Genomic DNA, 144,179 nt, shown 5'->3' on the forward strand with positions numbered 1-144,179 from the left:
GGTCAGCCCTGCAGGGCAAGGGGTGCCCCATGCTGGCCCCACTCCTCCCAGCCCCAGGCTGGGCTGGCAGCTCCTTTCCCAAGTGAGGCCCCAGCTCTGTGTCACTGGTGTAGCAGAGTCTGGAAACCCTCCCAGCCCCCACCCCAGGGAGCTGCACAGCCTGATCTGACACAAAGGTCTCTGAGTTCCCAGAGCCATGACCTTTAGTGGAACTGCCCTCTAGGGGCACAGGATGGCCCCCACCTGACCGGGCCCTCTGCCTCCATTCCTGTCTATACAGGGGCCTTTGGACAATGCCCAGACCAGGGGCACAGGTGGGTGGGTTACTGCTGGGTCTCACCTCCCTTGGGGACCCAGGACTGACAGGTTTCCCCGGCAACCCACACTCCAGCCAGTCCTCAGGCTCGAAGGGGATGAAAGAACAGGCTGACACCATCAGCTGGAGATGGCTGGGTCCACCTCCTCCCCAACTCCAGTGCTGGCCAGGCCAGCCATTGCCCAGCTCCATAATAGCCCGGTTGTCATTGTCCAGGATTTGTTTCAGCCTTGGCCCTAGGAGGGCAAAGGACAGAGGCTGGGGGCAGAGCCAGGGAAAGGAGCATGCCTGTGTGCCCCAGAAATGATGTGGGCTGGCCCGGACCTCTTCTCAGACCAGCATCCTAGAAATCAGAGCAGGAAGTAGCCTGAGGAACCAGGAGACTTGCCTGGGACCACCTCCAAGGGGAACCCATAATGGACCCTCACAGGGACTCAGGATCACCTCCAAGTGAGAACCAGGACCACCCCCAAATGAAACCCAGGGCCACCTGGGGGACCCACTTAGAACACCCAGGGGGATGCATGGCTACCCTCCAAGGGGGACCCAGCAACTGAGCATCCTGGGGTCTGGTGGGAAGAGGGTAGTGGGGAGCCAAGCGCAGGACCCCGGGTCAGCTCTGCTCTGCCCAGCCACACCTGTGGTGGTGGGGTTTCTTGGTCCTGCCCTCACTGGCCAACCCTGTCCCACCTGGCCGCCTTCAGCATGGCTGGGTCTCCGTGGCATCTTTTAGTGGGAGTGGGGATCCCATGATAACCCAGCCCACCCAGGGTGGAGGGATGGGGTGGGGAAGGTGGTGCTGACAGCACGCACATGCTTCACCCCAGCAGGGGCTGTTCCCTGCCCGCTCCTCCCACCCCATGTCCCAGGCTCAGGGATCAGTGTGGACAGGATGCTGGCCAAGCCCCACTCAGGGAGGGAGGGTTTTACTCAGCAAAGGGGCCTCACTAGGAGCCAGATGGGGCCACCTGGTGGGAGCCCTGTGGCCTTTCCCATGGAGGGGCAACCCCCCAACCCACCAGGCCCAGGGCTGAAGGAGGAGGAAAGGCTCCCTCTGTGCCCTATACCCTGCATCTCTGGGTGGTTGCTGGTGCCATGAGAAGGGCCAGCTGGGTAGGGGTCTGGCCGGTGTGGGAGGATGGCTGGGGCTGTAGGAGGGAAAAGCCTGAGCAAGCCCCAGAGGCTGGAAGGAGGGGAGGGAGTGACCTCCAGCAGCTGGGGACTGGGGGCTGCTCTGAGCCTCCAGGCTTCTCCCCATCCTGAGCCAGCACCAGGGGGCTCCATGTCCTTGATGGCACCCCCACCTCTGGTGAGGGCCCTGTGTCCTCATGTGGTGGAAAGGGGGTGATGGAGCTCCTGAGGTCTCTTTTAGAAGAACACTGACCCCATCATGGGGGCTTATGGCATGACCTAATCACCTCCCAAAGACCCCACCTCTTAACACCATCACCTTGGGGGGTGGAGAGTGAGGATTTCAACCCATCAATTTGAGGGCACAGTAACATTCAGACCATAATGCTGGTGAGGAAGGAAAGGGCTGGAAGGAGAGCCCTTCCCCGGGAGTGGGGCCCTGGAGAGCCATAGGTGGTGCTGAAGCACATGCACCATGTGCGTTTGCATGTGTGCACATGCGTGTGTGTTCAGGTCTGTGCTGCAGCTCCTCCTCCTCCATGGCTCAGCCTCTGTGCTCGCTCCTCTGTGTTCTCCTGTGGCTGCAGCCCTCCCTGGAGGGACAGTCCAAGTGCCCAGCTAAAACAATGCTTCTGAAAACTCACCCACTCCCTTCACCCTGGTGGAAGTCCTGGTGGGCCTCACAGGGAGGAATTAGGACTCCAGTCACCTACCCTCAGGCCCAGGGTCATCTGTGGGTCTAGGGAGACCCCATGTTTCAGAGAGGCCTGGGTTCTGACTGTCTGGCCTTCCTCCATGGAGACCCTCACAGTAAATCTTCCCACCAGAAGAGCTGATGCAAAACCAAATCTGTCCTCTGTGACCAACATCTTCCTACCCCCAAGCCCCACCCCCACAAGCTCTGGTAACCACCATTCTACTCTCTGCTTCAATAAGTTTGACTTTTTTAGAGTCTACATATGAGTGAGGTCATGTGATACTTGTCTTTCTGTACCTGGCTTATTTCACTCAGCATAATGTCCTCTAGGTTCATCCATGTTGTCACAAGTGACAAGATTTCATTCTTTTTCATGGCTGAGTAATATTCGACTGTGTGTGTATATTGCATTTCTTCATCCATTCATCTGTGGATGGACACTTAGACTGTTTCCCTGTCTTGCCTGTTGTGAATAATGCTGCAAGAAACATTGGGTTCAAATATCTCTTCTTCTTATCGATTTCAGTTTCTTGGGATATATATGCCCCATAGTGGAATCACTGGATAATACGGTACTTCTATTTTTAATTGTTAGAGGAAATGGGAGATGTGGGTCAAAGAGTACAAACCTTCACTTATAAGATGAATAAATACTGGAGATCTGATGTACAGCATGGTGACTATACTTAATAGTACTGTATTGTATACTTGAAATTTGCTAAGAGAGTAGATCTTAATGTTTTTACCACGAAGAAAAGGTAACAATGTGAGGTGATGTTTGTGTTAGTCAGCTTGACTGTAATAATGATTTCACAATGTATATGTATATCAATCATCACATTATACACCTTAAATGTATACAAGTTTTGTTTATCAATTATAACTCAATAAAGCTAAGGAGGAGGAGAAAAAGAAAATGACTCTGAAAACAAACAAACAACAACAACAAAAATCAGTCCCTTCTATGGATCGAATTTTCCCTCTAAAGGTTCCTGTTTTAGAAACTTAATTCCCACTGTGACAGTGTTCAGAGGGTGGGAAATCCTATTATAGTAATTAAAAGGTGGGGCCTCTAAGAAGTAATTAGATTGTGAGGATTATGCCCTTATGAATGGATTGATCCATTTATGGAGTAATGAGCATGGTGGTTCTGATGGCTTTATAAGGAGAGCAAGTGTGGGCTGGCTGGTTAGCTTGATTGGTTACGGTGCCAACTTGTAACACCAAGGTCAAGGGTTCAAATCCAAGTACTGGCCAAACACCAAAAAATAAAAAAAAATAAAAAAAGACACAGGCCAATAAAAAAAAAGCAAGCAAACAGATTAGCTCTCTCTTGCTTAGCCATTTGGTCATGTGACACCCTGCATTTCTCACTTTAGAGAGTCACCACCATGAACAATAAGGACCTCATCAGATGTAGCACTTTCATGTATTCTATTGTCTGTTTCTTTGGGGAACCTTAACAATGTAGTGACAGGACATGGTACATTCTGATCTGCTGGGGGCCATCAAAAATTGAGACAGCATTTCAAACAAACACAAATTTCAGAGGCACCTTAGAATCTCTGGTGGTATGAACTGATAAAATTCTTCTTCTATATGAGGCCAGTCTGACAAGACTGGGAAAGGTAACTGTCTTAACAAATGTACAGAAAACAACACAGAAAGTAAAGAGAAATACAGAAAAAAAAGCCTACAAAAAACCATAGAAATATATTTCAAATAAAAGATCAAGATAAACCCTCAGAAATCAATCATAATGAAACGCAGATATGCAGAATACCCAAAAAGGAATTCAAAATAAAGATGGTGCCTGACCTATGATAGTTGGAGTTACAAATTTTCAACTTTAAGATGATGTGAAAGTGATAAACATTCAGTAGAAATTGTGCTTAGAGCCATAGAACCATTCTGTTTTTTACTTTCAGTACAGTATTCATATATTACATGAGATATGGAATACTTTATTATAAAATAAGCTTTGTGTTATATGATTTTGCTCAAATGTAGGCTAACGTAAGTACTCTGAGCATGTTTAATGTAGGCTAGGCTAACGTGATGTTCAATAGGTTCAGTGTATTAAATGCATTTTCATCTTATAATATTTTCAAATTATGATGGATTTATCAAGACGTAACACCATCATAATTTCAAAAGTATATGTATTGGTAATAAGGATGCTCACAGAAATCAGGAGAAAAAGGCATGAGCAAACTGAGTATTTCAGCAAAGAAAAAACAGAAAGTAGAGAGCCGAAGGAAATGATAAATGAACTGAAAATTTCAACAGAAGGGATCAACAGCACACTAGAAAAAAACAGAAGTGTGGATCAGTTAACTTGAAGACTAATTACTGAAAATCATTCAATTGAGGAGCATAAATAAATAGAGTAAACACAGCTTAAAAGACTCATGGCACACCATCAAGTGAAGCAATTTGCATATGATTGGTGTGCCAGAAGAAGAGCTAGAGAAACAAAAATATGTATATTTAAAATATTTTTCAAAAAATTTATTTTAAGAAAATGGCAGAAAACTTCTGAAGCCTTGGAAAGAAAATAGAAATCTGCATCCAGGAATCTCAAGGAATACTCAATAAGATAAATCCAAAGAGATCCACACACAGTGAGACACATCACAATCAAACTTTGAGAACTTACACACAAAAAGAAAATTTAGAATCAGCAATGGAAAAGTGCCTTTTACGTACAAAGGAACTTCTATAAAACTATCAGCAAATTTCTTTAGCAAGAACCTTGTGGACCAAATACAGATGAAACACTTCAGCAATCAGGTCTGGGTACAGGCTTTATGAACATGAGCCTGAAAGCACAAGCAGAAAAAAAAAAAAAAAAAAAAAAAAAAAAAAAAAAAAAAAAGGAATGATATCAAACTAAAAAGCTTCTGCACATATAAGGAAACAATCAACAGAGTGAAATGACAACCTACAGAGTGGGAGAAAATTTTTTCTAACAATGCATCTGACAAGGGATTAATATCCAAATATACATAGAACTCAAGCAATTATACAGTAAAATAACAAATAGCTCAATTAAAAAATGGGCAAAGGAGTTTAGACATTTTTCAAAGGAAGACATACAAATGGCCAACAGATACATGAAAAAATGCTCATCATTAGTCATCAGTAAAATGCAAAGTAAAACTACATTGAGGTACCACCTCACCCCAGTTAGACTGGCTATAAACAGACGGTGCATAACAAATGCTGGCGAGGATGTGGAGAGAAGGGAACACTCCTACACTGTTGGTGGGACTGTAAATTAGTACAACTATTATGAAAAACAGTATGGACGTTTCTCAAACAACTACAGGTAGATCTTCCATTTGATCCAGCAATCCCACTTCTGGGTATATACCCAGAGGAATGGAAATCATCACGTCAAAGGGATACCGGCACTCCCATGTTCATCACAGCTCTGTTCACAATAGCCAAGATATGGAACCAGCCTAAATATCCATCGATGGATGACTGGATAAGGAAACTGGTATATCTACACAAAGGAATACCACTCTGCCATAAAAAGAATGAAATACTCCCATTTGCAACAACATGGATGAACCTGGAGAAACTTATGTTGAGTGAAATAAGCAAAGCACAGAGGGATAAATACTTCATGTGCTCACTCATATGTGGGAGCTAAGAGAGAAAGAAGGAAGGAAAGAAAGACCACAGGAGTGTGTTGGTCTTACAGAGGGAGGGGACATTCCTAGGGCTGCAAAGTGGAGTGGGGGGAAAGGGGGAAGGGGAGGGAGGTTGGGGGATAATTTGGTGGGGAACATGAGGTACAAAAGTACTCTGGTAATGGGTATGCTTCCAGTCTGAATCTGGCCTCACATCATGGGCATGAGGGGTTGACAATTAGCTTTGTATCTCATGAATATTCATAAATAAATAAATAATAAAATAAGATCATGAAAGAAAAATATTGCCAGTCAAGAATACTATATTCAGCAATCCTGTTCATCAAAAATGAAGAGAAAGATTTTCTCAGACAACCAAAGCTGAAGGAATTTATCACCACTAGACTTTTCTTACAAAAGAGCTAAAGGGAATTCTTCAAGCTGATAAAAGAGGATGTTAATTAGTAACATGAAAACACATGAAGATATAAAGCTCACCAGCAAAAATAAATATCTAGTTTAATTCAAAACCATTGTAATGTAATGGCAATTGTTAAATAAATTGTATGTCTAGTATAAAAGTTAAAAGAAAAATATTAAGAACAACTATAGCTACAATATCTTATAAATGTATACAAACTATAGAAATATACAAATTTTGACAAAAAAAACCCCCACAAAATAGGGAGCGAGGGAGAGTAAAAGTGTAGTTTGCGTATGCTATCAAAACTAAATTGTTATCAACTTCAAGTAGCATGTTATACAATGCCTTATGTAAGCCTCAGGGCTACAAAGCCAAATTTTATAAAAGATACACAAAAAATAAAACTAAAATATTCAAAGCGTACCACTACAGAAAACCATCAAACCACAAAAGAAAAAAGCAAGAGTAACTAAAGAGGGGGTGTTCATTTCTGTTGCTTATAACAAAATATACAGAACTGAGTAATTTTTAAGAAAGTGAAATTTATTATTTACAGCTTCAGAGATTAGACAGTCCAAAGTCCAGGGAACACTTCTGGGGAGGGTCTTGGGGGTGATGACAATGAACCAGGGGTCTCACATGGCAGTAGATAGTGGGGCAGAGAGAGGGATAGTTTCTCATTCACTCTCCTTTTAAAGTCCTCAGAACAACACCCTGACCACCTTTTAAATCCATTCACTAGTTATGGTCCTAAAATCAAACTATCTCTTCAAGGCTCCACCTTGCAATTACCATAGTAGGATTTGCCACCCTCTTACACTGTCACAGTGGGGACAAAGTTTTGGAGGGACATTCAACCCAAGCAGGGTGCAAAGTGGCAAGAAACAAGGCAGGTAGAGTCACGATGATGCAGGGATGTGTGTGCCATGTTATGGAATTGCAACCTGGATCCATGAGCAATGCAGTGGCTTCATGATCAAGTGTGCATTTTGGAAGAATTTCTGTTGAAATGGAATTGAGAAAGCCAGACTAGAGGCGGGAGATTACAATACTATCACAGTAAAGCAGGAAATAATCACTAGAGGTTTTAACAAGGTAGTGTTACACAAGGGTCAAACTAAACAGCTGCAATCAAGAATTGCCAGGAGACACAATGGATAGGACTTTGGCATTGACAGCAAGTGGGCAGAGAAGTAGACAGAGTGCTCAAAGTTTTATTCTTGTTCTGGCTTGGCCATAGTGGAGGGTGATGCTATTAGAGGAGATGAATAATTTTAAAATGCAGCAGATTTAAGGAAGAGATAATTCTACCACCATTGGATCCTGACTGCTACTTACTGGATGGGTGACTTTATCCAAGTGGCTTAACTTCTTAGGGAACTGTGACTCATATCTTCAAAAAAAACGTTGAAGGAGGTGATTGGTATAATCTGTTCCATCTAAATTTGGGAGTTAAAGTACATTTCCAAGGATATATGTTTTTATTACTGGGCACTTGTATCACAGATAAGTTGTTTTTCAAAAAATATTTATCATTAAAAAAAATATTATGTGCCAAAAAGAAAAGAGGCAAAGAAAGAAAACTCACAAAAAACAAAGGATATACAAAATCCGAAAACAATTAACAAAATGGTACTAGTAACTCCTTACCTATCAGTACTTTCTCTGAATGTAAATGGATTAAGTTCTCCAATCAAAGCACATAAGTGGTTGAATGGATAAAAAACAAAACCCAATTATATGCTGCCTACAAGAGACTCACTTCAACATCAAGGACACTCAGATTGACAATGAAGAAATAGAGTAAAATATTCTACGCAAATAAAAAACAAAAGAGAACAGGGGTATCTATATCAGACAAAATACACTTTAGGTTAAAAAAAACTATAAAGAGACACAAGGAAGGTGTACTAGTCCATTTTGTGTTGCTATAAGAGAAATACCTGAGACTTGGTAATTTATAAAGAACAGAGGTTTATTTGGCTTATGATTCTGGGACAGCTGCATCTGGCATGGGTCTCAGGTCGCTTCTACTCAGAGTGGAAAGCAGCAGCAGCTGGAAGGTACAAGCAGATCACATGGCGAGAGGAAGCAAGAGAGAGAGAAGGTGCTAGGGTGTTTTTAAGCAATGAGCTCTTGCAGGAACTAATTGAGTGAGAACTCATTCATTAATCCCCCCACCTAGGGAGAGCATTAATCCATTCATGAGGGACCTGCCCCATGACCCAAACTGCCACATTGGAGATCAGATTTCCACGAGTTCTGGGAGGACAATGTATCCAAACTCCACCAGTAGTTCTCACTAATAACTAACTGCATCATCTACTGGAACAGCCTGACCCACGTACACTTTCAGGAACATTTCACTGTGAACACATCTGCTCTTTTCCTGCCATCACAGATGCCCTGTGCGGTGGCAGGTGTCATGTCAGAGCATTTTCTAAGAGTCAATGTAAGGGGTGTGATGGAAAGGAAAATACGCTACAATATTTTTTTTTAAATGTAGAGCTATTATGACTTTAGACAGTATCATATTTATGCCAACTATCTGCAAATAGTTCAGTGAAATTAAGAAGTCATACATAGGCCAGATAAATTCTGTCATTAGGACTTAACTACAAAAATGAGTAACCCACTGCAACAGAGTGTAAGCAAAACAAATAAAAAAAAGAAAATAAAATACACTGGTCCAATAACACTCACAGGAAGAGGCAAGTGGTGAGGGCCTCAGCTGTGTCTAGATTGCCTGGACATAGGACAGCAGGACACTCTGCCGACAGCTTCACTTCACCCCATAACCAAAGATGCCCATGCAGCTCCAGGCCCCAAAACAAACAGGTCTGTGATTACCACCATCACAGAGGGCATGGGGGACTCACTCCCCACCCTGGATGAAACACCATGCAGGGCTGGGCATGCAGCAATATGGCTGTCACATGTGGGTTATTGGCACCCCTGAGGTCACAAGGTTTATCTGTTACTAGGGGAATGTAGGGAAGGAATGCTGGGCAGACAAATGCAACAGCCACTCCAAATGATAACTCAGTCATCCATGAAGATCACATTTCAGTTAAGTGGGTGTTGTGGAGTGAATGTTTGTGTTTTCCAAAATGTGTAGTTGAAGCCTGTAGGATGCTGGTCAGAAACCACTCCATTCTCATGGCCTTCAGAGCTAGGGCTTCAATAGTTACAATTTTTTTCCTGCATAAGTCACTTAACAGTTGAGGAAGGGACAGGACCAGAAGGCTGTGTACATAGGATAAAGGGAGTGACACTGACAAGCCCAAAGATAAGCAACAGGAGGCTGCAGAGTGCCTGGAAATCTTTCAGTTCTGTGGCCTTTCTCTCTTTGGGCATAGCTCCGCATTTGTCCCTAAGTCCCTTATAAGCTTCACCTCCTCCCACCCCACCCCTGGGATTGTGGAGATAGTGGCTGCACAGCACTCAGATGGATCAATACTCCACCCAGTACCTGTCAGTAACCACCCACTGGTCGTCATCATCACCATCATCATCATCATCATCTCCTTGTGAACTGTATGGGGTTGGCTGCTTCATTCTTCAGTATTCGGGTATTTTCTCAGTTTGGTGGGCATTACACTATTAGCTCACACTCATACAGCCCCTACACTGGCTGTGGGTGATTCCTACACTAGCAATGGATGAAAGGAAATACAGCAGGGGTAGTAAGTAGGGAGATCTGGGATGTGTAGGGTTCTGACAGCCATTCCATTGGCTTCCAAAAATATCCATATGTTGCACCTGCTGAATTCCTAAAATGTCCAAAAGCCCTCACCCCTGGACGTTCAGCAGATCAATGGGAAAGCAGGAAGAAAACAAGTAAAATACATCAGCAGGCATGTTCTGGCTTGTGAGCAGTGCAGAAATGGAGATAAATTGGACATGGACAGTGTGGTAGGGAACAGACGAATGAGGGGTCAGCCGATACCAGCCGTACAATCATACTCATTGGTGAGCGTGGTACAAAGAAAAGACAGCACTCCCAGGCATGTTGCAGAGTCAGTCTTTAAATCCATGTCTCCTGTCCCTCCTCTGGGGCCTGCAAAGCTCACCACCATGTGCCCTAAAACAAGTGACAAAGGACACAGGGTCTTTCTTACATTGTGTCCTGCACATCTAACCCATCTGACAGCATTGATTTTAACAGCTACTCTATGACATTACACTCTGTTTTGCACCTGTGACCGCGAGTAGGGAAGGGCTCCATCACTTGCACACAGCTGGCATTTCTAAATCACATACAGAGATGTAATTTTCAAACCATCAACTTCACACATTTTAGACAGGCCATTTAAACTCAGTGATTTTCATTAACTTACCCCATTTAGCAAGGAGCACTGCGCACCCTGGTGACTCCTGTTCACTGGAGTTGCTCCTAGTCCCCACCACCAGAGTGTGGAAGGGACATCAAAGGAAGCCTGGTCAGCGACCCCGCAGGGGGATGCCACCCGTCTTCTGTTCTCACCGGGCTCACTTGCCGCACCCACCGGACCACACTGGTCCGCACCAGAGTGCCCCAAATATCCTGAAAGCTACACCCCAGGAGGCTTTCCTGGGGGTGCCACGCTAGGAGGGTGGTCACCTCAGGGATCCCATGGACTGTGTGCGGGGCACCTGGAGTCCCTCAGGTTCTTCAGGGAGAGTCGCCCAGCCCCAACTGCACTGCACCAGACCGTGCTCCAGGCGCCCCCAGAAGGGGTGACCCATCCCCTGCCCCCGAGTGTCCCTTGAACCTGGAGCCACCAAGACCCCCCCACCTCTACCTCTCATCTCAGGCACCCATCAAACCTTTCAGGTGACCCGGGTCGACCACGCCAGCACACTTGGCACACCAGGTGCCTGCCGTGCACTTTAGACCCTCTGAATTCTGCGCCCTCACGCTCCCGCCCTGGCACTACTCACCCTGGTGACCCCCACTGTACCCAATTTTTTCCAGCATACCTGGAACCCTTGCCCCATGTCCCCATATGGCTTGGACCTCCCTCCCTGGAGACCTGGGAACCCACTGAGCCCCTAGCATGTTCTTTGCCACCTCCGGTGTCTGGGGAACACTATGCAGAGCCACCTGCGAGCCCAAGGTGGACCTCTTCAGAACAGGCCTGGAGACTGTCCTCGCACTGCTGGGGACAACACTCTTTCTCTTGCTGGGCCCTGCTTTGTCCTTCCCAGCCTGGACTCGCCTCTCCCAACCGCTCATGTTTTTTGTTAACGTTGTTGCTGAATAATTTTTACACAACAAAAGTTCAGCTATTTCAAGTGAACAATGGGATGATTTTTACTAAACCTGCCATCACCACGATCTAAGTTTAGAACTTTTCTAACATCTCGAAAAGATCCCTCGTGCCTAATTCTATTCTACTAAGAAGATATATTACATTAACTGATTTTCTGATATTAAACCCATTTTACATTCCTGGGATACATCCCATTTGGCCCTTTTAATGTGGTTTGCTAATACTTTGATTGGGGAGGATTTTACATCCATACTCAAGATAGACGTTGGTCTGCAGTTTTCTTGTGGTGTCCCTGGCTTTGGTATTGGAGAAATGTGGGACTCAGTGATGAGACAGGAGTACTGCCTCCTCCACTATGTTCAGAAAGAATTCGTGAAGGACTGGTGTCATCTCTTTGTTCAACATTTCGTAGAATCTCCAGTATAGTTATCTGATCCTAGGCTTTCCTTGGTGGGAAGATTTTAAATTACTAATCCAATTTCTTTAGTTGTTATGAATCTGTTCAGATTTTCCATTTCTTAAATCAGTTTTGGTCATTTATCTCTTTCTAGGAGCTTGTTCATTGCATGTTCATTTCATCTAAGTTGTCTAAATTTTGGCATAAAAGTGTTCCAAGTATTCCCTTAAAATCCTTTTACTTTTTATTTATTTTCTTAAATTGAAACATAATTGATTATACATATTTATGGTGTAGAGTTGACCATTAGTATTTGTGTAAGGTATGTGATATTAAACCAATATCCTTAACATGTTCACCATTATAAATAGTAATTATTCTTTGTGTCCCTTACCCAATTATCCTCTAACCCCCTCCCTCTACCCCTTTCCCACCTCTCCTTTAATAGGTATCCCTTTCACATGATGATTTCCATTTCTTTGGGTATATACCCAGCAGTAGGATTGCTGGATCATATGGGAGTTCTATCTGTAGTTGTTTGAGAAACTTTTAAGAGATTGGTGTCTCCTTCATTTCTGATTTTCGTAATTTGGCCTTACTCCCCCACCCCCCTATCAGTAAAGCTAACATTTAGTCAAATCTTAAAAAACTCTTTAAAGAACTTTTGATTTCATTTGGCATTCTCTATTTTTTCTGTTTTCATTTCATTTCAGTGATTTCCACGCTTATCTTTATTATTTTCTTTCTTTTGCTTGGTTTGGGTTTAGTTTGCTGTTCTTTTTCTACTTTCTTAAAGTTGAAGCCTTGTTGATTGAGTTTAGCCCATCTATTCTAATATAGAAGGCATCAAGGGTATACATTTTCCTTTAAGCACTGTCTTAGCTGCATCCCATTCCTTTTGATATGCAGTTTTCATTTCATTCAGCTCAAAATACTTTCTGTCTTTGCGATTTCTTCTTCCACACATGGAATATTTAGAAGCGCATTGTTTAATTTCCAGGTAGTTGTGGATTTCCCAACTTTTCTTTTATTATCTTTTAATTAAACTCTGCTGTGGTCAGAAGACACACTTTCTATGATGATGCCAGTCCTCTTAAAGTTGAGATGTGGTTCATGGCCTGGCATATTGCTGATCCTGGAGAAATTCCATGTGCAATGAGAACTGTGTGCATTTTGCTGTGGTTTAGGAGAGAGTTCTATTATATCAATGATTGCACCATTAGAGTTTAATTTATGGAGGTGACTGAATGACAGCATAGAGAGCCTACTGCTATTAGATGAATGTATTACTTGCATTTCCCAAGAAAAGGGAGCATACAATGCCACACAAGACCACATGGGGAAGCACCAGGGTCAGTCAGAAGACAGAAAGGACAAGGGAAAGTGTAGCACAGAGCCTTTATTGGGGTTTCTCTGGGAAATACAAGGCAGGGCAGGGTAAACAGCCTAGGCCTGGCAACAGCCAATAATTCTGGTGGGCTTTGGGAAGAGAGGTAGTCCCCAGATGTCTGACAGCTGGCTGTGGGGTGATGCAGGGGGAATATTGGCCCAAGCTTTTCTGCATTTCAGTATTCAAAAATCAATTAATAACCTGACATAGCAACAGGCTAGAGAAGAATAATCAGATGATCATATAATCAATGCAGGAATAGCATTGACTAACCATTTATGATAAAAATTCTCTGAAAAACAGAAGTAGAGGGGGAACTTCTTCAACTTAATAAAGAACATCTGCCAAAAAAACCCCTACTGCTAACATTATGCTTAATGATGAAAGGCTGAATGCTTTTCCCTGAAGATCAGGAACAAAATAAGGTTCTCTCATCTCACCACTCTCATTCTGTATAATGCTGGAAGCTCTACCCCATAAATAAGTTGAGAAAAGTAAATAAAAGCCATAAGACCAGAAAGTAATTTGAGAAAGGGAAATAAAAGCCCTAAGATCAGATAATAAACTATCCCTATTTGCAGATGACTTAGTTTTCTATGTAGAAAACACTAAGCAATCTCTAAAGGAAAACAAACAAAAAACTTCCTGGAATAAGTAAATTCATTAAGGTCTAAGACCACAAGATAAATCAATTGTACTTTTATCCTAGCAATAAACAAAAGGGCACCAAAATTAAAAATAAAATATCATTTAAAACAACCCAAAAGCAGAGTATTTAGGTGTAAAGACTATAAAACAATCAAAATTTTTATGTTAAAAACTAGAACACTGATTAGATAAATTAAAGGCCTAAATATGCAGAAAACAACAAATGAAATAAATGAAACAAATTCCATGACAAATAGAGCCAGGGAAAGGCCATGAAGAGAGGGTATTCATGCACAAATGCCTGGTAACAAAAATTGTGAAAAAAGACCAGAAAACCACAACCTTGCACAGAGGCATCTGTAAACTTACAGTAAAATTACTTCTGTGAGAACATCTGCCCAGCAACTCTCTGTCCACTCTCACAAGGGCATCACTCTGGTTATTGATCCTTCTAGCCAAGAAAGATTATTCCAAAACAATTATGTAATCCTCCATCATTTTTTCTTTAAATATCTTTGTCATCCTTTACCTTCCTGAATATGCACATAGTTTATTATGGCACAAATATTTGCATTGCAATGCCCATTCCCAATAAAAAAACCAATGTTCTTTCAGAGACCCTCTCTGTTTGTTATTAGTTTAACACAGACATAGGCCCACACAAATATGACCAACTGATTTTTAACCAAGTTGCAAAAGCAATTTAATGCAGGAAAGACCTTTTTCAACCAATTCCTGATGCAATTGGTCATCCACAGTCAGAGAAAGTGAACTTTAAGGCTCACACTTTATACAAAAAGGATTCAAGAGGGATCAAACTAAAATTTTTGGAAAAAATACAATAAAATTGTTGGGACTTAGGGCTGGGCAAAGAGTTCTTAGATTTGATACCAAAACAAAAGGGGGTGGGGTGGTGAATTGAATGTCATCAAAATTAAAAACTTTTGCTCTGTGACTGACCCCATTAAGAGGATCACAGAAAAGCTATAGAATGGGAGAACATATTTGCAAACCACATGTCTTGTTGAGGACTTGTATTTACATGAATAGAGAACACTCAGATTCTGACACTAAAATGCATAAGCAACACAATTAGAAAATAGGCAAAATACATGTCCATCATTGCACTGAAGAAGATATATCAGTGGCAAATAAGCACATGAAAAACATTCAACATCATTAGCCATTATGAAAAGGCAAACTAAAACACCATGGGAGATCACTACATACCTACAAGAATATCTAAAATACAAAATAGTGCCAACACTAAATGTGGGTAAGGATGCAGAGAAACTGGTCATTCAGACATTGATGGTGGGAATGAAAAATGGCATGGCCACATTGGAAAACATTTGGGCAGTTTCCTATAAAACCAAACATGCAGTTACCATATGAACCAGCAATAGCACTCTCAGGCAGCTCAGGCTGCTATAACAAAATAGCAGAGGCTGGGTGGCTTAACCAACAGAAATGTATTTCTTACAGTTCTGGAGGTTGGAAGTCCAAGATTAAGGTGCTAGCTGGGTTCAGTTCCTGGTGTAATCCATCTTCCTGGTTGGCTGACAGTCCTCTTCTCGCTATGCCTTCACATCGTGGAGAGCAAGATAGATCTAATGTCTCTTACTCTTCTTATATGGGCACTAATCCCATTATAGGGGTCCCACCCTCATGAACTCACCTAAATCTAATTACTTCTGAATGATGCAATCTTCAAATACCTATAAGATTGGGGGTTAGGGCTACAACATATAAATTTTGGGAGGAAACAGAAACATTCAGTGTATAAAAAGCACACTCAATCATTGATCTCAGAGAATGAAAACTCATGTTCACACAAAAGTCCATACATGATTATTCACAGCAACTTTAACTGGAACCTGGAAACAACCCAGATGTCCTTCAATGTTTGCATGGTTAAACACACACTGGTACCTCCATTCGGTGGAATAACTATGCAGCCATAAAATGTGCAAACTATGGATACACTCACCCTCAATGAGTATCAATTATGCTGAGTGAGAAGGCTAATCTCAGAAGGTCATACGTGAGCACTGTTTGATCCCATTAATAGAACATTCTCAAACTAACAAAATTATATAGATGGAAAATAGTTTTGAGGTTGCTAGCAGGAATATTCACCCCCTTTGCCCTCAATCAGGTGTGCTTTGGGCACTTTTACAATCCTTCTGAGTAGCTCAAGGGCTGGCACAGTCTTTTTTTTTTTTTTTTCCTCTAAAGTCTACTTGATGAGGAGCTTCTGTGCCCTTGGTGGGGTGTCTGCCATTCCACACTGTCCATCCCATGTGTAACATCTGTCACATGTCTGCCTTATAACTTATCGGGTGTCTCTTCCCTTAGGAATTTGCCACTGTTCCCCACTTGTTAGACAAAATACTCTGAGTGATGCCACAGCAACCTGAGTAAAGTATCTCCTTGTGATATTGTGAAATGTGTTTGGAGTTCATTCCCATCTCCTGGCATACAACTCCTAAAATCCTTGGAATCTCCAAAGTGATGAGTGTCTTTTTGTGCACTAATGAGTTGACTGAAGGCTGAGAGCCCATAGCAAGTTTCAGGATGGGGGTTGTTACTTTCAGTCCCACCTTCCAACCTCCAGGGAGGAGAGAGGGGCTGAAGGGTAAGTTGATCACTGATGGCCAATGATTTAATCAATTATGCCTTCATAAAAACTCAAAAGGACTGGGTTGGAGAGCTTTCAGCTAGCTGAACATGTGAGGGTTCCCGGAGCTGTGCACTCATGGAGAGCAAGAAAGCTTGGTGCCTCTTCCCCCATATCTCACCCTATGGATCTCATTATCAGTATCCTTTGCGATGTCCTTTAAAATGAACTGGTAAATGTAAGTGTTTCCCTGAATTTTATGAGCCTCTTTAGTAAATTAACCAACCCTCCCAAGGGGGCTCTGTGAATCTTGATTTATAGCCAGTCAGTCCAAAGCACAGGCAAAACAAACTGGTGCTTGCAATTGACATTGGAAATGGGGCAGTTTTGAGGACTGAGCCCTCAACCTGTAGCCTCTGATGCTATCTGGAGGTAGATAGTGTCAGCATTGAGTTGAATTACAGGACACCAGCTGGTATCCTCTGCAGAATTAGTTGCCTACATGGTGTTTGGGGAGAAATCACCACACACCTGCTGTCACAGCCTGTTCTGAGAGTACACTGAGTGCAACTGAGTTTGTTTCTTTACACACCTGAATAAAGAACATCCCTCATTCTGATGTGCTAATGTGCCTTGAATTTTCCATTTTTGGAGAAAAGTCCTTTTTTACCCAATTCTCTTTGTTCACATTGAAAGAATGACTGTTAAGTCTGGAAGCCTGAGGATATTGCCAAGCTCTCTGCAACAGTGTCCATCACAGAACTGGACAAGCCAGCCAGGCCTATGAGGTAATCTTTCCTGCAAGGTGGTTATTCTACCTGTCCATACATGCTTCCTCCCTGCTCAGTGGTGACTTGGAATTGGGAACCTACTGTAGGTACTGAAACCAAGAAAAAATCATCCTGAACACCCCCACTAATCACTACTACATTTTGTCAAATCCACAGTATAGCAACAAGTGTGAACAGGTGAGTGCTGCCACCCCGCAGGAGGGAGATGACAACACAAGAAAAAAAAAGTGCTCTGTGTCCTGATGACCAGTGGCTGTGGTCAAACACACAGAGGCTGTTACAGAACAAGAGTAAGTCCACCTGCCCTGTGCACAGCTAAGGCAATCACTGAACACCAAGATTTGCAGGCAAGAAAGCATAGGTTTTTACTGTAGGGCCATAAAACCCTCACTCCAGGGGGGTCCTGCCCTGTATCCAGAGACTAAGAAGGATCTGAACAAACAGGCCTTGCTAAGTCCCCCCAGGTTATTACCATAGGTCAGACCCCTTGTCCAATCATACGTGTGCATGACTGTCTATGCTTCATCAAACCCAAGCATAAAAATAGATGTCCCCATTTCTTTTGGTCTTGATTTCTGAGGCCTCCATTGGCATGTGAAACTTGTAACAATTTATTATGCTTTTCTCTTGTCAATCTGTCTGTGCTATGGGGCATCAGCCATGAATCTTGCAATGGATGAAGAAAAGACACTCCTTCCCTCCCCTACATCAGCACTGTGGGGAAATGAGTAAATGGTGCTTTAGTGATTGTTGGGTGGCCACACATTGGCTCTCAACCAACTGCAATGCAAGAGAGAGGTAAAGGCAGTGTTTGGGAGACTTCAAGGGGGATGGTTATTTCAAGTTTGGAGATGTCCTGGTTCAGTAAGATCCAAGGGCACGTGTCCAGTATTTGGATACAGTGGTCTGCAGATGGGGAAACAGGCAAGCTGGATTTAGCATGTGGCACTCACTGAATCTCTGAGATTGGTTTGGAACCAAGAGGATAGAGTCTGCTATATACCCCCTCCAGCCCTCCAAGAATGCAGTTGTGGTCAAGCAAGTCAGGCTTGTTGCTGGTGACTCCCAAAGAGAATGCACCCTCCACACCAGGAAGCAGCTCAGTAAGAGGGTGTTCAGAAGAAAGGACTACACTGCTTCGGCTCTGGTTGGGCACTTTCAAAGAACACTTAAGCAGATTCCTTCTGGGTTTGATGCTCTCAGAAAATGGGACAATTCCGTGATTGGGTGTCTCAATAAATTTTACCCGCTGGTAGAGTGACTTAAACCTGGTGAAGTCAGTAGTGACGCACTTTAGGCAAGAGGGGGTTTGGCCTTATTTCCATCTGTGCTGAGACATAATATGAGGTGGCCTGGTTTTGTCTGAGAGGGACCTCATCTGAGGCTGATGTCCTGCAAGACAGTTTATGTCCAAGAGAAGGACATCCCTGCCAACTTCCAGATGTCCCAGGCTGTGCTCTGGTCTCAAATTTCCTTTCTCTTGTCCAAGGAAAAAAACATAAGGGCAAGATGACTGGGTGAGAAAGAACCTGAGGCAGCCTTTCTTAAGGTGACAGTGCACTTACCCCACAGCCCAGTAATTCCATATATGTGGGGAGGGCCCTCTTCTCCCCTGCTGCCTTCAAGCAACTTCATACAAAGGGCACAGCTGTGGTTTCTGCCAGCTCCTGCTCCATGTGCTCAGCAGCTCCAGCCTGGAAGCACCTGGGATTCAAAATGGTAAGAGCATTTTTTTTCTTTCTCTCATCATGGCTACTCCTGCCTTCATGCACTCCGTAGGTCCCTCCTCTTCTTTCCCTGAGCTCTAGTGGCTCCAGCTTGGCTGCTGTTGCTTTTTAACCATTGTAAATTGGTTGATTTTGTGGGGAGAGTGATGCTAGAGACTGTCTATTCTGCCATCGTGACCAGAAGCCCCAGCTACAAACTTTAGAAAAAATGAACTTCTCCACATGAGACAGTTTGGTAAAAATGGTAATAAAATTTACATTTACTGGTTGAGTAGAAAAAAGTATGTAGAGCAATATGTTACAATATACTTAACAAGATATAAAGAGGCTAGTTTGGCATTTAATCTAATAAATCCAGATGTAAGTCAAAATATTTATTACGCTAAGTGAACGTATTGACTAACATTAATGCCAGGTTACACTAAGTAAAATTTGTTAAGAATACTTATATGCATAAACCCTACATACTTGAGTGGGGTGTTCTGTGCACTGTAGTATGTATAGCAGCATCCCTGCCCTCTAGTCACTAGATAGAGTAGCACCTCTATTTATCACAACCAATAATGTCTCCAGACATAGCCAATTGTCTCCTGGCAGAGAATATCACCACTTATACTTAAACACTGATAGTCAAATATTTTTTAAAATTACTTTTGATAGTATTTTAACCTATTTGAAAATTTACACATGTATTATATAAGCTGATAGTTTTCCCTTCATTTCAAATTCTTGGATATATAAGGAACTTGGAAGATTTGTTGAAAATGTTGACATATTAAAGATATTTATAAACATTTACTTTATTCTCAGCATTCAGTAAGGTGCTTCCTAATAAGTTGTTCCCAATTTTTAGCACTGTAACTCCCCATGCTTTTTTTGATTTTTCCATCAACTGACTTCAGAATAAAAGGTGGCAAACACAGGTCACTCTCCCATGTGAATCTTCTCATCTGCAAGAACTGGTAACTTCTCTTGGGAAGTCCTTAGAGTCAATTAGCTACAGTTGGCTGGTTGTCTTCTAATGCAAACAGGTCACACATACAATGGCTCATCAGAGTAAATGTTTATTTCTCACTCATATGAAGTACAAATGGAAGGTTTGGGAATAAAGGTGGGAAGACTCCTGCCTTCTACAATCAATTCCTTCTGTCTTAAATCATAGTGGCATTCTCCCACCTGGGCCTCTCAAGACCACCGTGAGGGTCATGTGCACTTTGGTCCCAGAGGGCATAAGAAACCAGAAAGAACTGCATGGACCTTTTCCTGTTGCCAGCCCTGAAAGTAATGTTCATCACTTGTGTCCCTATTCCTCTGGATAGAGCTCAGTTACATAGTCATGCACACAATAAGAAGAGGCTGAATATGCATGCTAAGTGTGAAAAAGAAAGGAGAGTATTTGTGCATAATACATAGCTAGTCTCTGCCATACAGGATATCTCCAATGTGAGTTCTCAGATGTCTGCTGAGGTGTGACTTCTGACAGAAGAGGCTTCCACACTTGTTAGTCAGCCTTCCACATTCACAAAATTTACATCCAAGAATTCAACCAACTGCTGATTTAAAATGTGTGAAAACAGATAAAAAAATACTATAATAAAAATTATACAAATAACACACCCTAAGAACTACTCATACTTTTTGCATTTTATTCAGTATTATAAGTAAACTAGACATGTTAATTAAACAGCACAATGTTACAAAAATACTGTGCCACATTATATAAGACTTAAGCATTCACAGCCTTTGGCATGACGGAGAAGTCCTGGAACCCATCCCCTGTGGTAACCAAAAAGCAGCTGTACATTTATAGGCCATCACTTTTGTTTGTCTTCTCTGATGCTTACTCAGGTGTGATTTGTAGGGAAAAGTATTTTCACATACATTAAATCCATTGGTCTTTTCCTATGTGAATTTTCTCATGTCTACTGACATGTGACTTGCGGTATAAGATTTTCTACATGTGTTACATTCATATGACTTCTCACCTATGTGAATTCTCTGATGTGTACTGAGGTTTGACTTACAGTGAAAGGTATTTCCACACTCACATTCATTTCTTATCTGTGAATTTTCTTATGTCTATTGAGATGTGATTTATAGTAGAAAAATTTTCTACATTCCTTACATTCATATGGTTTCTCACCTGTGTGAGTTCTCTGATGTACACTGAGATTTGACTTACAGGGAAAGGTTTTTCCACACTCATTACATTCATAGCGACTTTCTTCAGCGTGAATTCTCTTATGTCTATTGAGATGTGATTTGTAGAAAAAAGATTTACTACATTCCTTACATTCATATGGTTTCTCACCTGTGTGGATTCTCCGATGTGTACTGAGGATTGACTTCCGGTGAAAGGCTTTTCCACACTCATTACATTCATAGGGCTTCTCCCCTGTATGGATTCTCTGATGTGTACTGAGGATTGACTTATGGTGAAAGGTTTTTCCGCATTCATTACATTCATAGGGCTTCTCCCCTGTATGGATTCTCTGATGTATACTAAGGACTGACTTCAGGGGAAAGGTTTTTCCACACTCATTACATTCATAAGGCTTCTCCTTTGTGTGAATTACCTGATGCATGCTAAGGTTTGACTTCTGGTAAAAGGTTTTTCCACACTCATTGCATTTATAGGGCCTTTCACCTGTGTGAATTCTTTGATGCCTGCTGAGGTGTGACTTATAGTAAAAGGTTTTTCCACACTCACTACATTTATAGGGCCTTTCCCCTGTGTGAATTCTCTGATGCTTGCTGAGGTCTGACTTCCGGTGAAAGGCTTTTCCACACTCATTACATTCATAGAGCTTCCCCCTTGTATGAATTCTCTGATGTATACTGAGGACTGACTTCAGGGGAAAGGTTTTTCCACACTCACTACATTCATAAGGCTTCTCATTTATGTGAATTACCTGATGCATACTGAGGATTGACTTCTGGTGAAAGGTTTTTCCGCACTCATTGCATTTATAGGGGCTTTCACCTGAGTGAATTCTCTTATGTCTATTGAGATGTGATTTATAGAAGTAAGATTTTCTACATTCCTTACATTCATACAGTTTCTCACCTGTGTGAGTTCTCTGATGTGCACAGAGGTTTGACTTACAGGGAAAGGTTTTTCCACACTCATTACATTCATAGCGACTTTCTTCAGTGTGAATTCTCTTATGTCTATTGAGGTGTGATTTGTAGAAGAAAGATTTACTACATACCTTACATTCATATGGTTTCTCACCTGTGTGGATTCTCCGATGTGTACTGAGGATTGACTTCCGGTGAAAGGCTTTTCCACACTCATTACATTCATAGGGCTTCTCCCCTGTATGGATTCTCTGATGCGTACTGAGGATTGACTTATGGTGAAAGGTTTTTCCGCATTCATTACATTCATAGGGCTTCTCCCCTGTATGAATTCTCTGATGTATACTAAGGATTGACTTCAGGGGAAAGGTTTTTCCACACTCATTACATTCATAAGGCTTCTCCTTTGTGTGAATTACCTGATGCATGCTAAGGTTTGACTTCTGGTAAAAGGTTTTTCCACACTCATTGCATTTATAGGGCCTTTCACCTGTGTGAATTCTCTGATGCCTGCTGAGGTGTGACTTATAGTAAAAGGTTTTTCCACACTCACTACATTTATAGGGCCTTTCCCCTGTGTGAATTCTCTGATGCTTGCTGAGGTCTGACTTCCGGTAAAAGGTTTTTCCACACTCATTACATTCATAGCGACTTTCTTCAGTGTGAATTCTCTTAGGTCTATTGAGGTGTGATTTGTAGAAAAAAGATTTACCACGTTCCTTACAGTCATATGGTTTCTCACCTGTGTGGATTCTCTGATGTGTACTGAGGACTGACTTCCGGTGAAAGGCTTTTCCACACTCATTACATTCATAGGGCTTCTCCCCTGTATGAATTCTCTGATGTATACTAAGGATTGACTTCAGGAGAAAGGTTTTTCCACACTCATTACATTCATAAGGCTTCTCCTTTGTGTGAATTACCTGATGCATGCTAAGGTTTGACTTCTGGTAAAAGGTTTTTCCACACTCATTGCATTTATAGGGCCTTTCACCTGTGTGAATTCTTTGATGCCTGCTGAGGTGTGACTTATAGTAAAAGGTTTTTCCACACTCACTACATTTATAGGGCCTTTCCCCTGTGTGAATTCTCTGATGCTTGCTGAGGTCTGACTTCCGGTGAAAGGCTTTTCCACACTCATTACATTCATAGAGCTTCCCCCTTGTATGAATTCTCTGATGTATACTAAGGACTGACTTCAGGGAAAAGGCTTTTCCGCACTGATTACACTCATAGGGCTTCTCATTTGTGTGAATTACCTGATGCATACTGAGGATTGACTTCTGGTGAAAGGTTTTTCCGCACTCATTGCATTTATAGGGGCTTTCACCTGAGTGAATTCTCTTATGTCTATTGAGATGTGATTTATAGAAGTAAGATTTTCTACATTCCTTACATTCATACAGTTTCTCACCTGTGTGAGTTCTCTGATGTGCACAGAGGTTTGACTTACAAGGAAAGGTTGTTCCACACTCATTACATTCATAGCGACTTTCTTCAGTGTGAATTCTCTTATGTCTATTGAGATGTGATTTGTAGAAGAAAGATTTACTACATACCTTACATTCATATGGTTTCTCACCTGTGTGGATTCTCCGATGTGTACTGAGGATTGACTTCCGGTGAAAGGCTTTTCCACACTCATTACATTCATAGGGCTTCTCCCCTGTATGGATTCTCTGATGTATACTAAGGACTGACTTCAGGGGAAAGGTTTTTCCACACTCATTACATTCATAAGGCTTCTCCTTTGTGTGAATTACCTGATGCATGCTAAGGTTTGACTTCTGGTAAAAGGTTTTTCCACACTCATTGCATTTATAGGGCCTTTCACCTGTGTGAATTCTCTGATGCCTGCTGAGGTGTGACTTATAGTAAAAGGTTTTTCCACACTCACTACATTTATAGGGCCTTTCCCCTGTGTGAATTCTCTGATGCTTGCTGAGGTCTGACTTCCGGTAAAAGGTTTTTCCACACTCATTACATTCATAGGACCTCTCCCCTGCATAAATTCTCTTATGTGTATGGTGGGCTGAGTTGTGGGAAAAAGATTTCCTACATTCATTACATTCATATGGTTTGGCACCTGTGTAAGTTCTCTGACGACTTCTGAAGAGTGAGTTCTGGTGAAAAGTTTTTCCACAGTCATTACATGTATAAAGCTTCTCCCCTGTATGTGTCCATTTGTGGACTGTAAGAGATAACTTCTTCATGAAGGATTTATCATATTCTTTACATTTGTAGGATTTTTCTGCTGTGTGTATTTGCTGATGTTTAGTGCGTTCAGACTTTTTATAGAATACTTTCCCACATACATCACATTGAAATGTTTTCCTCAATACCTGAGTTATCTCTTGGTCAAGGAGAGCTGAGTTATAAAAGGCTTTCCCACATTCATTGTATTTACAGGTAGTTTCTCCCAAATGAAGCTTCTTATGTGCCAATAATATTGGCTCTGTGTTGAAGGCTTTCCCTGGTTTACTATATTCAAAAGGGTACTGCCCAACTTGAATCTTGTTATTCTGACTAAGATGCTCACAGTGTGTGTGGGATTTCCCAGTTTTATTTTGGTCATCAGGTGTCTCTCCAGCATGCGTCTTATCAGGATTTCTAGGAGGAAGTGCATACTTACATACATTAAACTTCTCAATGTTAATTTCTGAAGAGTTTTCACTGTTTATAATCAGATTTGAAGTACAGTTTGAGCTCAAATTAAATGTTTTTTCCAACTTAACTCTCTCCTCAGTTGATGTTTTGCTGTCGGTGATTAAAACTTGCCACAAGTATTTACTGTGATTTTCTTGACTTTTCTCAATTTGATTATTGACTATATGGAGATCTAAAATGAGAAAAAAATCCATACCCATAAACCAACATAAGCATTGTCTATGAATGCACATGCAAAGATAAAAATGTTTCTTCCTATCCTAAAAATTTTTTAAATGAGTATTAGTTTTATAGGTTATATTAATATGTTTTCTAATGTTTAGTCATCTTTTCCTTTGCTTCTTTATCCATTTTTTATTCGCAAGAAAATATTTAGTAAAAATGTTCACCCACTGCTTAGTTGTAGTTTTCAAACAAGTGCTTATCATCAGCCAACTGTTTGCCCTGTTCTTTTTTATTTGCTTTATTCTTACAGCAACAGTGGGTGTCTTGTACTGCTTTTATTATTCCTATTGCACTCTGAAGGTGGCAAGGTTTTCTTGGATTATCTTCTTTAAGGTTCAGGAGCAAGCCAATTCTTTGTCCCTTAAATAAGGAATATGGTTTAGCTTCAGGATATTGCACCTACGTTTGTTTAGTGTTCACTCTTCTTTTGGAAAGAGCTATAAGCATATGGGGAGATTTCAAATTTTAAAAAATTCCCCACATTAGAAGAAGACAGCTTCATAAAAATTACTAATTTAAACTCACTTCCTATGCTCCTCAGAAATCTCCAGTCTTCCACCATCGGCAACCCCTTTTGGCTCGTCTAAAAGTTTTGGTTCTGCAACACAGGCTTTCTCTACCATTGCTGCAAAATGCTATTCTACCCCCCCTAAGATTAACTGGCACCCCCCTCCCCAATTTCTGTTGCACACACTTATCCTTTATAATTCACTGCTTCTGAAAGCATTTGTTCTATACATTGGAGTTTCATGTGTCTCCTAATTTCATAGAAAATAATGTCTTCGGCACATATTTTATTTCCTTTGTTGTTTTAAAATGATTTTAACAAGGAGAGAAAAATGCTAGTTTCAAACTACTCCCCAAAAGAAGTCTGAGCCCTCAACATAAAACTTTTGGTTCACTTGAACCTGGAACCCAGAATCTCCAGGTTCTCCTCCCAAGTCCATGACTAACACTTTCTATGCTCCTATGCTGGGTCTGCCTTAGCTTTATAATTTCTGATATGGCAGTACACAAGGCTCACCTCTAGAACTTTTTTCTTTTTCTTATCTACTCCCTAGGTGACTTCCTCTATAAGCATGACTTTTAAAATCAGCTTTAAGCCACTGATTTACAAGTGTGTACCTCCAAGAATGATGTCCACTCTCAAATTGACATTTTATATTCATCTATATATTATATGTCAAATTTTTGAAAACAGTTAAGTCAAACTGACAGTATGTAAAAGTTAAGCACTCAATAATCTTCCTTCTCCAAACATATTTTCTAAACCTCCCACTCTGGTTCAATATTCCTCATGATTCTAATATAACTACTTAACATACATACACACACACACATTTCTCTCTCATCAGAATGTAAACTGTATGAAAGAGGGATGTTATTTTGATAATTTTTGTTGTAAATACAACTATACAATAAAAAGTGCTTAAAATGTCCTCAAGATGTGGTTAAAAAATAAGTGTATGAATAAATGTCTGTGCTATAGTTCAAGTACCGCCCCTCGCCCCTGAAGTTCATATTGAAGCTTCTTCATCATTGTGACAGTGCTGAGTGTGAAAAATCCAACTGTGGTATTTGAAAGGTGAGGCCTTTGTGAGGTGATTAAATAGTAAGGGCTCTGCCCCCATAAGAGGATTAATATATGGACTAATAAAAGCCCATGGATTAATGGGCTTGTGGTTTAATGGGGATTATCGGGTATTAGACTGGTGGCTTTATAAGAAGAGAAAGAAAGCATGTGAACATGCTTTTGTCACTGTCACCTTGTGATATTCTGTACCAACCCTATAATCTACTGAGAGTCCCTACCCATTGGAAGGTCCTCAATAGATGCAAATCCTCTATTTTCGACTTCTGGGGCTACAGAATTGTAAGGAATATTTTTTCCCTTATAAATTACCTCATTTCAAGTATTCAGTTTTAAGTGAAAAAACATGAATACAGTCTGGATTTAAATACTCATGAGAATGGAGAAAAATAGAGCAAACAAAAATATTGAGAAAGTGATCAGCAAAGAGAAATGTCTAAGAGGAGAAATGTAGGGATTAAATTATGGAAAGTATAAAAAAAATCAGAAAAATAAAAGGTAGGGGTACAGATGTGAGAACCCTCTTAAGAGGTTATACAATTGATTTGTTTAAGCCACACAGATCAGATGTTTTCAGGTCTGAAAAATAGCAAAAATATGGGCAAAAACAGCAAAGGGCTTTGCTCTTCCCAGCCTGTGCCCCGTATGCACTGACCTTGTAGGCTCTGGTTTGGGGCATTTTCTACCATCCATGCCTCTGCTTCTTGCTCTGATTTGAAGATCACATTGGGTTTGGTAATGTAGCATCCTGTTAATAAGATATACCACAGGAGTTTGCAAAACTGCTAAGTCAGGTTTTTAGAAGAATGAGAAGAGCTCAACTTTCAAAACTGTGCAGTAAAGGAGCCAATTTTAAGCATTCATTAGGGAGGGATGACTCTCACCTTCTCAATTAAACAGAAACTTACATAGCACTGAACCTTATAAAGGGTATAAATACAGATATTTCTGTATTTACCAACAAAGAAGAAAGTGTTGCTCCTGGAACTTACTGTGGAGTTCCACTCACCCAACAATACCAGGTTGCTGTAGGTCTCTAGCATCACATCCCTGTACAAAGTTCTCTGAGCATCATCCAGTTCCTGCCACTCTTCCCAGGTGAAGTCCACAGCCACATCCTCAAATGACACCAACCCCTGGAATGGCACATTTTGCTCAACTCAAGTCATCAGCCATTGATCACAAAACAGAAATCTTGGAGTTCACAATTCTCTGTGTGTGTGTCATATGTATTTTACATTAGATGCAGCTTCTTTGTACTTCATATGGTGGAAGAAATAAAAAATAACAGCAGTAATATTCTGCCACTGTTACAATTTGTTAATTGCAAAAAGAAAAAAAAAACACTATTACAAAACTTACCACAATCCTTGTTGCTATGGATAAAAGTATGAACAAAATTCTGCTTCTCCAAAGAAGCTTAGCATAAGGTATTTTACATACCTGGAATAATGTGTCAGAAGAATTAATTTAGACCCAAGATCAATACAAACTAGGGTTAGAAAGAATGAGAAAAAACAGAACTATTTTGTTTTCAGTTTGCACTCCACTGAAATACCAAAGATGTTTACCTCTTCTATGCAAACCACGTGTTCTCATGAGTATGAGAAAAGAACAAAGGTTCAGTTGCAAGAGCACAAACAACACACACCACATGACTGGTACTACTGATGAGATAACCACAATTTGACCTTAATGAAATGGCAAAAAAAGTTATGCACTCATTGTTGATTTTTAATTACTTATAAATTAAAAGCATGTAATAAACATCTCCAAATTTTCTTCCTACATGCAAAAAGATTGCTTGTGTTTACCCAGGGAGCATACTGCCACTTCTCCAGCCACACAGTGTAAATAATGAGTTCCTGTAAGAACAGGTAAGTTACATGTACAGATTTACATTTTTATAGTCATCCTCTAGAAAGAGAGTGGAGAAGGTGCTGAAGGGAGAGTCAGAGATGAAGAAAACAGGGTAAAAGATGACCATCTATATCAGGACCCAGAGCAGTAAGCACACAAAATATGAAACTAACCCTTTAAAAGAGAAAAAGTAAAAGTAAAAGCAGAAACAGAATGTGGTCTTAATTTGCTGTATAGGGAATAAAAATAATTGTTTTACAACCAGTCTATCTAAAGGAGTGCAGCTTGTTAGGTACTGGCAACATACAGTAAAATTTGGAAAATGGAATAATATAATTGGAAAAAGTAACACACACTTGGACTCATTATATTTGAAATATCTATAGAAAGGCCCAAATGGCAATTGAATATATAATTCCAGAGAGATCTAAGCTGAAGATAAAAATTTGGGAAGTATCAGAATTTCAATTGTACCTTTGGTTATCAGAGTTAATAAACTTATCAGATTGAACAATACTACTACTAATAAAAAAAAAAGCAGAAGCACAGAACCTGTGAAAACACTAATATTTAAAGATAGTAAGAGAGAAATAGACTGTGAAGACCAGAAAAGAATTTTCTGAGTTTATTCTATGAAAACAGGAAAGCTCAGTATTAAGAAGACTACCAATATAATTCATAACTTTCATAGTTATATGAAGCAAAATTCTTTGATCATCTACATAGACATTAAGAAGATGATTTTAGAAATACATTTCAGGTTTCTATTTCTGCACATAAAAAGCCTGAAAATCATCACTTGATCAAAACAATTATAATGCTGAAGAGACTGAAAGATCAATATCTCTTCTTGGAACTGTAAGAGAGAAAAGGACACAGGTCAGACCACTGCCCACAAGATTAGAGACAGGTAAACATACAGTGTTGTAGCTTATAGGTGCAGAGACTTACTACTGGAAACAGTCATACGAGCCAGTGTCAGAGCAGGAAAATCTGAACTGTGATTGAAAAATTGCTCAGGACTCAGTGTAGACATCTCTGAGGGTTAAAAACTCCAGGAGGACCCAGTCATAGGCAGATGTATTAGTCCATTTGCATTGTTTATAACAAAATACTTGAAACTGTCTCTTTTATAAAGAAAAATGAAATTTATTGCTAAAGTTTCTGAGGCTGGGGAGTCCAAAGTCCTTCTGGTGGTGGTGACAGTGAAAATTGTCCCACACTGCAAGATGGTGGAAGCAGAGCAGGGAGAGTGAGTGAGTGATGGAGGGAGAGAGGGAGACTATAGAACATTTCTGCTACGGTCTGAACGTTGTACCTCCTCCCCTCAAATCAACATGTTGAAACCTAATTTCCAATGCACTAGATTTAAGAAGTGGGCCCTTGGGCAGGATGCTAAGATGATCAAAAAGGGAATTAAAAAAAAATCTAAATAATTAGCTTAGGGCTCAAATGTATGATGTAGGCAGCATTCAACAAAGAATGGACATTGTAAGCAGAGAGACAAAAATTATGTACAACAAACAATCAAACCAAAACCAAAATCACAGATCAAAAATACGGTAACAGAAAGGAAGAGTGTCTTTGATGGGATTATGAATAGACTGAACACAGCTTAGAAAAAAATCTCAGATTAAGGATACATCAATAGAAACTCCAAAAACTAATAACCAAAGGGAAAAAAGATGGAAAGGTAGAGAACATAATATCCAAGGACTGCGGCAAAACTTCAAAAGATGTACGAGTAATGAGAATACCAGAAAAGGTGGGGGGAGAGAAAGAGAGAGAGAGAAACCAGAAGAACGTTTGAAACAACAATGTCTGAGAACTTCCACAAATGACGGTCAGACACTAAACCAATGATTTAGGAAGCTCAGAGAACACCGAGCATGGTAAGTACCAATTTTCTACACCTAGGCATATCATTTTCAAGCTACACAAAATCAAAGATAAAAGTCTGAAAGAAGCCAGAGTCGGGTAAAACCATCTTACGTATAGAGAAACAAAGATAAGAATTACATCCAACATCTGCTCAGAAACAATGCAAGCAAGAAGAGTGGAGTAAAATATTCAAAGTGTTGAGAGAAACTCACCAACCTAGAGTTCTGTACCCTGTGACATCATCCTTCAAAAGTGAAGGAGAAATAAAGATTTTCTAATGCAAACAAATATTAAGGAAATTTGTTGCCAGTATAACTGTCTTGCAAAAAATGTTAAAAGAATTTCTTTCAGAGAAGAAAAAATATATAGGTTAGAAAACTGGATCTGCATAAAGAAAGGAGGAGCATAAAAGAACAAATAAGTAAGGCTAAGAAAAACTTGCTATTTTTCTTAATTGATCCAACTGATAACAGTTTGTATAACACAACTGTATGCAATTATGTATGCTTTAACACACACACACAAACACACATACATAGTTATGTAAGCTTGTACATAAGTAAAATGAAGTGATAATGATACACAGAAAACAGCAGGAAGGGAGAAAGAAATTAAGATTTTTTTATAAGCAAATCTCACTGCCCTGAACTGGTATAATGTCAATTGAAATAGAATTGGGTTAGTTATAAAAGTGTAGTTCAAAATATAGGGCAACTAGTAAAAAACTAACTAAATAAATAAGTATAAAAAGCACATTCTCAGAAATCAGAGAAAATGGAATCTCATAAAATGCTCAATTAACACCATAAAAGGCAGAAAAAGAGTGGATGATAAAATTAAGAGCATAGAAGAGGAGGAATAAATGCAAAATAGTAAAAAAAAAAAATGGTAGATATTAATCCAAATATATCAATGATCCCTTTGAATATTAAGAATCTGAATGAACTAATTAAAAGAGATTGCAAGAGAGGATCAAAATACAAGCACCAAGTATATGTTGTCTACAAGAAACACACAATAAATATAAAGGCAAACATGAATTCAAAGTAAATGGATAAAGAAAAATATACAACACTAACAACACTGACCAAAAGAAAGCAGAAGTAGCTATACTTACTTCAGATTCAGTAGACTTCAAAGCAAGAAGTTATCAGGGATAAAAAATGGCATTACATCAGGCTGTTGGAGTTAATTCTTCAAGAAGGCATCAGCTTTTAACATGTATGTGCCTAACAATAGACTGTCAAGCTATGTGAGACAAAAAAGAATAGAACTACAAAAAAAGAAAATAAAATCTGCCAACACATTTAAAAAAACTTCAACATCCTCTATCAAAAATAGATCAATCCAGAAGAAAATCAGTAAAGGCAGTTAAACTTAACAAGATCTCAATCTAATTGATATTTATTGACTACTTTATTGAAAAACAACAAATAGATATTATTCTCAAACTTACATATGACAATTACCAAGACAGAACACATTCTGGGCCATAAAACATACTTTAACAGATTTAAAATAATGGAAATTATACAATGTGTGCTCTGAGACTACAGTGAAATTAACCTGGAAATCAATAACAGAATGGTAACTGGAAGATCCCCAAATAGAGTGGCATTAAACAAAATGCTCTAAACAATACATAGGTCACTGAAAAAAGTTTAAAATAAATTTTGAAGTATGTAACTAAATGAAAATGAAAACAAGGATCATCAGAATTTATGAAATGCATGAAAAGCAGAGCTTTAAAGGAAATTTGTGGCATTGAATGCCTATATTAGTAGACAAGAAACATCTAAAATCAATCATCTTAGTTTATACCTTGGGAAACTAGAAATGGAACAGCAAACCAAACTCAAAGGAAGCAGAAGGAAAAAAAAAAGAATTGGAGCAGAAATCAATAAATTAAAATAGAAAATCAATAGAGAAAATTAAAAACAAAAAATGGCTGTTTTTGTGAGATCAATAAAATTGATAAGCCTATAGACAGACTAAGAAAAAGAAATGCAAGACAAAAATTACTAATGTCAGAAATGAAAGTGAGGACCTCACTACAGATTCTGTGGACATTTAAAAAGGTCATAAAGAAATACTATGAACAACTCTGTGTGCACACATTTGATAACCTAGATGAAATGGACCAAGTTCTGTAACAAAACAATTTGCCAAAACTCCCACAAGAAGAAATATACTGTCTGAATAGGCCTATATCTATTGTGAGAATTAAGAAAATAATAACATTCAACACAGAGAGCACACAGCCCGGAGGTGTTCGCTGGTGAATCCAACCAAATATTTAAGGAAGAAATCATATCAATTACTTATGATCTATTTCAGAGGATAAAATAGATGGAATACTACCAAATCATTCTATGAGAACAGCATTACCTCAATATCAAAACTTAAAAAGACATTACAAGAACAGAAAACTATAAACCATTCTCTGTCAGGAGCATACATGCAAAACACCTAAAAAATACATGAGCAAAACTAATTCAACAATATGTATAAAGAATTATGAAACATGACAAAGTGAGTCTGAGTTTTATTCCAGGCACAGAAAAGCTAGTTCAGCATTTAAATATCAACTAATGTAATCTATCACATTAACAGAGTAAAATAAAAATAACATGATTACAGCAATAAATGCAGAAAAAGCATTTGACAAAATAGTACACCCATTCATGATAAATACTCTCAGTAAACTAAAAATAGAGGGGGACTTCCTCAACTTGATAAAGACTATCTACAAAAAATTACAGCTAATGTCATAATTAATTGTGAAAAACTCAAAGCTTTCCTACAAAATCAGGAACAAGGCAAGAATGTACTCTTTCACCCCTCCTCTCAATATTGTACTGAAAATATTAGCTAATGCAATAACATAACATGAAATATAAGGCATATAGATGAGAAATAAATAAAATTGTCTTTGTTCACAGATGATATGATAGTCTATGTAGAAAATTCAATGACAGACAAAAAAACTAAAACTAATAAGTGATTATGTCAACATTGAAGGATACAAAGTTAATATGCAAAATTCAATCACCTTTCTATGTTCCAGCAACAGCCAAGTGGAATTTGAAATGAAAAACCTAACACTATTTACATGAGCACCCCCAAAATTATACACTTGAAGTCATATATCTCATAAGGAATTAACACTCAGAATGCATACATACACTCCTACAACTCAACAACCAAAAAACAAATAATCTGAAAAATGGGCAAACGACTTGAACAGAAATTGCTCCAAAGATGATATACAAATGACTAACAAGCATATGAAAAGATGCTTAACATCACTAATCATTAGAGAAATGCAAATCAAAACCATATGAGATATCACTTTGCACCCAATAGAAAATAACAAGTGTTGACAAAATTGGAACCCTTGTAAACTGTTGGTGGAAATGTAAAATGGTGAACTCACTATAAAATATAGTAGAGTGGCTTTTTAAAAAATTAAAAATAGTATTACCATGTAATCCAGCAATCTGACTATGTATATATCCAACATAATTGATGGCAGTATCTCAAAATATATTTGTACACCTGTATTCATAGCAACATTATTCACTTAGCCAGGAGGTGGAACCAACCCAAATGTCCATAGACAATGTAATGGATAAAAAAAATGTGGTGTTTACGTGCAAAGAAATAGTAGTGAGCCTTAAAAACAAAGGCAATCATGCAGAGTGAAAAAAGCCATTCAAAAATGACAAATATTGTATGTCCCCACTGAAAAGAAGTCAAATTTTTACAAACACAAAGTAGAATGGTGGTCGTCAGGGGTTGGAAGGAGGTAACTGAAAGTTGTCATTTAATGGGTATAGAGTTTCAGTTTTCCAAGATAAAAAAAGAGAGTTCTGCATATCTGCTGCACAACAGATCTAACACTAGGGTTAAGAAATGGTTGAGATGATAAATTTACATTACGTGTTTCTTACCAAAATTAAAAATAATTTAAATAATTATTTTATAGTCAATAGACGATCAAATTGAAACATTTAAAAAACCTTTGAGTAACCAAAAAGATGTTAGAAAAGCAAATGGACCAAAAGGCAATTGACACAAAGAGAAAATAAGTAGCAAAATGGCAGACTTAAATCCAACCTTATAAATAACGTATTAATGATTATATATTAATAATGATAAATAGAATTGGGGTGAATATTCTATTTTAGACAGAGTAAGAACCAACTGTATGTAATCCATAGAGACGTACTTTAAATACAAAGATGCAATCAGAATTAAAGTTAAAAAAGAGAAAAATGGAAAAAGATATACTACACACACAGTAAGTATAAAATCTTAAGTGGAGGTATTAATACTAGCAAAAAGAGACTTAGGGCAATATATACTACCAGAAATAAAGAGAGCACTTTCATAATAATAAAAGGATCATACGTGAAGATGATGTAACAATTATAAACAAGACTCAAAGTACAATCATGTGTTGCTGAATGACTGGGATGTATTTTGATAAATATGTCACTAGATGACTTCATTCTTGTATGAACATAACAGACTTACACAAACCCAGACAGTACAGCCTACTGTGCACCTAGGCTATATGCTATAGATTATTGGTCTGATCACCATAATATATGTGGTCCGTTGTTGACCAAAATGTGCTTACGAGGCACATGACTGTAACTGAAACAAAAAACAACAAAACTAATATGAGAAACTGAAAAATCCACAATCATACTGGAGAGTTAATAATCCCCTCTCAGTAACTGATGGAACAATCACATAAAAGTCAAAAAGAATACATATGACAAAATTTTACCTATGTGATAATGTGAAAATGTATATACATTTGATCTTTGTCCTCATCTCCTGGCATACAACTCATAAAATCATCAGAATCTCCAAACTGATAAGAATGTATTTTTCTATGCTAATGAGTTGCCTGATGGCTGGCTGCAACGACAGGATGAAGGATGGCTGTCAGAGAAACTTTGTAATTAGGGAGTTGGGATTTTCACCCCACCCCCAACCTCTGGGGAGGGTACAGGTCCTGAAGATCAAGTTGAGCACCATTGGCCAATGATTTAATCAACAATGCCTACATAGTGAGGCCTCCACAAAAACCAAAAGTCACAGGTTTAGGGGTGCTTCTGGACAGCTGAACTAATCCATATGCCCACGTTTTGTGCCAGGAAGATGGCATATGCCAACCCCAAGGGAATGAAAGCTCCTGCATCCCAGACCTTCCAGGCCTTGCCCTATGTGAGTGTATTCATTTGACTGTTTGTGTTTTTCAAACTTTCCTTCATAATAAACTGGCAAACAGAAGTACATTTCACTGAGTCTTTAAGCTGTTCTAGCAAGTTTATCTAGACTAAATAGAAAGAAGAATGTTGTGGGAATCCTGGTTGGTCAGAAGTCCTAGGGACCTGAACGTGTGACTGGCATCTGAAGTCTCCAGCAGCACCTACTGCCAGCCACCAGTGAGCCTTCTTAGACACCAGCCCAGTTGTGCTTTCACTGTTGGCATGAATCAAACCCAGTGTTTTGTAAGAAAATATATGTCTAAAGATATTTTCAGCACTCTAAGGACCTAGGATGTGACACAAACAGTGCCTGGTAAACAACAGAGCTTCTAAAGGCTTTGTTCCATAGCAGCCTTGGAGAAAGGGGAAGCCAGAACAAATGGCCTGTCTCAGAGAGTGTGTGGTTAGTTTGGTCTAATAAACTGGAGTACACAGGAAGTCCATGCTTTTTAAAGCAGTGATTACACTAAATCATTCCTCTGATCAAAAGACCAGAGTTACATTTTTAAAAAAAATGAGGCCATGGAATCCCCAACTTAACATAAGAACAAAATAGACAAATGAAATTGGTCAAGAGCAAAGGCAGACAATTAAGAAAAATGGATATTGACAGAACAGCAAGAGCCCAGATGGCAAAGTAAAAAGGCATGAAAGATCTATCCAAGGGATCAAGTCTGATCCCTAATGAAATAACTAGAGCAGGTGGCCAATGAGAATAACTGACTGCTTAGACAGGTGTCTGCAGGGTGCTTCCCCTTCCCACCAACCCCATCTGAAAGGATGTGCCCACATGTTCATGCCAATCTCCTCACTGTTAGCTGGGTGTATGTGGAGGGGCAGATGACAGTCACTAGGATCTCAATTAAGTTTTCAGGTAGTGGCATAATAAAAATATTTCTTGGCCTATTAAGAGGGACAAAGAATATTTTGCATGTAGTAGGAATTTATGGAAAACTACAGTTTATTGAAGATTGCTGAAAATTCTTACTTTTCCTCTTAATGATAGGTGAAATCTAATTGTCCTCCTTTGAATTTTGGCTGCTCTTGGTGACATGCTTGAGATGCTCTGCAGCTTCTAAGGGGAGATTTATAACTTTGAATAATGTGCTGCACATTTGCATGTACAGATGAACTGAGAGAAACATCCCTCTTAGAAGAAATCTAGAAATCTCCCCACTAGAAGGCACTGTCTCTGGAAGAGTTATTTAAGGACCTGTGGTTAACTCAAACCTATAGACAATCCAGGTTTTATGTATGAATAAAGTAATGCCTTCCACAAGCTGCCTGGAAGCACACTATATAAGAAACTCCAGAATGACCTCATTAAGAAGTTGTGCTTTAGCATTAGGTAACAGTTTTCACTGCAGAAAACTAAACGTGTTTACTTCCAGATCGGTAGTGAAAAACTTTACACTACATCACCTATGTGATCAATGAAGATGGTTTGTCGGACATTGGTGTCAGGATGTCTTTTTTTATTTTTTTTGACCGGTAAGGGGATTGCAACCCTTGGCATGATATGGTCTGCACCACGCTCAGACAGTGAGTGCACTGGCCCATCCCTATATAGGATCCAAACCTGTGGCCTCGGCGCTACAGTGCCGCACTCTCCCAAGTGAGCCATGGGGCTGGCCCAGGATGTCTTGATGTCCCATGAAAAACTAGCATACTCTCCTCTCAAATTCCATTCCAATCATGGAACAAATGAAGTTGCCGTTTTTATTTTTTCTTTTTGTGACCGGTAAGGGGATTGCAACCCTTGGCTTGATGTCATCCGCACTCCGCGTTCAGCCAGTGAGCGCACCGGCCACCCTATATAGGACCCGAACCCGCGGCGGGAGTGCTGCTGTGCTCCCAGCGCCGCACTCTCCCGAGTGAGCCAAGGGGTTGGCCCTGAAGTTACCTTTTTGCCATGACATCAGAAACACCAGGGATAAACTCACACTTAAATTAGAAGACTCTAAGTTCTTATAACCTGCTATGTCTACAGGCCAACTTTATCTTCTTTATGCACATTTCCTTTAAGCCGAGTTTTACTTATTTAAACTTTTTCATTTTAACTCATGGAGACCATAAAACTCATAAAATACAATATAAAACAGAATAAACAACTCACGTAAGATTTATTCATTTTTTGTTGCTCTTGGAAATGCACAGAGTACTCTGGCACACAGCTGAAAAAGAAAGAAAAATGGAATGAATTAATGAGAGAACTACCTGGTGCTGAGAGAAAACCCTCAATTGCACCCTTGTCCTGGGACTGTACCAGCGGTAGCTGTCACTCAAAGCAACAGAGAAAATAAATAAATAATAAAATAAATATCTCTAGTATATTTAAAAAAAAAAAAACATGGAAGATCAGTGTGGCTTAGTCCTAGATTCTTATAACCAAATCTCTGCACGTTAGCTAAAAAGGAAGGGAAAAAAAATAACCAGTCCACTTTTTCTTTCTTCTTTCTTCAGCCTTTTTCTTTCTATACAATCAACCTCCTTTGCTCAGCTCACTGTAAAACTTATCCTATTTTATGGAATGACATGTTGCATGATTGCAGAATCATAATGAAGTCAACTGAGATCTTTAAATTTGTTGTAATTTTGTTCTTTGAGAACCATTCTTTAATAAGTAACATTTCCTAGGCCCTTACCTATTCTTCTCAGTCAAACTCATCTCTTTTATGAAAGTTGGTCCAAAGCTCCCAATACTACCCAGTCTCAGACAGCTGTTGAATGAGAACATCTTAATCAGTCAATCAACTAGTGTGCACCCTAGGGACTAGGATGAATAATTGCATGTGCTGTGCAATGCTAGGACCGTGACCTTTCTGGAACTCTTCTGCCTCTGTTCTAAATTGCTACTGACAGGATTCAACCATAGGGGTTTTTTCAGGGTGGATTCCTATTCATAGGGCACCCTCCTTCAAACTTTGTAAGACCTGCTTTATTCAAAAAAAAAAAAAAAAAAACTACAGACCATCACTCAGTATCCCAATCTCCTCCCTAGAAGGCACTGTCTCTGGAAACTAGGTCATACAGAAACTTCTGTAAACTCAGAGCAGAAGTGCTAGGCAGGTTACACAGTGCAGGAGGGGAGCAGAAACTTCAGTAGCTGAAGAGACAGGAAGACAAACCACAAATACAACTGCCATATAGGAACACTCAGTGTGCACACACTTCACAATTATTTTTCTTGGAATTTGGGGACACTTCACTCATACTGTTAATCTGCTCAAATTATAGATGGGTAAACTAAATGTCAGATAGGCTAGTACCAAGCTCCGGTATGGAAGGGCTAGAATGTGGACTCACCGCACAACTCGCAGGCTCAGGCTGTCTGCACACACCTCCGCAACCCAGTCACAGAGCTTCTGGAAGTGCACACCCAGCCTTCTGGCAGTGGACCATCTTCTGACAAAGCAGTTACTGAAAGCACAGCCCAGGTTGCCGATTCCCTGGCTGGCCCATGTCTACACTCTTACTGAAGGTCAGGCTCACTTCAGACCCACCTGTGTTTTGGCAGCACCAAGTGCTGGGACACTCATCCTGCTCCCCAGGGTACCCTGAGGCCCATGGGGCTCCTCTTTCACCCTTGCCCCTCCCTTGAGGGTCACAGAACTTAATACCAGAATCTGAAAAGGAGCATGGGGACAGCCGCAGTGTCCAGAAATTCCAGGTGAAAGATGGCGGGACTGGGTGGGGACACGCATGCACGGAAGAAACCTGGAATAACGTTCCCGTAGTCCTGTGCTGATGACATCTTTGGAGGGTTAAACTACATTTCCCATAAGACTCTGTATTACTTCCATTAGATACCAATGGAGGAAATTCTTTTCCAGCAGGGAGTCCTGTTACCAGGAGACCATGGACCTGATGGATCAGGACTGGTCTCTATCCACGTGGCAGCGATGTGGGCTCCTGATTCTTTATTAAATTTTGGTTTGACAACCTAGGACATTGGGGGAATAATGGGGGAATTTAAATGTGGGCCAATTACATGATGATATTAATAATTATGTTTTGCTCTTATATTGCTGTAATAAAACCCACGTATAACTTTTTTCTTTTTACAGATGCATATTAAAGTTGAAAAAATATTTTATTTTACTTTAAATTTGTAAGCAAACAAGAAATGAATATGGTCGCTCTCTTCCAATCTATTAAAAGATGTTTGTTCTCATCCAATAAACTAATTTGTAAATCTTCAATTTTATTACAATTATATTACACAATTGGAAAAACTGCTGTTGTGTATATAGTGGAAGAAAATAGCAGGGTCACAGTGTAAATGGACTCCATAATCCTTGTGCCAATTTCCACTTGCAGTGTCTGATAACTATTTGCCCAGAAACTCCCAGATTATGTTAATCCATCCATCTATCTATAAATCAAATCTTTAGTTATCTGTTTATTAGGTTGGGGTGCATGTGTGTGTGTGTGTGACAGCCCAAAAGTCTGCCTTTTCCTCTCTGGTTTCTGCCACAAACTAGACAAGGAATTCTGTAAAAGGGTTTCTCAAAGTTTCTGCTAACACTGAAATTCCTCTTCAAAGAGGGAAATGCCTGATTCGAGTCATCTGGATTGAAGTGGGCTTGAGTGATAAAATGAAACCAAAATTACTCAGAGATTATTACCATGGGGATTATGACACTTGGTAAGAATGATGACAGTATCTAGTCTTTGGAATAATATAAGAATGGCATAATGAACATGTTATTATAAAGAGGAAAAAATAAAGTTACGTTTCAGAAATTATGGTGAAATACAGACATACGCAGGTTAACAAAACTGGCAGAATTTGTTGCTGACAGACCTCCCTTACAAGAAATGCATTTTTAAATATTTCTTTAGGCTGGAAGCAAGGGACCCTAGACAGTATTCAAATTCACACAAAAAAGCACAGGGCACTATTAAAGGTAAATATTAAACTATAAAAGACAGTATAAATGAACATTTTCCCATTTCTTCTAACGGATTTAGAAATCAATTGAATAAAATCATATATATATACAATGTAATGTTCTTCCTGTAATATATAAAAATACAATATAGTTGCCAATAAGAGTACAAAAAGGTAAATGGGAGCAAAGCAGTACTGGGTTGCCAAAATGACTCCAGATGATAATTCAAATCTGTAAGTCAAATAAAGATAATCATAAACTACAAATTGAAAAGTTAATAAAATTATTACATACTTATTACCCTTTCTTCTCCCAGTTTCTTCAATAGAAATAAAATTGTATAATATAATAATGTTACCAAACTAAACCTGGGTTTACTCACCCCAGTGCAACTAAACCAAGACATTAACACCAGGGTTTCAGAGAGGCAAATTTGGCTTTAATTACAAGGCCAAGTAATAAAAGTTGGATGGGTAATACTGAGAAAAATTCTGAACTCCCAAAAGTCTTGCAAGCAAAGAATCTTAAAGGAAAATGTTGGGGGTTAAGATAGGGGCTGTTCAGGTAGCCAGTGAACATTTCTGATTTGCTGAGTCTCTGAGGGCAAAGAAACAATATCCAGGAAAAAAAAAAAAAAGCAAATTTTGGTCTCTGCTTATCACTCACCTGGTTCCTACCAATCTGGGTTCCTGACATTCCACCGCCGACTAGCACATACCTAGGGCTGGGAAAATTCTGGGTTCTGTTCCCATAAAGACACTGTAAAGATATGTGTCAAGATAATGTCTTTTATCCCAGGAAATTTCTGACTCTGTTATATATGGGTAATGTTTCTATATATTACTGGAATTAAGGTAGTATAAATCTGTAGCTGATTCTAATAAGTTAAGATGTACATGGTAAGCTCAAACCAACTCATGGAGGCAATACGTTAAAAAAAATGGTGTAAAAATAATTAAAGAGATCTAAATCTTTCCACAGAGAAAAGATGAAACTAAATGTCTTAACTGGGAGGTTGCACCACATGTAATAAGGAATTAACGTTAATTCTAAACAAACAATTTTTTTTTCTTAGTTTTGGAACATTTTATTTACACTGACAGGAAACAAAAAAAAAAGGAAATAAATTTAATTTCACTCCTTTTCTCTCTCACTGTTTCATAGTGTATTCCCTGGAAGGTAAATTTAGACTTATTTTATTATGTTTTTAATTTTTATTGATTGTACATATTCATGGGGCACAGAGCTGACCATCAGTACCTATGCCCAAGATTTGGTGATCAGATCAATACTATCAGCATATCCACCACCTCAAATTGCAATTATTCCCTGCATCCCCAAAACTCTGATCAACCTCTTATCCCTCCCCCCACCCTTTAGCAATCTTAGACCTGTTCTCTCCCTCTACAAATCCAACACACCACTGTGGTATTTCTTTCCTTCCTTCTTTCTCTCTTAGTTCCCATCTATGAGTGATGACTTGTGGTATTTTTCTCTCTGTGCCTGGCTTATTTCTGTTAACATAATTTTCTCCAAGATCCTACATGTTACTGTGAATGGCAGAATTTCATTCTTTTTATGGCTGAGTAGTATTCCATTGTGTCTATGTGCCACATTTTCCTTACCCAGTCATCCACCACTGGACATTTAGGTTGGTTCCATATCTTGGCTAGTGTACATAGAGCTGTGATGAATATGTGAGTGCAGGTATCCCTTCAACATGGTGATTTCGATTACTTTGGGTATATATCCAGAAACGGCATTGCTGGAACCTATGGCAGATCTATCTCTAGTCGTTTGAAAAACCTCTGTACTGTTTTCCATAGTGGCTACACTAATATACAATCCCACCAACAGTGTAGAAGAGTTCCCCTTTATCTGCATCCTAGCCAGCATTTGTCACTCAGTCTTTTTTATTATAGCCCCTCCAACTGGCATGAGATGAAACATGAAAGTGGTTTTGACTTCCATTTCCCTGATGATTAATGATGTTGAGCATTTCTTCAAGTACCTGTTGACTACTTGTATGTCTTCCTCTGCAAAATGTCTATTCAGCTTTTTTGCCCATTTTTTAATTGGAACACGTGTGTGTGTATGTGTGTGTGTGTGTGTGTGTGTGTGTGTGTGTGTGTGTGTTTACTATGTCTGTAGCTGTCTGAGCTCCTTGTACATTCTGGATGTTAATCTCCTGTCAGACATACAGTTTGCAAATATTTTTTCCCATTCTGTAGGTTGCCTTTTCACTCTGTTGATTGTTTCCTTTCTTGTACAGAAGTTTTTAGTTTGATATAATACCACTTATTATATTCTTTTGTTGTTTGTGCTTTTGGCCTCTTATTCAGAAAATCTTTGCCCCCATCCTGCTTCCTGAAGTGTTTCTCCCATGCTTTATTCTAAGAAATTTATAGTTTCAGACCTTATACTTATGTCTTTAATCCATTTTGAGTTGATTTTGGTATATGGCAAGGGTGTAAGTCTAGTATCATTCTTCTGCATATGGATGCCCAATTTTCCCAGCACAATTTTTTGTAGATGCAGTTTTTTCCCCAACGTATATTCTTGTTACCTTTGTCAAAGATCACTTGGTTGTAAGTATGTGGTTTGATTACTGGGTTCTCTATTCTGTTCCATTGGTCTGAGTGTTTATTTTTGTGCAAGTACTATGCTGTTTTGGTTACTGTAGTTTCCTAGTATAATTTGAAGTCAAGTAATGTTATGCCTTCAGCGTTGTTTTTTTTTTTTTACTCAGGATTGCTTTGGCTATTCAGCATGTTCTGTTGCTCCATATAAGTGTTAGGATTGCTTTTTCTATTTCTGTGAAGAATGTCATTGGTATATTGACAGTGATTGTTTTGAATCTGTAAATTATTTGGGGGAATGTGGATATTTTCACAATGTTGATTCTTCCTGTTCAAGCGCATGGCATGTCTTTCCATATCTTTTTGTCTTCTTTAGCTTCATTCAGGAGTGATTTGTAGTTCTTGTTGTAGAGATCGTTCAGCTCCTTGGTTAAATTGACTCCTAGGTATTTTATTTTTCCGGTGATTATAAACGGGCTTACTTGCTTGAGATCTTTTTCTGCTAGTTCATTATTGGAGAATATAAATGATACTGATTTGGGAGCATAGATTTTTTATCCTGCAACATTACTGAAATTCTTTATCAACTCTAAGAGGTTTTGGATACAGTCTTTAGATTTTTCCATAAACAGGATCATGTCATCTATAAACATGAACAGTTTGACTTCATCCTTTCCAATCTGGATTCCCTTATATCTTTCTTTTGCCTGATTGTTCTGGCTAGTACTTCCAGTACTATCTTAAATAGGGGCGGTGATAGTGATAGTGGGCATTATTATCTTGTTCCCATTTCGAAAGAGCTGAAAGCTTTATCAGGATAGTGGTGGTGAGTTTGTCATATATGGCTTTTACGGTGTCAAGATACATTCCTTCTATGCCTGATTTGCTGAGAGCCTTTGTCATTAAGGGATGTTGAATATTGTTCAATGTTTTTTCTGCATCTATTGAGATAATCATATGTATTTTTGTCCTTGACTTAGTTGATGTGGTGTATCATATTTATTGACTTACATATACTTGACTCCCTGGGATGAATTCCACTTGATCATGGTGAATAAGTTTTTTGAGGTGTTGCTGTATGCTGATTGCTAGTAATTTATTTAGGATTTGTGCCTCTATGTTCATCAGAGATATTGACCTGCAGTTTTCTTTTTTTTCTTTTTGGTTTTGGTGTTAAGGTGATGCTGGCCTCATGGAATGTATTTGGGTGAGTGGCCTCTGATTCAATTTTTTGGAATAGTTTGAAGACAACTGGCATTAATTCATCCTTAAAGTTTGGTAGTATTCAGCAGTAAAGCCACCCAGACCTGGGCTTTTCTTTTTTGGGAAACTGATTACTGCTTCAATCTTGTGCTTGTCATTCATCTGTTCAGGTTTTCTATTTCTTCTTGGTTCAGTTTGGAAGTTTGTTTGTGTCCAGAAGTTTATCCATTTCTTCTAGGCTGTCAAATTTGCTGGTTTATAGTTGTTTGTAACAGTGTCTAACTATTCTTTGCATTTCTGTGATACGAGTTGTAATGTCTCCTTTTCATTTCTGACTTTTGTTATATGGGTCTTCTCTCTTCTTCTTTTTTTCTCTTTAGTTGACCTACTAATAGTTTTTCTATTTTGTTTCATTGATATTTTGTGTCAATTTGGGGTTCTCTATATCATTTACTTCTTTGATCTTAACTATTTCTTCCCATCTATTACTCTGGGATTGGATCATTCTTGTTTTTCTGGTTCTTCAAGGACTAGCATTATTTGAAATCTTTCTATTATTTTGATATGAACATTTATTGTGATAAACTTCTCTCTTAGTACTGTTCATGCAGTATCTAACAGATGTTGATATAATGTATCTATTTTCCTGTTTTCTAGAATTTTTTTGATTTCCTGTTTAATTTCTTCTTGGGATCATAGGTCATTTAGGAGCCTGTTGTTTAATTTCCATGTATTTGGACAGTGTTATGAGATTCTCGTTATTAATTTCTAGTTTTAATCCATTGTGATCTGAAAAAATAGTTGAGACAGTTTTGATTTTTTAAAAATTGTTGAGACTTGATTTGTGACCTAATATGTGGTGTATCCTGGAGAATGTTCCATGTACTGATAAGAATGTATGTTCTGTGGCTGTTGGATGAAATGGTCTCTAGATCTCGGCCAGGTCCAATTGGTCTAAAATGTAGTTAAAATCCTGTGCTTATTTGTTGATTTGTTGCCTGGACGGTCTGTCCAATGCTGAGCAAGGATTGTTCAGTTCCCCACTATTATCACGTTTGGGTCTATCTCTTTCTTTAGGTCTGATAGTGTTTGCTTTATATATCTAGGGGCTCCAGTGTTGGGTGCATATATATTTATGATTGTCATTTCTTCTTGCTAGATAGATCCCTTTATCATTATATAGTGGCCTTCTTTGTCTCTTATTATGGTTTTTAAAACCTATTTTATGCAATACAAGAATAGCTACTCCTGCTCTTTTTTTTTGTTTGTTTCCAGATACATGCTATATCTCCTTTCATCCACTCATTATTAGTCTGTGTGCATCGCTGTAGGTGAAGTGAGTCGCTTGAAGACAACATATAGTTGGGTCTAGTTTTTAATCTAACCCATCAGACTGGGGAGCTTAACTCATTTACACAGAGGGTTATTTATGAGAGGTATTGTCTTACTCCTGGCATTTTCTCTTTTCATTCAGATATTCTCTCTAAAACATCCCCTTTTATTATTTGTCATCAATGTTTGTTGGTTTTCTGAGCTGGTAAGATTTAGTTTCTTTTTTATTACTCATTTGCATTTGTGTTTTACCAGTGGGCTTTGTTCTTTCTTGTATATCATAGTAGTGGTCATTATTTTTCAGATTCCAGATGCAGGATTCCATTGAGAATTTCTTGCAGGGCTGGTCAGATGGTGATAAAATCCTGCAGATTTTGTTTGTCTGGGAAATCCACTATTTATCCATCATTTCTGAGGGATAGCCTTGCTGGTTATAGTATTCTTGGCTGGCAGTTTTTTTTCTGTTAGTATTTTGAATATGTCATCCCACTTCCCATTTTCTTCTCATCTGTACAGTTTCAGTTGTGAAGTCTGCTGTTAGTCTGATGGGGCTTCCCTTATAAGTGATTTGATATTTTCCTCTTGCTGCTTTTAGGATTCTCTCTGTCTTTGAGTTTTGCCAGTCTAACTATAATGTGTCTTGTAGAGGATATTTTTGGAATGAATCTGTTTGGGGACCTTTGAGCTTCCTGAACCTGAAGTCTGTGTCTCCTTCTATATTTGGAAAGCTTTCCCCTATTATTTCATTGAATAGAGTATCAATGTCTTTACCTTCCTCCTCCCCTTCTGGAACACCCATGATTCAGATGTTTGTGCACTTATTGTTGTCTGCTAGCTCTCTTAGACTTTCTTCATTTTTTAAAAATTCCTTTTCCTTCTTTTTCTCTTTTGTCTTCCTGGGTTATTTAATAAAGATCATCTTCAGGATCAAAAATTCTTTCTTCTGCTTGCTCTAATCTCCTGCTTGAGCTTTTGCTTGCTTTTTATTTTTTATATATTTTTTATTGAATGAACCCTTCAGTTCCAGGAGTTCTGCTGCATTGTTTTTAAAAGTATTAATCTATTTTTAAATTTCCTCCTTTATATTCTGGAGACTTTTTCTCATTTCATTGGGTTGACTGAGTATTCTCTTGTCTCTGTGAGTTTCTTTAAGATAGTTACTAGGGATTCCTTTTTAGTCATTTCAAGGGTTTCTTGTTCTGCATGGTCTAGTACTTGAGAATTACTTTATTTCTTTGGCAGTGTCGTATTTTCTTTTCTCTCATGTTATTAGTAAATCTATGTTGATATCTGGTACATCAGTTCCTTTTTCTATAACTCTGGAGTGGACTTTGAGGAGGAAGACTTCCTTCACCTTTTCCGGGCTCCTCTAGTGACTCTCCTTGTCTCAATGCAGCTGAATATTTTGCAAGTCACCTGCACAGTAGTAGCGGCTGTTACTGTGGTGGCAACCCATCCTTGCAGTGATAGAAATTGTGATGGTGGTTCTTGTTGATGACTAGCACAGAAGTGATGTGGGGCCTACTAGATCATGGTGGGGCTGGTTCCTGCCTTCTGTGTGGGTAGAGTGGAGGGATTCTCAGGGTTTTTGCCTGCCTGATGCACTATGGTCGTAACGGTGCTGGCTCCTGCTTTCTGTGCAGGCAGGCTGGAATGTTGCCTGGGGATTTTACCTGCCTTGGTATCCCTAAACACGGAGGCACTGGCTGTTGCCTTCTGTCCACAAACAATTTTTGTCACACACACAAAAAATGAGGTAACACTTCCTGATTCATCTTATGAGAATAGCATTACCTTGATATGAGAAGTAGACAAAAAATAACATGAAAAAATAATATAAATAAAAATTCCTGATAAGTGCAGATACAGAAATCCCCAATAAAACTAGCAAACTGAATTCATCACCATACAAAAATTATTACACATTACCAAATGGGATTATTTTACACATGCAATTTTGACTCAACATCCAAAATCAATTAGTTCAATACAGAATATTAACAGGTTAAACAAAAAATGCAATGATTCTTTCAACAAACACAGAAAAACATTTTACAAATCTGATAACTATTTATTATAAAACTCCTGGCAATCTAGGAATAGAAAGAAACTTTCTATACCTGCTAAAGTGTACCTAGGAAAAAAATCTACAGCTAATGTTATACTTAATGGTGAAACCCTGGTGCTTTAGCTCAAACTCTGAGAAAAAAAGAAGAATGCCTACTACTACCACTCCATTTAACATTGAATCAAAAATATTTGCCAGCAAAACCTACATAAGAATAACAAACAAAACTCTGAAAATTAAAAAAGTAGAACTGTCACTGATTACAAAGACATAAATTTGTTAATAAGAATATTTAAGAAATTTACTAAAACCCATTGAAACAAATGAATTTACCAAAGTCATAAGATACAAGATCAACATAAAAAAAAATCCAATTACTCATTATGTACTAGCAATGAGTAACCTTATAATGAAACAGACAAACAAACAAAAAACAATTTCAACCATAATAGCATAAAAAAGAAAGGAATATTCAGGGAAGATTTAACAAAAAAGTGCATGCCTTTTACACTAAATAAGTAAATAAATAAATAATAAATAATGCTAAAACGTATCAAAGAAAATTCAAGTAAATACAAACACATCCAATGTTCAATGTTATAATGCTAAGATGAAAACAGTCCTCAAATTCATCTAAAAATTTAATGCAATCCTTTCAAACTCCCAATTGTATGTCTACAGAAATTAACAAGCTTATTCTAGAATTTATATGAAAATGAAAGAGAAACTAAAATCCCCCATCTTGAAAAGAAAACTTAAATGACTCAAACTTCCTAATAACAAATTTCACTAGACAGTTACACAAACAAAGAGAGTGATACTAACATAATTATGGATTCTTGACAACCAAAAAAAAAAAAAAAAACAACAACAACAGAATGAAAAGTCCAATAAAAAACACTTTGATTTATGGTAAACTGATTTTGACAAAGTTTCCAAAGAATTTTAAAGAGAAAAGAACATTTTTTTTTTCCAACAATGGCGCTGGAAAAAATTACATATCCATCAGCAAATGTAGGAAGTAAAACCCCTAACTCAAATCATACAACAAAAAAATTCTGAAAATGGATCGTACATCTAAACATAACAGATAAAACTATAGGAGGCTTCCTGTCAAGATGGCAGATAGACAGTCCCCCAGCATCACTCTCTCCCACAAAGCAATATACAGCTATAAAAAAGCAACAACAGCCAAGCCAGAGCCACTAAAGCTCAGGGGAAGAGGAGAAACCTACAGAGTGCATGAACGCAGGAGAAGCCAACATGAGAGAAAGAAAAAACTGCTCCAGCTATTTAGTGCCACAGCCACTGTCAGAGACGACAATTGTGTTGTAAATATTAAAAGTCTGGTGGGCTCCTGGAGGAAGAAATAGCATATAATATGTATGAGCTGATAGACCCCCCCTCTTTCTTATACAGGGCCATATATAGAAGACAAATATTGGTATGGTAAGATTAAATATGAGTAAAAAATTTTTTTTGTTTATGGAAAAATCAGTTAGGTTTGGGCTTGTAAGTTGTTCAAAATTTTTTAAACAAAGAATCGTTTTACACAAATAGTTAAATCATGTTATAAAAGGATGTGCTTTTTAAAATATTTGTTGCCTTTAGTTGATTAAGATAAAAAATTAAAATCAAAATAGGTGATGGATATGTAAATCATATGTTGTAAGGGTTAAATGTTTTACTTAAGAACCGCATGTGCTGCCAACCGTGAGGTTTCTGGTCACTGGCCACAGACCTCAGTTTGTAACTCTTGCTTGCTGGTTTCACTTTGAAGAATGATATGGACTTTTCTGGGAGATTATGATCTGTGACTGACTGAAGACAACCGATTGAGGTAACTCACTACTTTTGTCACTTTTTAAAGAATGATATGTACTTTCCTAAAGATAATGATTTATAAATAATGACATGTAGTTCCTTAAAAAGTTATGATTCAGCATAATCAAAAAGGAGTGACTTAAATATTGTATTGATCTATTTTATGTTCATAGTTTAATATTAACTTGATGAAAAATGTTTGCTTTACGTAATCAGAGGATAGACATGGTATAAATAAAGGAGAATGGCTTTTGTTCACCGTCCACTGATGCACTAGACATCATTGGGCCATCTTTTTTTTTTTCTTTTCGCCAACTCCACACATCCTTCTCAGGCTCCAAGAACCAGCTGGAGCTGGACTCCGGCATACCCGTACCCCACCACCTTTGTGCTGCCCACCCAGTCCTCCCTGGCAAGCAGCAGTGTGGTCATCATGCAAGAGCTCACCCTCAAGAGCATATCATTTCCAAGAAGGGATACAAGAAGCCACCACCAAGAGTCAGAAGAAGAAAGGCAGGAGGCACAGGAATCCCCACTGAAAGAGCTGCTCCACCTAACTGTAGGAGGTGCTGAAGCAGATGCACCCCAAACCAGCATCTCCTACAAGGCCATGGGCATGATGATCTGTGTCAACAACATCTTGGGCACATTGCTTGGGTGACTCCCAACCTGGTACCCAACAACACGTGCTGGACCATCATGTCCAGTGTGCTGCAGATGGCTGTGCCCCTGGTGTTGCAGGAGAGATGGCCAAACACCTAAGCCTAAGGACATCAAGGCCATCACCACCAAGTGAGGCTCCCCTCCCCGCCTCAAATTAATTCAGAACAACATAGTTAATACATTTTAAATTTTAGGTTTGTAGTCACTTCATTATATTTACAATATTTTAGAACTGATTGGAATTATATCATAAAACATAGGATATTATCAGTATTTTATATTAATTAAGTGTAAGAAGATGACTGTGAAGACCTTTTTCTTCTTTTATGCCACAGTAGTGGCCATTAGAGAAATTTTTTTCTGGCTACTACATACGTATCTGAAAAGTCATTTCATGTCATTTCATCAAGTATTTGGAGAGTTAATAAGCACCATACTTAAATAGCTGCTTTTAAAATTCAGCATAATTTCATATACCTTCTTAAAATAAATTTAGGTCTATTTTATGTTTTCCAAATAAGCAAAAACTTAGGAAGTTTTCTATATATTAGTTTGGTCGAGATAGTTTAGTGATGAAAAATAATTCGCCAAATTTAAAAGAATGGCATTATCTTACAGTATTTAAAAAATCATTTAAATATTGTTTCTCTTCTGTTTATTCTGAAAGTTACAAATTGTTGCTTGCTAATTAAGACATATATTCACAAATATGACAAGCAAATTTAAATTTTATTTTTGAAATAAACAAGAACATTTTGAATTCAGTTTTTTTTAAATGTAAGACAGAATGGAATCAGAATAGTTTGAAAAGAGAACAAAAAATAGAGTTGTTTTCCATCTGTGAAGCAGGAGGACATCAAACTGAAATGAAATAACAGTAGAAAGCCATCTCTGAACATTAAAACATTTTATGTTTTCTAGAGAAATAATGATGTTAAAAGTTGAAAGTTTATGTACACGTTTAGAGAGGACTATATCAGAATGAAGGGAAATTGATTATTCCTAATCAGTGTTAAGTGGAAAACAGAATACATCCCTTCAAATTCTGATTTCCAAACTGGAGATATCTCTACATACCAACATTTCCAGATGTGATGTGACTCTCATCTTCTTATTACTACGATAAACAGTCATCATGGTGAAAAATAAAACATGCAAGGGCCGAGCCCGTGGCGCACTCGGTAGAGTGCTGTGCTGGGAGCGCGGCGACGCTCCCGCCGCGGGTTCGGATCCTATATAGGAATGACCGGTGCACTCACTGGCTGAGTGCCGGTCACGAAAAAACGACAAAAAAAAAATAATAATAAAAAAAAAATAAAATAAAATAAAACATGCAAGTCTTTAGGAAAAAAAAGTGCTACTTTTTTTTCTTGGTTGTGGTGGTTAGAAAAACACACAGGAAGCAGATTATTTAGTTGTTTTTAAATTTTGTAGCACAGAATTTTTGATCAAGCTCTTCCAGTGTTTCACTCTATGCTACTTTGGCAGTGACACTTTCTTTGCCTATGGCTTTCCCCAGGAGAGCTGAGAAGTAAATGCCTTGAAACTATCAATATCCTTGTCAGCAAGCACTGTGCATGTAGCTGCAGCATATGCTAAGTTCAAATGCTAAAGAATAGTATGCTACAAACAATTCAGTTATTCAGGGGTGCATGATGTTTATCGTATTTTTTTATTTGCCATTTTTATGATTTTTAAAGTTTTTTTCTTATGAAACAAATTTTGTTGGGAAAGGGGTATTCTTTTCCTGAAACTGCCACCCGTGTTTCTCAGGTTGCTGACTATTGCCACTAAATTACTCAACCCTCCCTCACCTTGTCATCTGCAATTCTCATAATCTTTTTATGCTGCTGATGTTCAGTTACAGGTTGTAAAAATGCTGCTCGTAGAATGTGGTATAATTCATGAGGAAAATTACACTTTGATTAATATAAAAATAAAATAAAACACAAATTACTCTATCATATAGGTTACATACTTAAATCTAAATCAAGAAGTGTGAAAAGATCACTGTACAAATGATAATATTAAATATAAAATAATGCAGACCTAAAATATATATTACTATAAAGATGTAGAAATAGATTTTACCAAATATCACTACTTCAAAAAACATCTGTCTTATGCAAAATAGCACTTGATTTCTTATAAACAGCTTCTTCTTTTCATTATAGTCTTGCTTTTTATTTTAGACATGTGATTTAAGCCCAAAAGCCTTAGAAATATTTTGTTCCTGGTCGATATAATGCTGTTATTTTCCTCATCATTATCGATGATTGTTCATACATGTAGGGATTTAAAATGTTGATAATTGCCTGAGGTAAAAACCAGTGTAATGAGGATGAACTTGTCCTGTATTATCTGTCTTCTGAGAGTGCTCAGGTCTTCATCCTCAGTTTTTAGTCCATAGTCATCACTTCTTAACAGTGAGAGCAAAGAAGTGCTTTTAAATTTTTAATATTTTAATGGATCAGAAAGGACCCAATTTTCCTTTGCACATTGACTAAACTTATAGATGACCTCAATGATTTTTTTTCCTATTTAATTTCTCCTCAGTTTTTAATATATTATTACAATTTCCAAGATTCTTCCTCGGTGGAGTTTTAAGATTCATCAAATAAAAATACAGGCCACACAGTTAAGTTTAAAATTTGGGTTAAAAAAAAATTCTTTTTGGCATATTAATGGCAACTATCAGTTTTTTGTTTTTTGCAGTACAGATAAATTTCCAAAAGTTATAATACAATAATAATATTTTATCTGTCAACCTTAATCCATGGGAACCGTAGTTGTTCCATATCTAGCCTCAGAACCCATGTCCTGAAGAGCCTTATTGGATGAAGACACCATTTGAAGATCAAGTAGACCAACTCTTTTTCAGTATGTGATAGCCATTTAAAGAACAAGGGGCATGAATTAGTCGGGAGTAGATGGTTATCTCTTGGGATTAGAAATGAAAATTTTTAAACTTTATTATTTAATTATTTTAAATGATTTTTAATTTTAATTTTAATTTATTTATTTATTTAAAGATGACCGGTAAGGTGATCTTAACCATTGGCTTGCTGTTGTCAGCACCACACTCAGACACTGAGCGAACCAGCCATCCCTATAGAGGATCCGAACCCATGGCCTTGGTGTTATCAGCACTGCACTCTCCTGAGCGAGCCACGGCCTGACCCAAATTATTTTTTATTTTAAATACAAAATTATTTTCTCAACATACAAACAAGAAACATCACAAATTGAATGTAAAGTCAATTGATAAGAAACAAATGTAACAAAGATTAACTTCCTTAATGTATAAACAACTGTTAAAAATGAATTATAAATGGCTAACAAATACATTCTAAGATGTTCACATAAATGGAAATTAAAACAGAAAAATGATATTTTTCATTTCTCAAACTGAATAAATGTGATATTGTATAATACTGGTGCTGTGAAAGAAACAATGTCAAAATCTCATATAACTATAAATTGGTAAAACTTTGAAGAACAGAGAACAGATTGGATTGATAAACAGAAGTTTATAAAATGTTCATATACTTTCAACCAGTTATCCTACTTCTTGAAACCATAAGCAAAAAGTCAAAGAATATATATATACATATATTTGTGTGTGTATATTTATGTGTGTAAATGTGAGAGCTATATAAAGGTAAAAAATTGGTAATAAACTGAATGTCCAACAATAAGAGAACTGCTAAATAAATTACGGACCTCCATTAAATGTAACATTATGCAGTTATTAAAATCTAATTTTGAAGAGTATTTATGACAAATTTTCATGATATAATATTAAGTGAAAAGGTAGGATAAAAAACCACTAAAATTAACTAGGTATTTTTAACTCCAAATATAACAAACAAACAAACAAACAAACAAAAAATATATATATGTAGTTTAAAGGGAAATCTATTTAATCTAAGTGCATACATTAATAAAAGAGAAAGATCTCAAACCAACAATCACCTCTGCGCCTTAGGACACTAGAAAATGAACAGCAAACTAAGCCCAGACCTAGCAGATGAAGTAAGTAATAAAAATTAGAGCACAGATAAAAGAAATAGAAAACAGAAAAAAAGGAAGAGAAAATCAGTAAAACCAAAAGTTGGAACTTTGATGAGATCCACAAAATTTACAAACCTTTACCCAGACGGACTAAGAAAAAAAAAGAGAAGACTCAAATAACTAAATCAGAAATGAAAGAGGGATCGTTACAACCAAATCTACAGAAATCAAAATGGTTATAAAAGAATACTATGAATAATTGTTGGTCAATACGTTAAATCATGTAGATGAAATGAATGAATTCCTAGAAACACAACACCTCCCAAGACTGAATTATTTAAAAAAACCCAGAAAATGTGAATAGATCTATAGCTGGTAAGATGAGTGATTATTGTTTTTGCTTTCCTGATGAAGGATTCCCCTGAAGATTCCTTGCAGGGATGGTCATGTGTGGTGAATTCCTGAAATTTTTGTTTGTCTGGAAAACACACTATTTCTCCCTAATTTCTGAAGGATAGCTTTGCTGGCTCTAGTGTTCTTGGCTCAGAGTTTTTTCTTTTAGTATTTTGAATATGTCATCCCATTTTTTTTCTGGCCCGTAGAATTTCTGTTGAGATGTATGCTGTTACCTGAAAGGAGCTCCCTTATAGGTGCCTTGATGCTTTTCTCTTGCTTCTTTTAAGATTCTTTTTGTCTTTTCTCTTTAAATGTATTTATTAATTTTTTTTTACATTCTAAGATGTTGTGGAGCAGTTGGGCGGGGAGAGGGAGAGGGGAAGAGCAAGGAAATAGGGTAGGAGGAATAAGAAGGAGGTGAGCCTTGGTTGAGGCCCATGGCACCGCCCTCATTCTGGCAGGGGAGCCCGGGGCACTTCCTGTCCTTCTAGGTTTTATAGATGTTTTTTGGTGGTGTTAGGCCTTTACTAGTTAATATCAGACTTTGTCTCTGACCTGTATTCCATTTTTCTTTCAGTTCTGTGTTGGATTATTCATTGTTCCCACCACTTAAACTCTGCACTGGAACTAATTTGTTGTCTTTTGCTTACTTCTAAAATGGGGGAACTTCCTGTGGGGACCAGCCCTTGAGCCCCGTAATTGAGGTAAATTGCTGCTTTGCTGCTGATTCCCTGGAGAAGGCTTTACGTGCAGATCAGGTTTTAATTGTTGACCTTGTATGTACTTCTGGGTCATGTGAGGTCTGGTACACCTGCATTGTGCTGAAACTCTGGTCTGAGCCTGAGTTTTTTCAGCAAACTTCACCCCCGCCCCCAGTTCTATATTCCTGACCAGTCTTCAATGAGTGCTTCTGTGCTGATTCAGGGGCAGATCAGCTGACCATGCTGTGCCCCAGTGTTCCCCCTGGTGGGCCCATCTCCCCTACTGCCCATACTCCAAAGACTTCCCATAGAGTGGGATGTTTGCCAGTCTCTTTTGATGACTCACTGGCCTCTGAATGGCTTTCTTCAGTTGTCTGTGGCCCCTCACTCCTGTGTGGGTCCACAGGAACCATTAGTGGTCTTGCTGGACTGTGGGCCACCAAGTCCCTCTTCTCCCCTGCAGCCTCCAAGCAACCTCATCCAAAGGGCACAGCTGTGGCTTTTGCAAGCTCTTACTCCATGTGCTCACCAGGGCAAGTCTTAAAATGTCTGGGGCTTGAAACATTCGGAGCAGTCCTTTCTCTCATCATGGCTTCTCCTGACTTCAGGAATTCTAAGTCTCTCTTCTTCCCCTGAGTTCTAGTGGCCCCAGCTTGGCTGTTGTTGCTTTTTAATAGTTATAAATTGGCTCATTTGTGGGAGAGAGTGACACTGGGGACTGTCTATTCTGCCATCTTGATCAGAAGTCCTAAACCAACACATCTTAATATTCCATGTAATAAAATTAATTCCTAAAATCTATGTAAATAACTTGCTTAGTTTTAGTAGATAATTATTCCAACTCACTTTATGCTGATGTCACCATATAACTGCTGAAATATTTTGATAAAAGATAATTTGAATAAATCTCTTTTGCTCTAACACTTGATGAATAATGGATAGAAGTATAGTACAAAAATATTGTGTTTATGCAATCCATTAATGAATTGATATTTGCAAATAAGATTAGTTCTTATTAAATGTGTTCAAGTTTTTTAAAATGTTAAAATCTATTTTATTTAGAAAACTGGTGGTATAAACTGGGGGGAAAACATTCCTGCTGTGATGTGTACTCAGTCCCCTTCCTCCCACTGTCATGTGATTAATGCTGGCATATGGACACTTTCAGTTTTTACATGCCTATGGGCACCTTACAGATCTCAGAGCAGTGACTTTTTCATTACCTCCTTTGAATGATAATATTCTAAATCTGATGTTAGCATCAAATATCCCTGCCATACAATAATGATGATTAATGTTTATTACAAAAGTCTAGTAAAAGACCAGCAGGATTCTGAACAAACTGTGCTTTACTAAGCATGGAGAGTTGAATTAGACTGACATGAGTTATATTTATAATAAAATTACAAGCAAAGTAGTAATAATACATATTTCAGGGTGTATATAAACTACTATTAATTTGAACTTTTAAAATCACAGTCCTTTAGTCTTTTAATTAGCCAATGGTATTATAGCTGCCTTTTGAAACAAAGTTCTGAAAATCAGAACTTTTTACATACGTTTCAAACCCTGTAAAATATTCATATGGGAAAATAGAAAACAGCTATTTTGGGTATGGGAGTGTTGTGAAACAATGAAAATCATAAAACATATATATGTCAGAATGTAAATACTAGTTAGATAACGTTTCTCTTCTAATAACGTCAAGTAATAAATGTTTTCATGGTATCATACTTTTCTATCCTTTTTAAAAATGTTATTTATTATAAGCATATTATTATTACAAATCATGATTTTTCTTTATGCCCTTTACCCAACATATCCCTCCCCAAACCCCCACCCCCACCACACCTCCTCTAGTATTCTGAAAGTTCAAGGAATTGTTTAGGTCTTTTTTCTTTTTCTTTCTTAGCACACAATTATAAGTGAAAACGAGGTATTTCTCTTTCCTTGTCTGGCTTATTTCACTTAACAGAATTTTCTCCAGATTCATCCATGTTTTGTTTTGTTTTGTTTTTGTTTTTGACTGGTAAGGGAATCACAACCCTCGACTTGGTGTCGTCTGCACCATGCTCAGACAGTGAGCGCACTCGGCCGGCCATCCCCATACAGGATCCGAACCTGCGGCCTCGGCGCTACCAGCACCACACTCACCGGAGTGAGCCACGGGGCCGGACCGTACAGTTAGCTTGTTCATCATTACAATATGTATATATATTCACATAAAAATTAAGCTATACTCTCAGCAGAGTCTCACACAAGGAAGTGCTTGTTAAAATGAAGAGTTTCTTAGATATAAAGTTATCTGCACCCAGTACAACATTAACACATAAAGATGAAATTAGAGTAGTATTCAAATTTGTAAATGTTTTACTTAATTTTAATTAAAAAAAAAATTGTGGTGTGGTAAAAAATATACGTGTAATAAGATTTTCCATTTTAACCATTTTCAAACATACAATTCTGTGGAGTAAATTACATTGACAATGCTGGGTAACCATCACTTCTATCCATTTCCAAAACTTTTGTAATCCAAAACATAAACTCTGCTCCCAGTAAGTATTAACTTCCCATTATTTTTCTTCCAAGTTACTGGTAGCTTATACTTCTGTCTTTAACTTGTTTAAATTTATTTTTTCTTAATTGACTGAGATAATTATGTAGATATGTGGAGTACAATGTGATATATGGGTACATTTGAACAGTGTGTAATGATCACATCTGGGTAATTAAGGTATCTATCACCTTAATCATATGTCATGTCTTTGTGTTGGGAACATTCAAAATCCTATTACTTAGTTGAAATTATATAATAAATTGTTAACTCTAGTGTCCCTACAGGACTATAGAATACTAAATATTACTCTCTTTCCTATCTAGCTATAATTTTGTATCCATTGACCATGCTGTCCTTATCTCCCATCCACTACATTTACCAGTCTCGACTAACCACCATTCTACTCTCTACTTGTATAAGAGCAACACTTAGTTTACACATGAGTGAGAATATGAGCTATTTCTTTTTCTGTGCCTGGCTTATTTCACTTAACATAAGTTTCTCCAAGATCATCCATGTTGCTGCAAATGGCTGAATTTCATTCTGTTTTATGGCTGAGTAGTACTGCATTGTGGTATAAACTATACAATTTTCTTTATCCAATTATCTGTTGATGGACACTTACAAGTTGTTTCTGAATCTTGGCTATTGTGGATATGGCCACAATAAATGTGGGAGTACAGATATCTCTTCAACATGTTTATTTCCTTTCTTTTGGATATATATCAAGTAGTGGGACTGCGGGATTATGAGGTAGTTCTACTTACAGTTTTTTTAATAAACCCCCATACTGTTTCCTATAATGACTGTACTAATTTACATTTCCTACAACAATGTATGAGTCCCTCTTTCTCTGCATCCTCACAAGCATTTGTTTTTTTTCTGTCTTTTTTATAATCACCATTCTAAGTGGGGTCAGATGATATGTCATTGTGGTTTTGTTTGCATTTCTCTGATGATTAGTGATATTTATTATTTTTAAATATACCTGCTGGCCATTTGTATTTCTTCTTTTGAGAAATGTATATAAAGCTCATTTGACCATTTTTAAATTGAATTATTATTATTATTATTATTTTACTATTGAGTTTTTTGTATATTCTGGATATTTATCCCATCAGATGACTAGTTTACAGATATTTTCTCCCTTTTTGCAGATTGTCTCTTCATGCTGTTGATTGTTTCCTTTGCTGAGCAGAAGCTTTTTAGTTGGATATAATCCCATTTATTTTTACTTTTGTTGTTTGCGCTTTTGAGATGTTATTCATAAAAATTTGCTCAGTCCTACATCCTGAACCATTTCCCCTGTGTTTAATAGTCTTATAGTTTCCAGTGTTAAGTCGAAGTCTTTAATCCATTTTGAGTTGTCTTTTGTATATGGTGAGAGATAGGATTCCAGATTTATTCTTCTGAGCATGACTCTCCAGTTTTCCAAGCACTTTTTTAAGACACTGTCTTTTCCCCAATATATGTTCTTGGTTCCTTTGTCCAAAAATAGTTGGTTTTAGGTACATGAATTTATTTCTGTATTCCATATTTTGTTCCATTGGTGTGTGTGTCTGTTTTTGTGCAAGTACCATGCTGTTTTGATTACTATAGTTTTGTTCTATATTTTGAAGTCAAGGTGACTGATTCCTCCCACTGTATTATCTTTTCTCAGAATTGTTTGGCCATGTGAGGTTTTTTGTGTTTCCAAATAAATTTTTGGATTGTTGTTTCTATTTCTCTGAAGTATTTCATTGGTTATTTGATGGGGAATGCATTGAATCTATTGGTCAATTTTGATAATACTGATTCCTCCATTCCATGTTCATAGGATGTCTTTCCATCTTTCTGGTCATCTTTAATTTCTTTATACTTTTCACTGTAGAGATCTTTCACCTCTTTGGTTAAATTCATTCCTAAGCATTTTTGTGTTTTTTGTAAATGGGGTTGCTTTCTTGATTTCTTTTTCTGCTAGTTTGCTGTTGGTGTATAGAAATGCTACTAATTTTTGTACGTTGATTTTGTATTTTGCAACTTTACTTAATTTGCTTATGTCTAGGATTTTTTTTAAAATAGAGTTTTTTTAAAGTTTCTCTCTATATAAAATTATGTCATCTGCAACCCAGGACAATTTGACTTCCTCCTTTCCAATTAAGATGACCTTCATTCCTTTCTCTTGCCTAAGTGCTCTGGCTAGAACTTCCACTACTGTGTTGAATAAAACTACTGAGAGTGGCATCCTTGCCTTGTTCTAGATTTTTCCCATTCAGTGTGATGTTAGCTGTGGGTATGTCATACATGACCTTTATAGTGTTGAGATAATTTCCTTCTATACCTAATCTGCTTTTTATCATGAGAAGATGTTGAATCCTACTGAATGTGCTTTCTGCATCTATTGAGATGGTCATTTTTTTTCCATTTATTCTATTGATGTGGCATATCATTTTTACTGACTTGCATATGTTGAGCCATTCTTACATCTCTGGGATAAATCCGCACGATTATGGTACATCTTTTTGATGCACTGTTGGATTTAGTTTGCTAGTATTTTATTAAGGATTTTTTGCAGCTATGTTCATCAGGGATATTGGCCTGAAGTTTTCTTATGTGTGTGTGTCATTGCCTGGCTTTTGTATGAGGGTAATTCTGGCCTCATAGTATGAGTTTGGAAAAATTCTGTCCATTTCAATTTTTTTTTTAAATGGTCTGAGAAACAGTAGTGCTAATGGTTCTTTAAATTTTGGTTGAGTTCAGCAGTGAAACCATCTGGTCCTGGGCTTTTCTTTGTTGACAGACTTTTAGTTACTGATTCAACCTCATTACTTGTTATTGGTCTGCTCATATTTTCTATTTCTTCTTGGTAGGCACTATGTGTCCAAGAATTTATCCATTTTCTCTAGGTTTTGGAATTTATTGGTATATAGTGGCTAACAACAGTCTACAATGATCCTTTGTATTTCTGCAGTATCAGGTTTAATGTCATCTTTTGTATCTATGATTTTATTTTTGGGGGTATTTTCTCCTTTTCTCCTGGTTAGTCTGGCCAATAGTTTGTTGATTTTGTTTTCTTTTCAAAACATCACCTTTTCATTTGATTGACCTTTTGTGTTGTATTTTTAGTCTCAATTTCATTTACTGCTGCTCCGATTTTTATTATTTCTTTTTTCTACTTGTTTGGGGTTGGTTGGTTCCTGCTTTTTCATTTTCTTGCAGTGAACCATCAGGTTGTCTTAAAATATTTTTTTTTTTTTGATATAGGTGTTTACTGCTATAAACTTTATTATTAACACTGCTTTTTCTGTATTCCGTAGATTTCAGTATGCTGTGTTTTTGTTCTTATTTGTTTCAAGACATTCTTTAATTTTCTTTTTAATTTCTTATTGGTTGTTCAGGAGCATGTTGTTTAATTTCTATGTATTTGTAGAGTTTTGACAGTTCCTCTTCTTATGATTTCTAGTTAAATTTCATTGTTGTCAGAAAAAATACTTGCTATGATTTTGATTTTTTTGAACTTGTTGAGACTTGTTTTGTGGCCTAACATATGGTCAATTCTGGAGAATGTTTCTTGTGCTGATAAAAAAATGTGTATTCTGTACCTGTTGGAGGAAAATTCTACAATGTCTGTTAGACCCATCTGGTCTATGGTATCATTTAAACCCGATGTTTCTTTGTTGAGTTTCTGTCCAGATGATTTGTGCAGTGCTGAGAGTGGTGTATTAAAGTCCCCATCTATTACTGTTTTGGTGCCCATCTCTCCCTTTAAATCTGATGATATTTTCTTTATACATCTGGTGCTCTGGTATTGTTGAATGCATATATATCTTTAACTGTTATATCCTCTTGTGTTTTTTATTCCTTTATTTTTATATAATGCCCTACTTTTTCTCTTTGTACAGATTTTGATATAAAGTCTGCTTTATCTGATATAAGTATACCTGCTTATTGGTATCTCCAAGATCTTGCAGGCTCTGTTTATTCCATTCTGTTTATTTATTCATTTATTTAGGTCTTTCCAGGTTATTTTAATGAGCTGTCTTCAAGATCAGAAATTATTTTTTTCTTCTTGATCTAGTCCGTTGTTGAGATTCTCTGATATATTTATTTTATTCAGTGAATTCTGCAGTCCCAAGTTTTCTTTTTGGTTTTTTAAAATGATATTTATCTTTGCTAAATTTATCATTCAGGTCATGGATTATTTTTCTGATTTTATTTGTCTGTACTCACTTGTATCTGAGTGAGTTTCATTAAAATCGTTAATTTTTTTTTTCCTGGCAAGTTGGCAATTACCTATTGACATGTCCTTTTGCATCAGTTACTGGGGCATTATTATGTTTCTTTGGTATATCATATTTCTTTTTTTTTTTTTAATGTTTCTAGTTGCCCTGAATTGATATCTGTGCATCTGGTGGAACAGTTGTCTCTTTGAGTTTTGTAGAGTAGGCAGTTTGGGAAAAGACTTTCACTTTCAAATGTGGCTTATGGTGTTGACTGTGAAGGGTACATTGACTTTGTTCTGTGTGGATGCAGTAGTGTAGGCTCTTCAGCTTCTTTAACTGTAAGCCACATTAGGTATGTCTTCAAGATCCTCATTGCTCTGGGATTGCACTGGGAATCACTGGATTGTTTCTCAGGTTGAAGGTGTGTGCAAGCACCCTTCTGGTCAGTTGTCACAGGGTGGCTCACTGGGAATGGGGTTGTTAGACTGATTCTCAGTCTGAGGGTTTGCATATGTGGTGTGTCAGGGGCTCTGACACTGGTACACCAGGGACAGGGTCACTGTACTGCTTCTGTGACAAAGGGTGGACCTGGCATGGGCACTTCAACTGGGCTGTTTCTCATTCAGAAGCATGGGCATGCAATGGCTCAAAGACTCAGGGATGGGTATGCCATGGGCATGACGGCTGGGCTGTGTCTCTTAGCCAGGGCATGGACACACTTCAGCTCAGCTGGGTATTGTTACCCTGGAAGCCAGTTTGCAGAACTTCTTCTCAGGGATGAGGGCAAGGTTGTGAGGTGGGCCTGATTCCACCCTCTCTATCTTTTGTTTCAAAGATGTGTAGGTATGAGAAAACTCTATCCCTACTGAATTCAGAAAACGTTAACAGAAAATTTGTGAAGACTCAGTAACTGAGTCAAAATGTAATTATCACTTATTTTAAAAATATATGCTTTAATAGACAAATAAAGCTCAAAACTTTTGAAGAAGACATCAGTGATTTTAACTTACAAAACTTTTTAGAAAATGTACATTATTTTTTCAAGTATTGCAAATTATTTTTAACTCACTGTTATAAAAATTTTACTCAACCTAATATTCTGATCAATTATACGTTTTAGTTTATTTAGAAAAATTAAAATACTAAATCTGGATTTAAGAAAATATTTGAACTCATATTAGTTCACATTCATCTAAGCTAGTCATTAGCTTACGAATATTTACAGATAATTTTATGGTAAACAGAAAAAAATTACTTTATTAGCAATTACTATAATGGAATAAACAAAACCATCTTTATAGCCACCTGTTAAAAATTCATTACTGCATAATGTTAGGAATATCTCATGTTTTATGATGTCATAAGTTTAAGTATTCCTAAAAGTTTTGAAATTTTTTCAAGTATTTTCAAACTGAAAAGAACAAAAACATAAGTATACTGAATTCGTTCAGATTTGTGTCTTACTAGGTGAAATTTAATGTGAATGAACACAGCAAATTAAATTTAAAAAATATTAAAATAAAAAAATACAATTCAAATTCAAATACATCAGAAAATTATAAATATCCTTTTACAAGCCTATCAAATTTTTAAAATTATCAAATATCCTTTTACAAGCCTTATAAGATTCATGCTATATTTTTATGTCTGGAAACAATTACTCTAGTTATGGCACAGTAAATATTGAACAGAGAATTCTCCTAACATTTCACTGAAAATCATCCTGCATCATCTCATCACCCACCTGCCTCTTGAGCTCTCAGTGTTAATGGAGCTGAGAAACAGACATTCACCCAGCTGGGTCTTTGATGTGAATCCATGTGTATGAGATGAGACCCCAAGATGTGGCTGTAAGAAATGTCATCAACTAATCTCTCTCCAGGCTCCCCAACTTACTGTAAGCAAGAAATAGACAAAAACAAGTTGGTCAACTGCAATCTCAGGCATTTAAGGAAAAAGAATACTGACAGAGAATGGAGAGAGCCCAGAGGGCAGAGTGAAGAGGCATGAGGCTGTCTCCCAGGTACCAGGACTGGGCCCTAATCAAAGAACGGGAGCAGATGCCCAACACAAATAACTAACTGCTGAGACCAGTGCCTGCAGGTGCCTCCCCTTCCCACCAGCCCTGTCTGCTGGAAATTGCCCATATGTTCATACCAGCATCCTCACTGTGTGCTGGTCATATGCGGAGGGGCAGGTGATAAGCCACTGGAACTGATTTAATTGAACTTTTGGCCAGTTCCATGTTAGCAAAATATTTCTGCAGCTCTTGAAAGGGGCAAAGTATATTTTGCACGTGGTCAAAAACTGAGGCAAACTGGTTTTGAATTTTAGGGCTTAATGTACATTTCTGACAGCTACAAATATGCATTCAACAGGGACTTCAACCCATAGTCAAAAGGCTGGAAAAAAGGTACAAACTAGAGAGAAATAGGAGTGCAGACTATGGAAGATCAAATCAGACAAGACAAATTGCAGAGCGAGAAGAACAGTGTCTAGGATGGAATGCTGGGATGAACTATGTTACAAAGAGAAAGCAGAAGAATTCAGAAGAAAAAAAGAAAGCATGATAGAAAGTAACAAATTCCAGGAGAAGATCATGTTCTGTGCTGCACACCTGCATGTATGAATCAACTGAGCGAAATGTATGAAGAGTTACTGAAGAGAATCAACTCAAGCCTCCACATGGTCCAGGTTTAATCCATGAATCAAGCTTCTAAAAGCTGTCTGGGACCACACTATTTTACACTGTTTTATAAATTCCAGAAAAACCTTATTAACGGAGTTGTGCTTTAGCCCTAGGTAACTGCACTGCATATAACTATTTGTTTACAAATTGGTGTTAAAAAACAAACAAACAAACAAAAGAAACCCTTTCTACTACATCATCTATGTGATCAATGAAGATGGACTTTGGTATCAGCAAGTCTTGATCTCCCATAAAAAATTTAGCATACTGTCCTCTCAGATTCCATTCCAATCACAAAACAAATCAAACTGCCATTTTGTCACAACATCAGAAAGACCAGAGACAAATTTGCATTCAACTTGGACAACTCAGTTCTTAAACTGCTGAAGCTACATGCCCACTTTATCTTACATACCTACATTTCCTTCAAAGTATAAGTTTTACTTATACTTTTCTATTTTAATTCATCGACCGCATGAAGCTCATAAGATACAATATAAAACAGAACAAAGAATCAATAAACAACTCACCCAAGATTTATTCGTATTTTGTTGCTGTTGAAATGCATATGAATCCGTAGCAGCAGAACTGAAAGAGAAGGAAAATGGAGTGAATTAAGGAGAGAACTAGTGTGAGTTGATCCTAGATTCTCCTCACCAGAACCCAATGCACATTAGCTGGAAAGGGGGGTGGGGGGAACCAAGGCTCTCTAAAGGAGAATAGTCCTTTATGCCTCAAAAAGAGGCAACAAACACCCCACTGAAGATGCATCTACAAATATATAAATTGGCAGAAATCAGACAATTTAATTTTGGATTAATGAATGATCACAGATCAGGACTGGCCCAGATGAGCTTTGGTTTATGTGGATGACATCTACCAATAAGTACTCCCCTCACAACTAAAACAGAGGCTTTGTAAAAAATATTTATTAACACATTTTGAAATATGAATAAATCCATTACTGTTGACATAAATAACATTTTTATTTAAAGTAACTGTTTTCTAAAAAACACAGCTCAGCGTGGACAGTGGCACTGCCTCACACTCATGTTGGTCTCCAGGCAGACTCTAGGGATGGCTGCTTCTCCTCCTGCTCTGGTGGGAGCTGCTGCAGCACACTGTTCTGGGCATATGAAGAAATCCGGCCCACACAGGCATGTAGTTGGCAGAAGGAAGACCTTGCGGACCCCTGAAAGGAACTCAGGGACCCCCCAGGGGTCCTCAGACCACATTTTCCATGGGTCCCTCAGACCTAACATCCTGGGCACCTGCCCAAAGTCACCACTGGGCCTCCCTCCAGTTTCCTGATGCTTTGGGGGTGGGAGGTTGTGGGGGAGGAAACTAGGTCTCAGTGGAAGAAAGAAGACCCAGGATGTCTGCTGGCTTGCAGGACAGTGGGCCCTGAAACATGGGTGGTGCTCAGGGAGCACAGTGGCCCCTACTGAGGGTCAGGGGACATATGAGAGGGAGGTCCAGGAATGTTGGCTCACCATACATGCCAGAACCTCATCAGGGAAATCTGACAGGAAAGAAGGCCCAAGACACATGAGGAAAACACAACTGGAGGAAACAGAAACCAGAGAAGAAAACTTTAGAAAGTAACAGGATAAGACCTGACACTTCCATAACACTTAGTGATTAGTAAGTGTTTTTACTTATCAGTAAATAAACTTAAGTTCTTTACTAATAAGCTCAAGGCTCATCCTCACAACTGCCCTGTAAGGTGGGGCCACTATTATCTTACTTTGCAGATGAGGAATCTGAGGCACAAGAGGTGACGTAACCTGCCCAAGATCACACAGCTGGTAACTGGTAAAGAAGGGTTTCCAACTCAGGCATACACACAGAAATTAATAGCCTTCGTATACACAAATAAACAGAAGATATAATGGAAGAGAAAACACCATTTACATTAGCAACAAGGAAGACAGTACACATAGGAATACATTTAACACGAAATGGGAAAATCTCTAAGTGGGAACTTTGAAACATTCCAGAAAGTGTTTTACAGTTAACAAAAGAAAAACTTTTCAAGTAGACATCTGCTGTTCTTGGATAGGACAACTCTATATTACAAAGATGTCAGTTCTCCCATCTCAATAAAATACCAACAAGTATTTTTATGGAGCTAGACAAGTTGATGGGGAAGTTCATATGGGAAAACAAACAGAAGAGTATATCTGGGAAAACACTCAACAAATAAACAAATAAAAAGCACTAGTACTAGTGGACTTTAAAAAATCCTGGTGAAGAAAGTACTGATACATGGGAAAATATGGGTGAATCCTGACATTGTTAGTTAAAGAAGCCAGACTTGAAAGACCACACACAATGTATGTGATTCCACTGATATGAATTGTCCAGAATATACAAAACCACAGAAACAGAAGGACAGGTGGTGGCCAGGGAGTCGGGGGAGGGGAATAGGAAGTGTCTGCTAATGCATATGGGGTTTCCTTTTAGGTTGATGAAAATGTTCTGGAATTTGCCAGTGGTGATGGATGTACAACTCTGAATAGACTGAAAACCACTGAATTGTATACTTCAAATAAGTGAACTTTAGGGTATGTGAATTATATCACAACAGAGCTATTATGAAAAATGCTAGAAAGTCTCTATAAGATACTTTGATTGAAAACATAAATAACCCAATGGAATAAGAAAGAAAGCCTAAAAATAAACCCATGTACATGCAGAAATTTAGCTTATGATGAATGCAGCATTATAAATCAAAGAAGTACATCTTACTAAATGGTGCTGGGACATCTGGTTAGCCATTTGGGGGAAAAAATGGTACATGCCCCACATAATAAAAGGAATATACTCCAAATGGATCATAGCTATTAATGTAAAAGATAAAATAATAAAGGTATGTGCAAAATAATTTTTTTAAGTGAATTCCTTTTTAACCTGTGTGTAGGGAAAAGGATCCTAGGTAGGGCTCAAAATCAAGATGCTATGAAAGGAAAGACAGACACATGTGAAGACACTTAAAAAACAAACCAAAATTTGCATGACCAAAAACACCACAAGCAAAGTAAAAGGACAACTGATCAGCTGAGAGAAAATATTTGCAACATGTGTCACAGATAAAAGGCTAATAAGATCCCTGTATTAGTCCTTTTTCTGTTGCTTAAAACAGAGTACCTGAGACTGGGTAGTCTGTGAAGGAACAAAATTTATTTTTCACAGTTTTGGGGGCTAGGTAGTCCATGGTCCAGGGGGCGCGGGTGGTGAGGGCCTTCTTCTGGGTGGGAAGTCTCTACAGGGTCCTGTGGCAAACGGTATCACACAGCAAGAAGGGCAAGATCAAGAGCTGTCCTATGTGTTCCCCTTATAAAGCCTCCAGTCCACACCAATGCTAACTCATTGCCATCAACCTGCCACACCACGAATGGGTTAATCCATTCCCAAGGGCCGCACAATTCAAACACTGGTCAATGGCCTCACCTTTCAAATACCATAATCAAATCTCCTACCTTCTTAGCACTGTCACAGCAGGGAACAAGTTTCCAATATCTGAAATTTGGGGAACACATTTGACTCATACCAATCCCTAATATACAGAGAGCTCAGTAAAACTGCAGGTAAAGAGAAAAAAAAAAAACCCAGAAAATTTGCTCTCACACACAATATAAAACTGGTGCTTAAACATATGAAAAGACGTTCGAGCTCACTCATAATTACAGAAATGCAATTTAAAGTGACACCAAGAGAGTCCTCTTCTGCCTACGATGTGGGAAGCTAGAAAGAGTGTGGTCCTAATGTACCTATAAGAAAAAGCTACAAGTACAGGCCAGCCACCAAAAAATAGGAAAAAAAAAAAAAACCCACAAAAGAAAAAAGCTACAAACTATAAAATCATCAATTTCTTGGACTTATCAGAGCACTGAGGTCTCAGGGAAACTGAGTGGCCTGAAACCTAAAGACAGACCATCCAAGGAGACACAAGATGGAACACTGGCTGCAGGCAGCAGAGAAGGCCACACAGGCAGAAAAGAAGAATTAAGCTTTGCCCGGGCGGACAGGGATGTGCACCCAGGGCTTGGCCTACTCTGGGGCCCATACAGCAGCTGAAAAGTGCCTGTGGAGCAGGGCAGGTGGCAGATGAGGACCCCCACAGCACATGGTGGTCAGGGAGACCACAGGCATGTCCCTAAGTCTCTCCAGGGAAGAGGAAGCAGGGCTGGCAGAGGGGAGGGTGTGCCCTGGCAGGATGGGCCCTGGGGCTGAAAGCCAGCTTCCTTGAGACTCAGCAAGGATCCACTGGGCAGGCTTGGCCCAAGTGCTCAGCCCACTAGGCAGCCTTTGGTGCAGCTTCTGGTGAAGTCCACAATCCAATTCAGCACTGCACATGTGGCACGGTCTCTCTCAGCTCTGACCCTTAAATCAGCAAATCAAGTTACTCAATTGTGCCCACGAATCCTGCCCAACCTCACTGCACAGAGACAGCCAGTCTGGCAGCTGAGGCCCAAGAGACACAGCGTCCTAGAAGCAGGAGGCTGCTTCCTCTCCTAGGTACCCCTCATTCCTACTCAGCCCCCAGCATACAGCCAGGCCCAGGCTTTAAATAATAAAGACCTGTGGATGCATGGAGGATAGGAGGAGAGCGGAAAGGAATGAACTGGGCCTGGAGAACACAAAACCAGGAGTGTGCAAGAATGGGGGAGGCCAGGCCTTCTGGCTCCAGGCTGCCCCACCAGGCCCATGAGTGCTACGGAGGCCCCTGGGCAGGAGGCTGCACGGGAGGCTGTTAGAAACATGTGGAGACACCATCCCAGAAGAGTCAGGGGAGACTGGGGACCACGGAGGGGATCCAGGTCTGAATCTCCATTCTGCCTTGATCAGTGTGTGACCTTCCTTGAGAAAGTCTCTCATCTCTTGTGTCCCCAAGTCTGTCCATACACTCAAAAGTGGGGGAGCAATGTATGCCTGGCAGGGCTATTGGAGGAGTAGGTGGGAAGGACCAGGAGGTGCCTCACACAGTGGGCACAGCATGTCTTGTTTTCCTGTTTCCTTCAAAGAGAACCCTGAGAACTGCAAGGGTGACACTGGCACCCAATGGGCTCTGCCATTCTCTGAATGTCTGCATCCTCCCAAAATTCACATGTTGAAACTCTAAGCCCCAAGGAGGGGGTGTTTGGGAAGTGACTGGGTCATGAGGGCAGAGCCCTCACAGTGGGATTAGTGCCCTTGTGAATGAGGCCCCACAGAGGGCCCTCACCAGAACCGACTCTGCTGGCGCCCTGATCTTGGACTGCCAGCCTCTTGGATCTGGCCAAGCAGTGAGAGCCAAACTAGGACCAGAGCTCCACGATGGAGAGAAGCAGGCCTGAGGTCACATGGGAAGCTGACAAGGCTGCCACCCAGACATGCCTGGCCCTGCCCCTTACCCTGTCCCTCTGCTATACAGGATGGAGTTTCCCCACACCCTCACTGCCCCTTGTCAACCACGGGAAGTGGCGGCATCCTCAGAGGTGCTGCTCCGAGAGCACCTTCACTCATCTCCTCAGCACACGTCCATCATCCAATGTGCCCAGAAACCAATGAATGATTTAGAAAACAATGTAAGACAGTACCTCAGCTCACAGTTTACACCAAAATAGATTCCAGATGGATTAAAGAGTTAAGTAGTTTAAAAATAAATTCAAAATAAAACATCAAAACAACCCAAAAGAAAACATCTACCAAACACAAAAGCAATGTTAAACACACAGAAAAACAGATTTGGCAGCATAATTTTTAAAAGCTTCTGTAAATCAAAATGCAACACAGGCAAAAAAGATAAACTGAAAATATATTTGGAACACATATGACAAAGGCTGCTATCCTTAGTATGTAAGGCACTCCTACAAGTTTATTTTTAAAAACATTCAAACATAATCTGAAGTAAAGTGTGGATGTGAGCAGGAAAGGCACGTGACCCGTCAGCAAGCGAGAAACAAACAGGAGAAACCACAGGCGCAGTTAGGAGCACATGACGCCAGGACCTGCCAGTCAGATTAGTGGAGCTGGACAACTGAGGACACAGGGTGGGGGCAGTGCAGTGGGACCCCAGCCTCAGATGCTGCTTGTGGGGGCACAAAGCAACACAAGCCACCTGCAAAATGATCAGGCAGAGAAACCCCCACCACTCCAAGAGTTCTGCTTCAATGAGTCCAAAGAGAAAGAAGCAGAAGCCAGAAGTGTTGTAAAATAAAGAACAAAATATTAGAAATGGCCTAGTCAATAAAAAGAAAAAAATAAATCATGTTACATATCTATATAGTACGTAGCAACTTTAAATAGTGTCCACAAGCACATATTTAGTTATGTGGTAAACTGCTCAGAAAAGAATCCTAAATTGAAACAAGGCTACCAGAAAGTGTGTCACACAGTCATCTCACAAGAAGCACCAGGAACTGTGTCCCCTGCCGGCGGAATGTACAACGAAGCCACTACTCCAGAGAACTGCTGGGCAGTTTTTGATAAAGATGCACTGACCTTGACCCTGACCCAGCCATCCCACCCCTAGGCACTTACCAAGAGAGCTGGAAACACATGTCTCCAAGAGCCCTAAACCCCATGGTCAGAGCAGCCTTGTCGTGATCAGCCAACCTGAGACAGCACAGATGCACATCAACAGGAGAAAGGACAACTGTGGTCCAAATGTCGACAACCACATAGAGTGGCTGTGGCCATGGTGGAGTGGCAGGTTAGTGGAAGTCTTTGCCCCTCCTTCACCCCAGGTAGGTGATGTGACCCAGAGTGCCTCACTCTTCTCTGCACAGTGGGCACAGTCACCCTTCCCCAGAGGGCCACTGCCAGTGAGGATGGAGCCTCGCACCTCCGAGTGAGTGTCACCATGGCAACTAAAGCCTCTCCTCTCAATCCGTTGGCCTAGCCCCCAGGCTCAAGTGCTCCCCAACCCCTCCTTCCCAGCCAAGCAGTGCATTACAGTGCATTACTGCAGTGCCACGTGGCACACTCACTCCTCAAGCCACATGGCAGGGAGGCAAGCAGCTCCGGGATTAATTAGCTAGTGTTCACACAGGGTTCAGAGAGGCATCAAGGAGCCTCTTGCAAGCTGGAACTGCCCCAGGAGCAGCAGAGGAAAGGACCCTGAGGCACATGTGAGCATACCTGAGGCACAGTATACCTCACACAAGACTGGGGCCTCTGCATGCTTCCACCACAGCCAATCCCCAGCTCACTCAACCCAGGCTAACCCCAGGTCTCAAGGAGGCCCCTCCCTGGAGCTCTTCAACCAGATCATGTGCTCCTGGCTCAGGCCAGTCCCACAGCCTCCTGCCAGCAGGTAGGCCCAGCCCCCTCAGGAGGAAACAGCAAACCTGTAAATGAGCTGCACAGGGAGGAGGCGACCAGAGGCACAGGACAGGCTGCAGGGATGAACGCACTGCCCCAGCCCCATTAGGTAGGAAGCTCCAGATCTTCAACAAGGGTCCCAAGACCATTCAATGGGGAAAAGATCACCTTTTCAACAAATGGTGCTAGTAAAACTGGACAGCCACAAGTGAAAGAATGAAGTTGGACCCTTACCCTAAACCATATACAAATATGAACACAAAATTTTTCAAAGACTTAAATGTAAGACCTAAAATTATAAAACTCTTAAAAGAAAACATAGGAAAGCTTTGTGACAATGAATTTAGCAATAACTTCTTATCTATGACACCAAAAATACAGACAACGAAAGAAAAAATAGAAAATGGGGTTTTATCAAAATTAAAAACTTTTGTGCACCAAAGCATATGTCGCAAGTTAACATGACAGACCCCATCTTTATCCCAGTTGTAAAAACAGCTAAATACATTCTACACTCTATAGTTCTGTGGTCACAAGCCTGTTCCTGTGTTAGCAAGAAAACCACAGACGGCCAGCTTTTTCCTATGTAGATGAGAAACAGAGTAGCTCTCTAAAACAGACCCCTCCTCAAGTAACCACATTTCCTGCCCTTACACCCAGGTGTGATAGACCCATACCCAAGAAACTTCTTTACCTAGGTTTAACTCACAACCACTGACCCATTTAAACTAAACATGCTTTTTTGTGCAAAACTGTATGCTCTGCTATAACTTGCATATTTTGGCTTCTTTAAACCAGTTTGCTTGCTCTTGCAGAACATCCTGTGTGCCCAACAGGATGCAGTTTATGCCATAAGTGCTAAAGCCATCAGATCCGGCTACTAAGCTGACAGTTCAAAGCTTGACATAAGTTACACCATTTTATGTAAAAAAATCCATTTTGTTTTGTTTAAGGAAATAAAGAGGGGGGAAGGGAAGGGTGGAAAACCCCTGCTGATTGCTAACCACAAAATTAGTTTATGTACTCGAGGCTTGCTTGCATTGGCTAAAAATACAACGGAAGATCTGCACCGAGGAGACCTTAAAAACTGAAAGTAACTTAGGCTCGGGGCCACAGTTCAGAAATTGGCTGCTGCCGTCCTGGCCGGAATAAACTCCCTTTGAATTCAATTTTCTGGGTGCAGTCTCTTTTTCAATCTACCCTCTGGTGGGTAGCCGGCTGGTGCTATAACACATACTACCAACAGAATGAAAATGCAACTCACAAATGGGAGAAAACATATCAGTTAAGGGATTAATACCCAGAATATATACATATATACGTCTGTGTGTATAAACTCCTACAACTAAACGAACAAAAAAAATCCTATTTAAAAAGTATCACAAATGATAGAGATAAGAAAAGTGAACAGAATGAGGTAAAAAGAGAGAAACTAAATCACTTATAAAGGGAAACCAGGCAGTCCTCAGATTTCTCCAAAGCAATATTCAAATCATTAGACAGTGAGTGACATCTACAAAATGGCCAGAGAATGACAGTCTCGACCAAGGATTCCATCAACATTCAAGCTGTCCTGTAAGCCCCAAAGCCACAGTTCTGAACATCCAGCACTCAGGGTCACCAACCCCATCAGCCATTCTGAGAAAACATCCCCAAGACAAGCCTCAGCTGATCAAGATTTGATGGAGGAAACACCATCAAAAGGGCTGTCAATGAGCACTGAATATATTTATCTGTAGATGTAAGACAGAAACCAATGTGGGCTGATGGTGACAGACAAGAATGCAGATAATACAGTCCCCAACTACGGAGTAATGACTCAAATGACACAAACTGGGGGCAGGGGGAGACATGAGAAAAGATGAGAAATAATTAGCTCATCGCCCCATCAGTAAGAAATGCAGCCAAAGGGTATCATTTAAAGCTGACGTTTCAATAACAGAAATACAAGTAAATGTCAGAGTATAAAAGCAAACACTGAGAAAGGTATTATTGTTAGCTAAAACTGGGTGATGGGAGAAAGATAACAAAACACATTAATTTTATAATGACTCAAAAAGATGTCTTAGTCGCCTATTGCTGCCATAACAAATTACCACAAATTCAGCAGCTCAAAGCACACAAATTTGCTCTCTCACAGTTTCCATAAGTCAGAAGTCCAGTTGGGCTGTGCTCCTTCCTGGAGATGCTGGAAAAACAACTTGGGTTGCAAGAAGAGTCCAGGTACTTGTGTCCTTGCTGCTTGTGGTGAGAGGTGGGGGTACCTTTAGCTCCTAGACCCCTCTGCTGCAGTCCTTGCACTGGGACTTCTCTGACATCCCTTCACCACACCTCTCTCACTTCTCGCTGGAGAAAGTTCTCTGCTTTTCAAGGCTCAGCTAACTACATTGAGCCCACCCAGGTAATCCAGGCTAGTCGGTCTACTTTACGGTCCATAACCTTAATCACATCTGCAATGTCCCTTTCTGCCATGTGCCATGACATGCTCATTGGTGCCAGGGTACAGTGTGGTTAACTGGGGGAAAGGCAGAGATGGGGGGAAATGACGTTCTGTCCATCACAGAAGGTACTTAATAAATGATCCCCATAGACATACAGTGCTACAGACAGTATATGACATTATATGAAATGTTATTACAATATCTCATAGAGACAAAGGTATAGACTCTCCCAAATATCAAAGTACCGAAACTAAAACAAAAGCAAAGAAAACAGATCACAGAACAAAAGACTAAAAAAATACAAACACACACACAACAAAACTAAGATGAAATGTATGTGACCTATCAATAAATGTAAATTAGTTGAACTTACCTAGAGAAAGTGGGGGGAAAAGATTCTCAGACTGAATCACAAAGGAAAACCCACCTTTATGTGACATACAAGAAACACATTTAAAGTAGTCTAGAAGGGTTAAACATAAAGAATGGGCAAAGATGTGGTAAGCAAATACAAACTCAGGAAAGCACGAGTCATCATCTTACGATCACAAAAAGTAAAAATGAGGAAAAGGGTACTTTGGTACTAATGGGTGCACTTCAGAAAAAAATATAATCATTACAAATAGCTATGCACCAGACAACATAGCTGCCAACATTCACTGGAGACACAAGGGGAAATGGGCAGAAATGTACCAATGGTAGAGACTAATTCACTTCTCTTGGTCCACAACACAGCAAGAGAACAAAAACTAAGTAAAGGTTATACACGACCTAAATAAAACAAATAAGGTGGTAAAATTCATTGTCATACACATCAAACCTCTGCCAACTTGAAATAGAAACTCAATCTTCTTTTTAAGCCCCAGTGGAACAGTGATGAAACCTGACTCCATGTTAGGGCCACAAGAAAACTTCCTGAAACCCAAAAGTTCAAAAGAGGAATCAGTATTCTCTCATCAAAATGCAACTCAAATTACTATAATAGTAAAACCAATAAATCAAAAGAACCTCTTCTTGGAAATTTTAAAACTTGCTCCTAAAAACTCCTGAGCCAAAAAGAAAATATATACCAAAACTGCAGAACTTTAGACAGCAATGATAAAGAAAATCTGCTCTATTGGAACTTAAGCATCACACCTTAAACATGAAGTACTTTTCTGAAAAGAATGTGAACAAGTGAATCAAGCACACACATCATTTCCAAAAACAGTGATAACATAAACAGGAAAAACAGAAGGAATTATTAACTGTTAGCAAAAAGCAATAAGTTAATAAGTAGAAAAACAGAACAATTAATTTAATAAAAATATCCAAAAGCTGAAACCTTGAAGAAAAACTAAAACAACAAAATGGAAACTATTAGCCACAGGCTGCTGAATGTGTGCAGAGCCAGGCCAGAGGAGCAGAAGAGGGATAGAGGTGACCCGGCTAAAACTCGATCTCCTCCAGGAAGCCTTCTCAGATTTGCTAGTCTCCCGCAGCCATCTGCAATCACAACTGTGTTCCTCACCCTGTGCTGCCCTGTTGTCCACACATTTGCTGCACCAGATTTCTACTGAGGACCTAGGATGACATGAGGTTCAACCACACGAAAGTACCATTTCTACCAGCCAAAGAACTCCAATTGTTAACAGATTTCATCTGTATCTTTCAATCTAATACTGTGTCCAGATTGGGCATAGAGTAAGCAATAATCCCAATCTCTGCCTCAGAGACTACAAATAAAACGGAAAACCAGCAGATAAGTAGCAATGACAAAACATGAAGTGCTGGGAAGGAAAAGAGAAGGAAACCGAGACAGGAGATACTGGGAAAGAGTGGTCAGGAAGGTGAGCGAGTGACAGTGAACTCAGATCTGCGGGAGGACGGCCAGCTACCCCCAAGGCCAGGAAGGAAGGGCAGGCCAGCCTGCAGGGGAGGGAGGAAGAGGCGCCAGGTGTGGCTAACATGGCGCCTGGCAGGAGGAGGGGGAGAAGCAGCAGGGGCCAGTCCCATCTTGTCCAGTACCCCAGATAACAGAACTTTCCGTGATGACCACAAGTTTCCCTGTCTGCACCGTCCAATACAGCAGCCACCAGCCACTCGTGGCTACTGAGAGCTTGCGATGTGGCTACTGGGGCTGAGGAAAGGAACCCTTCATTTTAAAGTTGACTGAAATAGCCACACCTGGCTAGTGGTCACCATAGTGGACATCCCAGACAGAGCTTCCAGGACGGGGAGGAGTGAGACAAGAGCCCAGGAGGCCCCCCGAAGGTTTCTGTGGGCCGACGCAGAAGCGGAAGCCCCTGAGGGAGCTGTCCCCTGTCCCCATACCCAGGAGGCACCTTTTCACAACTTGGACAACGGGCAGAAAGGGCGGAGGGGAAACACCCAGAGTCAGAGTCCCCAGCTCCAGAGTGCAGGGGGACCTTCTACGACACCCCATTAGTGGGTGCTGCGGCGGCGCTTTCCTCCACGCGCGGAAACCGGGGCGCACAGGCCAGCGCCCCCTGGATTCGGGACCTGGACAGCGCTCCGGGGACCCACTGTAGGGAAGAGGGGCGCAAGTGCCCAAGGGTCCGCCCGAAACGCCCCGTACTTGGGGGCTGTGGATCCAGGCCCAAGGCGCACTCGGCCCGGCCCGCCCAATCGCCCCGCCCCCACCCCCGCCGCCGTCCCCGTCCTGCCCCATTTCTCCGCCGCCGCCTCACCTGGTCCTGGGTGGTCGCTGTCGTGCTCTGGCGCCCTTGGCGGGAGGGCGGCGCACAGGGCAGCCACAGGCCCCACACAGCACCTCACGGCCCAACCTAAGCCCTGCTACCGGCCGCTGTGCCTCTCGTCTGGTAAGCGCCGGCGGCTTCCGACATCGCACGTCCCAGCGTGCACCGCGGCGCAAACGTTGGGGACGGTGGCCGGCTGGACCAAAAGACGCTGCGGGGGCGCGCACGGCAGACGTCCGGCCTCCTGGGCTGTGGCCTCAGTCTCCAGGCTGCCGAGAGCTGGCGGAGGACCGGCTGGGTGGCGCTTCAGGACTGGGCTCCGCCTCCGCCTCCCCCCAGGCCTCCCAGTGCTGGGGTCTCAGCAGCTGGGGCGTCAGCAGAGCCGGGCTGCTGAGGGGCGCCGAGGCCGTGGCCTGGCCCGTCAGGAATGGGAGTCGGGTTATCAGCTCGCGGGTCCGCGTGGGGACGTGAGCAGGCTGGAAGCTGACAGGTCCCTGGGGGCTCAACATCCCCATCTCACAGAAGAGAAAACCCAGGCTCAAGACAGTTGCAGAACCTTTGCCCGAGGCCGCGGCTCCTTCTCACAAACAGCCAGAGCGCAGCGCGAGGACCTCAGCTTTGGGAGACCCCCCGGGGCCCGGCCTCCTTCCGCAGGGGCCTGCGGGGCCTCCGTCCCCCTGAGCTGCCTGCGAGCACGAGCTTCCAGAAGGACCCTGGCCACTCACCCTCCAGTGACACGCTGGAGAAGGGGCCTGAGCCCTCCTTCCTCGGGGCACAGTAAATTATACACGTATTAGAAATGAACGTTCAGAATTTCCTTGATTCATAAAATTGTGGGTTTTTAAGTGGGTTAAAACATATGACACCCAAAAATTATAACTTCTAAAAAGATGGAATAAAGCATTAAATAAAGGATGTTTTAATTATTCCAACCTCAGTTTTGTGTCACATTAGGTGTGCTACTTTGGTCACATTATTTCAATTTTCTGAAATTTACTTTCATAGCCTCTTATGTAAGGTAGGAAGTCAGCGTGATTACCTAAAAGTCTTCTGTGCCCCTAAGTTTGTTATCATTCTGTCCCAAATGCACAGGGAGTCTCAGTTAGTCACCTCTGCATATATGCTTCATCCCACGTTGCTGGATCCCTAAATTGCCTCCCCTGTTTACCTCCCAAATACAAACGCATGGACAGCCTGTGTTCTTCCCCAGCCCTCGGCCTGAGATCTTGCAATGTGGCTACTGGGACTGTCCATGCACGGGTTAAAACCTGTGCTCGGGTGTACCCGCCTCCAGCATTTCGCACTCTTTGTTTCCATCCTCTTGTGATGGCCCCAAACCATCCCAAATCCTCCTCTCCTTTCTACCCTCCCACTTACTCCAAACTAAGCCATCCTGGTAATCAACTTAATTGCTTTATTTTCACTCACAATTCTCCTTTCTCTTTTTCTTTTTATCCCTTCTTCCATTGGCTCCATTCCTCCCCACTACACTGCAGCTCCATTTGCAGATAAGAAATTTCTCTCTCTCTCTCTCTCTCTCTGTATATATACATACGCCCAAATATATATACATATACCCCCTTTCTTTCACGTTCTCACTTTCTCTACCTATCTGTCCATCTAGCCATCCATCCATTCATCCAATCTTTCATCCTTCCATCATCTATGTTCATTTATTTACCTACCTATCTATCTATTGATAGATCTATCTATTTCTCCAAACACAATTTGGGTCATCATTCTCTTCTCACTTCTACACTTTACTTCTAACTTCTATGTTTTCTTGGAACACTGTACCGACCTCTCTTCTCTTGCCAGAAAAGGTCTCATTCATCTGCCACCTGCTCCACGGGCACACCTTCCTTTTCCTCCCAATGAGGGGAGAGGTATGAGTTCCTAAGATATATGTCATATGATTACAAATGACCTGGAAGGTCTGCTGTGCCAGGAAGCAGCCCACAGAACGTGACTCTCCCTGAACTTTCTGAGCAGACACGCCTGGGGAACAACATCCAGCCATGTGTCCTAGGCAGTATATAGCACAAAATTCCTCTCAGGCTATGTTCGCTCCTTCCAATTTGCATTCCCTGCATCTGTGTGACCACTCCAATGATTTCAGAAGTGGCTGATTCACCATTACATTGTTACTCAAGGTCCTTGTTCCAAGGATGTCCTAGAACCTGGCAGATGTGTTATTTCCTAGCCCCCACACCGAGCCTGTGGGGTCCCCTCCCTGACAGCTGCTCTGAGTGACCAGCTTCCACCTCAACAGCAGGGCCTTGGTGACAACGCTGATGGGAGAAAGCTGGGCAGAGCACTTGGCAGGACATCTAGGACTCTTAGTTGGCTACAGAAGCCCTTTTCCTCTGGGATCACCCCTGTGATTTTCAGTTCTTCCCTCAGAAAACCACATGTCCAAGCTGCACGGACTTATGAGGGTCATCAGAAAATTCAACTTCAGACAACATGTTTGTATTCAAGCTGATTTTTGGAAGCACCTTGCTGATATTTGGAAGAATTGTGTCCTAGCAGAGGAAACAACTGCAAATTTTCTGAGGCAGGATAAAGCTCCACGTGAGCAAGGAATTCAAGGAGGCTGTTGTGGCTGCAAACATCATCTGCATGCCTTTATTATTGTCAGGGATTGCAGTGGGTTTTCCTGGTAACAGTAGATGTGTTGCAAACCTTGTTTGCCAATTCTGACAGACTGTAAGTTACAAGTGGTAAGAGACAACGTCAAAGGTGGTGTTAAGGAAAAATGACAAAGGGCTTGAGGTACTTTCTCTGATTAACATCGGATGCCATTGACTGTTTCTAGCTGATGTGACATGATTAAACTCAATTTGTTTTTATAGAGTCACTCTCTGTGATGTGTTAAGAAAAGATAGTTGTGCACTAACAGTGGAAAAGAGGATGCTCGTTAAGAACCATTTACAATGATCTTGGTTAGAGTTGATGGTGGCTCAGACCAGGACAGGAGTGGTGAGAATAGACTTGTTCCAGATATTTCTGAAAGAAGAGTCAATAGCATCTGCTGATGGCTTTGATATAAGCCATGAAAAAAGGGAGGAATCACGAATTATGACAATGATTTGGCCTGATGTACCAGAATGATTGGGTGGTGATTCAGGGAAGGCTGCAGGTGGGTGGAGTTAGCTTGGCAAGGTTCGGAATCTGGTTTTGGATATTTGAAGTGACTATTAGACATCAAGTGGATATTCACATTAGGAAATTGGCTATCTATGTCTGGAGTTCAGAAACAATATCTGAATTATTTCTTAAAGGCAGATCTTGGCTGCTGTGTGGCAGATGGACTGTAGGTTAGAAATAAGACTCCCTGTTAGTAATCAGTACCTTAATCCAATTATAGTATTTATTGAATGGCAGGCAGGGTGTAGGGTGATTGTTGGGTTAATTTAAAATTTTCTCTTAGCAAGATAAGTATGAGATAGAGAGATAATTGAGTTTAGCGTCCTACAGTAAGAGCATAAAATGTTGGAGAAAATAAAAGAATATTTAGAAAATCAGTTATGACCTTCCCTTGGCTCTGTGTGGCTGTCTCTTTCTGTTTGTCTGTCTGTGCTAAAACATTTTTGTAACTTTTATCCAGATAATGAGAATAACACACATTTAAAAGAAATTCTTAGAAGATACATAGAAGTATAAGTTAAAAAAGTAAAATCTACCCATAATTCTGTTACTCAGCAATAAATGCATCTAATATTTTGGGTGTATGTTTTTTCTCATATATATGTGTACATGTTTTATTAATGAATATTCAAACATACAGAAAGCATTCTTTTAAAAAACAAACACCCATGATGGAGCTCTAAACTTAAAAAACATGATCAGAGACCCATGAGTAGCCCACTCCAGTCCACCCTGCAATCTTCCCCTGAAGGTTTCACTAATCTGAGTTTAGTCTTCATTGTTCCCATGTTCGCCTTTAGGCTTTACTTACTTAAGAAGATTAAAATTATATTAAGTACTTTTTTTGACCACAATGACAATCACATTCAATAATTAATAACAGAAATCAATAAAAATCATATCAATATTAACAATAATGTTAATATTTTATTATATTAATATATTTTATATAATTATAATATATTAACAAAAATAATAATAATAGGAATAAGTAAAAGGAGAAATATCAAAATATTTAGAAATACATGGAAATTAAGCAGCATGCTACAGAACAACCACTGGGTTAATAAAGAAATTAAAAATAAAATTTTGAAAATTTGGAGGCAAAAATAAAAACAGCATACAAAACCTATGGGATACAGCAAAAGAAGTTCTAAGAGAGATGTTTACAGCAATACACACCCACATCAGAAAAGAAAAGTCTCAAATAAGCTAAATGTAGCACCTCAAGAAACTAAGAAATCAAAACTAAACTAAGCCCATAATTAGTAGAGGGAAATAAATAATAAAGATTAAAGGATAAATAAATGAGCTGAAGACAGAAAAACAATTAAAAGATCAACTAAATAGAAAGTTGGTATTTTGAAAAGTTAAGTAAAATGAATGAAACTTTAGCTAAACTAAAAAAAGAAAGAATACTCAAATAAATATGATCAGAGATGAAAAAGGAAACATTGCAACAGATAGCATAGAAATACAAAGGGCCATAAAGGAATATTATGAACAATTATACACAAACAAATTGGATAAACTAGAGAAAATGAATAAATTCCTTGAAAAATAGAAAATCCTAAAAGATGAATAATAAGTAAGAATATTGAGACAATAATAAAATGTTTCCCAACAAAGCAAAGCTCAGTACCTGAGGGCTTTACTGCTGAATTCCACCAAACATTTATAAAGAAATAATATCAATTCTTCTCAAACTCAGGCCAACATGACCCTCAAAACAAAACCAGACAAAGAGACATAAAACAAACAGACAGACAAACAAAACACTACAGGCCAATATCCCTGCTGAACACCAATGTGAAAATCTTCAACTAAATAATAGCAAACCAAATTCAACAGCACGCTAAAAAATCACAATGTGATCAAATGGAATTTATGCCAGAGATGCAAGAATGGTCCAATATGTGCAAATCAATAAATGTGAAACATCATGTTAACAGAATAAAGGCCATATAATCATTTTAAGGGATGCAGAAATGCATGTAAAAATTCAAAATTCCTTCATGATAAAAACTTTCAACAAATTAGGTACACAGTGAACACACTTCAACACAATAAAGGCCATATATGACAAACCCATGTTTAACATCATACTGCACAGGAAAAATTGAAAGCATTTTTTTCTAAGGTCTAAAGAAAAGACAAGTATACCCACTCTTGTAACTTCTATGCAACATATTACTGGAAGTTCTAGCCAGAGCAATTAATAAAAAGAAAAAAATAAAGCCATCCGAACTGGAAAGAAAAAAGTTAAATGTCCCTGTTCACACGTGACGTTATCCTATATAGAGAGAATTGTAAAGATTCCACCATAAAACAACCAAACAAAACCAAAACACCTCTTAGAACTAATAAACAAGTTCAATAATTTTGCAAGATACAAAATCAACATGCAAATATAAGAAATACTTCTATAAACTAAAAGTGGGAACTATTTGAAAAACAAATCAAGAAAACAATCCCATATATAGTAGCTTCAAAAAATACTTAGAAATAAATTTAACTAAGAAGCTTAAAGATCTGAACACTGAAAACTATAAAATGCTGATGAAAGAAATTGAACAAGACACAAATAAATGAAAGATATCCTGGGCCCATGAATTAGAAGAATTAATAGTGTTAAAATGCCCATTTTACCCAAAGTGATCTACATGTTTAATACAATCCTGTTATAATACAAATAACATTCTTTGCAGAAATAGAGAAAACACTCCTAAAATTTGTATGGAACTACAAAAGACTCTGAATAGCCAAAGCAATCTTAAGGAAAAACAACAAAGCTGGAGACCCTATTCTACTTGACTTCAAAATATACTACAAAGCTATAGTAACAAAAACAGCTTGGTACTGGCATAAAAACAGAAACATAGAGCAATAGAACAGATTACAAAGGCCGGAAATAAACCAATGTATTTACAGCCAACTGATTTTTAACAAAGGTACAAAGAACACACAATGGAGGAAAAGTCAGTCTCTTTAATACATTATGTTGAAAAAACAAAATATCCAATGCAGAAGAATAAAGATCCTTATCTTTTCCTATCTACCAGCATCAACTCAAAATGGATTAAAGCCTTAAATGTTAGAATGCCTATTATCAAAAAGACAAAAGATAGCAAGTATTGGTAAGGATGTGGACAAAAGGAAATACTTGCTTACTTGGTGAAAATTTAAATTAGTAGAGTCATTATATAAAACATTATGGAGGGTCCTCTTAAAATTAAAAATAGAAGTACCATATGGTCTATCAATACTTCTGCTGGGTATATATATATAAAGGAAATAAAATCAGTATGTCAAAAAAATCTGCACTCCCATGTCACAATAGCCAAGATATGAGAACAAGTAAGTTTCTATCAATGGATAAATGGATAAAGAAATTGTGGTATATATATATATGCAATGGAATACCATTTAGTGATAAGATAGAAGGAAATTCTTTCATTTGCAACATCATGCATAAACCTGGAGGATATTATGTTAAGTAAAATAAGCCAGGTGTAGAAAGACAAATACCACATGATCTCACTCATATTTGTAATCTAAAAAGTTTGATCTTATCTAAGTAAAGAGTATAATGTTGGTTACCCTGGCTGGGGTGGTTAGGGGGAAGAAAAGGTTGAGGATATGTTGGTCAAAGGATACATAATTGCAGTTAGATAAAAGGTACAAATTCAAAAGATCTATTGTACAGCATAGTGACTATAATTAATGATATGTCATGCTCTTGAAAATCCCTAAAAGAGTGAATGTTGTATTCTTACCTCAAAAAATGATGACTGTGTGAGGAAAGGCATTTGTTAATTAGCTGGATTTAACCATTTCACTTACATATGCATATTCAAAACATTATGTTATACTCATAAACAATACATACAATTTTATGTCAATTTCAAAAATAAATAAATTTGAAAAAAAAATGTTGCATAGAAATACTTGTGAGATGATAGTAGGTGTAAAAGAATACTAACCATAATACACTCATTAGCTATACATTAAAAATAAGATTAAAAGACCAATAAAAATTGAGGGGAGTACAAAGAACTTTTGTTGTAGTTTTTATACTTTTCTACATTTTTCATATTTTTTAGCCCAATAAATGTTTTTATTTTAAATTGCCTCTGGAAAATAAAAAAAGAAAGAAATTAGAGGTAATTTTAATGTTGGAGTAAGGAAATTGCTTTGATGATATTCACATCTATATAGATTTTCTTCATTCCCATGGAGTCACTTATCAGCATATATGGTGCTAGAAACCACTGTGTGTTGGTCTTGGTAAAGAAGAGGACGAATTTCAGATTTCCCAGAGAGGCTGAAAAGTATGGTGAAGTCACAGAAATTAGGCAGGAAGTCACAGAAAGGGAAGCCACAAATCTGTATATAATCCTCCCTAAGTTCTTGGCTGCCCCTTTGCTATTCAAGTACATGGAAGACACCAAAGAGCCCAAAGACATAGAGCAACTGGAAAGGTAAAGGAACTGGCAAGATGCTGGAAGATATAGGAAAGACAGAGCTGCAGATAGAGTTCTGTAAACTTATAGCAGCTTGGTAAACACTTCTTTTCTTAAAACCCCCAAATTTGGAACTTTTGATACTGGACAGAATGAAATTAAAACATTCCATTCCATAATTTATGCTAATTACAACAAAACCTTCTACAAAATTCAAAAAGAAAATGACACAAGTCTCTGAATGATGGAGAAAATAAGTCAAATAGGCTAGGTAACTTAAAAGAAAAAACTTATAATTAGCTCTATATTGTTTGTTTGTTTGTTTGTTTTGGTTCCAATATATTTTGGCCTGGTCATGGGGCATAGCAATGGCAGTGAATACAAACATGAAAAACCCAAAAGCAAACTGTTCTTTCTTTAGCCAAAAATGAAGAAATGAGAGTGGCTCAGCAGGCCACAAAGAGTTTGACCATATAGACCTGTTGTAGGTAAACAAACAAAAAAGTTGAATCCCTTCCCACCATGCCCACCCTGCAACATTGAAACAGTGCCCTCCATCTGTGTCAGGACTGCAGCTGCAGAGACTGCAGGGACAGCCTGTCTTCTGTTTCTGCTCCACAATAATGAGTCATTGCCCCACCACATCCCCCCTAGATTAATGGAGAGGTTATGGGTAGAAGGAGACAGAGGAGGGGAATATATAAATCTGTATATGATGCTCTATGAAGACTTCTAAGCAGTCCACATGTGATAATTAGCATAACCCATATTCAATGATTTGAGAACTAAACTACCAGCATACTTCAAAAGGTTCATAGACAGATTTATATTCTCTTTTAACATCATTTTTCCACAAAGTTTTTGAACTACTGTCACTTGCTGATGAATACCACCCAATGTTCAGATTGGCTTTGGGTAGCACGCAAGTGGGGCAGACCAGAATAGCACTGTAAAAACTTATACATCTTAATTGATATTTGAACTTTAATGCACAAAAGTGGACTAAGATGTGTGCTATATACATAAACAGTGTGAATGCCTGGTGAAATAGAAGATATAAATAAGTGCCAGAGTTTCACAACATAATATTCAATAGCTGTATGATACAACTGAAAACTACTTGTTGCAAAAAAAAAAAAAAAAAAAGATAAATTTTGAAACAAATAAGATAAGACAATCAGAAGGAGTGAAAACTGACAAGATTCATTTTTGGAACTATCTGTCAGAGAAAGTATCTTACATAATTTTAATCTTTTTTACTTTATTGTGGTTTGTATTATATCATAATATATGGTCTCTCATAGAATGTTTCTTCTACATGATAAAAATTTGTATCATTCTGTTTGGGGGTGACGTGTGCTGTATATGTCATTTAGGTCTAATAAATGTATGGTGCTGCTCGATGCCTCCATTTTCTTATTAATCTATTGTCTAGTTATACTATCTATTACATGGAGTGAGAATTAAGGTCTTCAACTATTATTGCAGAAATGCCAATTTTTCTCTTCAACTCTGCCCATTTCTGTTTTATATATTTTGGTGTTTGGTTGTTAGGGTTCTTCATCTTTATAATTGTATCTTCTTGATAGATTGACCCTTTTGTCAATATGAAATACCCTTTTTTATCTCTCATAACAATTTTTGACATAAAATCTGTTTTGTCTGATAATTGTATAGCCACATCATCTCTGTTTTAATTACTGTTTTCATGGAAATTTGTTTTCTGCCATTTCAATTTTAACTTATTTGTTTCTTTGGGACTAAAATGACTATTCTACAAAGCATACAGATCAATCAGGTTTTTATTCATTCTGCCAGTCTCTACATATTGATTAAACAACTTAATACATTCATATTTATTGTAATTATTGGTTAAAAAGGCATTCAGATTTTTACTATTTGTTCTCTATACATGTTATGTATTATATATATATATTTTTTTAAATCTCAATTTCTACATTACTGCTTTCTTTTGTATTTTATTTTTTTCTTGTGTACCATTTTTATTCCTTTCTCATTTCTTTTATCTATATTTTTAGTTATCTCTTTTAGTTGTTAGCTGGGGATTACAATCAACATCTTCAATTTATAATAATCTAGCTTAAATTTATACCACCTTTACTTCAGCCACATATAAAATCTTTACTCCTATAAAATTGTTTGTCCCCTTCTAAAAAATAAAAATAAAAGTTTTTCATCATCACAAAATTTTATCAATTCTGTGTGATAAGAAAATTTATTTTTTTCTCTTCTAGCCTCTTGAAAACATACAATTAATTATGGTTCATTATAGATGCTGCTGTGGTTTGACTGTTCTGCCAAGCTCATGTCAAAACTTAACCCCCAGTATGGTGGTAGAAGGTGGGGTTTTTAAGAGGTGATTAATCTTGAGGACTGTGCCTCAAGACTATGGGTTGATGGTTTAATGATCTGTCATGGGTGTGCTTCTGTTGGCCTTATAAGAAAAGTGAGTGAGAAGGTTAGCTCCCTCACTCTTGCCATTCTCTTTCCATGGACACCCTGCATCACTGAAGAACCCCACAGAGAGTTCCCATCCAGAAGAAGACTCACCAGACTTTCCAGCAGGACCTTGGACTGTGGACTTTTCAGCCTCTGAAATTGTAAGCAATAAATTTCATTTTTTTATATTACCCAGTTTCAGGTATTCTGTTATAAGCAACAGAAAATGGACAACTATAAATGCCTATCCTTACTGCACACCACTAGAACTTATTTTTCTTGCCTAGTTGAAATTTGCTTTTACTCTTTCAAGTTATTAATGTGACAAATTACATCCTTACACTTTGTGTGCATACTAACACAGACTCATAATTATAATTTGCTGCACTTGTCATTCTAATCATAAAGGCAAAAAAGAGAAGCTATGATTCAAAAATACAGCAATACAAGTTTTAAATGTATCTCTATAGTTACATTTACAAGAGATTGTTACTTTTTAATATCACTTTTAATTATTTCTACTGTCATTTAATTCCACTGTATGTATACCAGCAAATAATTCCCTCAGCTTTGCTTATCTGTGAATACCTTAATTTCTTTATAATGCAAAGTTTCAGAAGATATACAATTCTTGTTTGATCTTTTCCAGTATTTTATAAATATTATAACAGTTCCTCAAAGCTTCCATATTTTCTAAAGCAAAATTAACAGTTAGTATTATTAAGCATCTCTTTTTAAAGACAAGTTGCTTGTTTCTTGCTGCTTTTAGGAATCTCAGAAAAGAGAGGTGACATCAGTAAGATAATAGAATAGGAATTTCCAGTGCTTGTCCGCTCACAGAAACATCATTGAAAAAAAATCAATGGATAAAAATACTTGACAGGACATAAGGAATCCCAGTGAAAGATGAAAGAATCTGACTGGAACACAGAAATAAGGAAAGACACATGAAGATGGTAGGAAGGACGGTTGCACACTACCTGCATCACCCCTCCTTAAGACAGATTCCCTCTACACTGGGGAATGAGAGTGAAGCGAGCAGCTGACTTTGCTGTGGGCTTCAGTACCAGACACACCCTGGTGAACCCAGTGCCAGACCAGCTCCTGCAGCCCCAGGATTTAGGCTGCCCTCAACTGTGCTCTGCTGCCCAAGGCTCCAGGCCTCACACAGCAGAATGTCAAATCCAGTGGCACCAGACCTGCCTCTGCTGATTCAGGATTTAGGCCAGTTCCCAATGCCAGTGTAGTCTTGTAGTTCCAGGTACAAGCCCGGTCCTCATGGATTAGGTTCTAGGCCAGCCCTCAAGGATGCAGGATCAGGACTTCTTTAGCACCAGGTAAGTCCCTGTAGCACCATGCTGGTCTCTGCAGACCAAGGTTTCAGGCCCACATCAGTGTACCCTGGTATCAAGCTGGGCTTCATGGACTCAGGAGAAGGACCATTCACAAGGACCAGTCTCGTCCTAGCACCAGGTCAGCCTCTGTGGATTCAGCCTCGATCGATATATGTATCTCTATGTTTTCTCCACATTTATCCATATTTTCTCCATATTATATATCCCCATATTATATACTTATATGATTACATCATATATATATGTTATTCAACTTTAAAGAAACCCTCTCATTTATGACAATATGGAAAAAACCTAGAAGATGTTAAGTTGAGTGTAATAAGCCAGAGGTAGGAAGAAAAATATTACATAATCTGACTTACATGTGTGCTTTGTAAATTCTTTCTGATTTGATTTTGAGGTGTCTATGGAGGGTGGCTATAAATTCTAGCTCTGCCCTGATGGGGCTCCAGGGGAGGTGGTCATTAATATCTAAGTGTGCCTCTCATAGGATACTTCTTTATCCTAATATCTAAGTGTGTGACCTGTGACCAGGTGCCTCTCTCATGGGAAATTAGTTCATACTGGCAGATGCCCTTGTAGCCCTTTTCCTGCCTCTATCCAGTTTATTCCTACCATGAGAGCTACTCTCCAGGAGAGCCCTGACCAGGAAACAAGTTAGGTTCAGGTATGTTGATCAGATTAGATACAGAGGAAGCAGCACAGCAGTGGGCTTATAGGAAGGGCCCAGGGAAATAAGGGAGCCAGCTGGGATACAGAGATTAACTGGCACATGGGGAGAGAAGGGCCTGTGGGACTAAAGCCTGCCTTGGGGCCCTGGCATTACCCAAGCAGTTTTCCCAGGGGGAATTCTGAGTGAATTTAAAGCAAGCAGGCACCAATTCCATGGGTCACACTGTGACTGACAGGTGGTCAGCAAAGCATATCTGTCCAGTCCATGCAGGGTGTGAGAGTGATTGGGTCAAGTAAGGTAGACATAGACACACTCTTTACTCAAAAATTTCCAAAGGTTTAGAGTCTTTATCTAAGAAATAAATTTTAAAAACTCAGCCAAATACTTTATTATATAAAAGCTAATTCAAAGAAACAAAAGAGGATGGTCAATGCACAGGAAATTGATAGAAACTGTTCTTGACCAAGTACAAATGTTGAGCTTATTAGACAAAGACAAAGTGAAATGAAGTAAAATATTCTTCCTGTCTTTGTCATTCAGCAGTTTGATTACGTGTCCTAGCTGCATACCTGTGATTTTTGTCCTGCATGGAGTTTATTGACCTACTTGTATGTGTGTGTTCATAAACTTTTGTTTTAAATTGGGGAAGTTTCCATCATTACTTCTGCAAATGTTTTTTCTGTCCCTTTCTCCATCTCCTCTACTTCTGAAACTCCCATTGTGCCTGCGTTATTATGCTTGATAGCCTCCCATAGGCCTTTTAGGGTTTCTCTATTTTTCCTCCTTTTTTCTCTTTGTGCTCCTGAGAATGAAAAACCTCAATGAATCTGTCTTCAAGTTAGCTGATTATTTATTTGCTCTGCTAAATATATGTTGTACTCCTATTTTTTAATTTTCTTTTCAATTATTGTACTTTTTAGGTCCTTAACTTCTATTTAGTTTCATTTTATAATTTCTGTTTGTAGATGTTCTCTATTTGGTGACATGTTGTTTTACTTGCTCACCTCAGTTCTTTTTCTATGGACTTATTTAGTATTAGAGAAGGGATGGTGTTGGGGGCTGCCTACTCCACCATTAAGTTGATACCACTGTGCTTTTTAATTATTACATTATGTTTGATAATTGAAATCAAAACTTATAGCACAGTTTGATGTGGTCCTTGATGTATATAAAGGTAATAATGAAGAAAATATATGACAAAATAAGGAACAAAAAAGTGTCTAAAGGATGATAAGGTTTGTTCTTTTCGTTTGAAGTAGTAAAATGTTGATAATGTAGACTGTGATAACTTACTTTTACATATTATAACCACTGGAATCTAGCATAGTGTTTATAAAGCAGAAATACCCAGAGCCAGCAGATCCTGCACAAATTTATAGTGAAGGTTTCTGTCCAGATTAGACAGAGGCAGTGGAGTGTCACATTTATGGGACAAAGAAATGAATTAAAGAAAGGAAAGAAAGTATACTTTGAAGAGCATTGCTTACTCCTGAGATGTCAGAAAAACTAAGACCAAGAAAAAATGCTGAGCTGACCCAACCTGCCCAAGTCAAATCCCCAACAAGCAGTTGCATGTTGAAGATGGGGGGAGAAAGGAACATTCCCCAAACCTAATCAAGGACTTCTGCAGCCAAAACAGGGTCGGATATAGACTACAGTGTGAGATTTATTCCCAATATGCTGGAAAGGATTGCCCAGTAAATAGAATTCTTGTAATACATTCCTCCCTGGAGTTTTGCAGACCTTATCAGGCATGGGAAACATATTTTGTCTTTTTTGTGACCGGCCGCACTGTGCTCAGCCAGTGAGCGCACTGGCCATCCGTTTATAGGATCCGAACCCGCGGCGGGAGCGCTGCTGCGCACCCAGCGCCGCACTCTTCCGAGTGCGCCGCGGGGTAAGTCCAACGTGGGAAACATTTTATATCAAAACAGAATGCTCCATATGTCACTGTTCACAAAATTCCACTCTTCGTTACACGTATTGACGTCATTATATGTTGGCTATTGCTTCAGCTACTTTAAAAAGCTCATGAACTAAGTGGATTCAACTGGCAATTTTATCAAGATATTGAATCTATCAGGTCACCAACTCAAGTCTTCTGTACAGTTTGTGCAAGAACAGGAATTAGCTTGAAATAAAGTATCACCAACAAACTATTAATTAAAGCAGCTATTGCAGCTTCTTCAGTTACCTTCACAAGCCTATCGCTATCCTTATTTTCTCTCATCGGATATGAGTAACACCAAATTGATTTCCTTGGTCTTTCTGTATCAACTGCATATGATCTTAATAACAAGATTAGGTCTCAGTGCTTCAGGTGTGGATTGAGTCCCAGGGCACAGTGTTAGGTGTGAATGTATGCTAACTGCATGGAGGATAAAGACTTGCTCTAAATTGGGCCACATCTATAAAAGATAGATGTGAATCTACCCAAAATTTAAAACACATGACAATATGTATATATTTTTGTAGTTTCCTATTTATTGGGATGCTCATTCTTATTTTAAGCCAAAATATGGGTTCTGACAAATATTCCCTATTGCTTCAACTCTTAAGTTACCCAGATAATGGGATCAAACTTATTTTTTACCTAACACCTTATAGCTATTTAGAATGTAGAGTATTTAAAGTGTTAAAATGTTTTAAATTTATTATTTTTAATTTTTCTAATGTTCCATAAGATACAATTTTAAAACTCCCATTTAGTTTTCAATTATCCGAGTATTTAGTTTGTCAGTAATTGATTTGACATATGTTCTCAATATGAAATACTATTTAGCAAAGGAACTTTTCATTGTGGAATAATATAGCATCATGATAAAATAAATACCTGAAACATTTTTTCCTCAGCCAACTTGCTATTTTCATTTTAAAGAAAAGTATTTTAAAATGAAAGTTTTAATTCAAACTTCCCTCTCATGTCCATAAGCAATAATCAAAATTATCAAAGTAGAGCTCATCAGGATTGAGTTAAAATTTTAGGGAATTTAATATTTAAGTTTTGTTAACTCAGACAATATGATTTTGATCTTTATAAGTTCACAAAAAGGTGACTTAGCCTGAGTAAAGTCTGCAGTTCTGAATGAAGTAGAGAGAGCACTCAGCTGTGAAAGGATTCATCCCACAGCATGGAATTAATGTCCTGGGTTTACTGAAGGTCAACACACTGCTTTACATCTTATTTGCATGCCATGTGCACAGCTCCTGGTGGTTTGTGGACAATAAGACCTTATCTATTAACTGTGTCATTCTTCTTTGATCAGGTTTATTCTAATTAGATATCTAAATAGGCAACAATCATTTTATTTCTCTTTGTATCCTCTACCCTGAGCAGTGTCTGGAAGTTGGAGTCCCGATATCCTCTGATAAATAATGAAAAGATAGTGTTATTAATAGGAGAATCACTTAAAGATCATTTTTTGTAGGCATCCCAGTCACCTAGGACCACAATACCTATTTAATAAAATCTGCATTACCTTAACATAGTGATGTCATTAGAGGGGTTAAAACACATTCACATGTACTGATTAGAAGGCACAGTCATTTAAATATTTCACACATTCTCAACAGGCAGTGATGACAATTCTTAAATGAAAGGGCAATAATATGGAGAATAAGCCAGAAGCAGAAAATGTCATGAGCTGCTGGAGAGGAGGGAGTTAATGCAGACAGTCTTGAGTCCACAGGGAGGAGTCCTGACCATGCATCAGGCCTGCAGCCCCAACTCATCCCAGGGTGACTTGGCAGGAGCAAGGCCACATGGTCCCACAGGCGTCATGGATTGTTAAAACTAGCTAATTAGGTTTCTGGGTCAGATCAGTAAAATTTTCTCTTAGCTTCACTCTCTTCTGTCCATAAAGATCATTGTTCTAACTGAGGAAAGCCACCTGACTCACACCTCTTGGGAGAGCAGGAAGAAGCAGATATGAGTAGACGAGATCCGGGGCACCCCTGGAGAGAGCCACACAGCACAGCCTGGCTGCTCTGGTTCTCGGAAGGCTTTTCTCTCTGATAAGGAAGTGCATCCTCCATGGATTCAGATATGGCTGAGGGAGGATGATCCTGACACAGACCAAAAGGAGGACTGTCTGCTGGGGGATAAACAAGGACATGTGAGAGGTCCTTGTTTATATCAGGCTGAGCTCAAACAATCTGAGAGATGGTGTCCTGGAGAAGATCTGTGTTTACAGAGAAGTCACCCATTTACAGTCAAATGCCATTCCTTTAAGAAAGAGTACCATGAATGTGGAAGTCATGATTGAGGTTAAGATTAAGGTTAATATTACTTACAAGAATATAACATATAAATACATGTGCCTTGCCAATACGGGGTTTAGGGGGCTAATTGCATTTCATGCTAGTGTTCTGTGTCAGGACTGTGTCCGTCGGAGGGAAGATCTGTTCATCTAAGTCAGTCTCCAAAGAGAAAAGTATTCCTTTCTTACAGAGGTTCTGTTTAGTCCCCTGAAACCACCAGAGACATGTGTGAAGGACACCAGGAATCTCTTGAGCCAGCAGGGATGCACTGGGAAATCTGACACGGCATTCTACTTGTCTGAAGGTGGAGCTATTAGGGACTTGTGTTTTGTTGACAAGAATTGTGACCATATAACAACCCAGACCAAGGTGCCTTGGGAACATATGCTCACTCATGAAAAAGTTTAGAACCCAGCTGGCCCTAGCCTGTGGTTTTCCAGGAATTAAATGAATTCAATCTTCCCAGTGTTTCCCCTTTCTCACAATCCCAAGGCTAAGGCTGTTGCGCATCTATATGTGACATTCCAATTGTGGGCCTGAAGGGAGATGAGCTGATGACATGCTTTATAATGATGACTGGAGGCCTCATCCCACACACACAGACTCACTCCACAGATGCCGCTGGGTGAGCGTCTGTGTCTCAGATTCATTAACTGTGAGCGCTCACGGCTCAGGTGGGTGGTGGGCTGAGAGTTTTCTCACTGAAGTGTTTCTTACTGAAATCTCTTCTGCTAACTTTAGTCTTATATCTTAGAGAATTATAAGTAAAATAGTTACAGGTTTTCAGATAAAAAGATCAATTTCATAAATTTTATGAGGCTATAAATTTGTGAATTTGTGAAAAGACATTTATAATTTGGTAACGTTGTATTTGAATTGAAACTGTATTTTATTTTTACCTAATTTTAATATAACATATAAAATACAACATTCATTATGGTTTATATGAAATTTTAACTGATAGAGCCATCAAATATGAACTAATTCAATATACTCTATATATACCTTTTTTTTTAATGGCATTTTTTAAGTTAGAATTTTAAAAATATTTTAGGACAGTTTCAATTTTTATCATAAAATATATGATGGATTTGACATTTTATAATAATGAAATTTTAATAAATGTAAAGATCACTGTCTTTAATGCCATATGGTAATTGTTAACAGTAGAATTTTTTCTTTCTGCCTAACAAAATAAAAATCTGAAAATACCAACTTCTGCTGTTTATTAAGACCTAAACTAAACTCAATTGACAAAGAAGAGTAATGCATTTCAGTTATTTGGTTGTGTTTTATACTTACTATATTTCATTCTGATGTTTGTAATATTCAGAAAAGTTTCTTTTATGGAACTGATCTTTGTGGACAAAAAGTTTTTCTTTCCTGAAATTGCCATCTGTGTTCTCGTACTGCAACTATTGCCACTCAACCACCTAACCTCTTGCCTGTCGCCTGCAGTTCTCGTGATGGCTTTAGGTTGTTGATGGCCAGTCACAGTATATTTTACAGTGCTGTTCAGAGAACATAATAAAATTGGTTGTAAAAATAAAACTGTTGATTCATGTGATAATAAAATAAAGTCCAGCATGTTATTTTATAAAGTGGATTATATAATGTTATCTGAACTAGCAGAGTGCAAATATTTATACAGAAATAATATTATTCTTAAAATAAAAAAACTCTAGTGATGTGCTATTTGAAATAGTCTATATTTTTAAAATGAGGAATTAAATTAATAAACTTCATTTTCTTCAAAATAACATATTTACCTTTTCCCAAAATAGTGTTTGGTTTCTCAAAATCATTTTATTTTTCACTATGTTTCTTCTATCATTGTTATACATCTGATCAAAGCCCACATACTTATATAAATATTTGCACATCCTGGAATGAATTAATTGGATAAAATAATGATGCCTGTATCCAGAGGACAGAACATAAGAACATAATTTAAAATTTTATCACTGCAAGTTTTACAATGGCTTCTGATGTTGGATATTACTCAATTAAATCTTAAAGGTAATAGACTTTACTAGAGAAGGTATGAGGTGTTGTTGTTTTTTTGTCATTGGAGGGTATGCCCATATTAAGTGAAGTTTCACTAAAAGGATCAACTTATTTTAATTCAATCATACAGATGTCATACAGTGGAGAAATGTGTGTTTATCCTCTTGAAAACTGAGAGGTAGACTTTAGCAATTGACTCCTGGAATGAATGAATTTACATTAGGGAAATTTGGGATGGAAACTAACTTGGAAGACATTCAAGACAATTTTAGGATGATAATGTTAAAGGATATTTAGTAAGCAGAATTATGGTCCCCCAAATGTATCCACATCTTAATGTTTAGTACCTGTAAATATACTAGATTAGATGACAAAAATAAATGCTTATCAATGTAATTAAGGTTGCTAATCAACTGACTCTAAGATAGGAAGATTATTTTGGATTATGTGGGCTCTTGGATTCTTGGGCCATATGTAATCAGAAGGATTCTTAAATGTAGAAAAATGGGGCAAAAGAAACAGTGGTAGAGTGATGTCATGTGAGAAAGGCTCAACTGGTCATTACTGGTTTTAAAGTTAAAAGGAGACCACAAGCCAAAAAATATGGGCATCATCTAGAGGATGAAAAGGCAAGAAAAAAGATTTTCCCTGAGCCTACAGAAAGGGATGCAGCCTTACACGCATGATGACTTGCAGCAAGTGAAAAAGTTTTAGGACTGACTTCTAAAAACTTAAATAAGGATTTGAATTAGTTAAACTGTTACATTTTTAAAAAATTTAACTTTAGCAAATTCTAAAACAGTAATAGAAAACTAATTCAGGGACTGCATATAGTCATGCCATGTTAAAATATTTTTTAAAACAACTTAACATTAATATACTCATTTCTCTTTTCAGTTGGAATCAAAAGCATTAAAAATAAAAAGCCAGTTAGCTCAGTTGGTTAGAGCAGAGCCTTGTAACACCAAGGTTAACATTCAGATCCCTGCACCAGCCAGCTGCCAAAAAATAAAAATAAAAAATAAAAAAAGGATGCAATGACCCCAGTATCTCTCTCAAGCACTGGTTATAAAGAAACAGAATAACACCTGAGAAAAGATGTAACAAACATAATATTGTTTTACTTTCAGGGTTTGCTTTATTTAGGGATTTTTTCTGTTAGCATATCATTGACTTCAGCTCAGCAACACATACACAAAAAGATTACAAAAAGAGTTAGAAAAATTACAAAAAGAGTAATTTTTATATGTTCATCACATTTCTTGGTTCTAAACTTTATACAAAGAAGGTTATAATAGCATTAAGTCTTGAAAAATAGTGTGGCCTGAGTACTACAGGAATATAGATAACAGGAACTTTAGGCATTGTTATTGGTGTAAACGTATTATATAAATATTACCTAAATATAAATATATTATAAATGTATTAAATTTGTTATGTGCATATGAAAATATTGTCATATACGGAAAATATTGCTGAGGCTGAATTTTGAATAAATTATGAGTTTTTCAGGATTTATCAAGAAAAATAAAGTACTCTTCTCTTTTGATTCAGAGGCCTCCAGCTGGAAGGGAGAGGCCCCTGTCATCTACTCCCTGGAGCCCACTCACCTTCTTCTGCTGCCACTGCCTCATCTGGGCTCTCTGGTGGTTCAATTCCAGGGTGGCCAACTTGACTGTCTCCACCTGACAAGGTCAAGGTCAAGGATACTGCTATGGTTTGAATGTCCCCTCCAAGCCTTATGTTGAAACATAATACCTACTGTAACTGTAATAAGAGGGGATGATATTTGACTATATTATTTGAAATATGGGGCCCTGTATGAGGCAACTGGACTATGAGAACTCTGCTCTCATGAATGAATTAATTCATTCATAAGTTAATGGTTGATGAATTAGTGGGTTATCGTGAAAGTGCATCAGTGGCCTTAGAAAAAGAGCATATAAACACGCTGTGCCCTCTTGCCATGTGATGCTCGGTGCCCCCTCAGGACTCTACACAGAGTTCCCACCAGAAAGAAGAGCCTCACCAGATGCACTCTCTCCGTCCTGGACTTCCCAGCCGTCTAGACTGTAAGAATAAATTCTGTGTTTTTTTTAAATAAATTACCCAGTTTCAGGTATTCTGCTGTAAGTGACAAAAAACCAGACCAAGACAGTGAGAATATGGTCTCCTCACACATTTAAACCCCTATCCCCAACCTTGAACTCTGGATATGTGACCCCAGCCAGCTCGTGTAGTGCCACTACTACCTCTAGTGGACTGGCCTCTAGATCTATTCCCAGGTCCACCAACACACCCCAGGTGTGTGAGCCCGGGTGTGCAGCCTGGCCTCCCTTTCCGGTTTCCTCATCTGGAAAGTGTGATGGGAACTGCCCCTGCCTCCCAGGGTCTCCTGAGGACTCAGTGTCATATTACTATCCTCATCCTTGTCACCAGCACCATGGAGGAAGAAGCAGACACAAACACCCTCGAATTCCTTTCCTCCCCTTCACCTCATCGCCACCCTGTGAGGCCTGCAAGCAGGCTCATCACCCTTCCAGTGTCCAGATCAGAAAACAGAAGCCCCAGGAGGGACAGTGACTTACACAGGGCTTCACAGGGGAGGCTGACTCCTCTCCATCATCTGGAGGCCCTGACCCAGCTGCTTTCACCCCACCCACCAGCACCAGCACTGACCAGGGACTCATCCTCTGGGCTCTCTGTAAGTGTGCAGGCCTGCAGCCAGGCCCAGCCTTGGTGAGAGAGGGACAGGATGTTCTGAGAGGCCTGGTTAAGAAGCTCCTGCCTGCCCCAGCACCACTGATATCTCTACCCAACAGGCTGGGTTTGAGGTCATGTCAAAGGCTTCACCTCCCCAGTGAGAGTTGCCTGCACAGAACTCTCTCTTCCTCCACTCAGGACTTGGTATTCTGAGATGCCATCTCTGAGCAACAGGGCAGAGGATCCCCAGACTACTGGCCAACAACACTTTCCTCCTCCTTTATGTGAAGGGCCTGTGATCTGGTCAGGAAGGATCTTCTAGGAACGTATGAGTCCCTTAGATACTTCTCATGACTCATCTGGAGCCCATGTCATTGCTAACTGGGCACAGGGCTGAGAGTCCTAGGGCTGTGATTGATTAGCACTGTCTGCAGAGTGGCAGAGTGGGGAGTAGCAGCAACCACATATATTGGGCTCAAGTATATCTATTAGGACCCGAAGCTGTGCAGCCCATTCGATGACCCAGCCCATTGGATTTCTCTGTCATAAACATCCCTGGTACCACCCCATGGAGGTGCAGTGCAGACAGCAGCAGCAGCAGGGGCCTGGCTTCCTCAAAAAGACTGGAAGAGTTTGCAGAGGGAAGAAAGTCCTGCCTACCACATCCACCCAACAGCCTGGAGAAAGTGACATGCCGACAGGATGGAGCAGTGTGGGAGCCAGAGACCTGCTGCTTCTGCAGCTCCTCCATGCTCCTGTACAGCCTGGCTGCCACCACTGCATCCCAGCACCACGGCTCCTGCCCCACTGTCTCCACCTGCCCATGGACAGACACATCCTTCCTCCTGTTAGTCCAGACAACACAGGACTGAAATTTTTTCTGTTAAATTTTAGTGAGAAAGTAAAACAAAATTAAAAACAGAAACAAAAACTCACCCCTTCTTTTGCCACTTGGGATTAAGTCACAGCAAGGCTTAGAGACCCCACCCATGAGCCCATTCTTGTCATCAGTGTAGCCTCGCCTCCCAGCCCCTGCCAGGTTCATGCAGGAGGCAATGCCCAGACCTAGAGGAGGTCCCTGGTCCACCCTGTGCTCCTACAGACAGTGGCCTGCCCACCTGGAATCTTCAGTCGATGGATCAGGGTGCTCTGCAGAGCAGAGAGGATGGCATGGACTGAGGAGAAATTCCTGAGGATCAAGCATTGCTGGGGAGGAAAAAGAATGAACCATGAGTGGGGAATTGGAGTCCCACCTGCTCCAGCTTCAGCCTCCCGAGCTGACATCTCCCCTCCTGGATGAGACAGATGCCCAGGGAGCCACAGGAGGGCACAAATGTAACCCAATGAGCAGCTCTCACAGAGGGAGGGTTTTAGCTCAACCTAAGAAGGAGTCCAGGTAGGAGGTGAGCCTCTGTCACTGGGACATGGGAGTCAAGGCCAGTGCACCTGACAGGAAAGGCCTAGGGAACATGCTGAGGCTTAGGCCACAGATTACTATTCCGAGGGCAATTTTTAAAAAGGCAGTTCCAAAGCCTCCAGAGAGGGAATCCCCTGGGTCATCCCACAGCTCACCCTGGCCACCTTGATCCAGGGCTCCACCACCCTGGCTCTGCCCTGGACCTTTAGGCTGTGGCCCCTGAGGCATGTGGAGATAACACAGTTGGCCACACCATTAAATTGGGTGGCACTGATGGAAGGTGCCAGGTGCTCCTTGCCCTTTTGTTGTGCTGGGACCATATGGAGCCCAGGCAGTCATAGGGCACTGCCTTCTTAAGTAGCTCCTGAAGAGGAAAAGTGCGTCACACAGGCATGACCCTCCCCAGCTCTTACTCCACAGTTGCCCACAGTCTCAGGAAGATGACAGTGGACAAGCTGGAGAACAAGAAGATTAAGACTTGTGACAAACACTGAATTTGGTTCTCTGCCTACCAAGGACACCCAACACATGATGATCCAAGAGCCAATACTGGCAAGGAAGGGAGAGTGGCATTATCACCCAGGCCATTCTCACTAATTCCAAGTGACAGTGGCTCGGGTGTGCTCATCTTGAGGCTGCATCCTGTGTCTCTCCTGATCAGCCCTCTGTTCTACTTCCTCATTCATATGCACACTTCCTGTGGCAGCTACAACTATGGGCTCTCTTTGGGTGTCTGCTAGAGATTCTAGTGCACATGAGGTCCTAATAAGTGCAGTGGTCAGTGAGATCTCATGGGTAGATGACTGGATAACTCCCGGACCTTCCTGCCCCTCAGTGAGCACCTCCATCACCTGGTAAGCCAGGACCCCACCCTGCTTTCTCTCTGTCCCATCTCATTTTAGCTTCAGTCACTCTGTGCAACTGGTACTGTTAATGTCCCAACTCTACTGTCCCCACGTGGACAGTGAATGCTTGAGAATTAAGAAACTCATCCAAGTCACATCATTGGTAACATGTGGAGCTGGTATTGTACCCAGTTCATTGGACTCTGGTCAGGGAATGGCTTGTCTGTGAAATCTGATGCAAGAAGGACAGCCTGTCTAGACCCCATTCTGCAGAGCCAAGCTCTTTGCCACATCCATCAGAGTCAACTGCTCTTCCAGCAGTGGGAAGGGAATGTCATGGTCACACATGTCGACACTGGGCCAGTTCATGGTAGTCACAGGACAGGGGCAGGAGGGCAAGACTGCTCAAGTTTCAGTCTCATCATTGCAAGTGGCCCTTTCCCTGGCACTGGAGCTGGCTGTAAAGATGGTGGTGGACCCAGTTCTACAGGTGACTCTGAGTGCAGAGCAGTCCCAACTTTACTGGTGGTGCTGGTGCTGGCTCTAGAGCCTGCCTGGGAAGTGCCTGTGGCTCTGGACATGAAGCAGGTGTAGGGAAAAAACATACAACAAGATCAGTCACTTTCCTCTGGCCTTTCCAAACACAGAAGAAATCTGCCCATATTAAAGGGAATTCTACCCCCAAAACACCAGCCCTGGTCAGTCTTCCAGTCTGCAGTCCCCTCACCATCTGTTTCTGCCTCAAAGAGCTTTGGATGCTTCAGGTTGGCAAGAAGAATGTGCACATGGGAAGCCATGTCCGATCCAGGCAGTTGGCCTGAATGGGAGTGATCTTAACATTTTTAACATTTTAAACAGCTTATTCATCAATTTACAAATTTTGAATCAGCAAACCAAAGTTGGTTTAGGGATCTTTTGTTTGTTTGTTTGTTAATCGAAACATGATTACATTTATTTGTAAGTTACAGATTTAAATACATGTGTACAAAGCATGGTGATCAAATCAGGATAATTAGTATACTCATGTTTACAAAGTATCATCAATTTTTGTAACCATTAACTAATTTCTCACTAACACCCCTCCTCCTCCCCCTTTCCTACCTCTAATAAACACAGTTATGTTCTCTTTTTTTTGAAAGTTCAGTGTATTATTGTAATTGTTTCTTTTTTTCTTTCTCTTTCCTCCCTCCCTCTCTCCCTCCCTCTCTCCTTCTCTTCCCTTCCTTCCTTCCTTCCTTCCTTCCTTCCTTCCTTCCTTCCTTCCTTCCTTCCTTCCTTCCTTCCTTCCTTCCTTCCTTCCTTCCTTCTTTCAATTCCCACTTATGAATAAGGACATGCAGTATTTCTCTTTCTGCTCTTGGCTCATTTCACTTAATCTAATTTTCTCTATGTCCACCCATGTTGCTGCAAATGGAAGAATTTCATTCTTTTTATGGCAGAATAGTATTTCATTGAGTATTTATACCATATTTTCCTTATCCAGTCATTTGTTGATATATCTAGGTTGGTTCCAACTCTTGGCCACTGTAGATATAGCTGCAATAAACACAGGAGTGTAGGTATCCCTTCAACATGATGATTTCCGTTCCTTTGGGTATATACCTTGCAGTGGGATTGCTGGATTTTATGGCAGTTCTATGTGTAGTTGTCTGAGGAACCTCCAAATTGTTTTCCATAGTGGCCACACTAGTTTACAGTCCCACCAACAGTGTAGGTGGGTTCTCCTTTCTCTGCGTCCTCACCATCATTTGTTATTCTGTCTTTTTGATAATATCCAGTATAACTGAGGTGAGATGATATCTCAGTGTGGTTATGATTTACATTTCCATGATGCTAAGTGATGTTGAGCATTTTTTTCATGTGTCTGTTGACCATTTGTATATCTTCCTTTGAGAAATGTCTATTCAGCTTCATTGCCCATTTTTTACCTGGGTTACTTGTTTTCTTGTTGATAAATTATTTGACTTCCTTAAATATTCTGGATATAAATTCCTTGTCAGATGAATAGTTTGCAAATAATTTCTCCCATTCTGTAGATTGTCATTTTGCTCTATTTTGTTCATTTTGCTGTGCAGAAGCATATTAGTTTGATGTAATCTTGTTTATTTTTTCTTTTATTGCCTGCATGGGGGTCTTATTCATAAATTCTTTGCCCAGTCCTACATACTGAAGTGTCTTCCCTATGTTTTATTTTAGGAGTTTTATAGTTTTAGGTCTTACGTTTAAATCTTTAATCCATTCTAAGTTGGTTTTTGTATATGATGAGAAAAACTGATTTAGTTTCATTCTTCATATGTGCTGTACAGTTTTCCCAGCACCATTTATTAAAGAAGCAGTCTTTTCCACAATGTATGTTCTTGTTGCTTTTTTCAAAGATTAGTTGGCTGTAAGTATGTGGGTTGATTTCTTGGTTCTCTATGCTGGTCCCTTGGTCTGAGTGTCTGTTTTCATGCCAGTACCATGCCATTTTATTGACTATAGCTTTGTAGTATAGTTTGAAGTCAGGGAGTGTTATGCCTCCAGCTTTATTTATTTATTTGTTTTTGCCCAAAATTGCTTTGGCCATTTGGGGTCTTTGTTGTTTCATATGAATGTTACAATTCGGTTTCTTTTCATTCTATTTCTGTGAAGAATGTGATTGGTATTTTGATGGTTATTGCATTGAATCTGTGGAACACTTTGGGTAGTGTGAACATTTTCACAATGTTATCTCTTTCAATCCAACAACATAGAGTGTCTTTCCATCTTTTTGTTTCCTCTTTAATTTCCTTCAGCAGTGATTTGTAGTTCTTGTTGCAGAGATCTTTCACCTCTTTGGTTAAAATGACTCCTAGGTGTTTCATTTTTTTGGTGACTACTGTAAATGGGCTTGCTTTTAAATTGTTTTCTGCTAGTTTTTTATTGGAGTATAAAAACACTACTAATTTTTGCGTGTTGATTTTGTATCCTGCAACTTTACTGAAATCATTTCTCAGCTCTAAGAGTCTTTTGGTAGAGTCTTCAGGTTTTCCTATGTAGATCAAGTCATCTGAAAACAGGGACAGTTTGACTTTGTCTTTCCCAATCCAGATACACTTTATTTATTTCTCTTGCCTAATTGCTCTGGCTAGTTCTTCCAATGTTATGTTAAATAGGAATGGTAAGAGTGGGCATCCTTGTCTTGGTCCTCTTCTTAAGGGAGAAGCTTTCTGATTTTCCCTATTCAGGATGATATTGGTGGTGGGTTTGTTTGTCATATGTGGCTTTTATTGTGTTGAGATATTTTCCTTCTATAACTAATTTGCTAAGAGTCTTTATCATGAAGTGATGTTGAATTTTGTCAAATGCTTTTTCACTATTTTCTGAGGTAAACTGTGCCTGTGTATGGACAGAATTGCTCTTTTTCTAAAACACTGAAGCACTAAGCTAATAGGATAGAATTATTTACCTGAACTAAGGTCTCCTTGTTTAAATCACCATGCTTTATTTTGAGCATTTTTACTTGAATCTCTAAAAATAATCTCAGTTTGGATTTTCTATTTAATTCAGATGTTAATTAAAAGGTTCTTACAGAAAATATTTATGTTATGAGATATCTCTGGTTGTTTACACATTAGTTCATAGATTCTACAGTCATTTCAAGTTTACTTCAGAGTGGTGCACCTACAATTAAGGACTGAAAGTAAATTTCTTGTTTTTCTTACCTCTCTAATTGGCTGCAAACAAGAGGAGACATAAGAGAGATGCAAGACAACCTTGCTGGCTGTAAACTCCCCCTCTTACTTAAAGGAAAATTGCATCCACATTAATTCAAAATCCAAGTCAAGTACTTTTATGACATTTGCCTGAGGTTATTATCCTTGAGCTCTCCCTAGGAGATAAGAACACCAAACTCAAGGTAACATCAAGGTAAGGACACCAAACTCAAGGTAACATTGAAGCTGACCACAGACTCTGTGACACTGAAGTATGCGATCCATCATGGGACCCTGACATTTGACTCAGACCACCTGCTGCTCTCAGATTCTCCCCCTCTCTTTTTTCTTTAGAACAAAAACCTTTCTCATCTTCCTGCCTCTTCTACTTTATAATCCCCAGAACAGGCATCAGAAGTTGGGATGATTTTAGCCTGGTCATCCCACAGATGCCAGCTATCTCCATAAACCTTCTAATCCTTGTACCAACTTCTGGACTTCTGAGTCATTTGTTTAATGCAAGAGGGCAAGCTCAACCTGATCTGGTGGTAACAAGTTTGGTGAGCCAAGCCAGGACTACCATCTTAGTTGCCTGGACATTCCCCTGAATCCCAATGGCTGGAGCAATTGGCTCTACAGAAGCACACTGGGTTAACCCAGTCACGTTTTTGGAGGTTATCCTGGGCTGTTAAGCAAGCCCTATGATGGAGAATTTCGGACTTTCCTAAGTGTCCACCAGGGTCCTTTTAACCCTGTGGATTCTCCTGTTCTCCCCACCATGCTGCTGGCTGCCAGTTTTCTCCTGGTTGGTGAGGAAAGAAGAGTTTGTAGCTGGATTGATGAATCCTTGGATCGGTGAGTTATTGTTGGTGTGCACACTACGGACAACCTCTATTCCATGCTGTTTGTTAGGATTAATGTTGGGATTGGTACCATAGGTGTGGAATATGGCAAGTTAGAATTTTGACTGACGAATTTGTTTGTTAGTTGAGACATATGTGTGCACATGCTTGAGTGTTTTCATCTACATGTGGCAACTGTTTCTGCCTGTTCTTTGTGCTACTACTCTGAAGTCACAAGATCTAATTTCATGTCTTTTGTCCTTAGGGTCACTGAGAAAAGATAATGCCAAACCACAACTGTTTTTAACTCACTAGGAAACTGAAGGAAGGACCAGCACTCTGAGAAAGACACTTTTGGTACTGAAACCAAGTTATAGTCAGTTGCCCATTTCTTACCTTCTGTTACCCCTCTTTCCTCCACTAGTGTTTAGTGTTAGGCTCAGGCCTTTCATGTGAAATATTTCAATATGGAAAATCCAGTGGTGTTTGTGTCCCAGCTAATAATAAGAATCTTCCAGTTGAAGGTTGGCACCAGACTTGAATTAAAAGATCAAGGGTGTGGGGTAATATGGGAAGTACGTGTCAGTCCCCACTCAGAGTCCCCTCGGGTGCATAATCACAAAATGGGGTGAATACAGCTGCAACCCCATGACTAAGAAAATGATGAAATATTATTGTAATACCGTGGGGCCAGTGTATGTGTTAGATTCAGAAGAATGTTGGCCCTTGAATGGATCTCTGAACTACTATACCTAAAATGGTATAGTATTAGAATTATTTTGTCAGAGATCTGGAAAATGGGATCAGATCCCATATATCTAAGCCTTTATGCTTCTCCACAATCAGGATGCTAAGAAAGAAGGAAATAATCTCATGGTCCAAAGAGAGGATAAGAAATCTCAGAAAATTGTTTTAGAGCTAGAAAACTCAGAGGAAAAAGAAATTGAAGACCAGGATTTAATAGAAACCTTAAATGCCCCTCCTGCCCCAATTGATTCTGCACCTCTGGGGCCAGGGCACTTCAATGCTCCTCCAGGTCCACCACTGTCAGGAGATGAGGACACAGAGATACCTGGCCCCAGTGCTCTCCCAAGGTATAGTCAAAAAGCTGTAATGGTCTCTCCTTCCATGACCCCCAGGGCACCCTATTTTGTCCAGGTGCAAGCTCATATGCAGCACGGCAATTCCCTTTCAAGCAATTCCCCACAGGGGGACTAAATGCTCAGCGACAACATGCTGGTAATTTTTGGATTTATACACCGTTCTCAATGTCAGATCTGATGAATTGGAAAAACTCAAATCCTCCATATCGGGAGGATCCACAGAAAATGACAGAACTGTTCACTAGTGTGTTCAATACTCACTGTCCCACTTGGGGTGAGAGCCAGTCCCTAATGTAAAAATTGTTAACAGCCGATGAAAGGAGACTAGTTATTGACAAGGCTACTGCAGAGGCTTGACAAATACATCAGGAAGATCCTAATAGGACCTCCGACCCAACAACTGCTGTGCCTTTGGTAGACCCTAATTGGGATCCCAGTAATGGGGGAATGCCGAGACTGGCACATTATCATCAATACATTTTGGCTGGCTTAAAGACAGGGGGAACAAAGTTAATAAGCTTAAACAAAATCCAGGAGTTATGACAGGAGACTAATGAAAGACCTGCACAGTTTTTAGAACAGTGTTTCAAGCCTATAGAAAGTATAGTGATTTGGACCCAGAGGCCCCAGAAAATTTGAGGAGAGTCGATTAAACATTTATTGGACAGAGTGCCCGTGACATTAGAAAAACCTGCAGAAGCTAGATGGCACTTTTTGTATGAGTCCCTCATCACTGGTGGATATTGCTTTCAAAGTTTACAATTCCAGAGAGGCTAAAAAACCCAGACAGTCTACGATCTTTTTGGAGACTGCAGGTTATAAGAAGAGAGAGGGGAAAAGGGACCCTAGAAGAAGTTTGGGGGCTAATCAATGGGCATACTGTAAACATAACATTGGAGAATCACATGTCCAAAGTTAGAGAAGGGAAAAGAAAAGAAACAGAAGGAAAGAGTACAAAAACAGCTGGTGGAAAAAGGAGACTCAGATGAGGAATAAAGAGGCCCAGGGGCTCCTCTCAATCTAAACAAACCAATCACTGTTTCCCCACAGAAGCTCTGGGTATGACTGACAGTGAGGAATCAATTAGTCAATTCTCCAATCAACACGGGGGCAATGTTCTCTGTGTTAAACAGTACATTGGCAAAGGACTTTAACCTATCTGTGCCTATAATAGCAGTAACTGGCCAATCCCAACAGAAGACCTTCTTGCAACATCTTCAGTGCCATCCAGGGGACAAAACCTTAAGACACAGCTTCTTGTACCTGCCTGAATGTCCAATTCCTTTGCTAGGTTGTGATTTATTTTGCAAATTAAATGCTAAAATAACCTTTTTCTCTGAAGATAAACAGCTAACTACAGGTGTCTCCTGAACAAGCTCTGCGACTTCACATGCTACTTGCTCAAACTGAAGATCCACTCATGGACTCATTTCTACCTGCAATCCATAAGAGACTGAGTACTGGGCAGATGGGGTCCTAGGCTATGCAATCAATGTCCCACCCCTATCCATTGAATTAAAGCCTAAGGAACCCATACCAAGAAAAAAACAGTATACATTTAGGAAAGAAACTTTAGAGGAGATTCAAACAGTCTTACAGAAATTTTTAAAATATGGACTAATTAGACCTTGCCAATCTCCTTACAACTCTCCAATATTACCAGTAAAGAAATCACATATGGGAGAATGTCAGTTTGTACAAGATCTCCGGGACATTAGGGAAACAGTACAAGATGTTCACTGCACTGTTCTTAATGCATATACCTTATTGACCACAATTCCTGGAGATTATGTTTGGTTCTCTATGTTAGACTTGAAGAATACTTTTTTCTGTATCCCTATAGAAGAGAAGGCGCAACAGCTATTTGCCTTTAAATGGCAGGATCCGAAGACAAAAATGATTTTTCAATATTGTTGGACTGTGTTACCACAAAGGTTCAAAAATCCTCCTACCTGGTTTGGTGAGGCTTTAGCTCGTGACTTAAAGCCTTTACAACTCGATGAACGGATTTTACTACAATTTATGGATGATATACTGCTACACATCCCCACTTATGAAAAATGTTTTAAAAAATACTATAGACGTGCTAAAGCACCTTGCCAAGTGTGGATATAAGGTATCTTCTCAGAAGGCCCAAACTTGCAAGGAAAAGGTTACCTATTTGGGGTTCCAACTACAAAAAAGAAAAAGAAGACTGTTAAATGAGATAAAACAGGGCATAGTGGCCATCAGAACTCCTATTACCCAACACCAATTGTGAGGATTGTGGGGCATGGTGGGATTTTGCCATATTTGGATCCCCAACTATGGATCTATATTAAGGCCCCTATATGAAGCCTTAAAATGTGTGGACTCTGAACGCCTAGTTAGGACTACAGAATGTCAACAAGCCTTTGAAACACAAAGACAATCTGCAGTTGGCTCCAGCTCTAGGCCTTCCTAACCCCAGAAAGACTTTCAAGTTATATGTGCATGAGAGACTGGGGCTGGGGTTAGGAGTTCTTATTCAAACAAAGGACAAAATCCACGACCTATCACTTACTTCACCAAACAATTAGATCAGACTATAAAAGGATGGCACCCATGTTTATGAGCAGTGGCCACAACATGTGACATTCTCCAGGAAGCAAAGAAATTTACTTTGGGACAGCCAATTACTGTTTATGTGTCTCATCAAGTGCTCACCCTCCTGGAACAGGAGGGAGGATATTGGCCAACAGTGGAAAGGATGGGAAAATATCAAGCAATCTTGCTTGATAATCCTAAAATTAGCCTACAAGTTACTACCTCTTTGAATCCAGGAACCTTACTGCCTTCTTCTGATGAGCTCCCTTTACAGCACCAGTGTGCTGAAGTGTTAGATTTGATTTACTCTAGTAGATGAGACCTGCTGATCAGCCATTGATGGATCCTGATTGGGAGCTATACACGGATGGCAGCAGCTTTATGGGAGAAGGTAAACACTGCACAGGCTATGCTGTTGTCACTGCTAATCAGGTGATAGAAGCCTTTCCCCTTCCCACTGGGACTTCAGCCCCCAAAGCCAAACTGATTGCACTCACCTGGGCTTTGGAATTATCTCAAGGTCAAAGAGTTAACATTTACACCAATTCCAGGTATGCCTTTAGATTTTGCATGCACATGGGGCCATTTGGAAGGAAAGGAGACTGCTAACTTCTGGAAATAAAGATGGGAAATACCCTAACAAAATACTAACACTTCCACAGGCAGTTATGTTCCCTGCAGAAGTCGCTGTCATGAACTGTCCTGGGCATCAAAAGAACAATTCTATGATAACCCAACAGAGCTGGGCCACTGATGAAGCAGGCAAAGAGGCAGCTAAACAAGTGCCCTTAGTAGGTGATTTAATCCTACACATAGACCTCACCAGATTTACCCCTCAATACACCATTGAGGATCAGGAAAAAAGCTGAAGAATGGGGTTTCACATGTGAGGATCCTTCCAAGAAATGGAAAGTAAATAAGACAGGTATGACTTTGCTTCCTAAGGCACTTGTGTATTTAATTATTAAACATTTACACAAGGGGACTCATTATGGTCATGATGCCCTGAGAGAATGGCTGCAGCCCCAACTTAAGTGTCCTCAGAGGAGGAAAATTATTCAGCAAGTAACCAGAGGATGCCAAATATGTGCCAAAAATAATCCTAAAACAGAAGTATACCCAATACAACAGGGTGTACAATATAAAGGCATTTGTCCTTTTGAAGACTGGCAAATAGACCTCACTCAGATGCCCAGAGCTGCTGGGGATTTCAGGTATTTGTTGGTAATGGTAGGCATCTTCTTAGGGTGGGTAGAAGGCTTTCCCATCTGATGTGAAAAGGTGACTGAAGAAATAAAAACACTATTAAAAAAAATTTCAAGATTTGGGTTACCTGCCTCAATACAGAGTGATATTGGACCTGCTTTTGTGGCTGAAGTGCTGCAAGCAGTGGGTAAAAATTTAAAGATCATCTGGAGGCTCCACACCTCCTGGAGGCCACAGTCCACTGGGAAAACTGAAAAGATGAATCAGACCTTTAGAAAGACTTTAGCAAACTCTGCCAAGAAACCCACCTTACCTGGGACAAGGCATTGCCCCTTGCCGTGATCCTTATTTGAGTAGCATCTAGAAGTGGACTCAAATTGAGTCCTTTTGAAATTGTATCTGGGAGACCTCTCCAAGCTAGGTTCAACCTAAGTAATCCGGAATTAGGAAATGAGATCCAAGTGAAACGGAATGTAAAACAACTACATGAAACTTGCTATTAATTCATCAGTTTGCTCTTTCTAGGTGCACTTATCCCACTGTTGATCCTTTGCACCTTTTTTTTTCTTACCAGGAGATAAGGTGTTATTGAAGTCTTGGAGAGAACAGGGTCCTGAGCAACAGCTAAAAGAAAAGTGGGGAGGGCCCTATGACGTTTTATTAACCACTCATTCTGCCGTAAAGCTTTCAGGTATAAAGCCCTGGGTTCATCACACATGAGTCAAAAAGGCACCTGCTGAAGAAAACTCAGGAACAGAGAGCTCCAAACCTCAGTGGAATTATAATCCAGTGGAAGACCTAAAATACCTGTTCAGGAAAGTTAAATAAATGGTTTTATGATTATATTTTTTATGTAATTAATAGAAGATGCTTTTACATTGTACCTTGTTTCCCATGGTCCTTTCTATCTGAATGACACCCCCTCCACCACTTTGTAAGCCTGAAGAATATTTCTGGGAAATTACCAATCTTACAGATCTCCCTGTGGGACAAGCATATGTCATATGGCATGATTTTGACAATGATGTAATGAATGGTACCAGGTGAAACAGCTTAATTTTGAATTTACTAAAGGAAATCCTTTCCTGGGATACCTTTACTTCAAAAGCCATAGAAAATATCTCTTGTTACAAGCGTCTTTGCCCAACAACAACACTGATAAACTATTAGAGAATTCTGATCAGAAAGAGCATTGTGTTACTATAGAAACTAATGATCAGAGGCTTAGAACTTTGCTTGGTATAATGGGAAAAGGACAGCAGCTTCATGTGTATTCTGCCACAGTATGATGTGCTCAAAATCTCCTCAGTCTTGTACTTGTGGATGGATGCCCATGATCCCAGATAACAATACTTTTAAAAATAAATTTATGGGAATAACATGGTGGGCAGAGATACCTGACAGTACAAACTTGACCATTAGATCAGGTCAACTATGGGAAGCTTTATGGAATACCCAGACCAAAGCCAACTTGGGAGTAACATCCACCCACCTAACAGTGGTTTGGGACACCCAGAGATTCTGGATCAATTCTATATATCCTAATTCCACTGAGGCTACTAATATAATTTGGCAGCAACATTCGTGGTGGATACACTAGAACTGGCCCCCACAGAGACTGAAAAGAGATCTCACAGGGGGAATAGGAACAGGATTAGGCATTATGAGACAAGCAGAATTTGCAGCCACCGAAGAAAGGCACTCTCTAGGAAAACCCTCTTTATCCAAGATAGGACATATAGAAGGGATATTATACCAAGAAGAAGAGAAAAGCTGGAAAGCAGCAAAAAAGGATAATGAGGTCCTTATCAAATGGATAGAAAAAACCAACAAATCATACAATCTTATTCTGAAACGCAGAGATCGGAATATGCATGCACCCTAACCCAATGGGCACTAATGACCATACTGATACAAATGGAATCTGAAATAGGTATGAGACAATGGACCACTATACTCAGAGCCGACATCCAATCTCAACCTTTGGGAGGCTTATGGCCCCCATGCCTTATAGAAATTCCTGGATGGTAAATGTGAACTTAGGTACTGTGTTCTTAAAGCCCAGGTGCCTAAACTAAATAGAACCCAGAGTTAGTAATTCAACTAGCAGGCATTGGGGTGATTGTCGATCACACCAGAATCCTACCTATGGGAAGTCATTGGGCTATTCTAACTGGTTCAATCACATGGAATCCTATTTCTCTTTCTGACTGTTAGAATAAGAGGGGACAATGGCTTTGCCTTCAATTTACTTGGAACTCTGATACCTCCCAAGTATGGCCTTTAATATCAACTCCTATGAGCCACAACATCTGGTATATGGGAAAGGGTCACTTTTGTTGTGAGGGTCAATATAACACCACAGTGAAGCTGTTTGATTACTCCTGTAAAGAATCTTCCTTCCCCATCTCTAAAACTGGCATCTGGTGTAATACAACAGTCATGGGAAAAATAAATTTGCCTGCTGTAAAGAAATCCTATGATAACTTAGATATTGAAGACAAATTGTTCCTTAAGACCAATTTATATCCCTCTCAGGATGTTATTTCCATGGAAACTAAATGGCCACAAGAGGAATTATGACTTTTAGATGCTGACTTAGAATGAGTTTTACAAACCTCCAATGAGGTCTACCATAAAGTTCAAATGACAGTAGATGATGAATGGAAACATATCCTGAACCTAATAAAGGAATACAGCAATGCCAGCAGAGGGGTTTGGGGATGGTGAGAATGTTTATTACCCACTCACTCTCTATATATATCTCTTGGGTGAATTGTTTTTACAATAATCATGTTATTCCTTATTATTTTGTTAATATACATTTTATAAAAATGTTGCAAAGGAAAACAACTATGCAAAAGAAGATCAAAAACTCAGAACAGAAAACTACGTCTTATTACTCCAAAGATGAAGAAAGGAACTAAAGAATATTTCTCCCACTGTGTCAAGAAATTCCATTGTAAGATAAATTGTATGATGCCCTCCCTCTGCAGGAGGTACCTAGGCAACATCTATGGCCCATATCCAAAGAAATGGATAGAATGATTGACAGTGGGGCATTGAAAGGGAACTTAGCCAGAAAAACAACCATCTTTGGGGTAACTAAGACCAAGCAGAATGTTACAGTCAGCCCTTAACTTGGAAACTGATAATTATCATTTCCTTGAAGTTAGCAGAAGAATCGAGAGACTGCCAAGAGATGAAATCAACAGCTCTTAGGTCAATTTACTTCAGAGGGGTGCACCTACGATTAAGGACTGAAAGTAACTTTCTTGTTTTTTTAACCTCTCTAATTGGCTGCAAGCAAGAGGAGACAGAAGAGAGAGGCAAGACAACCTTGCTGGCTGTAAATTCCCCCTCTTACTTAAAGGAAAACTGCATCCACATTAATTCAAAATCCAAATCAAGTATTTTTATGATATTTGACTGAGGTTATTTTCCTTGAGCTCTCCGTAAGAGGTAAGGACAAGGACACCAACCTCAAGGTAATGTCAAGGACTTGAAGCTGAGCACAGACTGCGTGACGCTGAAGTTTCCAATCCATCATGGAACCTTGACATTTGACTTAGACCATCTGCTGCTCCCAAACACTCCCCCACTTTTTTCTTTAGCACAAAACCCCTTCTCAACTTCCTGCCTCTTCTCCTTAATAAACCCCAGAATAAGCATCATAAATTGGGGTGATTTTAGCTTGGTAATTCCCTAGATGCTGGTTATCTGAATACGACTTCCAATCCTTGCACCAACTTCTGGACATTTGAGTCATTTGTTTAATGCAAGAGGGCAAGCTGAGCCTGGTCTGGCAGTAACAGCATCTCATGTGCAAGGTTTAGAAGACTTAGTATTCAGATGTCAGTATTATCCCAAAGGATGTACAAATGTGGTAGGAATTGCAATTCCTACCACAAACCCCATGACATTTTTCAAAGAGAAATAGAAAGCAACATCCTTAAATTAACAGAATCTCACCGAATGGCAAATAGCCAAAACAAAAGAAAAAGAACAACAAAGTTGGAAGTGTCGCCCTTCTTGATTTCAAAACTTACTCAGAAGTACAGTAATCGAAACATTGAGGTACTGGCATAAAGACAGTCATGTGCACCAATGGAAAAGATAGGGAGCCCAGAAAGATACCCTCATATATAAAATAAAATGATTTTCAACATCCAAGATCATTCAGTGGGAAAGGAAGTCCATGGAAAAAATGGTGCTGGTAGGGCTGACCCCGTGGGTCACTCGGGAGAGCTTGACGCTGGGAGCGCAGTGGCGCTAGGAGCACCGAGGCCATGGGTTCGGATCCTATATAGGGATGACCGGTGTGCTCACTGGCTGAGCGCGGTGCGGGCAACACCAAGCCAAGGGTTGCTATCCCCTTTCTGGTCACTAAAAAAAAAGAAAAAAAATGGTGCTGGTAAAACTGAATATTCACATGCAGAAGTATAAAGCTGGCCCCTTGAGTCAAAGACCTAAAAGATAGAGCTAAAACTAAACAACTCTTAGAAGTAATATAGGACAAAAGTTTCACCACATTGGACATGGTAATTATTTCTTGGATATGACTCTGTTAGTGACAACAAAAAATATAAAAATTTGATTTCATCTCAATTAAAAACATTTATCTCTCAGAGGACACTATCAACAGAGTGAAAAGGTAACACGTAGAATGGTAGAAAAATTTTCAAAACATTTATTTGGCAAGGTGTTACTATCTAGAATGGATAAAGAAAAAAGCATTTGACAAAGTTCAACACCCCTTCACAATGAAAACAATAAACTAGAAGCAGAAGGGCAACTACTCAAGATACTACATGACATCTATGAAAACCCCCACAAGCCACATCATAGTTGATGCTGAGAGACTGAATGCTGTCTCCCTAATATCAGAAACAAGACAACAATGTCTGCTCTTGTGGAGGGTTAGAAATCTAGATTGTCATTTGATTTTAGAAGAGGGTTTTTAGGTAAATGATGTATTAGTCAAAAGCCCTTGGGTCAGAAACCACAGTTTAGAGATAGAGGATAAAAGCCCATCTAATCAACTCTTAGGTATGGGATTGTATACTTTAATGATTTTAGAGTTAACAGGTGGTTGTCATACCAATCCTATTAAGAGTTTTTAAGAATTGTTGAAGGGAAAGATGTAAAAAAAGTGTTTGCTAGGGACACGATGTCTGTTAGGGGAAATTTCAGAAATAATTATACTTAGATTTTATCATAAGAATGTAACTCTCACTTAAGGAGAGGTTATACTTTAGATAATGAGCCAGTTTGACCTACTTAGCTTTTAACTAATTGTAATTTGGAATGTCACATTATTAATTTTACTGATGTTACTAATTTCCATTGTTTAAGTATAGTTAGCCATACATAACTTTTGTAATGCTGCCCATGTCCTTGTGTCCCTTTGTAATGATTGAATCAACTGAATTTTCTCATGAAACTTCTTTGGCTTTACAATAAAAAACAAAACAAAGGAGTTGCTGGGGCACAGAAACTTTGGGTTTCTCATCGAATTCATGGTGCTTTGAGTAATCCTTCTTATGTCCCCATTACACAGTGGCAAGTGTAACATGCTCTCACCACTTCTGTTTAACATGGAAACAAAGGTGCTACCAGGGAAAATAGGCACAAAGGTAAGTAATCCAGATTTTAAAGAGCATACACTCACAACTCTTCTAAAAGACATACAAAATAACATAGACTGTGTCATCACACATACAGGTGGGTGTGCCCACACAGACACAAAACTCACTAACCCTTAGAGATAACAGACAAAGGATGCCAAGAAATACTCGGAGAGACACACACACAGCCCAGGCCTCTGCACTGTTCACCACATTTGTCTCCCTCTTCAGCAATACCCACCATCTGACACACTGGGTATTTTACTTCCACCCCTCATCTCTTATTTCCTAGAATGCCAGCTTCAAGTGAACAGGGATATTTGTTCAGTTTTATTCACATTGGCACCTATTGGAAGAGCTGTTACACAGAAGAGTAGCACTTGGTAAATCCCTGGGCTCCAACTCACACACAGATTTTACACAAACCTCATCATAGACCCATATCCACTCAATTTGCACAGAGCAAACTGTTCTCATTCCCATCCCATGGGGCAGAGAGGTATGTCTTGGACCCTAAACCAATTCCCAAGGGTGGGTTTGCCTAAATGAGTTGAAAATGTAGGGCCACACAAAACCATGCACAGGGATGGTGACAGCAGCATTGCTCATTATTTTCATAACTTGGAAGCAACCAACATGAAGATGTGTTCACCAAAGTTGGAGGTACAAAATTAACACACAAAAACAACTGTACTTCTATACACTTGCAATAAAATATCTGAAAATACAATTAAGAAAATAAATCTATTTCTAATAGCACCCAAAGAATAAATACATCGGAAGAAATTTTTTAAAAGTACAAAATTTATACTCTGAAAACTACAAACCTGTTGAAAAATGCTAAAGATCTAAATAAATGGAAAACCATTCCATGTTCATGGATCAGAAGGTTTAATATTATTAAGGTGGCAATACTCCCCCAAACAATGTATGATTCAATGCATTCTTTATCAGAATGCCAATGACTATAGAAACTAAATACTGATGCTGAAATCCATATGAAATTACAAGGGCCTCAGAATACAGCAGGATAAAGGGCAAAGTAGGAGAACTCACACTTCACAATTTTAAAACCTGCTACAAAGCAATGGTAATCAAGATACCATAGTAATGACACAGGAAAAGTCATTAAGATAATAGAATACAACAAAGAGTCCAGGGATAGAGAGGTCAGCAGAATGATGAAGTTAGCTGCCCCAAACACCTGTTCATTAACAGAAATATGGAAAAAAAAACTATCTGAAACAAATTTTCCTAAACTCTTAAAAACCATCAAGGATTTACAGCAACCATGTGGATGCAACAACAACAACAACAACAACAACAACAACAACAAAAGGAGAAATGGTGAGAAAGCTTTGTGGAGTTTTCACGTGTCCTTGTCCCAATCTCTCCCTGATTTGGTGCCAGTCCTTAAGACAACAGCCCTAGCTCCTACTGTGGAGCCCTTGTCACTGGTTCCAGATACAGCAGAGTGGATCTTACTTGCAAATTATTGTGTTTATATGCTATAATCTGTCTGGGAATAACAAAGGATCTGAAACAGGCTTGATTTTCTGTTTTGTCAAAGTTAGAAGCCAATCTGTGGAAAACTGGGAGATCTAGACAATCTTCTTCATCTTCTTCTCCTTTCCTTTTTCTTTCTTTTCCTTCTTTCATTTTCTTTTTCTTTCCTTTACTTTCCTTTTTCTTTCATTCTCTTTCTTTCACCCTTTCATTCTTTCTCTTTTTTAGCACCTGACATTCAAGAAAATCTCTGTGAAAACATTGGCTGCACACACCTAAAAAAATCAAGACTTACAGTGACTACACACAACATGTAATACAGTCTCTGCAGAAATACTTTTGAAAAGTCACTAAACAAATGGACAACTACACCTTTCAATAAACAACAGTAGCAAACACAAGTGTCAAGTTAGGCCATCCTATCACTTGGGACATCCTCTCACCCCATCTGGCTCACTGAAGCAGTCAATGACCACCCTCCCTGGAGACCCTGCACTCTGTACCCACCCCACCTTGTGTCCAAAGTGAACTTTGCTTTGCAGGTTTTTGCACCACCTTGCTGGTGTGGGTTTCCCTTGTTTTTTGGGATAGCTTTTCTTTCTTCACAAATCTGAGAGACTCCAGAGGACAGAAATAATTTCTGTCATTTCGTCTCAATACCAGCATCTGATTGGCTGACCACCAGTTTGTCTACAAGGACTAAAAATGGGGTTAGGGAAATAAAAGGTTAATGTCCAAGGGGTTAGGGCAGGCCAGGAGATTCCCTCCAGTGCCAAGACAACCAGTTGCTCCCCTGAGAAGCTCCATCCACCCACACACATCAGGCTGTCTTCTGAGAGGAGATGACCGAGGGGCTGATGTCCACTACACAATCCAAGGGATACAGCTGCCGTGCGTGCATTGTGTCAGCCCCAGAAAGCTTCGATACCCAGGACAAGAAGATAGGAGGGTGGCTGAGAACACACCACCCTCCTATCTTCCTGTCCTGGGTATCGAAGCTGTCTGTCAATTTTCCAAAGAGGAAACTCTATACAAAAGATATTCTTGGACTGGCCAGTTAGCTCAGTGGGTAAGAGCACAGCCTTATAGCACAAAGGTCATGGGTTCAGATCCCCATACCAGCCAGCCATCAAAAGAGAAAAGACAAAATTGTTGATAAGGTGTCTGTGCCTAGGGACAATACTAGGAGGTGAGGCACAAAGATTTTTTATAGCAGAGTGAGAGGTAATTATTCTCTGCTTTTCTCTCATATGAAATGTTCAAAAACAAAAAACCAAATATTTTTAAAAGAGCCATCAATTGCTCTGTGAAAGTATGATGAACAATTAAAATACTGTTTCTCTGTGAAATGTACAATAATAAACAAACAGTTGACAACGTTGTGAATTGGAGACAAGAAGTTGGCTTTGGGAATGTGGAGAAGGAACTGGAAATTTAGGGTTTTACTGCAAGCCCTAGAAGAGGGTAGGCTGAGGGGACAGGGGACTGGATTTGAGACTCTGCTTTCCATACGTTTGAAAAAGGCAGGGGGAGGCCAGCCCCACTTTGGAGTGTTAATTAAAACTAGGCAATAAGAGTGAAGGGGCTGTAGGTCCCTAAGGAAACTGAAATCTAACTCACACGCATTTCTCGTAAATTACTAACTTAGAGAAAAACAAAATTTAGGCTTAAGCAACCAGGAACCACAAATTAACATCTAATTACACAAACAGGAAATTTCCACCCAAATGGTGCAAATAAGGAGACTACACCACTGCACCCAATCAATTATCTGCTGTTTTGTTTCCACCTACACCTTACAAACGCTTTTCCTTAAGACCCTCCCATGGACCCCAAACCATATACCACGGCTGGTGCTTCCTAATCATAAATCACTGTTTGCTTAAATAAACTCTCCAACATTTTAACAAAGCCTCAGTTTAATTTTTAACAGTAGAAATGAGGGACTGGAGACCCCAGGGACTGCATCTCCTGTCCCGGACTGCACACCACATGGGGATTCTCTCAATGACCCTCCCGTGGTCACTGTAATCTGAGGAGATGCAGGGCGCTGGCACGGAGCTGCCCACAGAGGGCTCTGGGCTCTCAAAGTCGCCAAGAAGGGACAAGACAGAACACCCTGGGGATCTTGGCTGCCACCCAGTGCCCACCCTGTGGCCGTAGGGGACCGGTTCCAACCAGCCCCCTTCCATGACAGAGGACCCTCCCCATACACCCATCATTTCCCAACTTCCAGACTGTGCCTGCTTCCTCCCCGAGGGTCTCCCAGTACCTGCAGGTCACAGGGTGACAGAGGCCACGTTGTAGTCACCTGGGCCTCCTGGAGCAGAGGACAGGGAGCTGTGGAGACACGCAGAGCTCCACCAGCGCCAGAGACAGAAATCCCACCAGACTGTAGAAGGCTGCTCCCTCCTCACTGGCTGTTACCTGATTGGACAAAGCTTCAGGCCTCGCCTCTCTCAGGCCCTGAGTGGCAGGAGGTAAGCACAGACACGTTTCTGAATGAGGCCAGAGTGACAGGTTTTGGGCTGCAGCCCTTTTCAGGCAGGGCTTCCTCTCTGCTGTGTGATCTGACCCTGCCAGAGGAGTCATTGGCATGTGACCTTGTATATAAGGTTATATTCATTTATGACATGTATATAAATGAGCATATCTATGTGTACATGCACACAAACATGTTATTCACAAGTGGAAACAATATGATGACAATTATTTTACCATTTAAGATTTTATAAACTTCCTGGCCTCTGGTGCTTTGAGGAGGCAGCCTGAGCTTTGAAAAGGGAGGCAGCCATCTGAGGCAGCAATGTCCACTAGAAATAAAACGTGATCCAAGTGTGTAATTTTCCATTTTCTAGTAGCTGCATAAAAGAAAATCAAAAGAGACAGATAAAATTGATTGTAATAATTTAACTCAAAATATTATCATCTTAATATGTGAGCAATATGAAAATATTAATGAAGTATTTCCTTTTTCTGGTACTAAATCTTCAAAACTCGCTCAGTATGTTATGCTTCCAGCACTTCTCAGTTCAGACCATCCACATGCCAGGTGCTCAGTAGCCACACGTGGCCAGCAGTTGCCACATTGCAAGTGCAGCTCTGAGAGCTCTGATGTTCCTGATATCAGGGGGGTGAAGGAACTGAAACGCTCTTCTAGGTAAGAAGTGTGGGAACACCTGCTTCCCACCAACATCTCTCCTCAGGCCCAAGGGTGGGAGAGGAGGTGGTGCCCAGACAGACAGCAGAGGGCTGCAAGCAGGAAGTGTCAAAATAGAAACCACTGCTTGCCATCTGCTGCTTGGTGTGGGCCCATTTACCTTCCTAATGCAGCAATGCAATAAAAATGGGTCCCAGAACGAAGAAACACCGTGTTCTAAGATCTATCCATGCCCTTGTCCCTCTGAGTTTGGATTTGGAGGGGAAAGATTAAAGGCAAACTTCTTAATTTACTATTTGTTCTTGGCCCTAGGGGATTACCCAAGGGTCAGGACATAAACATCTTAGAATGTTAAAACCTATCTGATGATGCCAAGAATGAACTTGTTGTACCTTAAAACAAAACAAAACACTGCTGTTATTTTGAGATATTGAGTTAGAAGATTTGTGCATGTATGTAATATTTAGAAATTTTAACAATGTATAACATTCATATCAAAATATATGCACAAAGCATTCACGTAAAGCTCTATGCATGACTACAAAGGGAACCCACTTGTGTAACCACCAAATAGAACCTGCCTGACTCATGCATCTCAACAATCACTTTCTCCCACCCTCCTCCCCAAAGTAACCAAGATCTTAACAGCTAACAGTATGGATCAACTCTGTCTTTTATACAAGTGTTTTGTTAATGAGCATGTTAAACTTACAAAATAAACAAAATAGTATAATAACCTGTCACCCAGCCTCAACAACTAATCATGTGGCACTTTGCTTTCATCAATACTTCAACCCAATCTCCACTACTACATTTTTACATACATTTTTAAAAATTGAAACATGATTGTACATATTTGTGAGTTACAGAGTTGAATATCAATACCTTTGTTTAATATGTGATTACAAAATCAACGTAATTAACACATTTATATTATAAAACATTATTCTTTGCCTATTAACCAGGTTCATGCTAACTCTCCTCCCCTCCTCCCCCTTTCAATCCTCTAGTAACCACAATCCTGTTCTCCTGAAAGATGAGCACATTATTGTAATTGTTTTCTTCTTTTTCTTTTTGTTTTGTATTTATTTTTTTATTAGCTCCCACTTATATGTGAGCATATGCATTATTTCTTTTTCTGTGCCTGGCTTATTTCATTGAACAAAATTTTCTCCAGGCTCATCCAGGTTGCAGCGAATGACAGAAGTTCATTCTTTTCTGTGGCTGAGTAGTATTCCATTGAGCATATATGCCATATTTTCATTATCCAGTTGTCCGTTGATGGAAATTTAAGTTGTTTCCAACTCTTGGCTATTGTAAATAGAGCTGTGATAAACATGGGAGTGCAGGTATCTTTTCAACATGATGATTTCCATTTTGGGGGGTATATACCCTGCTAGATCATCAGGCAGTTCTATCTGTAGTTGTTTCAAGAACGTCCATACTATTTTCCATAGTGGCTGCACCAATTTATAGTCCCACCAACAGTGTAGAAGGGTTACTCTTTCTCTCCTTCCTTGCCAACATTTCTTATTCTCTGTCTTTTTGATGATAGTCAGACTAACTGGGAAGAGATGATATCTCAGTGTGGTTTTGATTTGCCTTTCAATGATGATTTGTGCTGTTGTGCATTTTTTCACGTACCTGTTGGTTATCTGTATGTCTTCCTTTGAGACATGTCTATTCAGCTCCTTTGCCCATTTTTTAAAAGATGGTTTGCTTGTTATTTTACTGTTATTTCAGTTCATTTTATATTCTGGATATTAATACCTTGTTAGATGTATAATTTTTGTTGATTTTGGTATATGGCAGGAGGTACAGGTCTAGTTTTATTCTTCTAAAATGGATATCCAGTTATACCAGCATCAATTATTGAAGAGGCAGTCCTTTCCTTAATGTGTATACTTGGTGCCTTCCTCAAAGATCAGTTGCCTATAAACATGAGTTGATTTCTCAGTTCTCTATTCTGTTTCATTGGTCCCTCTGTCCATTTTTATACCAGTGGCACGGTGTTTTAGTAGTTATAGTTTTGTAGTATAATTTGAAGTCAGGTGGTGCAATACCTCTGACTTTATTTATTTATTTATTTATTTAAGTTCTCAGGATTGCTTTGAGTATTCGGGATCTATTCTTGTTCCATGTAACTCTCAATTCTATCACCTTTTCTCCACCTCAACACACACACAGGCTAACTACATGAGGAGATGGATACATTACATAGCTTGATCATGGTGATCATTGCAAAATGTATACATACATCAAAACAACATATTGGGCTCCTTGAATGTATATAATTTGTATTTGTCAATAATACCACACTAAACCTGAAAAAATTAAAATAAGCAAAAACAACCCAACAAGTTTTTATGTTAAAATATATGTATTACAAATATATGTTGGCAACTAGACTTGTATCTTGGGGACTGGGAAGGATTCATTCAAAAAACATAATTTTTAAAATATTCATAAATTTTAGTAGCTTAGATTTTTAAAATGTCTAGTATTATTAAAAGTGAAAAGATAGATGGAAGCTTGGCAGGAGAATGGAGAAGAACTAAGAAGATAATATCCAAAAAGCAAATTACAATCCCCTGCAAAAAATTAAATCTAGAAAAGAGAAAAGAGAAAATATCCTATGAAATTATAAAATGATGTGCATTTGACAAGGACAAAGAAAATAACAACTTAAATTGAAAAGAGAGGCCATTTCTCCCATCAGGAAGTTAAACTACATTCTATCAAATATACAATATGTTCACATGTGGAGCCTCACATATTGTGGATGGGTTGTAAATAAGCCCGGACCATTCTATTGAAATGGAGATGTATGGCCAGCTCCATGGTTGTGTGATGAGTTCAGTTGCTCTGCTGCTCACAAAATGGTCCCACATATGGAGTTTAATGATCTATGATTGCTTTCTTTAAATATTTAATAAATTTAACTTGGATTTGTGTTTTGAAAGTTGTCTGATGAGAAAATGTGGCATATGCCAGGGGGCTTAGACCCTGGGTTCATGCACAGTTTGATCTCCCACTGCCTCACTGGCATGGGTCTTGGCCCCCTGCTTTTCTGTAACCTGGTGCTAATAAACCTTTTCTATTCCCCCTTTGTTCATGACTGATGCTGCCCTCAGCTCCAGGCAATGTCTGGGTGTGGGCACACTGACTGTTGGGGTCATTTGTGCACATCTTCCATGGCATCATGGGGTGGGCCATGATGGCTTCTCACCTAAGTCAGAATCTACATTTTTCTGTTCCCATTATTAAATGCTTAATAATTCATGAGCAAGTTGTTCTACCTGGGGCCTCCACCTTGTTCTTACTTTTTTAGCTTCTTAAGGTGTAATGTTGGGCTGTTTATTTTGAGTTTTTCTTCTTTCCTGATGTAGGTGTTACAACTTCCCTCTTAGAACTGCTTTCAGTGTATCCTATAGGGACAGGGATGTTGTTTTCATTTTCTATTGTCTCCAGGAATTTTCTTATTTCCTTTTTATTTTCTTTCTTGATCCATTCATTGTTTTGGAGCATATTGTTTAATTTCCATATATTTCTTATGGTTTCTAGTAACCCTTTTGTTATTGATTTCTAGCTTTATTCTAATATGGTTAGACAAGATAGTTGGTATAATTTAAATTTTACAAAAATTTGTTAGTACTTGTTTTATGTCCTATCATATGGTCCGTTCTAGAGATTGTTTCATGTGCCACTGAGAATATGTCCTCTGCACCTGTTGGATGATATATTTTGTAAATGTCTATTAAAGTCAGTCAGACTTTACTACATATTAATTCTAAGGTTTCCTGGTTAAGTTTCTGTCTGGATGATCTGTCTTTAACTAAAAGTGGGGTATTAAAGTCTCCAAATATTATTGAGTTTAAGTCTATGTCACCTGTTAGGTCTAATATTAATTTGTCACATAACACCAGAGTTAGGTGTTGATGGAGTTTGGATGTGTTGATAATTTCGGATCCCCTCCAAACCACATGTGGAAATTTGATCCCCAATGTGGCAGTGTTGGAAACTGATTGAGTCATGGGACCGGATTCTTCATGAATGGATTAATGCTCTCCCTGGGGGTGGGGGGATTGAGTGAGTGGTCGCTCTATTAGTTCCCATGACAGCTCATTGCTTAAAAAGACCTTGGCACCTTATCTGTCTCTCTTGCTTCCTGTCGCCATGTGATCTGCTGTACCCGCTGGCTGCCTGCCACTTTCCACCATGAGTAGAAGCAGCGTGAGGCCCATTCCAGATGCAGCTGTCCCAGAATCATAAGCCAAATAAACCTCTTTCCTTTATAAATTACCCAGCCTCAGATATTCGTTATAGCAACAGAAAACAGTAAAACGGGTTGGTATATACTTTCTTGTTGAATTGACCTTTTTAGCATTATATAATAACCTTCCTGATCTTTTCTATTTTTAAGTTTCCTAGGCTTGAAGTATATATTATCTGAGATAAGTATAGCTGCTCTTGCTCTTTTTTAGTTTACATTTCCATAAAATATCTGTTTCCGTCCCTCCACGTTAAGACAGTGTGTGTCTTTATAAGTGAGGTAAGTTTTTGTGCACACCATATTGTGGATTCTTGTTTTATAATCCATTCAGCCACTTTGTGTATTTTATTTTATTATTTTAATTTATCGATATACAATGTAGTGATTTTTGTGTTCCTTTACCAATTCCTCTCTTTTCCCTCTCTCCCCTCCCCCATCAACATTTTCTGTTCACCTGTCTTAACAAGTTCAAGGAATTGTGATTGCTGTGTCTTCTTCCCTGCCAACACCTGCCCACTGTTTGTTTGTATATTGATTGATTGATTTTTAGCTCCCACAAATAAGAGAGAACATGTGGTATTTCTCTTTCTGTGCCTAATTTATTTCACTTAATATAATTTTTTCTAAGTCCATCCATGTTGCTGCGAATGGTAGCATTTCATTCTTTTTATAGTACAGTAGCATTTCATTGTGTAGACATACCACATTTTCCTTATCCACTCATCTGATGATGGACATTTGGGCTGGTGCAACTCTTATCTATTGTAAGTAATGCTGGAATAAACATTGGAGCACAGGTATCCCTTTGACATAATGATTTCCATTCCTCTGAGTATATTTTAATTAAGGCATTCAATCCATTTATATTTAGGGTTATTATTGATATACACGGAGTTGTTACTGCCATTTTATTACTTTTTTCTGGTGATTTTTTAGGTTATTTTGTCCTTTTCCCCATACTTACTGTCTTCCTTTGCGGTAAAGTGGTTTTCTCTAGCATTATATTTTGATTTCTCACTATTTTTAGAATGTCTCATAAGCTTTTGTGTTGTGGTTACCATGAGGCTTACAAAAATCATGTTACAGTTGTAAGAATTTTATTAGAGTAGTAACAACAAAAACAGCAACAAAAACATAGCAAACTCTATGCTTTGTTGGATTCCTTTGCTGGAGACATATTTACCTGTTCTTCAATCTTTTACTTGTACAGCTTGTAATAAATACAGGAGGCTTTTTCTAAAGAAATCATGCAATAAAAATGAGAAAAAAGGATTTTGAATTGCAAAACTTTACTTTAAAAAGAGTAAAGCTTTACTTTAATGCTCAAAATATAATTCTGTATATAAAAGAAATCCTGTGGAATTCAACTTAAAATCCTCAAAAATAAATGAGTTCAGCAATGTAGCAGGTTATGAGGTCAATGTAAAAAAAATCAATTTTATTTCTATATACTAGCAATAAACATTCTGGAAACATAACTAAGAATGTGATACCACTGAAAATAGGATCAAAAAGAATGAAAACCTCTGAAAAAATTTTAGGAATGTAAGTGTTCTAATTTTACACTGAAAACAACCAAATATAATGAAAGGACAAAAACACAAATTTTAAGATGGAGTAATGATTTGGATATTCCCTTACCAGCAATTCACTGTGACTTTTTAGAGCCCAGCATTGTTAGGAGTGATGGAACCTTGCACTTGGTCATCAGAGTTGAGGTGGAGAAGAGGTGATAGAATTGAGAAATATGTGAGAGCCAAAAACAAATGAACAAAAAATCACATATTTGTGTGACTATGAGAGGATACTGGACCAACCTGTTTTCCAAATATCTAGATTGTGACACTTGGAAAAACTTTGTTAAAAGTTATGGGAAGAAAGAAACACACACACACACACACACACACACACACACACACACACACACGATTTACCCAAGTTTTTAATTTTGTGTGTGTGTCGTTTATTGGCTTTGTTTTTGTTGCAAGAGCAGGAAAGCATTTTGTGTTTGAAGAGTCAAGTTTGAGAAACATCAGATGACCAAGAATAGAACTCATGAGATATAGAGAAGATCTGAAAGAAGTGAGGATAAAATCCAGAACCAGCGTTAATCTCTGAGCAAAGGTCTAGCAAGAGAACACCAATAAGAACAAATACCAAGTCTTGGACATGGGGTCATTCAAACTTTTAATTTTGAACTCCCAATGGGGTCAAAAAGAGGGCAAGAGAGTATGAAGAGAAAACAGGGACACCAGTGTTACCGAAAACAAGGAGGAGTTTCAATGGCCACTGAGAATTATATAATAAGTCAAGGACAAAGGAGTGTCTTCTGGATGGAAACAGGAAGCCATTGCTGACCTGAATGAGCTTCAATTAAGTTCTCCACACTCCCATGAGGAGCAGACCATGAAGAACACCACATCTTAATATTGGCTTTTTTTTTTTTAACCAAAATTATGAATAAGGGTTTCATTTCCATCTCTAGCATTTGAGCACAAATTTTGCTCCAGCCATTGTGGATACAACTGCCACAATGTGGTTTCTGCTCTCCATCTTACTTACAAGGGCCTAAGAAATACAGTAACTAAGACTATTTTAAGGTTTTAAAATATATTCTCAAGGAAACATAGACTGGTATAGAGGTACTCAAAGTCATACGATTTTAAAACTATCCCTAAGAAAAATTCTTCAGCAAACATCATTACTTCTAAAAAAAACTGTAGCAGCCCTAATACAATTAGGAAAAATACAGGTTAAGTACAATAACTAATCAATCAACACAGTCCTGGAATTCCAAGTTAATATAAAATCACAAACAATTTAAGGATCTAAGTGTTTTTAGATTACAGTTACCTTGTTACAAAAGGCACACTCATGAACCTTAAGAGAAACCAGATGGGTAAAACAGGATCTCTTCTTCAGAAACTTAACTCATGCATTTATGGGAGCATAGTCTATAGGAGGAAAAGTATCAGTGTTCAGTGGGGAAATGGAATCTCTTCTATTTTAAACTTTAACACTGTTGTGTTGGAGGACCTTTGATTTCAATTTAGATAAATTAGTTAAAAATGACAGAAGAGCCCTGAGTCAAAGAAAATATTTGTAAACTGGAACTTTCTGTCTGAACAAGATGACAAGAACCATTTTTCCTCCTCCTATCTACTAAGTTCAATTATAAACTCTGGGATTTACCTAAGAAACACCCACAGGAGAACTCTAGAAGGCTGTAGAAATAAACAAACAGAGTGCCAGGATGTCATTATACTCTCACCAATCACGAGAAGGAGACCCTTCTGATGTTTTCCAGAATGTGGCAACAGAGGTAGTCCAGTAGGGTCATTGTTCCCTGGACTCAACCTGATTTCTGTGACAACAAATAGTGACTACAATACCCTTCCCCAAGCCCAGCATGACTTGAGCGACATAGATTCAGAGCCCTGGGGGCAACTAGCAGACAGTGAGTCTGTTCTCTTTTTCCCCCTATAGATGCTAAGGCAACCAGGCAGCTCCTGCAAAGACCCACCACAACCAGTGAATTATTCCTGGAAGATGTACATTCACATGTATGTCATAAATTACTATTCCTGCCTGCTGCTCTTCAGGAGAAATATGCTTGTGGACCGTGGACATGGTCCCCATGTAAAAAGCTGACAGATTATGAAATTTGTTCCCAGAAGGCCTGAGTTGTTGGGACAGGATTGAGAAGTGCATGGACCCAGGAACAGTAACCTCTGGGACAATCTGCTCCCACCATCTCTGACACACTACCAGAGTCATTCATTCTGCTATTGTCACTCTCTGCAGCTCATGTCTTTGCTCTGAGATTCAGGGATGGTGTTTTTACTCTGAAAAATAGCAGAGCCCAGCTCTGAAGAGCAGAGATGCCAAGCCTGAGAAAAGAGAAAATGGCTTGTAGGGACCTAGGAAGCCTATTCATACACCGTATTCAAAAAAGGGCTTCTGAAAGACCAGTAGGCCAGCTCTGATTGGATAATCCTATTAGTGGCCATCAGCCAATAAGAAAATGAAATATTGAGGCTTTCCCAAGAGTACTTGCCAAAGACCTCTACCTATAGGATATTCATCTTCAGAGAGTACATTTTCAAGTTTTTCAACTTTTTAAAATTATCACTAAGTCCAACAAATAAAATTACACACATGTGGAATACTAGAAAATACAATTATATAACCATAATCACAAACTTTAGAATATGTCCATGACTCATCTCATTTGCATTTACTCTTTCACCACTCCAGCTCTGGACAATTTTTAATGTCTTCCTGTGTCTATAGATGAGCCTTTATAAAAATATATTTCTAAATTTATTTTTTATTTTTATTTATATTTATTTATTTTTAATTTTATTTTGTCAATATACATTGTGGCTGATTATTGTTGCCCATCACCAAAACTTCCCTCCCGCCTCCCTCCCCCCCTCCCCCTAACAATGTCCCTTCTGTTTGCTTGTCGTATCAACTTCAAGGAATTGTGGTTGTTATATTTTCTTCCCCGCCCACCCCCGGTTTTTTTCTGTGTGTGTGTGTGTGTGTGTGTGTGTGTGTGAATTATATATTAATTTTTAGCTCCCACCAATAAGTGAGAACATGCGGTATTTCTCTTTCTGTGCCTGACTTGTTTCACTTAATATAATTCTCTCAAGGTCCATCCATGTTGTTGCAAATGGCAGTATTTCATTCGTTTTTATAGCTGAGTAGTATTCCATTGTGTAGATGTACCACATTTTCCGTATCCACTCATCTGATGATGGACATTTGGGCTGGTTCCAACTCTTGGCTATTGTAAAGAGTGCTGCAATGAACATTGGGGAACAGGTATACCTTCAACTTGATGATTTCCATTCCTCTGGGTATATTCCCAACAGTGGGATAGCTGGGTCGTATGGTTGGTCTATCTGCAATTGTTTAAGGAACCTCCATACCGTTTTCCATAGAGGCTGCACCATTTTGCAGTCCCACCAACAATGTATGAGAGTTCCTTTTTCTCCGCAACCTAGCCAGCATTTATCGTTCAGAGTCTTTTGGATTTTAGCCATCCTAAAAGGGTTGAGATGGTATCTCAGTGTGGTTTTGATTTGCATTTCCCGGATGCTGAGTGATGTTGAGCATTTTTTCATATGTCTGTTGGTCATTTGTATATCTTCCTTAGAGAAATGAATACTTAGCTCTTTTGCCCATTTTTTAATTGGGTTGCTTGTTTTCTTCTTGTAAAGTTGTTTGAGTTCCTTATATATTCTGGATATTAATCCTTTGTCAGATGTATATTTTGCAAATATTTTCTCCCACTCTGTTGGTTGTCTTTTAACTCTGTTAATTGTTTCTTTTGCTGTGCAGAAGCTTTTTAGTTTGATATAATCCCATTTGTTTATTTTTCCTTTGGTTGCCCGTGCTTTTGGGGTCGTATTCATGAAGTCTGTGTCCAGTCCTATTTCCTGAAGTCTTTCTCCTATGTTTTCTTTAAGAAGTTTTATTGTTTCAGGGTGTATATTTAAATCCTTAATACATTTTGAGTTGATTTTAGTATATGGTGAGAGGTATGGATCTAGTTTCATTCTCCTGCATATGGATATCCAGTTATCCCAGCACCATTTGCTGAAGAGGCAGTCCCTTCCCCAGTGAATAGGCTTGGTGCCTTTGTCAAAGATCAGATGCCTGTAGGTGTGTGGGTTGATATCTGGATTCTCTATTCTATTCCATTGATCCATGTGTCTTTTTTTATGCCAGAAACGTGCTGATTTGGTTATTAGAGCTTTGTAGTATAAAGTCAGGTAGTGTTATGCCTCCAGCTTTATATTTTTTGCAAAGAATTGTTTGGCTATGCGTGGTCTTTTGTTATTCCATATAAATGCTGGATAGTTTTTTCCATTTCTGAGAAAAATGCCATTGAAATGTTGATGGGGTTTGTATCAAATTTGTATATCACTTTGGGTAGCATAGACATTTTCACAATGTTGATTCTTCCAATCCAAGAGCATGGGATATCTTTCCATCTTCTTGTATCCTCTCTAATTTCTCTCAGCAGTGGTTTGTAGTTCTCATTATAGAGATTTTTCACCTCCTTGGTTAACTCAATTCCTAAGTATTTTATTTTTCTGATGGCTACTGTAAATGGGCAAGCTTTCTTGATTTCCCTTTCTGCATGTTCACTACTGGAGAATAGATATGCTACTGATTTTATGTGTTGATTATGTATCCTGCTACTGTTCTGAAATCATTTATCAATTCCAGGAGTTTCTTTGTAGAGGTTTTAGGCTGTTCGATATATAGGATCATGTCATCTGCAAACAGGGACAGTTTGACTTCATCTTTTCCAATCTGGATGCCATTTATTTCCCTCTCTTCTCTGATTGCTCTGGCTAGTACTTCCAACACTATGTTGAATAGGAGTGGTGAGAGTGGGCATCCTTGTCTAGTTCCTGTTCTTAAAGGAAAAGCTTTCAGCTGTTCCCCATTCAGGATGATATTGGCAGTGGGTTTATCATAGATGGCTTTAATTATGTTGAGATACTTTCCCTCTCTACCTAACTTATAGAGGGTCTTTGTCATGAATGAGTGCTGAACTTTATCAAATGCTTTTTCAGCATCCATAGAGATGATCATATGGTCCTTGTGTTTGAGTTTATTAATATGGCATATCACATTTATTAATTTGCGTATGTTGAACCAACCTTGCATCCCTGGGATGAATCCCACTTGATCGTGGTGAATAATTTTACGTATGTGTTGCTGTATTCTGTTTGCTAGTATTTTAGTGAGGATTTTTGCATCTATATTCATCAAGGATATCGGCCTGTAGTTTTCTTTTTTGGTTATATCTTTACCTGGTTTTGGTATCAGGATGATGTTTGCTTCATAGAATGAGTATGGGAGATTTGCGTCCGTTTCAATCTTTTGGAATAGTTTGTAAAGAATCGGTGTCAATTCCTCTTTGAATGTTTGGTAAAATTCTGCTGTGAATCCATCTGGTCCTGGGCTTTTCTTTGTTGGGAGCCTTCTGATAACAGCTTCAATCTCCTTTATTGTTATTGGTCTGCTCAAATTTTCTACGTCGTCATGGTTCAGTTTTGGGAGCTTGTGTGTGTCCAGAAATGTATCCATTTCCTCCAGATTTTCAAATTTGTTGGCGTATAGTTGTTTATAGTAGTCTCAAATGATTCCTTGTATTTCAGATGAATCAGTTGTAATATCGCCTTTTTCATTTCTAGTTTTTTCTTGTTAGCCATGCTAATGGTTTGTCAATTTTATTTATCTTTTCAAAAAACCAACTTTTTCATTCATTGTTCTTTTGAATTGTTTTTTGGTTTTCAATTTCATTCAGTTCTGCTCTGATCTTAATGATTTCTTTCCGTCTGCTAACTTTAGGTTTGGATTGTTCTTGTTTTTCTAGTTCTTTAAGGTGAAGTGTTAGGTTGTTCACTTGCCATCTTTCCATTCTTCTGAGGTGAGAATTCAATGCAATAAATTTCCCCCTGAATACTGCTTTTGCAGTATCCCACAGGTTTTGGTATGATGTATCATTGTTTTCATTAGTTTCAAGAAATTTTTTGATTTCCTGCTTGATTTCTTCTTGGACCCATATGTCATTAAGTAGAATGCTGTTTAATTTCCATGTGTTTGTATAGTTTCCAGAGTTTCGTTTGTTATTGATTTCTAGTTTTAATCCATTGTGGTCTGAGAAAATACATGGGATAATTCCAATTTTTTTGAATTTATTGAGACTTGATTTGTGACCTAATATGTGATCTGTCATGGAGAATGATCCATGTGCTGATGAGAAGAATGAATATTCTGAGGTTGTTGGATGGAATGTTCTGTAGATATCTGCCAATTCCAATTGGTCTAGAGTATTGTTTAGATCTTCTGTTTCTCTACGGATTCTTTGCCTAGATGATCTGTCTAATATTGACAGTGGGGTGTTCAGGTCCCCTGCTATTATGGTATTAGTGTCTATTTCCTTCTTTAGGTCTAATAGCATTTGGTTTATAAATCTGGCTGCTCCAACATTGGGTGCGTACATATTTAGGATTGTTATGTCTTCTTGATGGATCAGTCCTTTTATCATTAAGTAGTGTCCCTCATTGTCTCTTTTTATGGTTTTTAGTTTAAAGTCTATTTTGTCAGATATAAGAATAGCTACTCCAGCTCGTTTTTCTTTTCTGTTTGCATGGTAAATCTTTTTCCATCCTTTCACTCTTAGTCTGTGTGAATCTTTATGGGTGAGGTGGGTCTCTTGTAGGCAGCATATAGTTGGGTCCTCCTTTTTGATCCAGTCAGCCAGTCTGTGTCTCTTGATTGGGGAATTTAAGCCTTTTACTTTGAGTTGTTATTGAAAGTGTTGGTTTATTTCTAGCATTTTATTGGTTGTTTGGTTGTCTTAGGTGTCTTTTGTTCCTTGCTTTCTGATTTACTGTTTGTTTTCTGTGTTTGTTGGTTCCTTAGGTTGTAGATAGCATTTTTGTTTGCTTGTTTTCTCTTCATGAATGCCATTTTTATTATACTAGTGGGTTTTGATTTTTCTTGGGTTTTTATTGCAGTCGTAACTATTTTTCAGGAACCAAACCCAGTACTCCCTCGAGGATTTCTTGTAAAGGTGGTCGTGTGGTGGTGAACTCCCGCAGTTTTTGTTTGTCTGAGAAATATACTATTTGCCCTTCATTTCAGAAGGATAGCCTTGCAGAGTAGAGTATTCTTGGCTGGTAATCTTTGTCTTTTAGTATTTTGAAAATATCATCCCATTCCTTTCTAGCTTTTAGGGTTTGTGATGAAAAGTCTCATGTTAGCCTGATTGGGGCTCCCTTATAGGTGATTTGATGCTTCTCTCTTGCAGCTTTTAAGATTCTCTCTTTGTCTCTGAGTTTTGCCAATTTGACTATGACATTTCTTGTAGAAGGCCTTTTTGGGTTGAATACGTTTGGAGATCACTGAGCTTCCTGGATCTGAAGATCTGTGATTTTTCCTATACCTGGGAAGTTTTCTGAAACTATTTTGTTGAATATGTTTTCAATGGAATCTCCATTTTCCTTCCCTTCTGGAATACCCATGACTCGGATATTTGAGTGCTTAAGGTTGTCTGATATCTCTCTTAGATTTTCTTCAATGTCCTTGATTCTTTTCTCTTTGTTTTTTTTCTGCTTGTGTTATTTCAAACAGCCCATCTTCAAGGTCAGAGGTTCTCTCTTCAACTTCAACAAGCCTGCTGGTTAAACTCTCCATTGTGTTTTTTATTTCGCTGAATAACTTCTTCAGTTCAGCAAGTTCAGCTACACTTTTTTTCAGGACATCGATTTCCTTGTACATTTCCTCTTTCAGGTCCTGTATACTTTTTCTCATTTCATCATGATGTCTAGGCTGAGTTTTCTTGTATCTCGTTCAGTTTCCTTAGAATTATCACTCGAAATTCCTTGTCAGTCATTTCAAGGGCTTCTTGTTCTATAGGATCTATGGTTTGAGATTAATTAACTTTTGGTGGTGTACTTTCTTGATTTTTTGTATTTCTGGTATCCTTTTTTTTGTTTATTCATTGTGGCAGGTGGTTTCACAGTACACCGGTTTGAGACTATTGACTAACTAAGATGTTCCTGTGGTTGCCAATTTGGTATGGCTACCTCCGTGACTGCTCAGTTGGCCTCTAGTGCCTTGTGTGTATGGTTGCCTCGGGTTTTGGGCCTCTCTGGGGAGCCACCTTTCTGGTCAGCTTGGACTCTGCTGGGCTGCTGGATCACGTACCACAGGCTGTGTGATCTCTGTTGAGCTTTCACTTCCCATGCAGGCCTTCTCCCTGTTCCGTGTGCTCTGGCCCGGGCTGTTGGATCATGCAGTGGCAACCCCACAGGGTGTGTGGTTTCTGTCAAGTCTCCACCTCCCTGGCCGCACATCTCCCCGCTCTGTGCGCACTGGGTTGGGCTGGGACGTGTCTTCTGGAACTCTTATCTATCAGCTGGGCCTTCAAGACCCTGCTCGGCACCACCTCGCCCAGGAAGTCTACCAGGTTTCTGCTAGGCACAGACTACCAGTCGCTCTGGGTGCCTTTGTAGCACTGTGTAGATCTTTCTCGGGACTAATCACCTTCCTCCTGGTATCGCGGTTATTTGTGTACTTGTCTTATCTCCCAAACCAGAGCGTGAGCTCCTCGGGGGAGGAGCCCGCAGCACACGGTTCACCTTTATATCCCCCTAGCCCGGACGAGTCCAGTGCCCGCCTGCAGACAGCTCTCCAGCAGGTTTAAGCAGACTTGGGAACTCTCCTAACGCACTATTCCCAACCAGAAATTGGTTAGGTGATTTTCCAAACTGGTGGCTGCAGAGATGGTATCTGCCTCCCAGTAACAGGAAGTTTACCAGGGCCAGAGTCCAGGGTGTGGTGGAGTGACAGTTGGCCCCACCCATACTTCCTTGCCCTCCTGACACTGGACAGGCACGGCCCACACCACCAGCCCCACCAGGGAACCACGGAGGGAGTGGGAGGGGAGGACAGCCCACAGGCACCGGGAAGCCCTGCACCGGGGCAAGCAAGTGGGAAGGCTCAGTGAGGAGCCTAGCCGGGCCAGAGCTGCCACCACCTGAGAAATTGGAGGCAGCCCCAGGGCGGTGAGTGGCCCAGTGATGCAGGTGGAAGCTGGGTGGGCGTCAGCCCCCTGAGCAGTACCGGGCTAGGCGTCACTCACAGGGCTGTGCCAGGTCAGGCGCTCACTCTCTGCCTCTGGTTTATCACCTTCCCCTTTCTCGTTTCCCGCCGCCTTGGGCTGCTTGCTCGGTCCTGCGGCGCTGCTCAAGCACTCCCAGGAATCTTTTATGCCAGCCTGAAACCTCGAATCATGAATAGGGCAGCTGGCCACCTTCAGCGTGGCCCCGGCCTCCGGGATCCTGTCTGCATCCACAGCAGCCCTGGTGCCATGTTCCCTGTTTAGAGACTCGCTTTTGCAGCTATGAAACAGTTCTTTTCCTGTTCCATACTTCAAAGCTGTTGCCTGTAAATGAGGCAGCCTATCCTGCCGAGGGCAAAGTGGCGGTCAGCCCCCACGACCGGCCACTAGCAGCGGTCCTCCCTTAAGAGATGGCAAGAGGAAGGTCCACAAGTTTCCTGGCTGCCTGAGGCCCAGTGGCCGCCTTTTCCACCGCAGCTACTCCGTGCCAACCACCACAGCCACCGCCATCTTGAAACTTCAAAACTGATAAACTTTTAAAGCAACCTACTCAACTGAAGCAGACCCTGGTGGCCATCTGTTGCACCATGTTTTGGGGTAATTAACATGCATCCACACTTCTATTTTGTTTTCTTTTTGAAGTGAATCTGAAAATGTGTGCTAACAGACTGCAGTTTCTGAGGCTGCGAAGTTCAAAGTCCATTTGCTGGTGGCGACAATGATCCAAGGGTCTGCCGGCCACCGAGGACACCATCCGCAGACCCCCGAGGGCTCCGCAGTTGATCCCTCACCTCCCGCTGGCCCCAGCACCAGCGAGACAGCGCCTCCCTGCGTCAGCTCCGTTGTCGTTGTCCTCATCATCATCGCTGCTGCAGCCTCCAGCTCCCAGGTCTTCACTGCACTCTATAAAAATATCTTAAACGCAAAAATAAATTATGTAGTTTCTTTAGGTCTAGTTTCTTTCACTTAGCTGGACAATGTTGATGATCTTTCCTGATAGAGCAGATATCATTACTATATCTGCTTTAATTGGGGAATAGTATTCTATGGCACAAATACACCACATACATGTTACTTTCTGCTAGTGGATGAATATTTCTTTCATATACTTTTGGCAATTATAAATAGTGCTGCTATGAGCATTCACATATGAGCCTTTGGCCATAAACCTATTTTTTTTTAATACTCTTGAGAAAAAAATTTCTGAGAAGTACGGTGATTCTAGATAATATTTTGAGAAACTGCCAAAAAGTTTTTCAAAGTGCCTGCACTATTTTACGTTCTCATTTATAATATGACAGTTCCATATTCTGTATATCTTTGTTGACACGTATTGTCTATATTATAGCCATTTTATTGGGTGTTAATTATCCTCCTTATGATTTTCATTTGCATTTCTCTAATCACAATAATGTTCATATTTCCATGTACTTATTGACAATTTCCCTATCTTCTTTGTAGACACATGTATTTAAATACTTTGTCCATTTTAAAAACTTGTCTATTATTGACTTTTAAGAGTTTCATCATTATTCTGAAATATACCCCTCACACAGATACATAATTTAAAATTTACATTGACTTGTCTTTTTATTTTCTTTATGGCCTCATTTGAAAAACATAAGTGTCAAAATGTTATCAAAAGCAGTTTATCTTTGTATTTCCTTTTCTAGAATGTGATTTTGGTGTAATTTCTAAGAGATTGTTACCTCATTTATAATTACAAATATTTACTCTGTTATTTCTCTATAAGTTTTATAATTTTATCTCCTACAAACAATAAGAGATGTATTTTGAATACTTTCGTGAATGGTTCTGATTTGAGTGAGAGGTTCAACTTTATCTTTCTGCAAGTGTGTATAATTTTCCCAGCACCATTTGCTGAAAAAGCTGTATGTACAAAAGACAGTGTTTTTTTTTTTTTTTTTTTTTTTTTTGTGTGTGTGTGTGTGTGTGTGTGTGTGTGTGTGTGTGTGTGTGTCTGTGTGTGGTTTTTTTTCTGGAAAAAAATAGCTAGTCTTTGCCATGCAGTATTTCTCCCTTATGTGAGTTCTCTGATGTCTGGTTAGGTGTGACTTCTGACAAAAGATGTTCTACATTCATTACAATGAGCCTTCCATATCCACAAGATCCACATTCGTGGATTCAACCAACTATAGATAAAAAATATTTTAAAAAAAGAATGTATGGCAATACAAAATATACCAAAAATCTACAAAGTCCTTTTTAACGTATTCAGTAATATAAGTAATGTAGACATGATGTAAAATTGTGCAGCAGAATGTTACACAATAGGTCACCACTTCATATAAGACTTGACCATTCACAGATTTTGGTATCTATGGTAAGTTTTGAAACCAATCCCCTGTGGATATGAATGGACAGCTGTACATTGACAGATTTTCTCTTTTACACGAGTTCTCTGATACATCTTGAAGTGTGCTCATGACTTGTAAGGTTTGATTTCTGGTAGAAAGATTTCATACGTTCATTACATTCATATGGTTTCACAACTGTGTGAGTTCTTTGATGTACACTGAGGTCTGCTTTACTGTAGAAAGGCTTCCTATATTCTTTACATTCATCTGGATTCTCAAGTGTGTAAATTCTCCAATGCTTGCTGAGGTTTGACTTCTGGTGAAAAGTTTTTCCACATTCATTATATACATAGGGCTTCTCATCGGTGTGAATCTCTGATGCATACTTAAGACTGACTTACATTTGAAGGTTTTTTCACACTCATTGTATTCATAGGGACTATGCTATGTGTGACTTTTCTTATGTTTATTGAGATCCAAGTTATGGTAGAAAGATTTTGTACATTCTTTATATTCATATGGTGTCTCACCTGTGTGAGTACTGTGATGTACATTGAAGTCTGATTTACTTTAGTAAATTTTTGAACATTCTTTTCATTCATATGGTTTCTTACCTGTGTGAATTCTCTGATGTCTGGTGAGGTTTGACTTCCTGTGAAAGGTTTTCCCACATTGACTACATTCATATTGAAAGGACGAGTCGACACCAGTTGATGATCCACCGGAGAGAGCTCGTTTATTAGGCGGCACACACACATATATATAGGGCTTTTAGGGAAGGCTGATTGGCTTAAAATACAATCCCTACTTAGCATACCGCATGGGGCTTGGGGTGAGCTGATTGGTGTGCAATTCATGCTGGCAGGAAGGAGAGTACGGAAGAGAAGGGCAACCAGGGCCATGATGGGGTGTGGCTGAGAAGGACTTATGTGATCAGGGTGTGATCCCTTGGGGCATTTGGGTTCTTACATTCCTCCCTTTTTCTTGTTTTAGGAAAGGGGACGTTGAAGTCATCAAGCTACTTCCTGCTGAACTGGGGCGTTGTAGGAGGGGCAAAGGGAGGAAGGTACATAAATACCCATTACGAAACCCCAAAGGATGGTGGAGAAACAAGTAATTTCAAAAGGGGGAAAGTCCATAAACATTCCTTGAAGCCACAAGTCGAATATGCACTGGTTCCACTGTTCATAGCTGGAGACTGGAGGGAGCAGCCAGGCATCGGTGGCAAGTGCGTGTAGGAATGCGTTTCCTCTGTAAGGTGGTGTCTCTTCAGCATCGGCTGAGGCACTCACGAGATGAGGCGTGGGTTCATCGGTACCTAGAAGCTGGTAGTTTCTAAGGAAAAGCTGGTTAAAGGCCTGATTAGAGATTTTTCCCACTTGGGTTTGAAGAAACCTAATGATGCAGGGCAAGAAAAGGCAGGTTATGAGGATAATGATTAGAGGCCCCAAAATGCGCCAAATGCAAGTTAAGATAAGGTTTAAGATAAAAGAAGAAAAGGGGTTAGAACTGGATGTGGTTCGTAGGCTGAAAGCTAAGTCGGTGAGTTTGATGATGTTTGTTTCTACTAGACTGGATTCATTGATATAATAACAGCATTCTTCCCCAAGGAAGATGCAAGTACCTCCATTTTCTGCAGTGAGGAGGTCTAGTGCTCTACGGTTTTGGAGGGTGACCTGAGCTAAAGAGGTAATTTGTTTCTGTAGAGAGGAAAGAGATTCAGCAGTGGAGGTCAGAGCCCCTTCAAGTTTAGAACAGTTCTGAACTGGTGTACAGAGTGAGTTGAGGGACGATGGTGACAAGAAGGCATGGGGCAGTAAGATTAGGCAGGATGGAGGTAGAGAGGGTTCCATTGCACCAGAAGAAAGAGCCTGGTGAGGCAACGGTGTGGGTATGAATGGTTGTGTTAAGATTACAATAAGACGGAGGAAAAGTTAGGGAGGAAGAGTTTCCAATGAAACAGTGACCGGGCAACAAAGTGTTACTGTGTTTGTTGTCGGGCTCCCAGAGAGGGATGTCCAGAAAGTTAAGGGGTTCTGATGGTGGGGAGGAGGTAACATTGAGAGGAAGGGAAGCATTTAAAGGGACAACCGTGAGGAGCGGTCGCATGAGAGAAAACAATTTCCGGGAGAGAGAGCCGGTGAGGTGTGGTTGAGCCATATATAGGAAGGGGTCTGAAGGCTCCCTGGGTGAAGTGAAAGGAACAGGAGAAGGCCAAGGAGAAGGTTCATGTCTCCGGAATTGGGGGTAGGGCTGAGGTCTGGGACAGGCAGAATTTGAGAGGGTTGGTAGGATGAGGGATACTCTTAAAGGAATGGTGTGTTAAGTTTCCTTGCAGCTTGTAACTGGAGTTATCGGTGGCCGAGGGTGGATCCTGAGTGTAAGGCTTGAGCCTGGAAATATGAATCCATGGAGTAACATGATTACCTGGCAGGGCAAGTTTAGCAGCAGTTGGAGTGCAAAGGATGACAGGACATGGGCCTTCCCACTTAGGGGTTAGGGGTGTTTTAGGTTCCAGGGAAGTGTAGAATACTAATTGGCCTGGGCTGAGTGAAAGGTTATTTCTGGAAGGTGACAGATCTGGAAGTAGCCAGTCCTGGTACTTCCATAGCTCGGTGCGAAGGTGGGAGAGCAAGGGTAAGGCCATGGTGGGTGGTATGGGTCCTTCAGTCGCTGTGATCCCCGGGCGTAGGAGGGGCCTACCATACATGACTTCAAAAGGGGAAAGATTGGAGGGCCTCTTTGGGAGACCCCTGGTCTTGAGTAGAGCGAGAGGTAGAAGACAGACCCAATCAAGGTGTAATTCCAGAGACAATTTAGTTAGTATGTCCTTTAAGGTTCTGTTGGTTCTCTCTACCTTTCTGGATGCCTGAGGTCGGTAAGGGCAATGTAAGTGCCAGGGGAGAGAGAGTGACTGGGAGAGTTTCTGTATTACCTGGGCGGTAAATTCAGGTCCACTGTCAGATTGAATGGAAGTGGGCATCCCAAATCGTGGGATGATTTGGGAAAGGAGAGTCTGGGCTACGGTGGAGGCCTTTTTATTGGATGATGGGAATGCCTCTACCTACCCTGAAAAGGTATCAACAAACACCAAGAGGTATTTGAGGCGCCGGATGGAAGGCATGTGTGTAAAATCGACTTGCCAGTCGGCCGCGGGTGTGAGAACTCTGGCCTGGTGGGAGGGGTATGGAGATTGTGCATGAGGAGGAAATTTTTTGTAAGAGGGCTTTGTCAGATGGGGTGACTGAGAAGAAGGCTTGTAAAAACTGGGATAAAGCTTGGGGGCTAGAGTGAAACAGGTCATGGAGCAAGCAAAAGAGCATCATTAGGCGGTTGAGGCTGAGAGAGTGTCTGCGAACCTTGGGAGCCGTATGGAAGAATGGGAAGTTGGTTTTGTGTCTGTGGGTGCTGTGCCACAGTGCGTGCAGTGAGGTCAGCCTTACAATTCCCATGAGTGATTGGGGAATCATCGCTCTGGTGGGATCTGCAATGAATGACTCCTAATTCACAAGGTAAATGGGATGCCTCAATTAATGTGGAGATTAAAGCTGAGTTGGTGATTGTGTTACCCCTGGTGTTCAGCAGACCGTGTTCTTTCCATACGGTGGCATGAGAGAGAAGTATATGAAAGACATATTTGGAGTCAGTGTATCAGTAGGGTAGCCAGGTTTAGGGGTTGCCAGGTATTGAAGGATAGGGCAGGATTTTCCAGAAACGAGGATAGGAGGGTTAGGATTCTGGAAGGTGGGAGGGATTGGAGAGCTTTATAGGTAAGGAGGTCTTTAAGGTGATGTGGTGAGAGAATGGTGAGAGGTGCCCCAAATGTTAATTTGGATGCCTCCTTATGCAGCAACTGCCCCGCTGCCAGGGCGCTTAAACAGGGTGCCCAGCTTTGTACAGTGGGGTCCAATTGTTTTGATAGGTATGCTACAGGGGCAAAGGAGTGGCCGTAATTCTGTCCTAGAATGCCCAGAGCTTGTCCCGTATTTTCATGAACATAGAGGAAAAAGGGTTTAGTTAGATCAGGGTGATGAAGTACAGGGGCTGTTAGAAGGGCCTATTGAAGCTTGAGAAAAGGGCGCTGAGGTGAGGAGGTCCCTTACTCATATTATAGAGACGAAAGGCGACATTAGGTTTTTTTTACAGCGACTATGGGAGTATTGTAAGGGGAGCGAGTGGGTCGGAGATACCCCTTTTTTAATAGGTCCTGAATGATGGGGCTTAACCCGAGGAGGGCTGTTGTGGTTGATGGATACTGAGCCTGACAAATATATTTGGAGGGGTCTTTTAGTTTTACGTGTATAGGGGAACACTGGGCCAGAGCGGGGCTGGCAGTGTCCCAAACTGTGGGGTTAACAGGGTGCGTTAGCATGGGTAAGGACTTCTTTGGAGGGGTGGAATTAGTAGGACCTTGGGCTTGAACTAGCGCTAGGAGGAAGGAAAAAGGGGAAGAGGAAGAAGACAGGGGCAAAGTAATGGAGACGTGAAGCCGTGATAGAATGTCCCGACCCAACATGGGGACGGGGCATTGTGGCATGACTAGAAAGGAATGGGAGAAAACGGATTGAGTGCCTTGAAGGCAGCAGGTTAAAAGAGGGGTTTTTTGGGGGAAAGATTTGTTTACATCCTACCCCGACTATAGGAGAGCTGCTGGAGGTGGTGGGGCCTTTATGATCCCTTAAGACCAAAAAGGTGGCTCCAGTGTCCAGGAGGAAAGATATTGGGTGGCCGTCCACAACCATGGATACCCTGGGCTCCTGCTTTGTTATAGAGATGTTCGGGAAGGTCCCAAGGCTCCGTCGGTCCTCCTCAGCGAGGCCCACCATAGGTGGAGTCCACGGTTTGGGGGACTGTGGGGCAGTTGGTCCCTCACCCCTTCGGGCGAGGGGGCAGTCAGATCCCCAATGTCCCTTCTTTTGCATTTTGGACAAGGAGTGCTGGGTGGCCTGCGGGTGGGGCAAGTCTTGGCCCAATGTCCTTCCCTTCCACATTTAAAGCAGGCTCCAGGTGGAGGCTGTGGGAGGGCGCCCAGGGGGTTTGATAAGCTGGGCCAACATCTGGAAGTTGGCGTGGTCGACCTTTTGTTTTCGATGTTCTTTTTCCTCCGCCCGATTATGAAAAACCTTGAAGGCCACTGATAGGATTTCGGTCTGAGGGGTTGCAGGACCCTGCTCTAATTTTTTAAGTTTAGTTTTAATGTCAGGGTAGGATTGGGCCAGGAAATAGGTCATAAGGACATGCCGGCCATCTTCTGAGTTGGAGTCTAAGTTAGTGTATTGTTGAAAGGCCTGAGTTAATCTATTGAGGAACTCGGAGGGAGTTTCCTCCTTTTTTTGGACAATTTCTTGAATTTTTTGGAAGTTGACGACCTTGTGAGCTGATTTTTTGAGGCCAATTATTAAGCAAGAGGCAAAATGGTCTCGAGCCTGGATTCCCTGGGCTGTGTTATAATCCCAATTAGGTTCCTGTTCCGGGACTGCTTGGGGCCCTGGCGGGTGATTCGGATTGGTACAATGGGTGTCAGTGGCATGGGGTTGGGCTGTATCCCAGACCCTGTGGTGTTCCTTCAGGAGGAGGATATTGGCTAGGAGCATGAAGATGTCATGATGTGTAGGCTGTAGGCCTGCAGGATCCATTAGAGGTGGTAGAGTCAGTAGAGAAAGAGCCTAGTCTTTTTCCTGAATCTGTAAGGTCAGCTAGGGAAAAGGGAACATGGACCCTAACTACTCCTTCAGCCCCAGCTACCTCATGTAGTGGGGCGATTGTTAAAGGGGTGGGAGGAGGTCCTCGGGAATGGGTGAGAGGGGGGCTTAGTGGGTCAGGAGTAGGTGAGGGTAACGATGGGGGAGTGGATGGTGCAGGAGGTGCAGGTGGTGATGTGGATGAAGAGGGAGGAGGAGCGGACACTGGAGGCAGTGGGGGAGGAGGAGTTCGGTAGGGTGGGGGTTCATCAGCAGGGTCGAAGGTGCAAGGATCAAGGGGTGACTGTGAAGAGGTTTTACAGGCTAAAAGGACTTGAGAGGGAGCACGAGAGGAGCAGAGGGCAGGGTTCTGAGCCAAGAGGCGAAAAGCCTCGATGTAGGGGATCTCCTTCCATTTTTCTAAGTGCTGGCAGTAGTTAAAGAGGTCTCCTAGAATGTTAGGATCTAGTGTGCCCTCAGGGGGCCATGTGTTTTGATTATTTAAAGGATAATAAGGCCAATCTTGTGTACAGAATTTGGTGAGGAGTTTGGGCTCAATATCCGGCCTGAGGGAAAGGTTGGTGAAGTTTTTCAGAAGGCATTGAAGTGGAGAGTCCCCTAGGGAGGAGGAGGAAGCACCCATTCTGGTCTCTTAATGGGAATTTAGACAGAAATCGGACAGAGATTTAGTGATAGGACAGATCCTTCATCCGGTTGGGAAAGGCGGGATCCTAGAGGGCATCCCCAGAAGATCACGTCAGTCCCAGCAAGTTCAGGTACGAACCAGGAGGAGAGAAGGGAGGTGTGGGTTGTCAATCAGACCTCCACTTCTCTAGGGCAAAAGCCCGGTGCCTGAAGGAACCTAGTGCCAGGATTTTCTGGTCGGGTCCCAGACCCGGGAAGTGGACAGAAGAGAGTGGTGGACAAGAGGGTGAAAGCGAGAAGGAGAGAACAGAATGGGGCTTTTAACCTCCAAAAATGAAAGTAAAAGTTTACCGGGGCTTTGGAACCTATTATAGCCTGGGAATTTATG

The 144,179-nt window shown here is 39.7% G+C and overlaps 2 protein-coding genes across 5 annotated transcripts in view; both read right to left on the bottom strand.

Moving 5' to 3' along the window:
- Positions 1–20,726: 20,726 nt before the first annotated feature.
- Positions 20,727–77,358, bottom strand: LOC134375838 (zinc finger protein 208-like). 4 transcript variants are annotated; one of them, XM_063094584.1, is made up of 6 exons: positions 77,190–77,358; positions 65,281–65,338; positions 37,744–37,801; positions 27,611–27,737; positions 27,257–27,349; positions 20,727–24,957 (listed from the first exon to the last, which is right to left on the bottom strand). In XM_063094584.1, the coding sequence occupies exons 2-6, from the start codon at positions 65,316–65,318 to the stop codon at positions 21,095–21,097; spliced, it is 4,179 nt and encodes a 1,392-aa protein (XP_062950654.1). In that variant the 5' UTR covers positions 65,319–65,338; positions 77,190–77,358; the 3' UTR covers positions 20,727–21,094. The 4 variants fall into 4 exon arrangements, with proteins under 4 accessions (XP_062950654.1, XP_062950655.1, XP_062950657.1 ...); XM_063094585.1 differs by lacking the exon at positions 77,190–77,358 and adding an exon at positions 63,806–63,956; XM_063094587.1 differs by lacking the exon at positions 27,257–27,349.
- Positions 77,359–98,744: 21,386 nt separating this feature from the next.
- The window catches only part of LOC134376085 (zinc finger protein 345-like), a 50,528-nt gene continuing 5,093 nt past the window's right edge, over positions 98,745–144,179 (bottom strand). The window contains exons 5-7 of the mRNA XM_063094760.1: positions 137,023–137,092; positions 135,939–136,062; positions 98,745–99,114 (exon numbers count right to left, since the gene is read on the bottom strand). Coding sequence (XP_062950830.1) covers positions 98,745–99,114; positions 135,939–136,062; positions 137,023–137,092 — 564 coding nt within the window. The remainder of the gene's footprint in view (positions 99,115–135,938; positions 136,063–137,022; positions 137,093–144,179) is intronic.

Source organism: Cynocephalus volans, chromosome 4 (genome assembly GCF_027409185.1).
Source record: "Cynocephalus volans isolate mCynVol1 chromosome 4, mCynVol1.pri, whole genome shotgun sequence".
In the NCBI taxonomy this organism is placed as follows: Eukaryota; Metazoa; Chordata; class Mammalia; order Dermoptera; family Cynocephalidae; genus Cynocephalus; species Cynocephalus volans.

Coding starts and splice junctions, on each gene's coding strand:
- LOC134375838 (XM_063094584.1), bottom strand. CDS start 65,318: ATGCATTTCAACAGCAACAAAATACGAATAAATCTTGG. Junction 27,738..37,743: donor AAAAAATGAATAAATCTTAC/GTGAGTTGTTTA, acceptor GTGCCATTCCAG/GGGTTGGTGTCATTTGAGGA. Junction 24,958..27,256: donor CCCAAACCAGAGCCTACAAG/GTCAGTGCATAC, acceptor TTCTCATTTTAG/ATCTCCATATAGTCAATAAT.